This window comes from Macaca fascicularis, chromosome 12 (assembly GCF_037993035.2).
Source record: "Macaca fascicularis isolate 582-1 chromosome 12, T2T-MFA8v1.1".
NCBI classification, from domain to species: domain Eukaryota; kingdom Metazoa; phylum Chordata; class Mammalia; order Primates; family Cercopithecidae; genus Macaca; species Macaca fascicularis.
Window position 1 is genome coordinate 3,715,393 of NC_088386.1, and position 127,035 is coordinate 3,842,427.

The window sequence follows — 127,035 nt, forward strand, 5'->3', positions numbered from 1 at the left end:
TTGATTTACATAGGGTATGAAAGATTGGTTGGACCAGGTGTACCATTTGCATAGTGTGCAGAGTCTGGCCGCCCCACGCTAATCTTTTATTACGCAGATGCGTTCTCTATCTGACTGGCACCATGTTGCCTGGTTCTTTACCGTACACATGGTGACAAAGAAAAGGGAGGATGGAAAAAAAAAAAAAAAGAAAAGGGAGGACGGAGCTTCCATGTTGAACATACTGGCTTCCAGGTAGCTGTTTTCTATTGGCACCGTTGCCGGCATTCACCTGTGCAAGCTTCTAGCTTGCTTATCAATGTCTGCAACTCGATTTTTCAGGCTGCTCTTTGTTAGAAATGATTTTGGGGCTGCTTTTTGTTAAGAAAAGCCTTGCCAAAGACCCCTCTACCCTCACTATCTGCCTAAATAAATTCTTTCTAGCTCCTGTATCACAAGGATCCAGTTATGAGAAAAGCTACTAGGGGGTAGAGTCAAGGAGGGGGTAGAAGTAGGAGTGCAGAAGAAACAAGCTGGAGTGGGTGGAGCTTCTTGAGTCAGGGAAAAATGAAAACACCTGTTTCAGGTGTGAGCTGACCTGGATTATGTCTCATGAGGTTTGGGTTTCATACCTAGCACATTGGTACATTGTTTGGAGGTTCTAAGCAAGGAGGAGAATGAGATCTGATTTTTCTTTTTTTGAGACTGAATCTTGCTCTGTCACCCAGGCTGGAGTGCAATGACACAATCTCGGCTCACTGCATCTTCCACCTCCCAGGTTCAAGCGATTCTCCTGCCTCAGCCTCCTGAGTAGCTGGGATTACAGGCATGTGCCATGATGCCCGGCTAATTTTTGCATTTTTAGTAGAGATGGTTTTTGCCATGTTGGCCAGCTGGTCTCAAACTACTGACCTCAAGTGATCTACCTGCCTTGGACTCCCAAAGTGTTAGGATTACAGGCATGAGCCACCACAGCTGACCTGATTTTGTTTTAAACAGGTCATTCTGGCCGCAGTATAGAAAGTGCATTGCAGGAGGGGAAACAGATGAAAAGGGAATCAGGGAGGATAAGTGACCATTATAGCAGGAGGCAAGAACGGATTGGATTAGAGTAGGGCTCAACATCCCTTTCTTTTGTACAGGGTCAGAGAACATTTCAGGCTTTGTGGGCTACTTATGGTTTCTGTCATAAGCTCTTCGTCTTTTTTTTTTTTTTTTCTTTTTATTTACTTATTTTTAGGGATGGAGGTCTTGCTATGTCACTCAGGCTGGCGTCAAACTCTTGGACTGAAGGGATCCCTGTGCCTCAAGTACAGCTGCAGATCACTGTGGCCTTCTTTCTTCTTCCTTCTTCTTCCTTCTTTCTTCCTCCTTCTCCTCCTCCTCCTTCTTTCTTCTTCCTCTTCCTCTTCCTCCTCCTCCTCCTTCTTTTTTTTAAACAATCCTTCAAAAATGTAAAAGCCATTCGTAACTAGACTTCAGGCATAGTCTGTTGATATCCAGACCAGAATGATAGCAGTGTGGGTTAAATGTCGTCAGATTAACAATTTACTTTCCATTTTTTTTCTCTTGAGATGCCCAGGCTGGAGTGCAGTAGCACGATCTCAGCTTACTGCAACCTCTGCCTCCTGGGTGCAAGCAATTCTCCTGCCTCAGTGTCCTGAGTAGCTGGGACTACAGGAGTGCGCCACCACACCTGGCTAATTTTTGTATTTTTGTAGAGATAGGGTTTTGCTATGTTGGCCAGGCTGGTCTTGAACTCCTGACCTCAGGTGATCTGCCCACCTTGGCCTCCCAAAGAGCTGGAATTACAGGTGTGAGTCACTGCGCCCGGCCTTACTTTCAAGACTGAACCATGTTTTTCAATTTTACCAAGAAGAAAAAACTCCAAAAAATCAGTATTACGCAATCAGCAAGTTAGAAGTAAGATGAAAATTTCAGAAAATATTTGAACCTGGGACTATAGGACTAATGGAATTTCTAGAGATAGAAAAGTATTTAGAACACATGGGGATGAGGCTTTAATGGGAGCACTGAAGTATTCCCAAAGCCTAGGGCAAACTGTGGGCTGGATATTGGAATTTGCCAAGTGTTCTAGAATTTCTGTAACAGCATTGTAATGGAGTAAACAGAGGCCAACCTCAGTTTATTGGTGGCAAAACCAGGACTCTGATCTGGGCCTACTGACATGGGTCCAGTGTTCTTTTTTTTTTTCCCCTTCATGCTTTGCAGTCTAGACATGTAGTTGTCTATGCAGTATTCTAATATGCATTTTTTGTTTTCTTGAAGTATCTGAAATGCATTTTTAAAGAAACTCTATGTAATGTCTTCTTTGGTCTTTAATTCAGATTCTTTAGTTGCTTTAGTTTGTTCTTTTTTTTGGGGGGACAAAGTCTTGCTCTGTCGCTCAGGCTGGAGTACAGTGGTACGATCTCGGCTCACTGCAACCTCTGTCTCCTGGGTTCAAGTAATTCTTCTGCCTCAGCTTCCCAAGTAACTGGGACTACAGGCATGCACCACCATGCCCGGCTAATTTTTGTATTTTTTAGTAGAGTTGGGGTTTCACCATATGCTGGCCAGGCTGGTCTCGAACTCCTGACCTTAGTTGATCTGCTCGCCTCGGCCTCCCAAAGTGTTAGGATTACAGGCATAAGCCACTGCACCTGGCATAGTTTGTTTCTGATTTTTTTGTTAGCAGGCTTGCTTTCTCTGCCTCTAAAATGCGGGGAGAAAGCTGTATTATGCACAGATGATGAGAACAGGATACGTAGAAAGAGTCTATGCTAATCCAGTGGGAGATGGCATATTCAGCTGTATTTACATGTAAAGAATGCACAGGGATGGTGATCGCAGCATTATTTGTATTAGCTGGTTTTGATTTCCTGAGCTCAAGTGATCCTCCCACCTAGGCCTCCCAAAGTTCTGGCATTACAGGCATGAGCCCCCGCTTCGGGCCTGAGAAGCTGTTAAAAAGAACAAAGATATGTCTACATGTGAACTGAGAAGGAAGGGTGCCAAGATATATTGCCAAAAGAATACAGTTTGAATAGTATCCTATTTGTGTAGGAAAAATGTACTCGTATATAATATTTTCATGTATGTGTAAAGACAATAGTGGCTTGGTACTTTGGCTAATGCCAGTAATACTAGTGTTTTGAGAGGCCGAGGTGGGAGGATCACTTAAGGGTAGGAGTTCAAGATCAGCACAGGTAACAGAGTGAGACCTCACCTCTACAAAAAAATTGAGAAAATTAACCAGGTATGGGGGTGTACCCTATAGTCCCAGCTATTTGGAAGGCTCAAATGGGAGGATCACTTGAGGCCAGGAGTTCAAGGTCAGCCTGGGCAACATAGGGAGATGCTATGTGCCTAAACAAAGAAGTAAATAAATAAATCAGGATAGTGAAGTGTTATTTACCTATCACTTAGCCAATCTTGTGTCGATGGCCCTCTCTCCTCCCTGGTAACTTAGTGGAGATTTAGCCATTTTTTTTTCTTGAATAAATAATCCTTATCTTGTTGAAAGACCTTGGTTAATTTCCAGCACTCTGAAAACTGAAAAAGTTGATTTTGACAAAATTTTGCCAGTGTTTTGTGGCTTTTAGGGAGAAGACGATTTTCAGATGTTCTTACTCAACCATTTCTGCTGATGTGCTTGGCTGGAATCACTTAAAGCCAATTCCAGACATCATAACATTTAACTCATACATACTTCAGGACATGACAGGTAAAGATTTTATTTATTTACTTATTTATTTATTTATTTTTTGAGATGGAGTCTTGCTTTGTTGCCCAGGCTGGAATGAAGTGACACAATCTTGGCTCACTGCAACTTCCGCTTCTGTGGTTCAAGTGATTCTCCTGCCTCAGCCTCCTGAGTAGCTGGGATTACAGGCGCCCACCACCATGCCCAGCAGTTCTTTTTTTTTTTTTTTTTTTCCCGTATTTTTAGTAGAGATGGGGTTTCACCACGTTGGCCAGGTTGGTCTTGAAATCCTGACCTCAGGTGATCCGACCATCTCAGCCTCCCAAAGTGCTGGGATTACAGGTTGAGCCACCATGCCCGGCCAACAGGTAAAGATTTTAAAAAATTAACAAAAAGGCCGGGCGTGGTGGCTCACGCCTGTAATCCCAGCACTTTGGGAGGCGGAGGCGGGTGGATCACAAGGTGAGGAATTCAAGACCAGCCTGGCCAAGATGGTGAAACCCCATCTCTACTAAAAATACAAACATTAGCCAGGTGTGGTAGTGCAAGCCTGAAATCCCAACTACTCGGGAGGATGAGGCAGAAGATATTGCTTGAACCTGGGAGGCGGGGTTGCAGTGAGCCGAGATCACACCACTGCAAATCCAGATAGCAAAAAAAAGGAAACACAGTAGCAGACAATGATTAAATAATGGCACATCCATACATAGACTATCATGCAGACATTACACAGTATCTAGCCTGGGCAACAGAAGCAAGACTCTGTCTCAAAAAAAAAAAATTAATGAAAATGTAGTTGTTACATATAATAAATTTTAAAATTCTTTAATGTCATCTAATACCCACCCAGTCTATGTTCAAATGTCCATATTTTCTCAAAAATGTCTTTTTCCCCCCAGTTTGTTCAGTTGGGATCCAAACAGGGAGTACACATTGCATTTGGTTGATATGCCTCTTAAGTCTCTAACCTATAACAGAGAATCTCTAACAGTTTCTTTCCTCAGTTTTTAAATATTTTCTGGAAGAAAATGTATCACATGTAAAATTTTATACAATATAGAATATGGCTGATTGCATCCTTGCAGTATACTTAACAGGTCCATCTGTCTCCTGGTCAATTTAAACAACAATTTTCCAGGAAGGGGCCTGTGAGGTTACAGGTGTGAAGGATTTTTGCCCTTGATTAGGCTGCCCCTCCAATTCAGCACATTTTAAAGATTTTCAGGGATCAGGACACCGCCTGAATGCTTCCTCTACCACTCCCAGTATAATTTCTAGGAACTGACCACTTGCTTGTCTTTTCTCTCTAACCTTCAAAACCCAACTGATGAGGGGACTTCTTAGGGTTACCTTCCTGACCCCACTCCCTACCTTCAGCCCATGAGAATCCTGCCTTCTATCCTGGCTTTCCTGCCTTGTACTCAGGGTGTCTATGGGTTCCTTCCATCCTATCCTAAACTTATCACACAGAACTGGAATTGTCCAGCCTCCTTACATATTTCTAGATATATATCAAAATAAGATTATAGGGGCTGGGCGTGGTGGTGCATGGCCTGTAATCGCAGCACTTTGGGAGGCTGAGGCAGGAGGACTGCTTGAACCCAGGAGTTTGAGACCAGCTTGGGCAACATAATGAGATCTTGTCTCTACTAAAATTAGCTGGGTATGGGTGTCCTGGCCCAGGCCATTAGTCCGAGCTACTAGGGAGGCTGAGGTGAGAGAATCACTTGAACCTGGGAGGTTGAGGCTGCAGTGAGTTATGATCACCCTGGGGGACAGAGACACCTTGTCTTTAAAAAAAGAAAAAATATAGAAGATTATAAACATTTCTGATGTCATCATAAAAACTTTAGATACTGTGTAATGTCTGCATGATAGTCTATGTATGGATGTGCCATTATTTAATCATTGTCTGCTACTGTGTTTCCTTATTTTTGGCTATCATTAATACCTCAAAGATTAGTACACTAATCTGATTCAGATTTCTGAGGCTATCCTTAGAACAGATTTTTGGAAGGGGATTATGGAGTCAAAAGTAAGACTTCTTTGAGACAGGTCTTACTCTGTTGCCCAGACTGAAGTGCACTGGTGCGATCTTGGCTCACTGCACCTGCCAACTCCTGGGCTCAAGTGATCCTCCCACCTCAGCCTCCCAAGCACCCATCACAGGAACGGTCACAGGAACGCGGTCACAGGAACGCATCACGACGCGTAAAGATGGGGTCGCGCCACGTTCCCTAGGCTGGTACGATTCTTGATCCACATTGGAGAACAACTTGCTGTGCAATTATATTTTGAACCTCATCAAAATGGAATCATACAGCGTCCTCCTCTTTGTGCCTGAGTTAACAATATCTGGGCCGGGCGCGGTGGCTCAAGCCTGTAATCCCAGCACTTTGGGAGGCCGAGACGGGCGGATCACGAGGTCAGGAGATCGAGACCATCCTGGCTAACACCGTGAAACCCCGTCTCTACTAAAAATACAAAAAAAAAAAACTAGCCGGGCGAGGTGGCGGGCGCCTGTAGTTCCAGCTACTCCGGAGGCTGAGGCAGGAGAATGGCGTAAACCCGGGAGGCGGAGCTTGCAGTGAGCTGAGATCCGGCCACTGCAATCCAGCCCGGGCTACAGAGCAAGACTCCGTCTCAAAAAAAAAAACAAAAAAAAAAAAACAAAAAAAACACAATATCTGATATTCGTTCAGGCTGTTGCGTTTATCCATAACTTCCTATTGCTCTGTAGAAATCTACCGCACGACTATACCATAATTTAGGCACTCAACTGCTGATGGGCATTTGGGTTACCAGCTTTTTATTACCACGAATAAACGTTCTATGGACATTCTTTTTTTTTTTTTTTTTTTTTTTGAGACAGAGTTTCGCTCTTTTTGCCCAGGCTGGAGTGCAATGGCGTGATCTCGGCTCACCGAACCTCCGCCTCCGGGGTTCAAGCGATTCTCCCGCCTCAGCCTCCCGAGTAGCTGGGATTACAGGCATGCGCCACCACCCCGGCTAATTTTGTATTTTTAGTAGAGACGGGGTTTCTCCATGTTGGTCAGGCTGGTCTTGAACTCCCGACCTCAGGTGATCCACCTGCCTCGGCCTCCCAAAGTGCTGGGATTACAGGCGTGAGCCACCGCGCCCGGCTCTATGGACATTCTTGCACATGCCTTTGGTGGACGTATGCACTCACTCATTCCTCTTGAAGTGAAATTTCTGGGTCACAAGGTAAGCGTACACTTAGCTTTAGCAGAAACTGCAGCGTTTTTCCAAAGTGGCTGCACCGTGGGGCTGTTTTTCTATCTTGGTTGCTCGACTTTAAGCGAGGCGTAATCTAGAGGCACAACTGGCTCGGGTAAGGCGTGGAGCCTGACCGTGTGCCGGGATCTGCCAGGGCTGCCACCAGCTGTACGAGTGACCAGACTCAGCAAGGTCCCACGGGGGCTTCCCACAGATCCACTCTCAGTGGGCTCGGTCCAACGACCCGCTCTCTCTGCCGCACCGGCCCCGTACAAATATACTCTTTCACATACTGGAAAACGGGGTGTTTTTCAGAGCATCCAGGTTAGGTCACACTGTAAAAAAACGTCAGCCCTGCGAAACGCAATCGCTTCCCCCATCCAGGAGGCAGCGCAGCCCTCCTCGCTCCGGAACAAAGGACGCGCTCAGCAGAGTCTAGCGGCCCGGCCCCTCACCTATGCACATGCGCAGATCGAGCCTTACGGAGGCCCGCGGCCCAGGCGCGCGTGACGTAGCGCCGTCCGCCGGTGCGTGATGACCCCAGAGCGTGCGTTCTGTGGCTCATAGGGGAAGATGGCGGCTGCTCCTTTGGAGGAGCGGGATTGAGAGGATCGGAGTGGGGAGACCAGACAGGAGAGACATTCCCGGCTCTGAAGACGAACGCTTCGCTGGCCGTTAGGAGCTCTGCTCAAAGCCAGACGGTGAGTGCGGCGGCGACACGGGACTGCTCGCCTGCAGCAGGCAGCGGCACTCTCCGCCATTTTCAGGCTCGGCCGTTGCGTGCTTCGGGGGCCTGGACGGGCGCCTGGGCAAAGGTTGGAGGAACTGGGAGGATCGACCTCGGGGCGGCTCGTCGAGGCAGGTTTGAGCCTTATGGGAGGGGGCTGGAGGCCGGAGGCCAACTGGGAAAAGCGGGCATGGTAGAACTAAGGCCCTGACTGGAAGCGGTGGCGACGAGAAGACGTAAGTCAGGCCACGGTTAAGACGTGAAGTTTGGAGGGAAATGCATTTTAACTGAGGTTTGGGGCGGGAGTGGAAGGAGGTGGGCCGAGTTGAAGTGGTTGGTTGAAAGGGTCCTGGGAAGTTAACGTGAAATCTGCGAAACAGCTGAAGGCTTAGCCGTGATGTTATCGTGGCTTGAAATCGGTGTTTATAATAAGGATGAGGCTACAGCTTGACAGGCAAAGCCCTGCTTTTTTGGAGTAGTTGTATTTCTATTTGGTTTGTGCTAGATCCCTGTTTCCAATTTTAAGTTGTCTTCCGGCAACTAAGTAGTGAGGATCTTAGCATGCCTTCTTAAAAGAAATGACAATGAATGTTTGTACTTGGTTGTAACCCTTGGGATTAGTGGCCCCTTCCGGAGTAAGGAGGAGGCGGCAGCGGCGGCAGGTCGGTAGGGAATTCCGTAATTGGATCTATTTAAATCAAATCAGAAAAATACGGGCTACTCGTAGAAAGCCTGTCAAGAATGTTTTAAAGTAGTTTCTACACACATGACCTTAAGTTGACTGTTCGGGAGCTTTGGAAGACATTAGAATATGAACAAAACTCCTGCACTGAAAGGAACAACTCTGGGGAGCGTGGAGTTTACTTTTTAAGTACACTCTGGAGAGCTGATGCACGCTGTATATACATATATATGTGTGTATATGTGTGTGTGTATATATATGTACATATACAGCCTGTGAACGTGGTGCAGTGGTAAACCTACTTAATTCAAACCTTTTAGTGACAGTTATGCTAGTTGTACCTCTTGTGGCATTTTTCTTTTCCTCGCCTTAATTGCATTTGACCCATTTTTTATTACTGTAAGATACTTTTGCGTTTTTTGTCTCCTTGACCAGAAGAAGATAAAATATTGTATAGATTTGAGTTTTTGCTGAGACTTGAAGTTCCATATTTAGACTATCTTCTTGAAACTTGAGGAGAAATTTTAACTTGTCTTTCCTGTACTCCTGGGAAGAATTTTGGTAGAAAGTTGGCTTATGGCCGGGCGCGGTGGCTCACGCCTGTAATCCCAGCACTTTGGGAGGCCAAGGTGGGCGGATCACTTGAGGTCAGGAGTTCGAGACCAGCCTGACCAACATGGCGGAACCCCGTCTCTACTAAAAATACAAAAATTAGCCGGGCGTGGTGGTGGGCGCCTGTAATCCCAGCTACTCGGGAGGCTGAGGCAAGAGAATCGCTGGAACCCAGGAGGCAGAGGTTGCAGTGAGCCAAGATCGCGCCATTGCACTCCAGCCTGGGCGACAGAGGAAGACTCCGTCTCAAAAAAAAAAAAAAAAAAAAGATTTTGGCTTATATATATTACAATGCTTTAGACAAAAATCTTTATCTGTGAAGCTGATGGCTTAACTTGGATAATTTTCTTTGGTTGGGGAAAAATACTAAACAGATTTTGCCATCACGGTTTTATGTTGACATAAGGCTTTAATAATATTTTTACTAAGCACTTAAGGTATTTATTCAGAGCACTCTTTGCTAAGTAATAAGTTCGTATACTTTTGCCATTACTTTGCGGGGGGAATATTATTTGATTATGGCTGAAGGAACTGCTTCATGTTTCAGAATGGGATAGTAAGGTTACAGTAAAGCTTTACGATTACGACGAAGATATTGGTGAAAATTTTTCACTTATAAATGTATTTGTGTAAATTTTTTTTGTTTGTTTGTTTGAGACAAGAGTCTCGCTCTGTCGCCCAGGCTAGAGTGCGGTGGCGCGATCTCAGCTCACGGCAAGCTCCGCCTCCCGGGTTCACGCCATTCTCCTGCCTCAGCCTCCCGAGTAGCTGGGACTACAGGCGCTCGCCACCGCGCCGGGCTAATTGTTTGTATTTTTAGTAGAGACGGGGTTTCACCGTGTTAGCCAGGATGGTCTCGATCTTCTGACCTCGTGATCCGCCAGCCGCGGCCTCCCAAAGTGGTGGGATTACAGGCGTGAGCCACCGCGCCCGGCCATGTTTCTGTAATTCTTTTGAGGTTGTTTAGCAACAAGTTTGGAATTTTACAAGTGTTTTTAGGTAAAGTATTTAGTTGGAGCCTGTAAATTATCAAAGTATGTTTACTTGTCATAAACTGGTAAGTTGTTAAGCATGGATTCCAGATTGTACTAGGTTTCTGTACATTATTCCAAAAATTTTATTTCTGTTGAAACTTGGTAAGAGATGTTAACTGTTTTATTGGGATGATGAAAGTTTCTCTGTTGCTACGATGTGTGACAAGCTACAATGTGTGACAAGCTTGCTGCCTTCCCTAGGTTTTTGTGTGTGTGTGTTTTGCTTTTAAGGAAGGTCTAGCTCCATCACTCTTGCTGGAGAGCTATGATGCGACCTCGGCTCACTGACATCCCGACTTCCCTAGCTCAAGCAATTCTCACACCTCAGCCTCCTAGCGGCTGGGACTACCAGGCACTGCCAACATGCCCCCCTTATCTGTATTTTTTTGTAGGGACTGGTCACGAGCCCGAAGTTTTGGGCTCAAGTGATCTGCCCGCCTCTGCCTACTAGTGTTGGGACTACAGGAGTGAGCTGTCACGCTCGACCAACTGACCATAGTTTTAATACTTAAAAATATTTTGTCTCTAGCAGTGATTTAGGTTCAAAGCTTTTCTGTGTGAAAATGATCTTCCTTCCTTCCTTCCTTCCTTCCTTCCTTCCTTCCTTCCTTCCTTCCTTCCCCCCTTCCTTCCTTCCCCCTCCCCTCCCCTCCCCTGCCCTCCCCTGCCCTCCTCCCCTGCCCTCCCCTCCCCTCCCCTCCTCTCCCCTGTGCTCTCCTCTCCTCTCCTGTGCTCTCCTCTCCTTCGACTGAGTCGCTCCTTCGTCCAGGCTGGGTGCAGTGGTGCGATCTTGGCTCACAGCAGCCTGCTTCAAGGGATTCTCCTGTCTCAGCCTCCCGAGTAACTGGGACTACAGGCATGTGCTACCACGCCCGGCCAATTTTTTTTAATTTTTTTCCCATGACAGAGTCTCACTCCGTCGCCAGGTTGGAGTGCAGTGGTGTGATCTCAGCTCACTGCAACCTCTGTCTCCCGCGTTCAGGCGATTCTCCTGCCTTAGCCTCCCGAATAGCTGGGACTAGAGGCGCGAACCACCATGCCGAGCTAATTTTTTGTATTTTTAGTAGAGACGGGGTTTCACCATGTTGGCCTGGATGGTCTCGATCTCTTGACCTCGTGATCCGCCCTCCTCGGTCTCCCAAAGTGCTGGGATTACAGGCGTGAGCCACTGCACCTGGCCAATTTTTGTATTTTTTGGTGGAGATGGAGTTTCACCATGTTGGCCAGGCTGATCCCAAACTCCTGACCTCAAGTGATCCACCTGCCTGGGCCTCCCAAAGTGCTGGGATTACAGAAGTGAGCCACTGAGCTCTGCTGAAAATGATTTTTCTTTGGTAACATTTATCTCCCCATTTCAAACCATTTACATTAGTCGTAGAGACTGAAGCTCTTCAGCGTATTGGAAAATCTGAGCAGTGCTACTCTCATCCTGCCTGGCCCTTAAACATTTTACGAATTTTCTGGTAATGACTGACTTTCTAAAGTTGTGTTGTACCTTATAGTCATGATTTGCGTGCTTATAAATTCCCACAGCTAGGTAGTATTGGAAAGGGCATGCGTGGGTTTCAGCAGCAAAAGGCCCTAGATTTGAATGCCAGGCTCACCATTAACAACCTTTTTTATATTGTGTCAGTTAATTAAACTCTCTAAGCTTCAGTTTCTTTGTATAAGAATGTTAACTATAAAACCTAAAGGTAAAAAAGTGCCTCATATATAGTAGGCATTCCTTAAATATTAACATTTTTTTTCTTTCTGTGATGAATTTAATTGGCGACATCATTTTCAGTTTTTAACATTAACTCAACTATCTTTGTTGAAATTTACTGACAATCTCTTTCCTCTGGTAAATTAATCACTCCTTTCTCTGTTATTAAAGCATTTTGTGTATATCTTTAATGTATTTTGGCTGTTTCTTCTCCACTACTTTGTGAGCACTTTGGTTTTTAGTTTGTTTTCTGAGACAGGGTCTCACTTTGTCACCCAGGCTGGAATACAGTGGCTTGATCATGGCTCACTGCAGCCTCTTAATTCCTGGACTCAAGCGATCCTCCTGCTTCAGCCTTTCAAAGTCTTGAGATTATAGTCATGAGCCACTGCCACCAGCTCTTTGTGAGCACGTTGAAGACATACTATAGTACCTTGTATTTTTGTATTCCTAAAACCTAGGCATTATGCAAATTGAAGAATGAATTTTCTACAACAATTCCACTCATGACTCTACTGGAATCCATATTTCAACACAGACTTGGTTTATTTCTGATCTTTGGCTGTTGCTTACTAACTCTTCGCCTGGATTGTATTCTTCCTTTCACACTATTCCTATTCTGTTCACTCCTCAAAATCGAGCTAAATCCAATTAATGAGGTATTCAGTGACTCTCATTTATTCATTACTTGTTTAGTTAGTCTAGTGTCTGTGTGACTGCCTTCTGTTACTTCGTGTCCCATTAGTACCTGCCTCTGTGCCTTACCATTTTTAGCAGATCCTTGAGTGGGATGATATGTGCCAAACTGCTTTAGGCAGTTTGTTGTTATAGGCACCTGCTCTCTACTCTGTTTGCTGCTCAACTGAGTAGGTTGAGGAGCAATTTTCCTCTTTTGGTATATGGAATATTCTGGTAACTTTTTTGCAACTTTAAGAAATTTCAAGCTGAGTGCGTTGGCTTACATCTGTAATCCCAGCACTTTGGGAGGCCGAGGCAGGTGGATCACCTGAAGTCAGGAGTTCAAGACCAGTCTGGCCAACATGGTGAAACCCTATCCCTACTAAATACAAAAAAATTTAGCCGGGAGTGGTGGCACATGCCTGTAATCCCAGCTACTTGGGAAGCTGAGGCAAGAGAATTGCTTCAACCCTGGAAGCCGAGGTTGCGGTGAGCTGAGATTGCGCATTGCACTCCAGCCTGGGCAACAAGAGTGAAACGCCGTCTCGAAAAAAAAAAATTTCAAACATGCAGAAAAGGTGAAAGAATAATACAGTGAACACCCATATGCCTTCTGTTTGGATTCGACTGTTAACCAACATTTAGCCATTTTGCTTTAACTCTGTATCCCCCCTTTCTTGAATGATTTGAAATTAAATTGCAGATACACTGCTTCTCCCCTTAATATCTCAGGATGCATCTCTTTGAAATAATGCTTTTTCCTGCACTTTTCTACATTTTTATTTCAAGCCAGTCTCCAGCTAAAAACATGTAAAATCGTTATCATACCTAAGGCAATTAGCATGAAATCTTTAGGATCATCTTTTTTTTTTTCCCCCAAATGAGTTGGTGTAATTATATATATACATATTTTTTGCTCTGTCCCACAGTTGTTGAAGAGTTGATTTAATTCTATGTTATACAGAGTTTATGGTAGAACAAAGACCAAAGGGCAGTCTCTGGCAAGATTCTGGGCTGGTTTTACTTTAAATTCACAGCTAAGGTAGGAATGGCTGAGTGAAAACAACTAGAGACCTGGAGCAGTGGCTCACGCCTGTAATCCCAGCACTTGGGAGGCTGAGGCAGGCAGATCACCTGAGGTCAGGAGTTTGAGAGTAGCCTGGCCAACATTGAAACGTCGTCTCTACTAAAAATGCAAAAATTAGCCGGGTGTGGTTGCGCATGCCTGTAGTCCCAGCTACTCAGGAGACTGAGGCATGAGAATAGTGTGAACCCAGGAGGTGAAGGTTGCAGTGAGCTGAAATTGCGCCACTGCACTGCAGCCTGGGCAACAGAGCGAGACTGTCTTAAAAAAACAAGCAAACAAAACAAAACAAAAAAACAACTAAAGAGATGATGAACCACTGTAAGCATTTTAATTTATTCATATTTTTTATTTAAAATTTTAAAATTTTATTTGCGACAGGGTCTTAACCCTGTCATCCAGGTTGGAGTGCAGTGGCATAATCACGGCTCACAGCAGCCTCAACCTCCCAGCTCAAGCAATCTACCCGCCTTGACCTCCCAAAGTGCTAGGATTACAGGTGTGAGTCAACACACTTGCCTTTTTTTTTTAAACAAGTTTATTCTTAAATGTGCAATAGCTTCAAGACGACACTTCATTCCAGCTATAGGTGGCAAAAGATGATATGGCAGGGAATACAGATGTTTAAATACGAATGAAATCAAGGGTCACCATCGCTTCAGGCACAAGGCACAGCTTACTTTCTGCCAGATTTTTAAATTCCACCTGTGACTGGAGCCCCTCCCCAGAGGCTTTCGCTTTTAGCTCCTTGTGTTTCTTCTGTTCCTTGTCTTGTTTCTGCTTGAAAGCCTTATTCATCTCCTTGGCCTGCTTTTTGGGCAGTTTCAAGGGGTTCTTCTTGCCACCTTTGAGGCCGGACCTGGCACCTGCTGCCCCTTCCCAACTCTGTCACCACAAACGGCTAGCCTCATCTTTTTAAAGAATGTTCCATATTTTGGAATTTCTTATTGTATGCTTAAAATGTCATGTATTTTGTTTCTCAATTCTTATTGTTTCTCTTATTCCTTTTATTTCCTGTAAACTGGAAGTTAGATTTAGAGAGGTTTGACTAAATTTGGGTCAAATATTTTTGGCAAAAATACTTCATAGAGGCCAGGTGCGGTGGCTCACGCCTGTAATCCCAGCACTTTGAGAGGCTGAGGCATATAGATTGCTAGAGCCTGGGAGTTCAAGACCAGCCTGGACAATTTGGCAAAACCCTGTCTGTACTTTAATTTTATTTATTTATTTATTTATTTATTTATTTATTTATTTATTTATTTATTTCTGAGACGGAGTCTCACTCTGTTGCCCAGGCTGGAGTGCAGTGGCCCAATCTTAGCTTACTGCAAGCCCCGCCTCCCAGGTTCACACCATTCTCCTGCCTCAGCCTCCTGAGTAGCTGGGACTACAGGCGCCTGTCACCATGCCTGGCTAATTTTTTGTACTTTGTAGAGATGGGGTTTCACCATGTTAGCCAGGATGGTCTCGATCTCCTGACCTCATGATCTGCCCTCCTCGGCCTCCCAAAGTGCTGGGATTACAGGTGTGAGCCACCGCACCCAGCGTCTGTACTTTAAAAAAAAGAAAAAAGAAAAATATGCTGGGTTTGGTGGCCTTCGCCTGTAGTCCCAGCTACTTGGGAGGCTGAGACAGGAGGATTGCTTGAGCCAGAGAGGTGGAGGTTGCAGTGAGCTGACATCCTGCTGCTGTACTCCAGCCTAGGTGACAAGAGAACCCTGTCTCGGAAAAAAAAAAAAAAAAAAAAAAAGAAAAAAACTTCACAGGTGATGATATGTGATTTATATTGTGAGGATATACTTCTAGCTATGATACCTCAGTAAGGTGGTAGGGACTGCCAGATGTTAGCTTGCCTCATTTACAATGCCAGATTTACTTGGTTAATGTGTCCATTGGATTTCTTCATCAGAGGTATATTTTTCCCTTTGCAGTTATACTTGATCTGTGGGGTGATAACTTCAGCATCATGGGAGTACCTCACTTCTCAAAATATTTTTCACCTAATGATTGGTGATTATTAACTGAGTCATTTATTGGGAGTTTTCCAATTTTGTTATTTGTTTACATTCATTAACTATTTTCTGTAATAAAGAGCTTCTGCTTTCCCCCTTCCGTGTTTAAACGTTTAAATTTTGAAATAAATATGAACAAAAGAGTTGGAAGAATAGTTCAAAGAACTCCTATGTACTTTTAATTCTGATTCACCCATTTTTAATATTTTGTCACCTTTGCTTTATTCCTCCCTCCCTCCCTGCCTCCCAGCCCCTCATGTATTATTTTCTGAGCCATTTAGTGTTATTCACAGATATGCACTTCCCCCCCAAGAACAAATTTATTAAATGCCCACAATATTAACTAATTCTGGACATTGAACATTTATATAGTATCAAAAATTCATACTCAGATTTCTCTAGTTGTCTCAGTAACATCTCACAGAATATTTCTTTCTCTAATCCAGTATCCAATCTAGATATTTCTTATCTCTTTAGTCTTTAAGCGGGACCAGGTTTTTGGCCCTTGTTGCCTTTGGTCTTTTGTTTTGTTTTGTTTTGTTTTGTTTTTTGAGACAGGGTCTCACTTGCTTGCCTGAGCTGGAGTGCAGTGGCAAGATCATAGCTGCCTGCAGCCTGGAACTCTGGGCTTAAGTGATTCTCCCAGTTCAGTCTCCCAAGCACCTGGGACTAACCCCAGTTAATTTGAGGGCTCCTTTGCTTTTTTGGCAAAACAATAACCCAAATTCTTTTTGTCTTTTCCTTTCCTTTTGTATCTTCCCATTTCTCCAAGGAACCCCACTTCTTTTGGTAGAAAATATTATTTATAAACAGGGATTTGGATACTTGGTGGTGTATGCATTTGATTATAGGTCCTTTTCAGTGGACAGAGCTAGAAAACATGAATTTAAAAATCATCAGCTTACATTGGTATTTTATTTTATTTATTTTTTGAGACGGTCTCCTTCTGTCAACCAGGCCGGAGTGCAGTTGTGCCATCTCGGCTCATTGCAACCTCTGCCTCCTGGGTTTAAGCAATTCTTGTGCCTCAGCCTTCCGAGCAGCTAGGATTACAGGCGTCTGGCTAATTTTTATATTTTTAGTAGAGATGGGGTTTTACCATGTTGGCAAGGCTGGTCTCGAACTCCTGGCCTTAAGTGATCCACTCACTTTGGCCTCCCAAAGTGTTGGAATTACAGATGTGAGCCACTGTGCCTGACCTACACTGGTATTTTAAATTCCTAATCCAAATTAACATTATTGGCATTTCCTACGCAGAAAACAGATTCAGATTTATGATGCCAGTATTTTGCTAGCAATAACCCTACCAAGTGCAGTTTTTTTCAGTCCTTTTTTTTCCTTAGAGTACACTGCATTAAAGATGAACTGTGTTCAAAAGTTACTTGAAATAACATTTTTCTGCTTGTTTGTTGAATTTGTTTATTTTGATTATCAAATTTAACAGTTTTTGTTTGTATTCATTATTAGAGTTTGCTTTTTCTTCCTCTTTAGTTTTTTTGTTTGTTTGTTTTTGAGACAAGATCTCAATCTCTTACCCAGGCTGGAGTGTAGTGCTTGCAGTTTTGGCTCCCTGTAGCCTCAACCTCCCAGGTTTAGGTGATCCTAACTCAGCCTCCCAAGTAGCTGGAACTACAAGTGCGCACCACCATGCCTGGCTAATTTTTTGTATTTTTTGGTGTAGTCTGGGTTTTGCCATGTTGCCCAGTCTGGGCTCAAACTCCTGGGGTCATCGGATCCTCCCTCCTCAGCCTCCCAAAATACTAGGATTACAAGGCATGGGCCACTGTACCCAGCCATAATTTAGTCTTTTTAATATGTTATTTACGTGGTTTAAAATTTACTGAAAAAATTTTTTTAGGCACCTGTAACCCAGAAGGAATAAAATTAAATACTATATTGAAAAAGTACTAGCTGGGCATGGTGGCTCACATCTGTAATCCCAGCACTTTGGGAAGCCGAGGGCGGCAGATCACCTGGGGTCAGGAGTTCGAGACCAGCCTGGCCAACATGGTGAAACCCCATCTCTACTAAAAATACAAAAATTAGCCAGGCGTGGTGGCACATGCCTGTAATCCCAGCTACTCTGAAGGATGAGGCAGGAGAATTGCTTGCACCCGGGAGACAGAGGCTGAACAAAAAGTAGTTAAGTATTGCTTCTGTCTCTGAGCTGTGGAGTTCACTCCTGTTTTTACTGTGTGTATTCTTATTTTCACATTCTTAGAAGAAAGTTGGCATGCTGTATATGCTTGTGACACTTGATTTTTTTTTATATATATATGAATTGTGATAAATACAAGCAAAATGTTACTGTCTTTTTTTTTTTTTTGAGTTGGAGTCTTGCTCTCTCCTCCAGGCTGGAGTGCAGTGGCGTGATCTCAGCTCGCTCCTGGTTCAAGCCATTCTCCTGCCTCAGCCTCTTGAGTAGCTGGGACTACAGGTGCTTGCCACCACACCTGGCTAATTTTTGTATTTTTAGTAGAGATGGGGTTTCACCCTGTTGGCCAGGGTGGTCTTGAATTCCTGACCTCAAGTGATCTGCCTGCCTGTGCCTCCCAAAGTGCAGGAATTACAGGCAGGAGCCACCGTGCTTGGCCTTAACCTTTTTTTTTTTTTTTTTTGAGACACAGAGTCTTGCTCTCGCTCAGGCTGGCATGCAGTGGTGGGATCTTGGTGCACTGCAGCCTCCACCTCCCAAGTTCAAACAATTCTCCTGTCTCAGCTTCCCAAGTAGCTGGGACTACAGGCGTGCGCCACCACGCTCAGATAATTTTTGTAATTTTTTATTAAGAGACAGGGTTTCACAATATGTTGGCCAGGCTGGTCTTGAACTCCTGACCTTAGGTGATCCACCCGGCTCAGCCTCCCAAAGTGCTGGGTTTACAGGTGTGAGCCACCGTGCCTGGCCAGCCTTAACCCTTTTTTTTTTGAGATTGAGTCTCACTTTGTCGCCCAGGCAGGAGTGCAGTGGCACGATCTCAGCTCACTGCAGCCTCTGCCTTCTGGGTTCAAGCAATTATCCTGCCTCAGCCTCCCGAGTAGGTGGCACTACAGGCCATTTTACAGTCAGTACACAATGGTTCCAGTTTCTTCGTATTCTCACCAATATTATATTCTGTGTGTGTGTGGTTTTTTTTCCCTCTGAGACAAGGTTTCCCTCTGTCTCCCCTGCTGGAGTACAGTGGTATAATCATAACTCACTGTGCCTTAACCTCCCGGGCTCAAGCAATCCTCCCACCTTAGCCTCCCGAGCAGCTGGGACAACAGGTGTGTGTTACCATGCCTGGCTAATTTTGTTTTTCTTTTCTTTTTTATTTTATTTTTTTCCTAGAGACAGGGTCTCACTATGTTGTCTGTCCTGACTGGTCTCAAACTCCTGGGCTAAATCTTCCCACCTCGGCCTCCCGAAGTGCTGAGATTACAATGAGCCACCATGCCCATCCTAAAGTTTTACAACCCAATAATAGTAATATTCCATCACTATAGCTATCATTGAGTTTCAGAAGTTAGACTATTAAAAGTTTTAGTAAAGAGCTTTAACCAGTTGATTGTGGAAATACTGTGTACGCAATTATTTTTCGTAAGAGGAAGGAGATTTCTGTCTTAAATAGCTTTAACAAAGTTTCAGTTTCATGTACAGGAATAGATTTAAACAAAACTCAGGGCCAAGTACAGTTTACAGAAATAGACTTTGTAAGGTCTATGGTTTTATATGGTTTTATTATTTTTTTTTGTTTTTTTCCCTCTACAATTCCTTCATAACATTGGAATTTTTTTGCTGCTTGGTTTTTTTTTTTTTTTTTTTTTTTGAGATGGGAGTCTCACTCTGTTGCCCAGGCTAGAGTGCAGTGTCGCGATCTCGGCTCACTTGCAAGCTCCTCTTCCCGGGTTCATGCCATTCTCCTCCCGAGTAGCTGGGACTACAGGCGCCCTCCACCATGCCTGGCTAATGTTTTTGAAATTTTTTAGTAAAGACGAGGTTTCACCATGTTAGCCAGGATGATCTCCATCTCCTGACCTCATGATCCGCCTGTCTCGGCCTCCCAAAGTGCTGGGATTGCAGGCGTGAGCCACCGCGCCCAGCCTTGCTTCTTGTTTTCAAGGAAAAAGATTATTTTTGTCAAGTGTTGACAGTGATTTGGGATCAGAAGCTGTAATTTTTATGATTCCCATCTCAGTTGATGGACATTAGGATTGTTTTTACTTTTTGATTATTATGAATAACACTGCTGTAAACATTCGTGTACAAATATTTGTGTGGACATAATGCTTTCAGTTCCCTTGGGGATTTACCTAGGAGTAGAATTGCTGGGTCACGTGGTATTTCGACATTTAACATTTGAGGAAATTCTTGACTATTTTCCCACCTAACTTTCAGTTTATTTTATGCCTAACAACCACTATTCTTTTGTAATCCAGACGGACTTGTTATGAGGGTTACTGTTTCTCCACATTCTCACTAACACTTCTTATTTTCCCTCTTTTGGACCATAGCCATCCCAGTGGATGTGAAGTGTTCTCTCATTGTGGTATTCATTTCTTTATATATTTTAGAGATGGGGTCTCACTCTGTTGTCCAGGCAGGAGTTCAGGTGCGATCGCAGAGCACTGCAGTCTCGAACTCTTGGGCTCAAGCAATCCTCCTGCCTGAACTCCAGCAGGAGGTGATTCAAGTAGCTGGAACCACTGTTCCTGGTGCTCATTGTGGTTTTGTTTTGCATTTTTCTATCGAGGCTGAACATCTTTTCCTGTGCTTATTGTCATTTGTATGTCTTCCTTTTTTTTTTTTTTTTGAAACAGAGTCTGACTCTGTTGCACAGGCTGGAGTGCAGTAGTGCAATCTCACTGCAACCTCTGGCTCCCGGGTTCAAGCAGTTGTCCTGCCTCAGCTTCCTGAGTAGCTGGGATTACAGATGCCCGCCACCACGCCCGGCTAATTTTTGTGTTTTTAGTAGAGATGGGGTTTCGCCATGTTGGCCAGGCTGGTCTTAAACTCCTGACCCCAAGTGATCCACCTGCCTTGGCCTCCCAAAGTGCTGGGATTACAGGCATGAGCCACTGTGCCCAGCCTGTGTATCTTCTTTGGAGAAATAACTATTCACATTCTTTGCTCGTTTAAGAAATTGGGTTATTTCTTGTTGTTATTGAGTTTTAAGAGTTCTTTGTATATTCTGGATGCAAGTCTCATCAGATACATGATTTGCAGAAATTTCCCGTCTTTTTGTGGGTTTGTTTTCCTTTTTTTAACTTTTTTCCCCAAGTCATGTGTAGGAAGACAATGTTTTGATTTTTTTATGGTGTTATTGAAGCAAAGAAGTTTCTAATTTTGATTACGTCCAATATACCTACTTTTTCTTTTATTGTGCATTGGTATCATATCTAAGGCAATTTCACCTAACCCAGGGTCATGAATGTATTCTCTGTATTTAATGCAGTTGGCAGTTGGTTAAGAAATTGATTTTTCTTGTTAGAGAATGTAGATTCTCGTCCATTGGTATAATTATGAATATGAGTTTGACTTTTTTATTAGGAAGCAGCTATAGTGAGTTTGACCTTGTGGTTAGAAAGATACAAGCTTTTGGCTGGTCTGATGGTAGTGTATTATCAGAACTTATTAACATTGGTGTCACTGAGGTTAATATACAACCCCCAACTGCTAAATTTGACTGGCTTAAAAAAAAAAAAAAGAAAGCTATAAGCTTTAGTTTTGGCTCTATTAAAAGCAGTTTTCAATAACTATTAAATTTTACTTAGTAAAGGGAGAGTCAAGTAAAAATTAATGAAGGACAGGTTTCATTGGTGAATTTTTTTTCGCAACTTTTTAAGATATTTGTTTAACTTTCAGTTCATCATATCCCTAATAACCACTAGTTTTTCTGAAATCCATACTGACTTGTTTGGAGGGAAATATCAAACTGTTAAGATGGTATGTGTCATAAGGTAATTGAAAGGCATCATAAATTCCAAATATACTGAGGAACTAGTTAACTGATTAGGCTCTTAGGTCAGTGTAGATAGTAGAACTAGAACCTGAGAACCACAGTTCTGAAATCAAGAGGCTCATAAAAGCTTGAGCTTATCAGTTTATCTTGCTGTTGACAGATTTGAAATATTCAGGGCCAACCAGCTCTTTAGGATTGTCCCTTTGGGAATGATTGTCTTTTCCTATTTTGTTAAATGCTTTTAAATTCATTTGTTAAGCCAGGTTTAAGAAAGGAATTTTGGAAATTTCTTGCCTGCTTTCTATGTAATCTTTTGAGATGGGTTCTCACTCTGTCACCCAGGTTGAAGTGCAGTGGTGTGATCTCGGCTTACTGGAACCTCGACTTCCTGGGCTCAAACAATCCTCCTGCTTCAGCCACCTGAGTAGCTGGGACCCACAGCTGTGTACCACCATGCCTGGCTAAGTTTTTGTGTTTTTGGTAGAGACAGGGTTTTGTCATATTGCCCAGACTGGTCTCGAACTCCTGAGCTCAGGTGACCCACCTGCCTCAGCCTCCCAAAGTGTTGGGATTACAGGCTTGAGTCACCATGCCTGGCTTGTAATCTTGAAAGTATGAAATTATTTTGCCTCTAGAGATCATCAAATCTAGACCCTTTAATTTGAAGATAAGCAAACAACACTAGAGAGATTAAATTTCATAGTTACATTGTTAGTGGCAGAATTCAGGTCACCTGAATAGCAGTTTAGTGTTCCCATTTTTACAAAAAAAGCCACTAAAACATTTCATAATATAGCTTGGAAGGGTTTTTTGGTTTAATGTCTTTTTTTTTGGTGACGTAGTCTCGCTCTGTCGCCCAGGGTGGAGTGCAGTGATGTAATCTTGACTGACTGCAACCTCCGCCTCCCGGGTTCAAGTGATTCTCCTACCTCAGCCTGCTGAGTAGCTGGGATTACAGGCGCATGCCACCACACCCAGCTCATTTTTTTATTTTTAGTAGAGATGAGGTTTCACCATGTTGGTCAGGCTGGTATCGAACTTCTGACTTCATGATCTGCCTGCCTCAGTCTTCCAAAGTGCTGGGATTTACAGACATGAGCCACTGCGCCTGGCCTGGTTTAATGTCTTTGAGAGAGACCTAACATTATCAGTTATATTGTGTAGCTAAAAGGTCTAAAATAGGAAAATCATCAGGAATCAACTGGTTACATTAATTATTTTGTGATTTGCAAGAGTTGTCATATCTTTGTTCAAAACTGATTTACCAACTAGGGCCTTTTTCTGCTTTAATTCTAGTAACAATTTTTAGCCTTTAAATCTGCCAGATAATCATGGGAATTGACAGAACTTTTCTTGGCAGATTTTAAATGTGTGTTCATATACATACACGTGTATATAAACATATTTGTATATACCAAGTAGGTAGCTCAGTGCCTCCCTCATATATATCAGTCACTCAAATTGTGATTAATATTAATAGGGCTGGACTAGAGTGTCGTGATCGGGGCTTACTGCACATCAGCCTTCTTGCACTTGGGAATACTAGACAGCACTTTAGCACTACCTGGGGGACCAGTTGAAATAGTGAAATTGCCAACAAAAAGTACAAACACGTGAAAAATGCAACACTGGATAGAATGGGAAAAAGACACTTGTTTGGAGTGTGAGAGCTGATGTAAGAAGATAGAGTGTTGCCTTGTTTGACCTGGGGTGGTAACTTGCGCTCTGAGCAGATGGGAATTTTTCCTGCCATGGTGATCATTCGTGGACATTCATGTGCTTTGTGTGGTGGAATGACTAGCGGTGCACTGTGAGTATTGGTTTTGGGGCTACAGGTCAGTTTTAGCAAGTAGGTAAATTCACAAATACAGAATCTGGGACTAATGAGGATTGATGATAGTTTGATCTTGGGGAAACAGACAGTTTTTCTGGTTAAATTATTTTTTGTTGTTAACTCCAAGGATATAAGAAGTATGCTTTTTAATTCAAAATTCAAACAACCAAAATGTGTACTGAAATTTTTTCCCGGAACCTAGTCATTTAGGAGACAAAAATACAAAGACATTAATGTAGATTGTTTTCCCTGAAGGTGGTATACAAAGAGCATGAAGATAGTGTACATAAAAGGTGGGAATAAAACTGGTGAATAAAATGGAATAAAAAAGCATGTAATGAAGAAAACTAAAATTGAAACAGGAAAGAGGAAATGAGAGAGAGAGTGTGTGTACGTATGCTGGGAAAGAGCCCAAGAAATGATTTTTTTTTTTTTTTTTTTTTTGTAGAGACAGGGTCTCATTTTGTTGCTCAGCCTGGGCTTGAACTTGAACTCCTGAGCTCAAGTGATGGGACCTACCTTGGTCTCCCAAAGTGCTGGGATTATAGGCGTGAGCCACTGTGCTCGGCTGCAATAGAGATTTTCCTTAACCACAATAGTGCTGTCTCTCCATACATGAGAAAATTAACAGCCAGGTGTGGTGGTTTATGCCTGTAATCCCAGCATTTTGGGAGACTGAGTCGGGCAGATCCCTTGAGGCCAGGAGCTTGAGACTAGCCTGGGCAACATGTTGAAACCCTGTCTCTAAAAAAAATGTACAAAAATTAGCCAGATGTGGTGACACATGCTGTATAGTCCCAGCTACTCAGGAGGCTGAGGTGGGAGGATCGCTTGAGCCCAGGAGGTCGAGGTTACAGTGAGCTATGATGGTGCCACTGCACTCCGGTCTAGGTGACAGAGCAAGACCGTCTCAAAAAAAAAAAAAAAAAAACAAACAAAAAACAATAATCACCTAATATTGATGCCTGTTCTATTTACCTGATTTACCTAGGTAAATCTATTCTGTATACCAAGTTTACCTAATTGCCCCAAAATATCTTAGGCTACTTTTTTTTTAAAAAAAAAAAGAACCAAGGTTCCATCAAGATTGCTTTTATCTTTTAGTCTTACCTAGAATAGCTCTCCCCTCCCTGTTTTCTCCTTCTTGCATTAACTTCTGGAGGTTTCAAGACAGTTATCTTTTTTTTTTTTGGAGACAAATGCTTGCTGTGTTGCCCAGGCTAGAGTGCAGTGGCTCCATCTCAGCTCGCTGCAACCTGGACCTCCTGTGCACATCTCAGCCTCCCGAGTAGCTGTGGCCACAGGCACATGCCACCATGCCTGGCTAATATTTTGGTATTTTTTTAATATAGAGAGGAGGTTTTGCTATGTTGCTTAGGCTGTTAGCTTTTAGAATTTCTTGTATGTTTGTGTATCCTATGGTTTGGTAACTTTTTTTCTCTGTGTTTTCTTTAAACTGGAGTATGTAAGTCTACAAATTTAACTAATTGGTCCATTGTTATGGACTAAAAAAATGTAATTCTGCCTGCCTGACAGGTGTAGCTGTGTTCTAGAGATTGGGACCCATCAGGGTATTAGGACCTTCGTCATTAAAAGTCATTGTTTCAGGTAGGGCATGATGCTCACACCTCTAATCCCAGCACTTTGGGAGGCTGAGGTGGGCGGATCATGAGGGCAGGAGTTTGAGACCATCCTGGCCAACATAGTAAAACCCTGTCTTTACTAAAAATACAAAAATTAGATAGGCGTGGTGGCACACGCCTGTAGTCCCAGCTACTCGGGAGGCTGAGGCAGGAGAATTGCTTGAACCCGAGAGGCGGAGGTTGCAGTGAGCCGAGATCGCACCATTGCACTGTAGCCTGGGCATCAGAGTGAGACTCCCTCTCAAAAAAAAAAAAGTATTGCTTCATAACTTACTTCCCTTGTACTGATTCCATGTTCACCATCAACCTACAGATATTAGTAGCATGCAGTTTAGGAATAGAGAAAGTATTTTATTTTTATGTTTTGACACCAGGGTCTTATCATGTTGCTTAGGACTTGAACCACTGGGCTCAAGTGATCCTCCTGCCTCAGCCTCCCAGTAGCTAGGATTACGGGTGCATACCACCACACCCAGCTTGAAAGTATTTCTTTTTTTTGAGACGGAGTCTCACTCTATCACCGAGGCTGGAGTGATCTTGGCGACTCAACAACCTCCGCTTCCTGGGTTCAAGCGATTCTTCTGCCTCAGCCTCCTGAGTAGCTGGGATTACAGGCGCCTGCCACCACACCCAGCTAATTTTTTTTATTTTTAGTAGAGACAGGGTTTCGCCATGTTGGTCAGGCTGGTCTTGAACTCCTGACTTCAGGTGATTCACCTGCCTCAGCTTCCCAAAGTGCTAGGATTACAGGCGTGAGCCAGCCACCACGCGTGGCCATGAAAGTATTTCTTAAGCACTTATGAAAGGACTTATGAAAGGTCCTCTTAGCAGTTGTACTTCTCATTTAAAATTGATTTTGAGTCAGATATACTCAAGATTAATACTAGATGGGCTTTATTTACTTATTTTTTAAAAATGGTCTACAAATATTATACTGGGCTGAATTCTCCATTTGGATGGACCTATAACATATGGCATAAATGCTGTATTTTGCTTTTACAGAGCTTTCAACTAAAACTATCCTAGATTTTTGGGTGAAAACTTAATCTAACATAGAACTAGCAACTGTATTTATATTTTTATCTTTTTTTTTTTTTTTTTTTTTTTTTTGAGACGGAGTCTCGCTGTGTCTCCCAGGCTGGAGTGCAGTGGCGTGATCTCGGCTCACTGCAAGCTCCGCCTCCCGGGTTCACGCCATTCTCCCGCCTCAGCCTCCCAAGTAGCTGAGACTACAGGCGCCCGCCACCACGCCCGGCTAGTTTTTTGTATTTTTAGTAGAGACGGGGTTTCACCATGTTAGCCAGGATAGTCTCGATCTCCTGACCTCGTGATCCACCCGCCTCGGCCTCCCAAAGTGCTGGGATTACAGGCTTGAGCCACCGCGCCCGGCCTATATTTTTATCTTTTGTAAGTTAATACTGTTTAGTCATGAAAGGAGATCCATTGTGATCTTTATTGTTTTGGAAAGATTTTACCTATACTGTATACTAGAGTGGAAAATATAGTTTCTTTCTTTCTTCTTCTTCTTTTTTTTTTTTTGAGATGGAGCCTTGCTCTGTTGCTCAGGCTGAAGTGCAGTGGTGTGATCTTGGCTCACTGCAACCTCTGCCTCCTGGGTTCAAGCGACTCTCCTGCCTCAGCCTCCTGAGTATCTGGAACTACAGGTGCCCGCCAGTACGCCTGGCTGATTTTTGTATTTTTAATAGAGATGGGGTTTCACCATATTGGCCAGGTTGGTCTCGAACTCCTGATCTCAAGTGATCTGCCCTCCTTGTTCTCCCAAAGTGCTGGGATTACAGGCATGAGCTACTGTGCCCGGCCTCTTTCATCTTGTCTTTGTCTTTATCTTTGTCTTTATCTCTTTTCCTTTCCTTTTTCTTTTTCTTTCGTTTGACGAAGTCTCACTCTTGTCCCCCAGGCTGGAGTGCGATGATACAATCTCGGCTCACTGCAATCTCTGCCCCACGGGTTCAAGCGATTCTCCTGCCTCAGCCCCCCGAGTAGCTGGGATTACAGGTGCCTGCCACCACGCCCAGCTAATTTTTGTATTTTAATAGAGACGGGGTTTTACCATGTTGGCCAAGCTGGTCTAGAACTCCTGACTTCTGGTGATCCACCCGCCTCAGCCTCCCAAAGTGCTGGGATTACAGGCGTGAGCCACTGCGCCTGGCCGGCTTTCTTGCTTGCTTGTTTGCTTGCTTTTTTGTCTCTGTCTGTCTGTCTGTCTGTCTTGACAAGATCTTGCTCTGTCACCCAGGCTGGAGTGCAGTGGCACGATCTTGGCTCACTGCAGCCTCTACCATTGCAGCCTCAACCTCCTGGGCTCAAATGATTCTCCCGCCTCAACCACTCAAGTAGCTGGGGCCATAGGGGTGCGCCACCACTCCTGGCTAATTTTTTGTATTTTGGTAGAGACGGGGTTTCACCATGTTGCCCAGGCTGGTCTCGAACTTCTGAGATCAGTCTGTTCTCCTGCCTTGGCCTCCCAAAGTTCTGGGATTACAGGCGTGAGCCACTGTGCCTGCCCGAAAAATAGAGTTTCTTAAAACTGAATTCTCGCCTCTATTTCTCAAGTTGAGTAAGATGGTGAAATTTCACAGTTTTAAATTGAGTCTTTTGTTTTCGTTTTTTGTTGAGACAGGGTCTTGCTGTGTCACCCAGGCTGGAGTACAGTGGCATGATCATAACTCACTGCAGCCTCTAACACCTGGATTCAGGTGATTCTACTTCCTCAGCCTTCCAAGTAGCTAGGACCACAAGTGTCTGCCACCACGTCCGGCAAATTTGTTTTATTTTTGTAGAGATGAGGTCTCAGTATGTTGCTCAGGGTGGTCTTGATCTCTTGGCCTCAAGTGATCCTCCTGCCTTGGCCTCCCAAAGTGCTGGGATTACAGGCTTGACCCACCTTGCCTGGACTAAATTGAGTTTTTTTTTTTTTCCTTGAGACAGAGTCTTGCTCTGTCGCCCAGGCTGGAGTGCAGTGGTATGATCTCAGCTCACTGCAACCTCTACCTCCCGGGTTCAAGCAATTCTCCTGCCTCAGCCTCCCGAGTAGGTGGGATTGCAGGCACCCGCCATCATGCCTGGCTAATTTTTATATTTTTAGTAGAGACAGGGTTTCACCATGCTGGCCAGGCTGGGTTTAACCTCAGATGATCCACCTGCTTCGGCCTCCCACAGTGCTGGGATTACAGGCGTGAGCCACTGTGCCAGGCCCTAAATTGAGTTTTTGATGTACCAAATACTTAGATATTACCTGTGAAATAAATTTTAATTTATCTTGGGGGATAGTGGATACACATACATGTATGAGATTCAAAAGGTACACCTGAAATTTCTCCTCACTTTTATGCTGACTCATCTAATTTGTTTTCCCCAGAGGCAATGAGTGGTAATGTTTCTGATTTATCTCTGAGTATGCTTATAGTATACCACTGGCCTGTTTTGTTTGTTTCATCACAACCCAGGTACTCTAATCAAGGTAGTTTTCAGTTTTTCCTTTTTAGACCCCATGGAACTTTACATTTTCTCTTGAGATACGGAGTCATCAAGTGAAATGTATAGCTTGATCATTTGCCTAATTTGCTAATTTACCTAATAATCACATTTGGAAAGGTTATGAGTGGATCAAGTTTTACTATCTCTTGTGATTTATTTGTAATAATACCTTTTTTTTTTTTCTTTTTGAGACGGGGTCTCACTCTTTTTTGCCCAGTCTGGAGTGCAGTTGCACAGTCTTGGCTCATTGCAGCCTCTGACTCTGCCTCCCAGGTTCAAGCGATTCTCCTGCCTTGGCCTCCCGAGTAGCTGGGATTACAGGTACACACTGCACACTACCATGCCCATCTAATTTTTGTATTTTTAGTACAGACAGGGTTTCACCATGTTGGCCAAGCTGGTTTCGAACTTCTGACCTCAAGTGATCTGCCTGCCTCAGCCTCTCAAAGTGCTGGGATTATAGGCGTGAGCCACCTGTCCTGCCAAGAATAGCTTAAATTGCTAGTTGAACTTAATTCTGTAAGGCAATGTTGAGTTCTCAAAGTGAGGTCAGAACTTTTCATACCACTACTAAGATACTAAGACATTATCAGGTCTTTTTACTGTTGATGCTTGTAGTTATGTTATAAAGCAGTAATGGATAAAACTACTAGCTCCTTAGCATCATTCAAGGCAGTGCTACCAAACTGTAGCAGGTGCGTTACTTTTACCTCATGCTGGTAGTTGAAAAGAAAAAAGACAGTTTCACTTAAGAATGTCATTGATGAAGTGGTAAATATAATTTCATTAATGTCACCTCTTGAGCATATGATTTCTAATACAGGATGTTTTGGATTGAGTTGTGTTCCCTTATATTTATATGCTGAGGTAGTAACCCCCACTGTGATGACATTTGGAGATGAGGCCTCTGGGACATCACTAGGTTTAGCTGAGGTCGTGAGGTTGGGGCCCTCATGATGGGAATAGTACCTTTAATAGCAGTAACACCAGAGAGTTTGCTGTTTCTCTTTCCATCAAGCCAGAAAGAGAGCCCTCACTTGGACCTGGCTATGCTAGCACCTTGATCTTGGACTTCCAGCTTCCAGAACTGTGAAAAACTAAGTTTCTGTGGTTTTTAAGCCACCCAGTCTATGGTATTTTTATGGCAGCCAAGCACACGAATACATATAACATGATGAAATGGGAAGCGTGGGCTGGCTGTGGTGGCTCATGTCTATAATCACAGTACTTTGGGAGGCCAAGGGGGGAGGATTGCTTGAGCCCAGGAGTTTGAGGTTGCAGTGAGGTATGATTGTGCCACTGCCTTACAGCTTGGGTGACAGAGTGAGACCCTGTTGCTTGGGGGGGAAAAAAAGAGAGTATGGATAAAGCACTTTTGCTATTTATAGAAGTAGGGCAATTTTCTTGAGAGAAAGCACTTACATAATTGTACTATTTACTTTTTCCAAGGAGCCCAGTTTTGACTTGAAAGAATGACAGACTGTTCAGAGAGAGAGAGATGGGGAGAGGTTAAGGAGGGGGCCTAAGTAAACAATATCAGGAGTGAAAGGGGGGGAATATTACTACAGATCTTACAGATATTAAAATGATAATAAGGGAATATCATGAACAATTCTATGCCCCCAAATTTGATGACTTAGGAGAAATTGATAAACTCCTTCAAAGACACAAACTACAAAAACTCACTCAAGAAGAAATATGTAACTTGAATAGTCCCATATCTATTAAAGAAATCGAATTCAAGCTGGGTGTGGGTCATGTGTTTATTGTCCCGGCTACTTGGGAGGCTGAGACAGGAGGATCACTTGAGCTCAGGAGTTTGAGGCTGCAGTGAACTGTGGTCCTCTGGCCGTGCCCTGTAGCCTGGGCAATGGAGTGAGACCTGGTTTCAAAAATAAAATAAAATTGAATTTATAGCTTAATGAATTGAATTTATAGTTAAAAATCTTCCAAAGGAAAGTTGAGTTTGAGATGGTTTCACCGGCCACTTCTACCAAATATTTAAGAATAATATCAATTCTGCATACTCTCATCCAGGAAATATTAGAAGACATACCTCTCAAATCACTTTATGAGGCTTGATATAAAACCAGATACAGATATTACAAGAAAAGAAAGCCACACCAGTATCCCTCATGAACATAGATTCAGAAGTCACAACAAAATATTAGTAAATCAAATCCAGCAACATATAGTATAAAAAGGATAATACATTGTGATCAATGAGGTTTATTCTGGGAATACAAGGCTGGTTCAAAATTTGAAAATCAGTCAGGATAATTTAGTCTATTAATAGACTAAGGAAAGCCATATGATCATCTCTTTAGATGGAGAGTAAGTGTTTGACAAATTCTGGTAAACTTTCATGATCATTTTTACAGGCCAAGTGTGGTGGCTCATGCCTGTAATCCCATCACTTTGGGAGGCTGAGGCAGGAGTATCTCTTGAGCCTAGGAGATGGAGACCAGCCAGGGCAACCTGTCGAAACCCTGTCTCTACTAAAAATACAAAAAATTAGCCAGGCATGGTGGCATGTGCCTGTAGTCCTAGCTGTTCTGGAGGCTGAGGTGAAAAGATTGCTTGAGCCTGGGAGACAGAGGCTGCAGTGAGCCGAGGTCACACCACTGCACTCCAGCCTGGGCGACAGAGTGAGACCCTGTCTCAAACAAAAAAAAATTTTTTTTTTTTTTTTTTGAGATGGAGTCTCGCTCTGTCGCCCAGGCTGGAGTGCAGTGGCGGGATCTCAGATGACTACAAGCGCCGCCTCCCGGGTTCACGCCATTTTCCTGCCTCAGCTTCCCGAATAGCTGGGACTACAGGCACCTGCCACCTCGCCTGGCTAGGTTTTTTTTTGTATTTTTTAGTAGAGACGGAGTTTCACCGTGTTATCCAGGATGATCTCGATCTCCTGACCTTGTGATCTGCCCGTCTCAGCCTCCCAAAGTGCTGGGATTACAGGCCTGAGCCACCGCACCCGGCCCAAAAATTTTTTTTAACAAAGGCTTGAGCCACCGCGCCTGGCCCCCAAATTTTTTTTTAACAAACCAGTAATAGAAAAGATTTACTTCAGGCCGGGCGCGGTGGCTCACGCCTGTAATCCCAGCACTTTGGGAGGCCGAGACGGGCGGATCACAAGGTCAGGAGATCGAGACCATCCTGGCTAACACGGTGAAACCCCATCTCTACTAAAAATACAAAAAATTAGCCGGGCGTGGTGGCGGACGCCTGTAGTCCCAGCTACTCGGGAGGCTGAGGCAGGAGAATGGCGTGAACCTGGGAGGCAGAGCTTGCAGTGAGCCGAGATCGCGCCACTGCACTCCAGCCTGGGCGACTGAGCGAGACTCCGTCTCAAAAAAAAAAAAAAAAGATTTACTTCAGTCTGATAAAGGGCATCTACAAAAAATCTGTAGTTATGTGTCCTACGTAATAGTAAAGGAGAAATGCCTCCTCCCTAAAGTTTGGAACAGTACGATAAGGCAAGAAAAAGAAATGAAAAGGCTTTTCGAACAAAAAGGAAGAAATAAAATTATACCTCTTTGCAGATGATATATTGTCTATGTAGAAAATCCCAAGGAATCTACAAGAAAGCTTCTAGAATAAGTTGTGTTTATCAAGGTTATAGGATATATGGACAACATATTTAAATATATATATACACATATATATATTTTGAGACAGAGTCTTGCTCTCTTGCCCAGGCTGGAGTGCAGTGGCGCAATCTTGGCTCACTGTAATCTCCAACCTCCCAGGTTCAAGCAATTCTCATGCTTTAGCCTCCTGTGTAGCTGGGATCACAGGCGTGCATCATGCCCAGCTAATATGTTCGTAGTTTTAGTAGAGACAAGGTTTTGCCGTGTTGACTGAGCTGGTCTTGAACTCCTGGCCTCAAGTGATCCTTCTGCCTCAGCCTCCCAAAGTGTTGAGAATACAGGTGTGAGCCACTGCATCCTACCAAAATATTGTATTTCTGTATAGTAATAGTGAACATCTGGATATGGAAATAAGAGAAAAACAGTATCGGCTGGGCACTGTGGCTCATGCCTGTCATCACAGCACTTTGGAAAGCCAAAGCAGGAGGATCACTTGAACCTAGGAGTTCAAGACTAGCCTGGACAACACAGTGAGACCCTGTCTCTACAAAAAAAAGAACAGTTTACCCACTCATGGTGGCACATGCCTGTGGTCTTAGCAACTCAGGAGGCTGAGGTGAGAGGATTGTTTGAGCCTAGGAGGTTGAAGCTGCAGTGAGCTGTGATTGTGCTACTGCACTTCAGGCTAGGTGACAGAGGGAGACTCTCTCAAAAAACAGAATAAAATAAATGAGATAATACTACTGACCTATTAGAATGGCAAAAATTCAAAGCAGCTGCTAGACCAAATGCTGACAGTGACATGGAGCAGCAAGAACTCTCACTTTGCCAGTCAGAATGCAGAATGGTACACCTACTTCAGAATATAGTTAGGCAGTTTCTTACAAAACCAAGCATACCCTTACCATGTGATCTAGCCACCTTGCTCCTTGGTATTTACCTACATGAGTTGAAAATAACATCTACCTAAAAACTTGCACATGAATGTTTATAGTAGTTTTGTTCATAATTGCCAAAACTTGGAGGCAACCCAGATGTCTTTCAGTAGGGGAGTGGATAAACAAAGTTTGGTACATCCATAGAGGAATGAAAAGTAATAGTAGTAAAAACAAAAAAAAGCTGTCAAGACCTGAAAAGACATGCAGGAACCTTAAATGCGTATTGCTAAGTAAAAGAAGCCAGTCTCAAAATGCTCCACACTGTGTGGTTCCAACTGTATGACATTCTGGAAAGGGCAAAACTGTGGAGACAGCAAAAAGATTATTAGTAAATAGCCAGGGGTTTGGGGGAGGGAAGGATGAATAGGTAGAGCAGAGGATTTTTAGGGCGGCAGAAACTATTCTATGTGGATACATGTCATTATACATTTGTCACAACTGAAGAGAATGCACATCGAGAGTGAACCTATGTAAACTAACACATACGTATGTATACCATGAACTTTGGGTGATAATGATGCATCGGTGTTGATTCATTGATTCTAACACATGTTCCCTACTGGTGTGGGATGTTAGGGGTGGGTAGGGCTGTGTGTGTTGAGAGACGGGAGAGAGAATGTATGGGAACTTTGTACTTTCTGTTCAATTTTGCTGTGAACCTAAAACTACTCTAAATAACAAAGACCATAGAAAAAAAATTAAAAGAGTGACAAACTATGGCATTCATTCAAAACAGCTGCTACACCAAATGCTGACAATGACATGGAGCAGCCAGAAAACGACAAATATTTTTCTTGAAAATGAATGGAGGCAACCTGTTGATTCAGGGAAAACATTTATTTGTTGTCAGTGATAAAAATCTGAGCTTTCAAGATAGGAAGTTTGGAAAGCTTGTGTCTGCCGTTGTGAAGTTGAGGTTCCCAATAATTATACATTTTAAGATGAGAACAGTGATGATTTTAAGGAAAGTTGTATTTTATAAGGAATGTGATAAAAATTGGATGATGAATGTAATTCTCTGGAACCAGTATTTTCCAGATGGTCAGTGCATGATGTTATAAAATCATGCAGGGGTAAAAGTTCCATTCAAATTGCAAGACAAATCAATGGATTTTAAGGTAACAGTATAAAAAGCTCGTTGATACAATTTTAAGGCTAGGCGGAGTGGCTCACATCTGTAGTCTTTGTACTTTGTGAGGGGGAGGTGAGTGGGTAGATTGAGCCCAGGAGTGAGACCAGCTGGGGCAACATGTCTACAAAATACAAAAATTGGCCAGGCGAGGTGTCAACGTACCTGTAGTCCCAGCTACTCTGGAGACTGAGGTGGAAGATGACCTGAACTTGCGAGGTCAACCTGCAGGGTGCTGTGATTGCACTCCAGCCTGGGTGACAGAGTGAGACCCTGTCTCAAAAAACAAGAAAAAAAAATATGATTTCAGATGACACATTGCAGTTAGTATTTCATAAACTAGTGCTTGTTTTTGGAAAGGAGTATCATAGAATATCTACAATTGTCTGAGAAGGCTATGAAAATACTTTCTAGATGTATAAATGTGTGAATCCAGATTTTTTTTGTAATAGTTTTCATATATGCCCGGCCGTTTTTCATATACTTTTAATTCAAATAACGTATTGCAGCAGACTGAATGCAGAAGCAAACCTGAGAAAGCAGCTGTTTTCCATTAAGCTAGATACTAAAAAGATAAGCAGAAATGTGGAAAACAATGCTACTCTTCTCACTAATTGCTTTTGGGAAGGGAAAGATAATGAGTTTATCATTACTTAAAAATGAATTAATATTTTAAGAACATTTTGTTTTCATTTCTAATGTGGCCAGTATCCAATACCACAGTAAACGGAAATTTTGGAGAATCTTCAGTGTTTAAAAGAACAAGGAAGTGCTGGCCGGGTGCGGTGGCTCACACCTGTCATACCAGCACTTTGGGAGACTGAGGCGGGAGGGTCATTTGAGGTCAGGAGTTCAAGACCAGCCTGACCAACATGGTGAAACCTTGTCTCTACTAAAAATACAAAAAATTAGCTGGGGGTGGTGGTGCACGCCTGTGATCTCATCTACTCAGGAGACTGAGGCAGAGGTTGCAGTGAGCCGAGGTCACGCCACTGTACTCCAGTCTGGGCACCAGAGCGAGACTTGGTCTCAAAAAAACCCCAAAAAAGTAAAGGAGTCCTGAAATAAAATAGCTGAAGAACTTGCTTTTGTAAGGAAGCTGTTTCAGAAGTAGGCTGTCCAAATTACTTAATCCAATTGTTCCCAAATTTTGTTGCACTTTAAAATCACCTGGGTAGGAAAACCCTTTTGCTTTGTGTGCAGATGAAAGGCAGAAAACCACATCCAGGAACCCCTGACATTAGTCTTCACTGAAAACTTGACAAAAAAGTGCTGGTTTCTCTATCCTAGTGTCACGCTTTTGAAATATTGAGTTATTACTTCTAATGAGGAAGACAGCCATGTTTGTGGTCATGTGCTTTATATATAAAGGTAGCTTTTGAAATGGCACAGAAAACTGAATATAAATGCCCAGTATAGTATCAGGTAACTTGCATTAAACATATCTAAAGCAGTATTCACTAAAATACTTCAGTAATTTTATGGCTAAGTATAGTAGTCCCTTAGTATCCATGGGGGAGTAGTACTAGGAATCCCCAAGGATACCAAAATCCACGGATGCTCAAGTCCTTTAAATAAAATGGTGTAGCATTTGCATGTAACATACACACATCCTGCTGTATACTTTATTGTATTTTATTTTGAGACGGAGTCTCGCTCTGTTGCCCAGGCTGGAGTGCAGTGGCGCAATCTTAGCTCACTGCAAGCTCCGCCTCTTGGGTTCCCACCATTCTCCTGCCTCAGCCTCTCAAGTAGCTGGGACTACAGGTGCCCGCCACCACGCCCGGCTAATTTTTTGTATTTTTAGTAGAGACGGGGCTTCACCGTGTTAGCCAGGATGGTCTTGATCTCCTGACCTTGTGATCCGCCCGCCTTAGCCTCCCAAAGTGCTGGGATTACAGGTGTGAGCCACCATGCCCAGCTCCAGCTGTATACTTTAAATTTTCTTTAGATTGATACCTAATACTGTGTGAATGCTGTAATACCTAATACTATGTGAATGCTGTGTAAATAGTTGTTATACTATATTGTTTACTACAGATACAACCATCCGTTTATTCCCCTCTAATATTTTTCTTCCTCAGATGGTTGAATGCATGGATGCAGAACTGATAGATACAGAGAGCCTACTGTACACAGTGGAAGCTGCTTCCCCCAAGTTATAAAAAATTATGCAACTAAGGCCGTACCTGAAAACTAGAAAACTGCCGCATTTGGTTAATGAAAATTGATCGTTTTTTTGAGACAGAGTCTCGCTGTGGTGCCAGGCTGGAGTGCAGTGGTGCAGCCTCAGCTCACTGCAATCCCTGCCTCCCAGGTTCAAGCAATTCTCCTGCCTCAGCCTGTCAAGCAGCTGAGATTACAGACGTACACCGCTATCCCTGGCTAATTTTTTGTATTTTTAGTAGAGACAGGGTTTCACTGTGTTCGTCAGGCTGGTCTTGAATTGCTGACCTCAAATGACCATCCCACCTTGGTCTCCCAAAGTGAGCCACTGCGCCCGGCTGAAAATTGATCTTTAATGTCAAGTTTAGTGATCAACAAATTTATAACAGCAGTTGTAAAACACTTGACTTTGAATATTCCGTATGTGCGTTCTCAGCTTGGATTTTTTTTTTTTTTTTTTTGAGATGGAGTTTCGCTCTTGTTGCCCAGGCTTGTGCAAGATTGTGCAATGGCACAATCTTGGCTCACCGCAACCTCCGCCTCCCGAGTTCAGGCGATTCTCCTGCCTCAGCCTCCCGAGTAGCTGAGATTACAGGCATGTGCCACCATGTCCGGCTAATTTTGTATTTTCAGTACAGATGGGGTTTCTGCATGTTGGCCAAGCTGGTCTTGAACTCCTGACCTCAGGTGATCCGCCCACCTTGGCCTCCCAAAGTGCTGGGATTATAGGTTTGAGCCACTGCACCCGGCCTCAACATGGAATTTTTTTTTTTTTTAAACCAGCTAGTGAATTGCTCATGTTAACTTTTAAGGTAGAAATTTTTATTGAGATAATTGTAGATTCACATGCATTTTTGAGAAATAATACAGAGAGATCCTTAATACAGAGATTCTGTGTATGTCCAGTTTCTCCCAGTGATAACAAATTGTAAAACTGTAGTACATTGTCACAAGCGGAGCGTTGATAATGATATGATCTGCAGATCTTGTTTAGATTTCCTCCAGTTTTACTGTACTTACTGTGTGTATCTGTAGTTTTCTGCAATCTTATTATATGTTTATGTTCCTGTATTCACCACCATAATCAAGATATTAACAGTTTATCACTACAAGGGTTACCTTTTGTATAACCACACCCATGCACCCTCTCCCACCCCCCTAACTCTTGGCAGTCATTTCTATTGTTTTGGCATTTTAAGAATGCCACATAAATGAGGCATACAATATGTATTGGATACGTTCATGTATCTATTACCACAGTCAAGATATAGAATCTCGAACTTTAAAAAGCTATTAATTGGGCCGGGCATGGTGGCTCACACCTATAATCCCAGCACTTTGGAGGCTGAGGCAGATGGATCACTTGAGGTCAGGAGTTCGAGACCAGCCTGGCCAACATGGTGAAACCCCATCTCTATTAGAGATAGGAAAAAAATTAGCTGGGTGTGGTGGTGCACACTCTTAGTCCCAGCTACTTGGGAGGCTGAGGTGGGAGAATTGCTTGAACCTGTGAGATGGAGGTTGTAGTGAGCTGAGATGGTGCCACTGCACTCCAGCCTGGGTAACAGAGTGAGACTGTCTCTCAAAAAGTAAAGAATAAAAAACTATTAATAAATTATTTTGAGGTGGGGGTCTCATTCTGCTGCCCAGACTGGAGTGCAGTGGTGTGATCATGGTTCACTGCAGCCTCAAACTCCTGGGCTCAGGGGATCCTCCTGCCTCAGCCTTTTGAGTAGATGGGACTGCAGGTGAAAGTTTACTTTTGAAGGAGGAGGGTCTCACTATGTTGGCTGGTCTCCAACTCCTGGCCTCAAGTGATCCTCCCACCTTGGTCACCCAAAGTGCTGGGGTTACACGCATGAGCCACTGTGCCTGGCCAAAACCTGCTTATTTAAACAGCTTCATTGATTATTCCTTAACAGATTGAATGGTCTCCATGTAATTTCTCCTGACTTTTCAGGATTCATATTAATTAAAGTTGGACAATGAAGAGAAAGGACATGTTGATCATTTTGTTACTGGTCTGGCCTACCACTCATGAAGAGCCCCTGAAAGTTCAGTGACAGATTGGGTATCAAATTTCTTTCAGAGTAGATTGATTATCTTAGAACCTAGTGGACTATAGATAAATAATCTAAAACAGGGGTTTCCAGGCTGAGGTTTTGACCCTGGAGTCCAGGAGTGTTAATGGAGGTGTGAATCTTAAAACTTTATTATTTTTAAAAGTCCTATATTAATTGCTAGCTAGTTAATGCATCAATAATTTGCTTTTGGTTAGAATTCGGTTATCTCAGTTTGGGAAAACAAGCTTTCTTGTTCTGATCAGAAGCTCTGATTAGTGGCTGACATTGTAGGAATTGTTGGATTTGATAATTGGATCAAATTCTGGTACCATAGCTACTGTGATCAGCCACAATAGTCTTTTTTTTTTTTTTTTTTTTTTTTTTTAAGATGGAGTATTGCTCTGTTGCCCAGGCTGGAGTTCAGTGGCACGATCTTGGCTCACTGCAACCTCCGCCTCCCAGGTTCACGCCATTCTCCTGCCTCAGCCTCCCGAGTTGCTGGGACTACAGGTGCCAGCCACCACACCTGGCTAATTTTTTGTATTTTTAGTAGACACTGGGTTTCACCATGTTAGTCAGGATGGTCTCGATCTCCGGACCTCATGATCCACCTGCCTCGGCCTCCCAAAGTGCTGGGATTACAGACGTGAGCCACCGCACCTGGCCTAGCCACAATATTCATACTGGACAGATGCTATATGTGATCTTCTTTGGCTATGGATATGCAGTGGCAGCAGACATTAGCAGAAATACACAGGAAGGGAACACCTCATGGTGGTGTTAACAGCAAGCCCTTGGCTTTTAGTGGACAGATTCGTAGGAAGAAAATACTTTGTAAATATTGTGACCCTGTATGCATACACACGAATCCAGTGGAAACAGAAGTTGCATAAAAACAGTTCTTTCAAATGTGCAATTCTATCATATGTTCTATTTTTTTTTTTTTTTACTTTTTTTTGAGACGGAGTCTTGCTCTGTTGCCCAGGCTAGAATGCAGTGTCGTGATCTGGGCTCACTGCAACCTCCGCCTCTGAGTTTCAAGCGATTCTCCTGCCTCAGCCTCCCAAGTAGCAGGGACTACGGTTGTGCGCCACCATACCTGGCTAATTTTTGTGTTTTTAGTAGAGACGGGGTTTCACGATATTAGCCAGGCTCGTCTTGAACTCCTGACCTCAAGTGATCCACCTGCCTTGGCCTCCCAGAGTGCTGGGATTACAGGCATGAGCCACCACCCTGGCCCTTTTTTGTTTTTTTAAATAAAAATAATGCTGCTTGTCAGCCACATTGATTTCAGGAACCATCAATAGGATGTGATTCTGGTTTAAAGAAAAAGCACTGCTTTAGACTCATTCATGATATTTCATGTCAGCATTTTTTTTATGCCAGAGCCTCACTCTGCCCCTCTGAATCTTAGTTTAAAACTCTTTTTACTAATTTATATGAAGCATTCAGTAAATTCATTTTGTATTGAAGCTGAGGAATTAGTTGAGTGCTAACTAGGTCATTTTCCTATGTGTTTTAGTTGGAGATCTATTATAGTAAAATAATTTGAATGGTAGTCAGAAATATTTGGTTGGTGAAAAGATTATTTTGGATTATGTTTGTTTGGGGAAAAAATATGCTGGCCTTGGTATGCTGAGTGAATTAGAGAGCTTTATTTACTTTATTTTCTCAAGGGTCTCTCCCCTGACACTCCCTGCCCCTGCCTCCCTCACTTCACCCAGAATTTAAGCTTCTTAAGGCTGATTGGTGCTATAAGCTTCCTGTGCTATATCCCTTGTAATAGTGCCTGGCACACAGCATAGTAGTGTCTTAACGTAGTAGTAGCTTCTCACGTTGTTCTTTTTGAGCTCTTCTGTACTGATAAACCATCAGACTCTTGAGAACAGAATGTGTGTGTGTGTGTGTGTGTGTTGTGTGTGTGTGTGTGGGGTGTCTGTGTGTTCATTGTCTGGCAGGTGGTCAGGGCACATCAGTTTTTTGTTTTTGTTTCTTTTTTTTTTTTTTTTTGAGATGGAGTCTTGTTCTGTTGTCCAGGCTGGAGCAACAGATCTTGGCTCACTGCAGCCTCTGCCTCTTGGGGTCAAGCGATTCTCCTGCCTCAGCCTCCTGAGTAGCTGGGATTACAGGCGCCAGCCATCGTGCCCAGCTAATTTTTGTATTTTTAGTGGAGATGGGGTTTTGCCATGTTGGCCAGGCCAGTCTTGAACTTCTGACCTCAGGTAATCCCACCCTCCTCGGACTCCCAGAGTGCTGGGATTACAGTCGTGAGCCACCGCACCCAGCCAATAATTTTTTAAATTTTTTTTTGCGGAGATGGGGGTCTTCCTATTCTGCCTCAGCTTGTCTTGAACTCCTGGCCTCAAGAGATCCTCCTCCCTTGGCCTCTCAAAGTTTTGGGATTACAAGCATGAGCCACCACACCTGGCTCATTTTTAACTTTTATCTTCAACTGTAATTTCAGTGTCATCACATGACTAAGATTATACAAGAAGTTATCTTGTGAGCATTTGGGACAAGAAACAGAATTGGCCAGGCACAGTGGCTTATGCCTATAATCCCACCACTTTGAGAGGCTGAGGTGGGAGGATAGTTTGAGCTCAGGAGTTCTGGACCAGCCTGGGCAACAAAGCGAGATCTGTCTCTACAGAAAATGAAAAAAATTAGCTGAGTCCAGGTGGCACACGTCTGTAGTTTCACCCTCTTGGGAGGCTGAGACAGGAGGATCACTTGAGCTGCAGTGAGCTGTGGTAGTGCCACTGTATTCCATCCTGGGCAAGAGAGCAAGACCCTGTCTCAAAAAAAGCAGAATTATAAAGTTGGTATGGACTTGTGCATACAAACATTGGCACACTGTCTGAGTGTTCCATTCTGTTTAAAATATAGTCACCACATTGTTGAAAGATACAAATTTAATGCAAAATAATATTTTTGAGGCATGCAACTCATTTTACAGGTTGAGAAAATATGGCGAAATTGACTGGCTTTCCCGGTTTTTTTGAGCAGTTGAAAGCTTAAGGCAAAGGATGCGATGCAAACTTTTGTGTACTCAGAATCTTTATATTTGCTAAAATTAGAGAAGGGGACCAGGCACTGCAAAGTCTGAAAACTACTGTTCTGTGAAATTAGGAGTGAAATTTAGTGAATCAGACTTGTGTGCTGTACCTGAGGCAGTGTATATATGTAAAGTAGGCTCTTGATAAAACTGTGGTGATTGCTTGAAACATTGAAGGTTTGTGTATAGGAGAAAGGCATGATGAATTCAGTGTTTCAGATGGATTTTTGTCCTTAGCAATTTGGTTGTATTGTTAGTATATATTGAATAACAATAGGCAAATTATTTGTCTTCTCTACCTCAGTTCCTCTCTCTTGCACCCTCCTTTCCCAAACTCTTTGTCTGTCCTCCCTCTCCACCCTGGATGTGAGATGAGTGTGTTTTGGGGACTAAGTACTTTAAGTTGTGTTGTTCTGTTAGCATACCTCAAGTCAGTACTGCAGTGAGTACCAATCTCATTCATTACTTTTATAAAGGACAAGGCTCTTCTTTCTCTGCATTTGGTCATAAATCTAGATCTTTACTCATCCCAAGTAAAGCGTAGAGGATAGTTGTAATGACTTCTTTGAGGATTGGTTCTTTCTGTCATGGTCAATAACTTTTCAGTCTCACATGTCAAGTTTTCTGCTATCAGAGAAAGCTGTTGTATCATTTTTGCTTAAATATTTTTTTCTTTTTTTGAGACGGGGTCTCACTGTGACACCCAGGCTGGAGTGCAGTGGTGCAACATTGGTTCACTGCAGCCTTGACCTCCCAGGCTGCCATCTCAGTCTCCTGAGTAGCTGGGACTACAGGTGTGCACCACCAGGCCTGGCTAATTTTTGTATTTTTTGTAGAGACAGGGTCTTACTGGGTGGTCTTGAACTCCTGGGCTCAAACAATCCACCTGTATCGGCCTCCCAAAATGCTAGGATTACAGGTGTGATTGCTGAGTGTTTTTGGCAACCTATGTTGAAGGAGAGTCAGGAGGTATTTTGCCTTGACTGCCCCTCTCTTAGCTTGGGCTGCTATAACAATAGACTGGGGGATTAAACAGTAGAAATGTATCTTCTCAAAGTTCTGGAGGCTGAAAGTCTGAGATCAGGATGTGAGCAGGGCTGGTTCCTGGAGAGCCTCTCCTCTCGGCTTGTAGATGGCTGTCTTTTCTCTCTGTCCTTACAGTCATTCTTCTGTCTGTGTTGTCTGTGTCCTAATCTTCGTTTAAAAGAATACCAGTTAGATTGGATTAGGACCCTAAATCTAAATAGACTCACATTGTGAGGTACTGGAGGTTAGGACTTAAACTTATGAATTTTTGAGGGGACACATTTCAGCCCATGACAGCCGCCAAGAGACTGTTGTGATTTTGGCCAAGTAACTTTATAGTTTGCAGGATGTGAAGCTGAAGTGTATAAGGTATAGATGCAGCCTGGTCACTGTATTGTGAAGAGATTTTTTGTTTTAGTTTTATTTTAGGCTGGATGTTTGTTTCAAATATAATTGTTCTTTTTTTTTTTCCTCATTTTCTTCTTGCTTGACCTTTATTTCTGAAACACCATCAGTACTTGACCATTCAAAGAAAAGTTAAAAACGCCTTTTCAGAACCAGTTTTACTCAACAGATTTGTAAATGGAAAGATTATTTTCGCATCCTCTACGAGGTCATAAATGAAGGATTGATATTTTTCTGTAGCTTTAACATATGAGTTATTTCAAAGAGTGTAAGTAACAGTACTTTTTTTTGCATTTGACTTCAGTCATTTTCCTCATATTTGTAGGATAAATATCCTTGATGTGACTCTTGATTAGTGCTTTGTATCCATATACGCTCCACCCAGCTTCAACAGTCATCAACTTTCTGTTGTTTCATCTTTTGTCCCTTAAAATTTTTTTTGCAGTGGGCCAGGCACGATGGCTCATGCCTGTAATCCCAGCACCTTGGGAGGCCGAGGCGGGTGGATCACCTGAGGTCAGGAGTTTGAGTCTAGCCTGATCAACATGGCAAAACCCCGGCTCTACTAAAATGACAAAAATTAGCTGGACGTGGTGGAGTGCGCTTATAGTCCCAGCTACTTGGGAGGTGGAGGCAGGAGAATTGCTTGAACCCCGGGAGGCGGAGGTTACAGTGCCTGCCTGGGCAATAGAGTGAGACTCTGTCTCAAAAAAAAAAAAAAAAAAAAAAAAAAATTTTTTCCAGTTGGTAAGCCCGTTATTCCTTAATTGAGGTAAAAGTCACATAACAGAGAATTCACTGTTGTAACCATTTTAAAGTGTATAATTCAGTGGGATTTGGTAAATTCACAGTTTTTTTGCAGCAACTACCTCTGTCAGGTTGCAAGACATTTTCATCATCCCAAAAGGAAATTCTATTTTTGTTAAGCAGTCGTTCTCCATTCCTCTCATTCCCTGGCCCTTGGCAAACACTAATCTTTTAGCTTTTTGTCTCTGTATATTAGCATGTTCTGGATTTTTCATATAAATGTAATCACACAATATGTGACTTTTTGTGGCTGACTTCTTTCACTTAGCATTTTTTTTTTTGAGACGGAGTCTCACTCTTGCCCAGGCTGGAGTGCAGTGGCTCAATCTTGGCTCACTGCAAGCTCCGCCTCCCAGGTTCACGCCATTCTCCTGCCTCAGCCTCCTGAGTAGCTGGGACTACAGGTGCCCGCCACCATGCCTGGCTAGTTTTTTTGTATTTTTAGTAGAGACGGGGTTTCACTGTGTTAGCCAGGATGGTCTCGATCTCCTGACCTTGTGATCCACCCGCCTCGGCCTCCCAAAGTGCTGGGATTATAGGTGTGAGTCACCACGCCCGGCAGCATAATGTTTTTGATATTCATGTTGTATTTATATGAACTTAATTTCTTTTTTGCAGCTGAATAATATTTAAATCCCTTTTGACTTGTGAAAAAAAATCTATTCTCATTTTATAGTAATAGAAACTATACTGTTAGAATAATTTTATTCTAATGTAATTAGGTATTTGATTTGGAAGTCATAATTTTAAAATATGCTTTTGGGCCGGGATCTGTGACTCATGCCTGTAATCCCAGCACTTTGGGAAACTGAGGTGGGTGGATCACCTGAGGCTAGAAGTTTGAGACCATCCTGGCCAACATGGTGAAACCATGTCTCTAATGAAAATACAAAAATTAGCCAGGCATGGTGGCAGATGCCTGTAATCCCACGTACTCGGGAGGCTGAGGCAGCAGAATTGCTTGAACCCAGGAGGCAGAGGTTGTGGTGAGCTGAGATCACGCCACTGCACTCTAGCCAGGGCAACAGAGTGAGACTGTGTCTCAAAAAAAAAAAAAAAAAAAAAAAAAAAAAAGCTTTTGGGCTGGAGGTGGTGGCTCATGCCCGTAATCCCAGCACTTTCGGAGACCCAAGCAGGTGGATTGCTTGGGCTCAGGAGTTCAAGACCAGCCTACTAAAATACAAGAAAATTACCTGGGCATGGTGGCATGCGCCTGATGGTCCCAGCTACTCAGGAGGCTGAGGTGGGAGGGCTGCTTAAGCCCGGGAGGCGGAGCTTGCAGTGAGCTGAGATCACACCACTGCACTCCAGCCTGGGCAACAAGGCAAGACTCCATCTCAAAAAAAAAAAAAAAGCTTTCCAAAACAGCTTTATTTTAGAATTACTGGCCCAGACATCTGAATTGAAGCTGGTAATTGAAATTGGGATGCTGAAACTTAATTGGATTCATGGAATAACTGAGTAAACAGAGTCTTCCACCAGCCTTATTGAATCAACTGCTTAGTGCTTTTCTGCCGTTTAATTCACGCACAGCTCTAAGACATAGAATATTTTTCATCTTCTTTCTTTCTTTTTTTTTTTTCTTGAGACGGAGTCTTGCTCTGTCGCCCAGGCTGGAGTGCAGTGGCCGGATCTCAGCTCGCTGCAAGCTCCGCCTCCCGGATTTGCGCCATTCTCCTGCCTCAGCCTCCCGAGTAGCTGGGACTACAGGCGCCCGCTACCTCGCCCGGCTAGTTTTTTGTATTTTTTTTTTTTAGTAGAGACGGGGTTTCACCGCGTTAGCCAGGATTGTCTCGATCTCCTGACCTCGTGATCCGCCCGTCTCGGCCTCCCAAAGTGCTGGGATTACAGGCTTGAGCCACTGCGCCCGGCCTTTTCATCTTATTTCAAGCTAATGTTTGCCAAGGACCTTCTGGGATTGCTTCAGAGTGGTGGAAGTAACACAGGTTAAATGCATATTTTATTGCACTATTTATTTTTGGTGTGCAAAAGTCAGGATTTCTTTTCCCTTCACCCCTCCTCCTCGTTGTTATTATTATTATTCAAATTTAATGGTCTTAGGAGGGACCAATGTGACAAGGCTGAATGAAGTAGTGCCAAGAATATTTCATCAAAAGGAAATCAAAAATTTTTTCAGCCTCATTGTTTAGTGTCTAGAGAGTGAGATAAGGCAGTTTTAAGAGTACAGACAAATGGCTGGGCGCCGTGGCTCACACCTGTAATCACAGCACTTTGGGAGGCCGAGGCGGGCAGATCAGGAGGTCAGGAGATCGAGACTATCCTGGCTAACACGGTGAAGCCCCGTCTCTACTAAAAATACTAAAAAATTAGCTGGGTGTGGTGGCGGGCGCCTGTACTCCCAGCTACTCGGGAGGCTGAGATAGGAAAATGGCGTGAACCCGGGAGGCAGAGCTTGCAGTGAGCCAAGATCGAGCCACTGCACTCCAGCCTGGGCGACAGAGTGAGACTCCATCTCAAAAACAAAAACAAAACAAAAAAAAGAATACAGGCAAATAATGGTGACCACAGTCTTTTCTGCTTTTGAAATCAAAAGCTATTGTGGAAATGTTTCTAACTTCTCTCCTTTATTGTATTTGTAATAGTTTTTAATTTTATTATTTTATTTTATTTTTGGAGACAGGGTCTTGTTCTGTCACCTAGGTTGGAGTGCAGTGGCGCTATCATGGTTCACTGCAGATTTGACTTCCCAGTCTCAAGTGATCCTCCCACCTCAGCCCCCTGAGTAGCTGGGGCAACAGTTGCGCACCAGCACACTGGGCTAATTAAAACAATTTTTTAAAAAAATCATGCATATTTGTATTATTGGCATGTAAGTTTAAATGTAGAACGTTGAAGTTGAAAAACTATAAGGTCTTAACATTTTTCTCTTCAGATATAAACTTAAGGTTACCTTTGTAAATATGTAAATAACACATACTGAGAAATACGTTTCTGTGGTATTTTGCTCCTGAAATTTGGGCATACGTACTTTCTTTGTTCATTATAGATATGAAATAAGGTAGTTTATTCCTCTTTCTACACTATTCCTAGGAAATTTAAAAGAACAAAAGTCAAATTTTAAAGACCTTTAATGACTTGTATAAAATGGAGTCTTAACAATAAACATAAAAGTAATTAGTTTTATCATCAAACTTCTAAGTGAATTTTTTTTTTTTTTTTTTTTTTTTTTAAAGACAGAGTCTTGCCCTGTCGCCCAGGCTGGAATGCAGTGATGTGATTTCGGCTCACTGCAACCTCTCCCTCCTGGGTTCATATGATTCTCCTGCTTCAGCCTCCCAAGTAGCTGGGATTACAGGAGCCCGCCACCACGCCCAGCTAATTTTTTTTTTTTTTTTTTTGAGACGGAGTCTCGCTCTGTCACCCAGGCTGGAGTGCAGTGGCTGGATCTCAGCTCACTGCAAGCTCCGCCTCCGGGGTTTACGCCATTCTCCTGCCTCAGCCTCCCGAGTAGCTGGGACTACAGGCGCCCGCCACCACACCTGGCTAGTTTTTTGTATTTTTTAGTAGAGATGGGGTTTCACCGTGTTAGCCAGGATGGTCTCGATCTCCTGACCTCGTGATCCGCCCGTCTCGGCCTCCCAAAGTGCTGGGATTACAGGCTTGAGCCACCACGCCCGGCCAATTTTTTGTATTTTTAGTAGAGACGGGGTTTCACCATGTTGGCCAGGTTGGTCTCGAACTCCTGACCTTGTGATCTGCCCGCCTTGGCCTCCCAAAGTGCTGGGATTATAGGCATGAGCCACTGTGCCTGGCCTAAGTGAAATATTAATTAATTAGTTATTTTTTGAGACAGTTTCGCTCTGTCGCCCAGGCTGGAGTGCAGTGGTGTGATCTCAGCTCACTGCAAGCTCCGCCTCCCAGGTTCACACCATTCTCCTGCCTCAGTCTCCCAAGTAACTGGGACTACAGGCACTTGCCACCACGCCCGGCTAATTTTTTTTTTTTGTATTTTTAGTAGAGACGGATTTCACCGTGTTAGCCAGGATGGTCTCGATCTCCTGACCTCGTGATCCACCTGCCTCGGCCTCCCAAAGTGGTGGGATTACAGGTGTGAGCCACCACGCCCAGCTGTGAAATTTTAATTTTAAAAATGTAAGGCCAGGCTTGGTGGCTCATGCCTGTAATCCCAGCACTTTAGGAGGCCAAAGTATGAGGATCTCGAGCCCCGGAGTCTGAGACCAGCCTGGGCAACACAGTGAGAGATCTTATCTCTAGGGGAAAAAAAGAGAAAAAGTGAACAATTCCCAGTGATTCTACCTTCTTTTATTCCCTAAACATAAACACATACCCATCCACTGACTCACACATATACGCCCTGCCTCAAGCTGTTACCAATCCTGCTTTTTTTCTTCAGGAGGCTGAATTTTATAACAAATGCCTATTAGCACTTATTCTGTGAATTAGTCTTTCTCTGCACCCCCCCCCTTCCTTCTTTCCAACAGGGTCTCTCCCTGTCACTCAGGCTGGAGTGCGGTGGCACGATCATTGCTCACTGCAACCTCAAAATTCTGGACTCAAGTGATTCTCCTGTCTCAGCCTCCAGAATAGTTAGGACTACAGGTGCATGCCATCATGCCCAGCTAATGTTTTTATTTTTTATAGAGATGGGAATCTCACTGTGTTCCCCAGCCCGATCTTACTCCTGGCCTCAAGCGATCCTTCCACCTTGACTGTCGTCTTTTTCAAATGTGTGGCTGGTCTCTGTTATTGATCTAATATAGTCATGCACCACAAAATGACATTGTGGTCAATGTTGGACCACATATATGATAGTGGTCTCATAAGATTTTAATATAGTATTTTTATCATACTTTTCTGTGGTTTCTTTTCTATGTTTAGATACATGAATACTTACTGTGTTACGGTTGCCACCAGCATTCAGTATAGTAACATGCTGTGCAGGTTTGTAACCTAGGAGCATGAGGCTGCACCATGTAGCCTCGGTATGTAGTAGGCTATGTATACCATCTAGGTTTGTGTAAGTACAACTCTGTGAAGTTTGTACAATGATGAAATTGCCTAAGGATGCATCTCTGAGAACATATGCCCGTTAAGTGACTCATGACTGTAGTTCATTGTGTAACTGGAAATGATGCATGTTAGATAAGGGAAAAGAAGTGTAAAAAGTGTTAATTTAAAAATGTTTTCAGGCATTGTTGGAGTGCTGATATTTGAAGTGAAAGTACTTTTTCCTTATCCTAGTATCCTGGAAGGAAAACATCACCATGGCTACAGAAATTGGTTCTCCTCCTCGTTTTTTCCATATGCCAAGGTTCCAGCACCAGGCACCTCGACAGTTGTTTTATAAGCGACCTGATTTTGCACAACAGCAAGCAATGCAACAGCTTACTTTTGATGGAAAACGAATGAGAAAAGCTGTAAACCGAAAAACCATAGACTACAATCCATCTGTAATTAAGTATTTGGAGGTAAGCCTAATTAATTTGCTTCAGATGACCAAACTTTGGTTATTTATTTGTTTTATTTTATTTTTTTGAGATGGAGTTTCTTTCTTGTTGTTCAGGCCAGAGTGCAATGGTGCGGTTTTGTCTCACTGCAACCTCTGCCTCCCAGGTTCAAGTGATTCTTCTGCCTCAGCTTCCCAAGTAGCTGGGATTCTAGGCTCCTGCCACCATGCCTGGCTAATTTTTGTAGTTTTAGTAGAAACAGAATTTCGGCCGGGCGCGGTGGCTCAAGCCTGTAATCCCAGCACTTTGGGAGGCCGAGGCGGGTGGATCACGAGGTCAGGAGATCTAGACTATCCTGGCTAACATGGTGAAACCCTGTCTCTACTAAAAATACAAAAAACTAGCCGGGCGTGGTGGCGGGCGCCTGTAGTCTCAGCTACTTGGGAGGCTGAGGCGGGAGAATGGCGTGAACCCGGGAGGCGGAGCTTGCAGTGAGCCGAGATCACGCCACTGCACTCCAGCCTGGGAGACACAGCGAGACTCCGTCTCAAAAAAAAAAAAAAAAAAAAAAAAGAAACAGAATTTCAACTATGTTGGCTGGGCTGGTCTTGAACTCCTAACCTCAGGTGATCCACCCACCTTAGCCTCCCAAAGTGCTGGGATTACAGGTGTGAGCCACTGCACCTGGCCTGGTTATTTAAAAGAAGATGATTTTCTAGATGTAGTGTAGTAAGTTATGTATACCTGTGTTAGTTGAATTAGTGGGACAAGGTGGAATTTCAAATTGGCTCATTTAGGAAGAACCTCAAACCACCAGCACTTTCTAAAATTCTGTGCCTGTATCATCTTGTAAAAAATTATTAAAGTTAGACCCCATTTTAGAAACAGGATTTGCTCTAAAAGTTCACAGATTAGAAGGGAGTACTTTAATCGCTAGGCCAATCTTAAAACACTTGTTAAATCTGCAGTGTATATGAAATAATAAAAGACCACCAGCATAGGAATATTTTTGTTAGACAATGGCTTGGAGAACATGGATTCTCCCACTTCCAAGCCCTGGTGGTAGGTGGTACTTAGAGTCAGGGAAAGGGCTTTACGTTCTTGAGGACTGAATGCCTACTGCAGTCCTACAAGGTGAAAGCAACTCAGATAGTAAAGTCAAGGCAGGGTCTACCTACAGTTTCCCGTTAGAGTTATTTATTTACTTGGGTTAAGGTAGGAATTAGCCTTATTACTAATATTACCCTATTAGGTTCATTGGGCTTAGGTCTGGCTTCCTATGAAAATTTGTCTGTTTTTCATTACTTTAGACCTGTGGTTAAAGACCTATTTGCATATTGGGCCTAATTAGTATGTTGCAGGCATACTGGAGAAAGAGATTCAGAGATAAAGACAGATTTTGATTTTTCTGGGAATTTCAATTGGGAAAGTAGGCTAGGAGAGAATTTGAGAGGAATTAAGAAGACCAAGGGCAAGATATGAGGAATTGTTTTGTGCTTAGGGCTTTGAAGGAATTGGGGATGTCTGTTTACCCTCTCTGCTGTTTCCTTTTCTTAAGGTAGCATCAGGGAGACTGTGTTGGAGCTGACAGTGTCTTGGATGAGTGGGTAGGGGCTAATATGATAAAGTGAGGAGGGAAGTTCTTTTTGAACAAGTAATTTCTGGCTTGTATTTTTAGTAGAGACAGGATTTCACCATGTTGGCCAGGCTGGTCTTGAACTCCTGACCTCAAGTGATCTGCCTGCCTCGGCCTCCCAAAGTGCTAGGAGTTACAGGTGTGAGGCACCGTGAGGAGGGAAGTTCTAAGCAGTGTTAGTAGCATCAGAAGGGAAAGCTCTCTAAGGCACCCACTATTTTAGAAAATAGTATTTTTTAATTCTGTTTATCCATTTTTAATATAGCTTATGTTTTGTTAATTTCACATTGAGTATAATTAGACTATATACTCATTAATTGATCTATTTGTTTATTTAACAGAACAGAATATGGCAAAGAGACCAGAGAGATATGCGGGCAATTCAGCCTGATGCAGGTTATTACAATGACGTAAGTATATGATGTGTCATACTAGCTTAATAGACACTTCCTTGCTTGAATATTTTAGCTTTAACTACGTGACTTCAAGTCCAAAATGGTCTTTTCTTTTTACACTTTTATAATTAAAATATTCCCAAAGGGATAATATAACACATCTGTGTAAACTGTGCATTATGTTTTTGTCTCAATTTAGATTTTCCTTTTAATCTAATGATGGGTGAATTTTTGATTTGGGGCTTAAAGCAATGTCCAAAAAGAAGCTTTGTAATCTAAAGTCTTGTAATTGGAAAATTAATTTAAATTTCTTAAAACTTAAATTTGAACTTAATAAGCTTTCTGTGAACATGTTTAATTGTGTTGACTTTAAGTACTAACTGGGTTAGTACTTGTACCAACTTGTACTGGGTTAGTACTGGTACTTGATTTTCTTGTTTGTTTAGTAATAATGGGTATTTAACTTTCCTGTATCTCACTTTTCTTCACTTAATTAGTAAGCTAATTGTAATAATTCTTTATTATAGTTTTTGTGGGAAAGTTGTATATGGTCCCAAATTTGTCTTTAAATGTTGAAATAATTACCTTGCCGTGTTTCTGGTTTCTGCCTTGTATGTAATCAGGAGCTCTAAAAACCCAATTTTCTTTTTTTTTAGCTGGTCCCACCTATAGGAATGTTGAATAATCCTATGAATGCAGTAACAACAAAATTTGTTCGGACATCAACAAATAAAGTAAAGTGTCCGGTATTTGTTGTTAGGGTAAGTAATCTGTTGGATATTTTGGGGGAAAATAAATCCAGAGTTATATAGCAAATGTATTTGACAGGGCAAAGAAAATTAAACATTATTTTAAAAGTATATCTGGGCTTATAATTGGTTTATTGCTAGTAATTTTATTTTGGAATATCCAGTTGTTTATCTACTTTATCACCATTGAGTGAGATATCACTTTTGGATTGTTTTTCTTCATGTGGCAATTTCTGTAGAATTCTCTCAATAGATGGATACATGTTGTAGCAGGTCTCAGAGTTGCCTTTGAATAGGGATGCTTTTGTTATTATTTAGAACAGCAGCATCCCAAGGTAAATGAAGAATACTTAGGAGTTACTAGGCAGGAAAACATCTGAGAGCCGAAGAACTATGGCGTACCGTAATTTTTAGCTCTATGAAGGTACCTACTAGGCACTTAATACATTTAAATTTTAAATGTATTTTTAAAATTTTAAAAATACAATTTTTATTTGTAACCCTGATTTTCATAGATGATAATGTAATCATTTTCTTCTTTGTGTTTCGATTATTCCATTTCCTAGCTAATGCACTTGTTGGTTAACAGTATCCAGAGGTGTAGAATGGTTAACAATCTTAAGTTGAGCAAATAACAGTTGAAAAAGAGTGAGACCAAGAAAAGATGATTGTGGCAGATGAGGAAAATAAGCAGATCTTCTGATATCAGAGGAGTATGATAGACAACAGGGAGAACCAAAAGGTCCTGGGGGAGAGATGTCAGTCTGAACTCCATAGAAACAGCTGCATTTAGTCTTATGCCTAGTATTTGCCTAAGAGGCCTTAGGCAGTAGACACATCCCTCACGCCTGTAATCCCAGCACTTTGAGAGGCTGAGGTGGGTGAATCACCTGAGGTCGGGAGTTTGAGACCAGCCTGACCAATATGATGAAACCCTGTCTTTACTAAAAATACAAAAATTAGCCAGGCGTGGTGGCACGCGCCTGTATTCCCAGCTGAGAGACGAGGCTGAGACAGGGGAATCACCTGAACCCGGGAGGTGGAGGTTGCAGTGAGCCTAAATTGCGCCTCCACTGCACTCCAGCCTGGGGGACAAGAGTGAAACTCCATTTCAAAAAAAAAGAAAAAGAAAAAAAGAAACATTGTTATGTGAGTAGAAGCAACCAGTGTATAGTATAATTTTTTTTTTAATCAGGGAATTTGGTCAAAGGGATATGATGTGCAGCTAATTTTAATATCCTCTTAGCATAACATGGAAAACCTTTTTGAAAAGAATAAAATCCGAGCACGCCATATTTTGTAAGGTGGGTAAATGTTCTCATTTGGGGATTACGCTATAAGGTTTTAGGAAGAATTTGCACATGCAGAGGCACAGTCAAAATCAAAAGATGTTAAGGTATAAAGACTGTGGGCTGTGTGTCTACAGTTTGGTTGTCTGTAGTATTGACTGGGTTAGGATCCATACCAGATAACGGAAACTAGAAAGGGACGAGGCTTTTAATCTGATAATCAAAACTGTGACTTACAGGTAAGCAGTAAAAAGCCAAATTGTAACATATATTTGTGTAATTTAAGAAATAACCTTCATTTTATATATCCTATCTTACTGTTTCTATAAGCACATATGTATTTGTATTTTTCAACTTTGTCAGAGTTTTTGGAAAATAGGATTGTTATATTGACATTTTGTATATTTACATCATTGAAGGAAAATGAGTGTGTGATCCATCATAGAAACTTGAAAATAAAAAGTAAAAACAAAAAATTTGAAATGTTTCAAATTAGCCATCACGTATGCTACAGATTTCCTTTAGTGTGCAAATTGTGACATTAAAATACTGATGTAAAAATGTTTAAAGGGCTTTAAGTGCAAAAAGTAATAAAGGGCTTTAAGTTTAATTTAAAAGGAGAAAAGGTGCACTTAAAAGTACAAAAAAAATTATTGGCATTGTCATTCCCTGCAAATATGTACATCTATTGTGTATCAATAAAAAATTAAAAATGTTGGTGTAGTGTTAATTAGTCATGGCACTGTTATGGTTTTTTTTGAGAGTAGATCAGCCTAAGAGTTATCACTGCTTGGTACTTTGAATGGAGGAGAGCTTACAATTTTTTTTTTTTTTAAATATGTTTAGGTGCAGGAAGAGTTTGATAGCCTCAGTGTCCTTAAATTGGTACTTCTTATTATCTTGTTATTTTAATTAAACACTGGTAACTTTTCTTTCTGAATTTGTCCTCTCCTACTTGTAAGCGCCAAATCCTTTATCCAGTCTTTGAGTTGTTCTGGTGACCTTATTTTTCTTAGTCTATCATACAGCCTAGGGAAATGAGGTCTTCGCATATTCTGTATTGAAATGGTCTTTAGCATGCATAGGTGCATGTAATTTAGTGAGTAGGTGCGTATACTCGTAATATACTTAGTATCTTTAATTCAGCTACTAAGCCAAGGGACTAGAGCCTTCCTTGCACTGTGTTAAGTTGTTTTCTGACGAAGTACTTCTGATAAAGCTGAGCTACGTTTAAGCAAAAGTCCGTTTCATTTATTTATGTCAGTTATTGCATGTTTTATAAATACCTTTAAAATGTTTTTCAAAATTAGTGAAGTTGGAGGATGTGTGCCCTTGTATAACCTGTCTTTTTTTCTCCCTTAGTGGACTCCAGAAGGAAGACGCTTGGTCACTGGAGCTTCTAGTGGGGAGTTTACCTTGTGGAATGGACTCACTTTCAATTTTGAAACAATATTACAGGTAATAGTAATCACCAGATGGTGGTATCATCGTATGGTACTGAAAAGAACTTGAGATATAGTCACTTCATTGGCATTGTTAAACTTAGAATTGGACGAATTGTTGCCTCGAGTCAGTATATGCTCTTGTAAGCCTTTAGTCATATATTCTTTGAAGCAACACCTTACTAATTAATGTTTTCTGTTTTCACAGGCTCACGACAGCCCAGTGAGGGCCATGACATGGTCACATAATGACATGTGGATGTTGACAGCAGACCACGGAGGATATGTGAAATATTGGCAGTCGAACATGAACAACGTCAAGATGTTCCAGGCACATAAGGAGGCGATTAGAGAGGCCAGGTTTATACACAATATACCATTTTCTGTAGTCCCTATTGTCATGGTTAAATTATTCTCTAAGTGTATTCTGGGTGCAGAGATGCATGGGCTCTGTCAGATTCTGGGAAACTTTCTGCACCCTATAAACACAATATTTTTCTTTGTTTTCACACATTCACCATTTTGCTGGCACCTTTCTGAAGTAGTGTTGTCCCGGTATCAGCCTTTGCAATATGTTAGAGATGTACTGTCTGCCGCATTTTGCACTGGTTTTCTCTTTTCATTTATGATTAATAATGTGTATACGTTATTCCTTTTTATTATCTACTGTGTAAGACAAGAATATTTCATTCCAAATAAAGAATTCAGTCTTTAATTATGCAACTGAATAAAATCTAAAGCCTGCAGAAAACAACTTCAGAATTCACACAAAGTGGAAAAAGGCTTAAGTGAAGACCTGGTTGGCTTGGTTATGCCACGACTTCCAAAGGAAAGTATAGGACTAAAACCCTCACAGATAACTGGATGTGGCAAACATTAATGGAGTAATGAATGGGTTCTTCAAGCTTTGCAGCTGTAAGCAGATCATTGTCAAGAAGACTCTAGGACTTTTCTTCTGATTCACTGTTGATAACATCACTTATGCAAATGTATACAATAAGTGGAGTTTAAAATATTTTCAGTGAGTTGTATATTTTTACACATCAGTGAGGTATGTATAGTAAAACTGGGGGAAAAAGTTCCAAATACAAGCCTGAAGAATTGCTGCAGCCTCAGAATAAAGCTAAGCAGCATTCTTTAAGGTTGTGCCACCCATGTGTGGGGGAGGTTGACATCTTTATAGAAACATCATCCACTGTAGTCATTTGCTTATCCTTTCAGAATCTTAACAAATTGTTGGATGAACATGCTTCTGCTTTGTAGACTTTGCCTTAGTGTCTTGCCCATACATTGAGTTTACACAGCTAGTCCTTTCTTAGTTATAGGATTCCAAAGTTCAAGGGAGTTTTTAGAGTTATTTGAGAAACTTGAATGATCTTTCGCTACTGGGAAAAACTTGAATCCTTCTTGCAGCAGATTCTTTGGCTTGAAACACAAGTCTGAATGTCCTTATTTTAAAGTTTTACTCAAAAGGTGCAACATTCATGGAATAGCTTGCCAGGAAGATGTGAAAATTTTCTACAGACCTTTGGAATGGATGAGAAACATCGTATGTAGGGAGGTTTAGCAATCATTCTTTTAATAGACAGCCCACATTGTTTCAGCTTATCATTTCATGAAGTGTCTGAGGCAGAAGCTGATGATAATTTTGGGAGCAGTATTCGTGTGCAATTTAAAAGACTATGGGAATACTGCAAAAATAGAATGCATTTAGTTTCATCACTTAAGGCAGCTTCATGTGATTTCCTGGTATGATAGAAAATAGAGAAGGAACATGGATAGCATTAGCACTAATAATACACACTTGAAGTTCTCAGAATACTGATGATTGAAAACTCAAACAACTGCTCTGTTGAAGACTTCTTTTGATGAGATGCCTATGTTAGCTGACGACATTCACTTTAAGGGCTTCTTCACTGGATTCTTCCCTCTCCTGTTTATAATGCAGCACAGTGTTTTTATTTTTCCCTGTCTGAGAAACACAGATTATCTGTTAAATGCTGACTTCTTTCCCCTGCTGTGTGTCTTCATGTAACAGTTTCTCACCCACGGATAATAAATTTGCTACATGCTCTGATGACGGCACTGTTAGAATCTGGGACTTTCTTCGTTGCCATGAGGAAAGAATTCTCCGAGGTACGTGTACTAACAGTACTGATTGGAATATTTAAATAGGGAAGACATTTGTGGCTAAATCGTCACAACACCACAATACTGGCTTACATCTCCATTCAATTTTCTTACATATACACACCGTCTCAGGCTCTTCAAAAAAACCAGCACTTTTCTCTGATTCACAGTCATTTTGTAGGTTTTTACTACCAGTGTTACCTTTGAATTTTTTAGCTATAAATTAAATACAAGAATGCTCCCCCCTTACTTGCTTATCTGTATGCATCTTTTAGGGCTGTATTCCTTTTCCTTTTCCTTTCTTGTAGCCAGGGTACTTGTTCCCAACATATTGACACTGTGGTTTGATTTAGATAGCTGTCATTCCCCTGGCAGTCCTTCTACAACATGAATTAACCGACAAGATAGAGGTATCAAAGCTACACTTCTTAGTGTTACGATTTCTGAAAGCAGTTGGTTTTTCAGTACACCACATTTGTACTACATGGCCCGCGTGTTACTAAGTTCGGGTGGCATTGCTTGTTTACTTTTGTTGATTTTATAATTAATAAACCTCTATGAATTACTTCATTCTTTAACCAAAGTCCATATTCTCACTTCGATTATTTTAGATTATGCATTAGAATATTGGACTCTATAAAGTGGGACTGTTGAAATATTAACAGTACATCTGTGTGAGTTACGTGAATTCAGTGGTGGTAGAGCTAAGGAATTCGTTGGATATATGCAATACAAACATCACAACAAAGACACTTCTGACTGGATCCTGTTAGTTTATTAAGTAGGAAGGTAGTTTTCTCAAGTGCTTAATATGAACCTGTTGAATGTACTGTTTAACAAACAGTACCTTCTACTCCATACCCTTGGTTCCAGGATGCCACAAAAATACTGTCTTTCTCTGACACATAAATACAGGGTGGGAGGATGGGTGCTACAGGTGTTGGGTGTCAAATTATTATTCAGAGCTTTTCCCTTATGTTCAAGAGTCAGCAGAGATAGTTGCCTCGGTTGAATCGTTAAGTTTCTCACAGTTTTTCAGAGCTTTAGCTGTAGCATATAATATTGATGCTTTGTTGACAGGAAAGACTCTTGAGATACTTTAATCTGTATTTCAGCCCATATTTCGAGTCAGTGTCTTCCATCACATTTGCTTAAACACTCTTGACTTTGCACATTTTGTTAGGGTTTATCCACAGTACTGTATGACGTAGCCTTTTTTATACACAGTACTGTATGACGTAGAGAACCTGTCACATTGAGGGAGTTTACTCACTATAAAGGTCATAATATTGTATAACTTCAGAATGAGACAGAGACTTCGAGATGATCATGTCTGAGTTATTTTATGGATGAACTCCATGATCCCAAGGGTGTCAGTGACATGTTCAAAGCAAAATAGGTTCAGAGCCAGGACTAGAATCTTATCATTTGACTCCCAGCCTAATGCCACACTCATGTTGAATCTTTCCTCTCTATTAGTCTTAGCTGTTAAGCAGAAACAATTTAAACATTTTCTAAGTTTTTAAAATCCTGGAAACTTAGAGAAAATGAAATGATTTTATTTATTAAAAGTAACTCTAGGGTAGCCGGGCACGGTGGCTCATGCCTGTAATCCCAGCACTTTGGGAGACCGAGGCGGGCGGATCACGAGGTCAGGAGATTGAGACCATCCTGGCTAACACTGTGAAACCCCATCTCTACTAAAAATACAAAAAAATTCGCTGGGTGTCGTAAGGGGTGCCTCTAGTCCCAGCTACTCGGGAGGCTGAGGCAGGAGAATGGCATGAACCCAGGAGGCGGAGCTTGCAGTGAGCGGAGCTTGTGCCACTGCACTCTAGCCTGGGCAACCGAGCGAGACTCCATCTCAAAAAAAAAAAAGGTAATTCTACAGTATTAAAACAACTAATTTTACAGTGGACTATACTAACTGAAGTCTGATCTAAAACCACTTTGCAGCTTGGATTTTAAAAAAGAAGGAAATCTATGTGATAACGTTTTTCAGTCCCATGATCCAGTGAAGCATTATTCAATTTTGGTGTTGAAAGTGTTTCATTAAGAACTTTCCTCTGAAATTTAGAGTGTGCAAGGGATATTAACTAGGAGTTAAATATTTTCAGATAAGTCCAGGTAAATTTAGATGAAGTTAAGTAGATGCTGAATCATAAATGAGGGTTGAGATTTTTGTTTGAGGGCTCTTTATTTTAGGTTTTTACTATGGAAATTTCAAACATGCACAAAGGTATAATGAGCCTTCATGTACTTTTACATTTACATTCTAGCTTTTTAATACCTTTTGATTCTTTTTAAAAAATATTCTACTTGCTTTACAGTAACAATATTTTTAGTACCCCAAGACACTTCAGTATATGAGGCAGATATGAATATATTGAATTGATTATACCACCCAACCAGTAATTCTGATAGCAAGTCTGGTGTAGGAGAAGAGTTATTAGATTCCAGTTGTCCGTTTTCTGTCATTTCTTACTTTTCCAAATTTTATGCATCTGAGAGCTTCCCATTCTCCCGCTCGTGAGTTGTGGGGTCAAAGCGATGGTGGATTGGCAGTTGTTTCAAGGGATGATGAGAAGCTCTTTAAATAAAATGTGAAGTGAACTTACGTAGCTCTACTCAGAGAAAGTTGGATCACAAAGTCAAACAAATAGGGACAGGATATCCTAACCTCTGAAATATAGTTGCCCCTTATTAAGGATGATGTTCATGTAATGCACGTAGACTCTATGGCATCAGGTAGATAAGCATACTCCTTTGCATTGTTAGTGTTGTGTATCAAGCCATTACTTTTGGACTTAAGTATTCAGAAAATCCAAGAATAATTCTATTTAAGGGGAGTTTGTGATCATATAGTCAAACTCCATCAAATACTTTTCTACAGCATTCCTAAAAACTAGTCTACTGGCAAACATTCTCAGTGATGTAGTGTTCCCTACTTCACATGAATTCCTTTTTTAATTTTAGACGGCTCTAATTTTCAGGGAGTTCTTTCTTTATATCAGAAATCTGCTTCCTTACAATTTGTCTTGCCTACGGGAATACCAAAAATTAATTCTGCGCTTAATTCACGTGGCAAGCCATGAAGTATTGAAAGACAGCTGTAGGGTCTTCTTGACTGAGTTTTTCAGCTTTAAGCATACAGTGTGTCTGTGCATAACAGAAGTCATGATACTATACTTTTTAATTTTTAATTTTTTTAAAAAATAGAGACAGGCTCTCCCTGTGTTGCCCAAGCTGGTCTCAAACTCCTGAGCTCAAGGGATCCTCCTGCCTCGGCCTCCCAAAGTACTAGGATTATAGTGTGAGCCACCACACTGGACTTGTACTTTTGAATGCAGAATTTATAGTTGCTTTTTATTTTTATTTTCTTACTATTTTAAAAATATGTTTGAGACCAAGTCTTGCTCTTTTGTCCAGGCTGGAGTGCAGTGGTGTGATCTTGGTTCACTGCTACCTCTGCCTCTTGGGTTCAAGTGATTCTCCTGCCTCAGCCTCCTGAGTAGCTGGGATTATAGGCACGTGTCACCATGCCCGGCTAAGTTTTGTATTTTTAGTAGAGACAGGGTTTCACCATGTTGGCCAGGCTGGTCTTGAGCTCCTGACCTCACATGTTTCGTGCACACAGCCTCCCGAAGTGCTGGTATTACAGGCGTGAGCCACCGTACCTGGCCTGTAGTTGCTTTTTATAATAGTATTTCTGAAATTGTTCTTATGCTTAGAAAAGGACGAAGTTACAGAAGAGAAAAGTAATCAGGATTTTCTAAGGTGTAAAATAAGCATAAATCTGTTGACGGCAGATTTGTTATACAAAAGTCCTTGTTGGTTGGTACGTAAGTTGAAAAAAACAGACATTGATGAAATAGAATATACTGCAGCATTGAGAAGCACAATGTATATGTCCACCATTACAAAGGATGTCTAAGTCACCATAGTTCCATTTCTCCTTTTTTTAGTATTATGGCAATTTATAGACTGGGATTAAAATAACATTTTAAAGTTGTTATTAAAATCTAAAAAAAAAAAATTTCCTCCAGCTTCCCAAGCTTATGGTAAAGTAACGTTGTACACACCAGAAATATGTGAGACTAAATGAGCCTATAGGTTATGTTTACACATTTGACTCTGACTGAAATAGTACCATTAAAATCTATTTAATAAACAATGAGTATCTTATATGCAAGTTACCTAGGAGACTGGTTTATAAGGTATAACCCCTATCCTTGTGTTTAATAGGGAGGGTGAGATATTTTCACAATTGTTAAAGACATTTGATAATATGGGAGGAGAGCCGTGTGAGTGCTAGAAGTGTAGTTTTATGGACGTATGAAAGCAGATCACTTAACCACTGGCAGGTTGAAAATATGAAATCGGTAAGAGTATGGAAATACATTTTACTGAGAGGCATTATATTCTTTTATTTTTAATTTTCTCCCACAGCCTCACTTCTCCCCACTATACTCGTAAAGAGAATCGGTTAACAAGTTTCAGCGTGCTTTAATTTTGTTTTACCCTCTGGGTTTTAACAATAACAGCTGACACATTATACTTACTGTGTACCAGGCATATTGTAAGTACTTTATTTGATCTTCCCAGTAGCCCTATGAGAGCAGTACTGATTGTTTCCCATTTTACACATGAGTAAACCAAGGCACCAAAAAGTTAAATAAACCTGTCAAAGGTCATATAGTTTATAAGAGTTGAAGCTAGGATTTGAAGCCTGTTTGGCTCCAGTATTCATGCTCTTAACTACTATGTTAAACTGCCTCTTTTATGTTTTAAAAGTAATGTCAGCAACAGTACCTTTCTAAGCTGTAATTGACAGAATTGTGAAGTAAAGATTTGTACAGGGGAGAAGGGTGTGGGTAGAGGAAACTAGGTACTCAAGTTCATTTTAACATTCTTTAAAACTGTAGAGGTTATAGTGAATGTATGATATATTTAACAAAAATATTAAACCACAGCTATTGATTCACACTACACATGGGTTATAAGGTGTAAAATAGAACATGGACATAAGCAGTTATATTGAGACTTAATGCAGGAGTTTTTAGTTTTCAAATATAATACTAATGGAATGGAAATTAACACGTACTCACCACACAGATTAAGAAAAATAATATTTTTACTAATACTTTTGATAAGTCTCTGTGTGCCCCTTCATGATTGCATTTGTGGTTTATACTAAATGAGATGACCCCTGTCTACACAAAGATCTTTTTGTTTGGCAGTGTGTTTTTGAACTGTGTGAAGACACATTTACAAAGTTGGAGTGTTCCAAAAAATGGGTGCTTTTTATTGGAAATAACTTTATTACTAAAGTAAAATTGGTAAACCATGTAGTTTATGATAATGAACCTAATTTATTTCTACAAGGTTTTACAGAACACTCCCCAGAATTCTGTTTTCTCCCAAGACAAAAAACCCTTTAAAGTAGCCCATAGCAGAATAATTCCTTACGTTGACTTAGCATGCTTTTAGTGTTAAAAGCACTTCAGGCATATCTCATTTAACCATCCAACCAACCACCTGGACCCATTTTACATACAGCTGCCTGTATTCTGTATCCAGTTTCTTACTTTGAGGAATGGTTTCTTTAAGGCTCTTTGCTATCCTGAAAAGACTAGACCATGGTAGGTTGTCTTACTATGTAAATAATTGAGAGATAAAGACTTCATATTTAACATCTAAAGCACATTATTTAAAAAAGTTTGTGTAGTAGGGTCCTGAAATACTCATTTTACATGATGCATTCATATTTTTACAGGAACGGTTTAAAATTTTTATGATAGGCTTTGTTCTTTTAATCGCTATGCTTATTTAAAATATTGTACATAATATGACCAAAACTTATTGAATATAGATTTGTACCTTGCTTGGGGTGCAGAGTTGCATCCTGCTGCTATCATATTTAGTGTCTTAGTTAAGAGTCAAGAGCCACTCCCAGGCACTCATTTGTATATGAAGATTCGATTTTTTTTTTGGAGACAAGGTCTTGGTCTTTCACCCAGGCTGGAGTGCAGTGGCGCAATACTGGCTCACTGCAACCTCCGCCTTCCAGGTTCAAGTAATTCTCCCACCTCAGCTTCCCCGGTAGCTGGGACTACAGGCGTGCACCACTACACCTGGCTAATTTTTTCATTTTTTGGTAGAGATGGGCTTTCACCATGTTGGACAGGCTGGTCTCTTGATCTCAGGTGATCTGCCGGCCTCAGCCTCCCAAAGTGCTGGGATTACAGGCATAAGCCACCATGTCTGGCAAGAGATTCAGGTTTTTTAACAGTGACAAATCCCTATGATTAATAATTTAGGCAGTCAGTTTTCAGAGAGAGCCTTTATGTCTTTACATTTATTAAAGATATAAATTTTATTCTGTAGTTGTCTATTCTATAGTGGTATGCTTCAGTTCGTTTTGAGTGAGGTTTAAATTTTTGTTCTGATTAATTAGTTACCCTGTTCTTTTTATAAATCTCAGCTTATCAGGTCTTTGATAGTTTTGAAAGTTAAAATTCTGAGCTTTGGGAAGGCTGATACAATTAGATAAATGTGTAATATGTCTTGGCTTTTTCATTTTTGGTGAGTAGATTCTTTAACAAAGTATATGATTAAAATATGGTATAACAAAGTAAGTTTTGTCAATGAGGGAAGTATCAGAACAAATACTGGGTTTTTTTTTTTTTTTCCCCCATAGTAATTTTTTTCCCCTTTAATTACTTTTTTTTTTTTTTTTGAGTTGGAGTCTTGCTCTGTCGCCCAGGCTGGAGTGCAGTGGTGTGATCTCAGCTCATTGCAACCTCTGCCTCCCGGGTTCAAGCAATTCTAGTGTCTCAGCCTCCTGAGTAGCTGGGACTACAGGCATGCACCACCACACCCAGCTAATTTTTGTGTTTTTAGTGGAGATAGGGTTTCACCATGTCGGCCAGGCTGGTCTCGAACTCCTGACCTCCAGTGATCCGCTCGTCTCGGCCTCCCCAAGTATTGGGATTACAGGTGTAAGCCGCTGTGCCCGGCCACTTTTTATGATGTACCAGAAAACTGTATCTCAGCAATTTCTGAGAAGCACCTATAGTGCTATGATCTCTTAAGTTGTAAAGAGACCACAGTGAGGATTTCTGTTTAAAGGAAGAAATGGTAGTTTCTGGGTCAGTTAATTCTTTTTTTACAGGTTGTTTCATAAAATAACCCTAATTTCTCCAAATGCACATTAAAAGCCTCACAGCCAATCTGCCAAGGCCTCTGTTTTTTGCCTTTGAATGTATTTTGATGTTTAGTAGAGCTCTCTTTGAGAGAACAGAGTTAATATTGAGGATAGCCTCCTTAGTCTGGCCATCTCCCTATGCCTGTTGAAGACTGTGACAGTCTTCTCAGTGTCCATGTTTGTTTTGTTACAAATGGAAATTATAAGTATTTTACCATATTGAAACGTTAGAAAATATTGAAGGAAGTCAGCATGAATACAGAAACAAGGAGTAAAAGGGTGGTTCTAGGAACTCCTTGTCAGGGAGCTCAATGTTTTATCTCCAGCAGACATTTTTAATGTTATTAAACAAGAGTAGTTTGTGATGCCATGAGTCATCACGTGTTAGATTAGTAGTTCTTAATCCCATCAGGCCCGATGACTGCTTTTTTGAATAAATAATTTGTACACTTCTAAAGTGAACTTCATCGATGACTGCCACGCGTAACTTTCTAAAAAAGGCACCACCACAGGTATGCACACATGCATGCATGCGCAGACTTGGAGAAAGAAAGCCTTACTGCTTCCATTGAGAAATAGTGGTCTGGAATAAATCATGCTAACATAATCCTATTTTTTAATAGGATTGCTGGAGGGGTCAAGGACATTGTAGCCAGACCAATATAGGGAATCTTTGAGCTAATTTGTGGATCATGGTAGAGGAATGTGGCTTTTTAGCTGCATGAGTGAAAGATCATTGCCAAAGTAAGTTTTCCCTGGATGTTTGTTACCTGTGAGACAGGTATGCAGAGAGTGCTGCAAGACTCTTTACTTGGCCCCTGTCCTATTTAACATTTTATATTAATGTAGATGCAAGTATGCAGAGAGTGCTGTAAGATTTTTTTTTTTTTTTTTTTTTTTTTGAGACGGAGTCTTGCTCTGTTGCCCAGGCTGGAGTGCAGTGGCCGGATCTCAGCTCACTGCAAGCTCCGCCTCCCGGGTTTACGCCATTCTCCTGCCTCAGCCTCCCGAGTAGCTGGGACTACAGGCGCCTGCCACCTCGCCTGGCTAGTTTTTTGTATTTTTTAGTAGAGACGGGGTTTCACCGTGTTAGCCAGGATGGTCTCGATCTCCTGACCTCATGATCCACCCGTCTCGGCCTCCCAAAGTGCTGGGATTACAGGCTTGAGCCACCGTGCCCGGCCTGTAAAATTCTTTACTTGGCCCCTGTCCTATTTAACATTCTATGTTAATGTAGATGGTCTTGCTTTGTAATTTACAGCGGATTCAAAACTACAAGTAGAAGTTCACTAGATTTCAGGATTTGAGAAGATATTGTGATGTTAAACTTAATAGAAACTTAAACTGTAAAATTTAAATAAAGATAAATAGGAAGTTCTGTACTTTGCTTACCGACCTCAATTCCAGGGTTGGTTAGATTGGTTAATTAGAATTCATAAAAACAATCCTGTGTTCTAGATGATTGGTGTGAACTCTTGAGGCGTCATGTTTTCCCCACTTAGTAGAATACTTAATAGATGTTCAGAGTGGTGGAGCTTCATTTCTGAGGGGAGTTTACTAGAAGGGAGAGCGGTCTGGAAATCATGAAGAAAGAGTAAAGGGAAGATTAGTATTTTGCTTGGTTAAAAGAGACTTGTGATTATAGTTACTTTCAGATACTTAATGTATTTTGGAAGTAGGATTTGATTTATTTTATATAGGCCTAAAATATAGGGGATGAGGAGGATATAGGACATCATATTTGGATTTCATTATGGAAATTATTTTCCTGTGGAAAGGTAAGAGAATGTGACCAGGCACAATAGCTCTAATCCCAGCTCTTTGGGAGGCTGAGGTGGGAAGGTTGCTTGAAGCCAGGAGTTTGAGACCAGCTTGGGCAACAAAGTGAGACCCGCCTGGGCAACAAAGTGAGACCCTGTTTCTACAAAAAAATGAAAAACATGGTGGCATGCACGTGTAGTCCCAGCTACTCAGAAGGTAGAGGCAGGAGGATTGCTCGAGTCTGGGAGTTCGAGGCTGCAGTGAGCCGAGATTGTGCCACTGCACTCCATCCTGGACGACAGAGGGAGACCCTGTGTTTTTCCCCCATGAAAGAAAAGAGAACAACGGACTGTTGTGTGAGCTATTGGGCTTCCCTTTCATGAAATTTTGCCACATTTAGCTTGCCACCTACCTATCAGGGAAGTTACAGAAAGCATTTCCTTTTCAGATGGATGGTCAGATTTGATAATATTAACGTTAGTTTTATGTTTCAGGGCAGACCTAAAGTGTGAAAGTCAAGCGTTGCAAAGAGTTAAGTGACTAGGTTGTATCACAAAGGGAAATGTTGCCAACCTCTGTTGAGACATTGGATAATGTTATTAACACTGTTGTTTGAAGTAATGAATGGAGTCTCAAAATTCACCTAATCTTTGAAAAAGTTTTTGAAATATTTATACTTCTTAGTTGTATATATACAGTAAATGCACAAATCTTAAATGTACAGTATAATGGGTTTTTCATATTTATATACTTGCCTAACTACCTCTAGATAAGATACAGAGTAATTTTAGGAGTCAAAGATTTCTTCATGCCCCTTTCCCACCTTAGCTTTTTACTAGGTAGGTTAGGCTTTCAAAGATATTTTCATTAAGTTATTTTTCTTTGTCTTTTCTTTATGTTTTGTGATTTTTGTGGTTTTTATCTCACCTTCCACTGTGTAGAGTTGTCTTAATTACCTTTCATTGATTTGCATCTATATTCTTTTTTAAAAAATATATGCAGTCCTGAATCTAGATGCCTCCATATTCTTTTAAAAATACTGTTTTACTACTTTTTCTGATCAGCTTCATCTGCTAGTCTCCTGCTACTGCAACCAACTCATTGGAAGTATATAAAGAGACACTATTGCACATAATTGCATATGAAATCACAAGCTCTAGAAGCTGAATGTTAGTCACAGTTTCAGCTCTTAGCAGCCATGTGACACTGGGGCAAGTTATAATACTTTGTGTCCTCATCTATAAAGTGAGGTATTGACCTTGTTGATATGTCATTTCCAAAGTGAATTTCAGAGCCTGCTTCCAAATCTCTGGACTATTTTAGGATAAAAGTGGTTATTTCAGAACTTATTTGAATATTTTTCAACCATTGTTATGACAGTAGTATAGGCTTTTATATTTATAAGCAGTCTGTAAATACGACTATTTGTTTAAACAAGCTGTCATGATTTTTTAGTGTTTTTAGATGTAAAAAATTCAACAGATACGAACTTAGAATTGGCCTTTTTGAAGTCCTGTAAAAGGGCTGTGCGTGGTGGCTCATGCCTGTAATCCCAGCACTTTGGGAGGCCAAGACAGGTGGATCACTTGAGATCAGGCGTTTGAGACCAGCCTGGCCAACATGGTGAAACCCTGTCTCTACTCAGAATACAAAAATCAGCTGGGCATGGTGGCATGTGCCTGTAATCCCAGCTTCTCGGGAGGCTGAGGCAAGAGAATTGCTTGAACCCAGGAGGCAGAGGAGGTTGCAATGAACCGACAGTGTGCCATTGCACTCCAGCCTGGGCAACAAGAGCAAAACTCCATCTCAAAAATAAGTGAATAAATAAATAGTCTTATAAAAGGATTTAAAGATTTTATCTTAGTTGTTAGATGCATCAGATAATTAATGATGACATGCTGTGGCCAGTGTGCTGTCATTGGTTCTTTTGCTGATAAAAATTTAGTAGCATGGCCTCTTCCCTTTAGCACCATGTCCAACATTTTCCTAGTTATCTTATTTCTTCAGAAATGTTTTGTGGATTGATGAGGTACCACATCAAGCAGGAATACTGTTTTACATCGACAGTGAGTAGTCTCCACAGCTCATCAGCAGCAGGCTGTGGTCATTGGTGCCCAGACTGTTTCATCAGGACAGCATTTAGTTTTTTTGGGGGTAAGAACAGTTTTCCTGCTGACCAACCTGAAGCATAAGAATTAATCCCTAACTCCATTTAGTGATAAGGAAGTTGGATGAACAAGTGATAGCTCTGGTAAAATGTTACTTCATTTTGTTGTCTTGGATGAGTAATGTGTCAGCAGTAAGGTGGGAGTCTTGGGGAAAATGTACTATACATATATTTTTGTTGCAGTAGACAAGGTTCAAATATAGAAATTTAATGTCTTGTTTGGACTCTCCTTGTTACCCTCTGCATCCACCCCATCAAACTTGTCAGTTTGACCAAACAGACTCGCTGACTTTGGGGACTTACTCTGCCCTCAGAGTCTTCAGTGTAGTTTGTTGCGGGGTAGGAGCCGAATCCTTACCTGTGACATAGCAGATATGGGCCTGATTTAGTGACTCTTAAGATCAGAGAGGTGACATCTGTAGTAAAAAGCATTTTAAGTGTAGTGATTTCTGAACTAAGATGCTGCTCCTTTCTTGAGGTCCTATAGTATAGCACTCAGTTTTAATGTTCTTTCTGTGGAACCTGGGTATTAAATACCTCAACAATTTGGTGGTGGTAATATTAAAAAAATTTTTTTGCAATGGTTAAATCAGATCATTTCGTTTCCTGAAATCTATGCAAATTGTTCCATTTATATCTTTTTTAAGTGTATTAATCTGATTTTAAAATTCATTATTATTTTTCAGAGACAGGGTTTTGCTCTGTTGCCCAGGTTGGAGTACATTGGCATGATCATAGCTCACTATAACCTCAAACTCCTGGCCTTAAGCCATCCTCCTGCCCAACCTATTTTTTTTCTTTTTTTTTTTTAGAGTGTCTTCACTCTAAATATCATTATCATTATTATTATTATTATTATTATTTTTATTTATTTTTTTTTTTTGAGACAAGGTCTTGCTCTGTCAACTCAGGCTGGAGTGCAGTGGCATGATCTTGGCTTTCTGCAGCCTCCACCTGCCAGACTCAAGTGATCCTCCCACCTCAGCCTCCCGAGAAGCTGGGGCTACAGGTGCGTGCCACCATGTGTGGCTAACTTTTGTATTTTCAGTAGAGACAGGGTTTCACCATGTTGCCTAGGCTGGGCTTGAACTCCTGGGCTCAAGTGATCCGCCTGCCTCTGCCTCCCAAAGTACTGAGATTGTAGGCATGAGCCACCGTGCCTTGCCATCAGTCTGATTTTTTAGAACATTGTTAGTTTTACAGTTTTTATGTTTTAGTGTGCCATGCAAATGTAAGTTCCCAAGGGTCTTCTGAGTGGAAATAAAATGTTTTAAAACAAAAATTTGTAAGAGTATTCACTAGACATTTTGTTTAATTTTTAAAATTCTAGCAGGTAAATCATTAAATCAATTACTGTAAATTACCTTCAGTTTTTGAATTAGCTGTTTTACTTATTTTTACATTTTAACCTCTGAAAGAAATAAAATTCGCTGTTTTAAAATAGTTTTTCCCATATTTTTTATATATTTATATATATATAAATTTTTTTTTTTTTTTTTGAGACGGAGTCTCGCTCTGTTGCCCAGGCTGGAGTGCAGTGGCGCGATCTCGGCTCACTGCAAGCTCCGCCTCCTGGGTTCACGCCATTCTCCTGCCTCAGCCTCCCGAGTAGCTGGGACTACAGGCGCCCGCCACCGCGCCCGGCTAATTTTTTTGTATTTTTTTTTAGTAGAGACGAGGTTTCACCGTGTTAGCCAGGATGGTCTCGATCTCCTGACCTCGTGATCCACCCGTCTCGGCCTCCCAAAGTGCTGGGATTACAGGCTTGAGCCACCGTGCCCGGCCTTTTTTTTTTTTTTTTTTTAAGACGGAGTTTCACTCTTGTTGCCCAAGCTGGAGTGCAGTGACACAATCTCGGCTCACTGCAACTTCCGCCTCTCGGGTTCAAACAATTCTCGTGCGTCAGCCTCTCAGATAGCTGGGGTTACAGGCACATGCTACTATGCCTGGCTAATTTTTGTGTTTTTAGTAGAGATGGGGTTTCACCATGTTGCCCAGGCTGGTCTTGAACTCCTGGCCTCAAGTCATTCATCTGCCTCGTTCTCCCAAAGTGCTGGGATTGCAGGCGTGAGCTACTGTGCCCGGCCTTCCCTTATATTTTTGACTTAAAACAAGTTTATTCTCGGCTGGGTGCGGTGACTCATGCCAGTAATCCCAGCACTTCGGGAGGCCCAAGGCAGGCAGATCACTTGAGCCCAGGAGTTTGAGACCAGCCTTGGCAACATGGTGAAACCTCATTTGTACAAAACAAATACAAAAAGTTAACCGGGTGTGGTGGTGTGTGCCTGTGGTCCCTGCTACCAGGGAGGCTGAGGTAGGAGGATCTCTTGAACCTGGGAAATCCGAGGCTGCAGTGAGCCAAGATTTCACCACCGCACTCAAGCCTGGGTGACAGAATGAGACCCTGTCCCTCTCTCCCCTGAAACACCAGTTCTACAATGAGAAATAGGCTGATACATTTTTGACTTAAGAAGAAGCAGATATAAGCAGATATTAGGAATTACAGCCTGTGAGAGAATGGCGTGAACCTGGGAGGTGGAGCTTGCAGTGAGCTGAGATTGGGCCACTGCACTCCAGCCTGGGCTGCAGAGCGAGACTCCGTCTCAAAAAAAAAAAAAAAAAAAAAAAAAGCCTGTGAAATGAAAGGTATTTGAAAGACTCAGTATGATGGAGAGTTTCAGTTCTTGCTGAGGAGAAACACTGAGGACTGTGATAATTGTAAAGGTTAAAGTTTGACAGAGTTACTGAGGGCTTGTCTTGAAAGAGAAAGTAGTCAACACCATGGTGTTTTGTTTTTTTATTTTATTTTAGAGGTGGTGTCCTGCTCTGTTGGCCAGGCTGGAGGGCAGAGGCACGATCTCAGCTCACTGCATTCTCTGCCTCCCTGGCTCAAGCGATTCTCCTGCCTCAGCCTCCCAAATAGCTGGGATTACAGGTGTGTGCTACCATGCCTGGCTAATTTTTTGTATTTTTAGTAGAGATGGGGTTTCATCATGTTGGCCACACTGGTCTCAAACCCCTGACCTCGGGTGATCCACCTGCTTCGGCCTCCCAAAGTGCTGGGATTACAGGCATGAGCCACCATGATGGCCTTATGGTGTTTCTTCATCATCATTTTATTTTGTTTTTATTGAGACCGTTTTACTCGGTCACCCAGGTTGGAGTGCAGTGGCACGATCACAACTCACTGGAGCCTCAGCTGCCTGGGCTTATGCAGTCCACCTGAGCTTTCTGAGTAGCTGGGACTGCAGGTCCATGCCACTATGCCTGTCTAACTTTATTTTAGTTTTAATAGAGACAAGATGTCACTATGTTGCCTAAGCTGGTCTCAAACTCCTGGGCTCAAGAGATTTTCCCATCTTGGCCTCCCAAAGTTCTGGGATTACAGGCGTGAGCCACCAACCCCGGCCACATTTTTGGTTTTGTACCTGTAGATACGATTAATACTTAGAGAAATTATATGAAAATATTGCTTTATTTTCTTCTCACGGCTAACATACTATCCAGATAATTCCAGTAGTCAAGGTGAGCACTTTTCTTTTTTTTAAGTTTCAGCTACCTAGGAGCCCCTGTTAGGGGGTTCACTTGAGCCCAGGAGATCGAGACAGCAATGAGCCATGCACCACTGCACCCAGGCCTGGGTGACACAGTGAGACCCTGTCTCAGGAAAAAAGATATTACTCACTTTCATGTTTTCCTTATAGCTTCAGCTTTGTTGTTGATGAGCATTTCACTGCATCCTTTGTTTTAAAGTACCTCTAAACCTTGACATATCCCAGATACTTGGACGTGCTGCTGCCAGTTGAAATGACCCTTGATTAACTCCTGCTTATTCTCCTGATCAACTTGGCTATAAAAGCTTCTCCTCTGCTTTATCAGTTTTTAATGCTTTTTACTTTACCTGAGCCATTTAAAACAGTTTACCATGGTCTTGACATTAAAAGCAAAACTGAAGAAATCTTATACCAGCATCATCCAAAGCTCCCTCCTTGTGAATTGCAGTTTTAGAGTCATTTTCTAAGCCTAGAACATCTATTTTCATTTCACTGTTAGTGTTCACAAGTGTGAATACCCTTCAGCTAAAGACCACTAGGAATACACCTGTAACAGAGCAAGTTGGATTTATTACTTATTGCAGCAAAAAACACAGACCACAGGGAACCATGGGGTGTCCTAGTAACAGGGTGTTATAATGCATTATAGGATTTGGGCTTTGGATAATTTTGGGGGAAGGTCTAAGGACGTGAGGGCTTGCTCTAGATAGGGTGCTGTCGGAAAACAGGCAATTCTATGATTGGGTATCAACAGATCTTATAGAGGGGGTCAACCAGATTGAGGATAAAGCCATAATTGATGAAGAAATAGCTGTCACTCATTTGGCAAGAAAGATAATTTTGTTCTTGTGGGTTGTACAGTGACCTCGTTTTTTCTCACTTTGCCATGGTCTTGGAGTGACTACTTTTGATACTGATGTTCAGTGAGATTGTCCAACAGGAGAATGGAATGTTTAAGCTATAAATGTCATAACGGTTTGTAGTAACACCAAGGCTTAGCTTGAACGTTAGATTAGTTCTGAGAGGTCAGAGGCTGCTGCTTTTTACTTTCTCAGAAATACTCAAATCCAGACAGAGTGGAGGTCAGGATTTAGTAGCAGTGACATGCTCGGCAGGCACAGGTTGGAACAAGCTGAAATGATACCAGCCGTACATTCTTATGAAATGGAGCAACTGGGGAGAATTTGGTGGCATGTTAACCAGCATTAGACAAGCAGGATACATTATAGGCAAAAGCAGCCTCTTTGGATAGTACCACTGGTTTTGCCACTGGTGTATAGAATTTTCCCATAGAAATAAAGAACGTTATCATGTATCATCATTGAAATCTTCATAGCTGCTTTTATGCTAACATCGAGTGCTCATGAGAACCTCAAAATCTTTAAATAAAGGTTTTAGATTGTAAAAGCTTTTACTTGTTTTTTTCAGTAGAGCAGCGGTAGCCTTAAAATATTGTTGATTTGGACCTAACTGAGGATAAAATGTTTTCAGAATAAGATTTTTTCTCCTAAAGACCATTTCACACGTAAATATCTGTTCATTTTAGATTTTAAACACTTTGTGTTAAAACTATTGTTTATATTTTATTAAGTACAGTACATAATTTCATATGGAAAAAACATTAGCATATTCCAGAGTTAGCACAGATTTCAGGATTGGTAGATAAATACCATTTGCGCCTGTGTCTAAATTGTGTAGATGTCAGAATTAATTTTCATATAATTTAGACACATAGATTTGTGGTGTATTCTCTTGGTTAAAGTGCCTTGATAATAAGGCTTTGTATTTTGAAACTAAATCTGTTTGGGCAGAAACCCACTTTGGTGATCTCCACAAAATTCACTGGTTTTAGTCATCTTCTATAATTGTATATTTACATTTATTTTTTTTATAACATCCGTTTACCAGGATTGATGCTGAATAGTACCAGTTTACTGTGTCTTTTCATAGTCAATGATGAGTGCAAGTCTATTTGTAATAAGTATTTTTTCTATAAAAAGAGAAGGGTAACTTTTGTGTATTGTTAACTTTAAAATGTAATGATAGGAGAATATAGTGTAATTACTGTTTACAATGATTAAGTGACAAAGAAATTATTAATGTTGTTAAACCTCCTCTTTAGCTGCTCCAAAATTCTAGGTACAATCGTAGTTTCTACTTGGCACAATCTCTGTTTTTCCTCTAGGGAACTTAACATCACTCAGCTGAGCGTCAGCAGGTTCTGGCTTTGAATCCCTGCTTTGCCACTGGGCAAGTCAAGCCTTTCTCGGGTTGCCTCTCCTCGTCTGTAAAGGAGAGTTAATGATACCTACCTCACAGGGCTGTTGTGAGGACCACAGACATACTCTCCACAGTGCAGGATGAAGCAAATGTTTGTTGCTAAAGTCATACATGTCAAGGAAAGATACTAAAAGACAAGATAGGAGTAAAGAAAATAACATATTTTACTTAATTTAAGAGGAGATTGGAATTGATTAGGAAAGATATTAAAGAAGAGGTATTAAAGGTATTGAGGAAAGGTATTTATGGGAGGAGATGATTGGATTAAGAATTAGGATTGGAATATGATTATCTTATTTTCAGTAGTGATTTTTAGATTTAGAAGTGTCATTGATGAAATTATAAGCCACATTTAAATAGATAACATTATATTTAAATAGAATATGACTTCTTTTTAAAGCTTTATTTATGTAAGTCCTCATATTTTGTTTCCGCTCTCATCTCAGAACCACAGGAGTGCCAGAAGGCAGTCAGGCCTTCACCCCCTGCATTCCCCGTGCACTGGCCCCAGAGTTCTCTTCATTGCCTTTGCTTGCTCACTTTTTTTTTTTTTTTTTTTTTTTTAAATGTTTTAGAGACAGGGTCTCGCTCTGTCTCCCAGGCTGGTGTGCAATGGTATGGTCATGGTTCACTGCAACCTTGAACTCCAGGGCTCAAGTGATTCTCCTGCCTCAGTCTCCTGAGTAGCTGGGACTGCAGGAGCTTGCCACCATGCCCAGCTGCAGATTGTTTTTTGAATAGGTAATATATTTGAATCTTTCTGGAGAAACACGTGCTATTTTTTGAGTTCTAGTTAGGTAAATTCATGTTGGATGAGTGTAAGACATACTGAGTTACTCTGTAGATTTGGAGCATTCTTTCCAGTGGTACTTTTTGCTAGGTTTACAATATCTTGAAAAAATATGAAGACCATAAAACGATATGTCTGTAGTATGAGCTGTTTATTTGGACATTTTTAATAGTCATTTTAAGTTAGATCAAAATCAAATACTTCATTGTTAGAAATATTTATATAACCAGCACTTTGGTTGCTTCGCAAGTCCTCAATCTGTTTTTCTTCAGTCTTTGATTTTCTTTGTTGTTGTTTCTATAAAAGAATTATGAAAGAAACCATTATTTAAGTACAGTTAAGGGTGAGAAACCTTCATTCCGCCATATTTCTTTGATTTTGTGTTCAGTATGTTGGTTGAAGATGAGAAGTACGGACCAAACACTGGGAACTTAGTGGTCCCACATATTCCAACATCACACTGGTCCCAAAGAGCACAGAGGCAATGCTGCTGCATATATCTGGTTAACCAGAATTCTCTCTGGGAAGGATCGATAGCACAGTTATGTGATTTTTGTGTGTGCTTGACTGGGTTGTACAAATAAACTCTGGGTTGTACATATACACAAATGTGTTCTTCAGAAAACCACCACCGTGCCACTGAAGCCCGCTCTCAGTATGCATTTTAAAGAAGTGTCTCCACTAGTTACAATGGATTTACTTTGATCCTTCTACATCTGGTCCTGTGATCAGGAAGATAAGTACAAAGGCAAACTGACTGCATAACAATAACTGACGTATATGGGGATCTCACTTGCAACCTGGCTTCGTTAGCAGTGCCATTCTCTAACCACCAAGCTGAAGACCACACGCAACACTGAGATGCAGTTTCTCATCAGTCATGCATGGTGAAAGGTATATTCTATGAATTGCATGGAAGTAAGAATTGGAGACCGTTTTAAGGTGAATTCACACCTACACAATATGCCATGTGAAGGCCGAGATCTTTGGTGCAAGGCTGAGATCTGTGGTGGAAGAGTACTGGGGGAATGGAAGGGTGGAAAGGTAAGGAAAGAATTGGGTGGGATTAAGAGTTGTTTTTCTTGAGAATTTTTGCCTTTTACAAAGGTAATAAACATTCATAAAAGGTTCAATTAGATGTAAAAAGCCAACATCTTTCCCCTCTTATTTCCCAGTTTCACATCCAGAGGTAAGCACTGTTCTCTTAAAGCTTGGTGTATATCTTTTTAGAACTATACATACACAAAAAGATACTTTTAAAGACCACTACATGAAAGGAGATTATACTGCATATATTCTTTTGTTATTTGCTTTTCTCACTACACTGTATATTAAGGTCATTTTTCTGTATCATTACTACCCCAGTCTTTTTGACTGCATGTATCTACTGTAATTTATTTAACCATTCCTCACTGATAGGCCTTTGGGATTTGCAAGACGTTTTTGCCAAGACGCAGTTGTGCACTAAGCTTCCTCCTACCTTTATATTTGTGTCACTTATGTAAATTTTCCATTAGGGTAGATGCCTAAGAATAAAATCAGTGGAGCAAAGGGTATGAGCGTTTAAATGTTTGCTTCCAAGATGAGTTGTCTTCACTGTCCAGGAAATCATTAACGATGAAGTTTAAGAAAGTCGTTGTCATCTAGCCAAGCTGAAAATAACACAGGACTAACATTTTAGGAAATTATCACCACCTAAATATTTAACCTTATTTTAAAAAATTAATAATAAGCACACATGGTAAAAAGTCTTTCCTCCGGCACCATAGAGGGATGGAATATGAAATTTAAAAATCTGCCAATCCTTTACCTCTCCCCAGAGGTAGTTTCTGAAAACTAATTGTTTCTATTCTTGTGGTTATCAGAACTTCACATAATATGTATTTTGGTATATCTGTCTGACGCAGTGTCTCTTTCTGTCATGAAAGGTGAGGAATTGAGTGTTATTCACACCACCAACCATGCCTCCTACCTCCTCGTTTTTGTCATAATGAACTGTAGTTTCAGTGGTTTTCTTTATCGCTTTAAATGTTCTTAAACCTTTATTTTTAAGGGGACTACCAACTTTAGCCAATATTCCTTGGCCCACCATTAGGTTACAGAAGGAAATCTGTGCCTCTAATTTGTTTCCACTTCTGCTGTTTGTCTTCCTTTACTTCTGAATTGTCAAGGATTTTAAGCCAATTTTGTTCTGTTCTTGAATTATGGCTACTCTCTGTTTTCTTCATATTTTAAAATTCTAAACCATGAGAACAAAAAAGATAGCATTTCTGCTGTGAATGATACTACTGATAACAGAACCAAGCAGTATGATGGGGCCTTACAGAAAGAGTGACAATCTTGTGGGAGTCACAGAAAAGTTCTGCTTGGACAGTGTCAAGATGAAGTAAGCTCCTTTGTATTAAGTCTGTCATGCTGTCAACTGTTGAAAATAATGCCATAGTTTAATTCACTTTTGTCTTGCAATTTCTTATTACCTTCCCTGGTTTTAAAAATTAGTGTCACTGAAACTTTTATCATAGCAAATTTTTAGGTTTTTAATTTTTCAATTTGAGTAAATGGTTTTTGTTTTTGAAGGCATTCTTTTAAGTCCACTCTTTTTTTTAATTTTCCCAGTTCAGTTGAAAATCTTCAAACATTCACTTAGGAGGTAAATCAAAATTATTGAGTCCGGAAAGGTATTTAATTACCATCATACTTGACTCATAGTTTGGGTTTGAAATCCTTTGCCCTCTGAATTTTTACGTCCTTAATTATCTTCCATCAGTTTTGCTGATAAGTCAAATATAATCCTGAGTCTCATTATTTTGTATATATCTTGATTTTCCTCTCTGAATGTTTTCTGAATGATCTCCTTTCTCTGAGGGTTTTTTGTTTTGTTTTTTTTTTTGTTTTTTTTTAACTGTGAGTATAGGTATAAATATTTTAAACTTCATCTTTCTTGGCATGCTGTCATCTGCAGTCTTATTTTTTTTTCCATTTAAAGGCTTTTTCTTTCTTTGATGATTGTTTCCATTGACTTTGCTTGTCTTACGGAATTCTTAGGAGATAACTGTTGGACTGTTTGGAGCTGTCTATCTAGTAGTATTTTTTCTTACTTGTTTTGTCTTCCTGCCCTTTCTCTAAGTATTGGGAGATTTCTGTTTGTCTCGCAGAATGCTAATTTAGTTTTCAGTCATGCCCAGTCTGGTTTTCAGCCCTTCTGGTGATTTTCTTTCTTTTCTTTCTTTTCTTTTTTTTTTGGGACAGGGTCTCCCTGTGTCTCCTAGGCTGGAGTGCAGTGATGCAATCATGGCTCACTGTAGCCATGACCTCCTGGACTGAAGCGATCCTCCCACCTCAGTTTCCTTAGTAGCTGGAACTACAGGCATGAGCCACCATGCATAGCTAATTTTATTTTTATTTAGTTTTAATTTTTTGTTGCCTAGGCTGTTCTCAAACTCCTGAGCTCAAGCAGTCCATCCACCTCGGCCTCCCAAAGTCCTGGGATTACAGGCTTGAGCCACTGTGCCCAGCCGAAATTTTTATTTTTATTTATTTACTTTTTGAGATGGAGTCTAGCTTTGTCGCCCAGGCTGGGGTGCAGTGGCGCGATCTCGGCTCACTGCAAGCTCCGCCTCCCGGGTTCACGCCATTCTCCTGCCTCAGCCTCCGGAGTAGCTGGGACTACAGGCGCCCGCCACCGCGCCTGGGGAATTTTTTGTATTTTCAGTCGAGACGGGGTTTCACCGTGTTAGCCAGATGGTCTCAATCTCCTGACCTTGTGATCCGCCCACCTCAGCCTCCCAAAGTGCTGGAATTACAGGCGTGAGTCACTGCGCCCGGCCTTATTTTTATTTTTTGAGACGGAGTTTTGCTCTTTTTGCCCAGGCTGGAGTGTGATGGCACGATATAGGCTCACTGCAACCTCTGCCTCCCGAGTTCATCCGGGGTTCAAGTGTTTCTCGTGCCTCAGCCTCTGGAGTAGCTGGGATTACAGACACTAACCACCACACCTGGCTAATTTTTTGTATTTTTAGTAGAGACAGTTTCATTATGTTGACCAGGCCGATCTCAAACTCCTGACTTCAGGTGATCCACCTGCCTCGGCCTCCCAAAGTGCTGGGATTACAGGTGTGAGCCACTGCGCCCAGCCCGAAAATTTTATTTTTATCAACTGCGTGTTTACTTTTCAAGAATTTCTAGTGGTTCTCTGATCTTTTCATTTTTCGAAGAGGCCTATTCTGTAATTGGTTTGTTTTTAAGGAATATACCCCTTAAAACCTTTAACATGATAATTGGGGTGTTTGTGTGGATGTCTGGTTTGATCTGTTGTTCCTGTTTATTTTCCCTAAAGTCGTGTAATCTGTATTTTTCCTCTTTCCTGGTACTTGCTTTTTCTCAAATGCCCAGTGACCCTTGGTTGTCCAGAGATTTGAATGGTGGTTTGTATTGGTTAGTATAAGTAGTTATCTTGCATTTTTTGCAGTTGGGTTCGCTTACCTACAGAGGTCCTCCTGGATGGAAGATCTCACTGTGGATTCGTGTTTCTGTGTGTGTGCTTGTACATGTGTACACACATGCATGTTTGTGTGTGTTTAATGAAGTGAGTGGAGAAGCACAGGCCACTGCCACGTGTTATCAAGTAAGTAGGTTGTGGGTTGTACTCTGAAGTGGAGTACAACCACTTGTGGAACTCCTAAGTGGAACTGCCGTCTTTCTCTCCTCCCTCCCTTCTCTTTTCTCTTTTTCTCCTCTCCCGTTGTCTCTTTGCCCTCCACTTCTTTCCATTTTCAGGGTCGTCTATGGCATTTCCACAAACTTTGTGCCGCTTTACTTTTCAGCCTCAAATCCTGCTCTAGGGTTTCTTCCCAGAGTGAAATGTGCTTTGTGTAACAGATGTGCTTTGTGTAATTTGCTTTGTCTGTTCTACAGAAACAGGAAGTCAGGAGGTAAAACCTGGACAAGTCTCCCTATAATTGCCCTCATTACTTCATCACAGCCTTTGTCACTGAGCCTTTGCCACAACCTTTGTCACTGACAGCTACAGTCAAAATACTGTGTATTTTGGGCTTCATTTTTCTCTACTCTGGTTTATTCATAGATAGGGCCCATCTGTTTTTAGAGAATGGCCACGTTTTGGTTGAAGTTTTTTCAAAATTTCCTAAAATTTGTGGCCAACGTATGTCAGTCTTGGGAAGTAAGTTCATCCTCTGCAAACCTTTGAAAGTAATTTAGGAAGAGGCTTGCATATTTCATTTTACTTAGTATTAAATCAAGATTTTATTCCAAAGCATGATTCGCTTTTCACATTAGTGACCTTGAAATAATCTTCCTTCCCTCTCTCCTGATATTCTCCCAACTTCGATGATTTTTCCCTTTCTTAAGAAGTCTTTCATAGTTAAATTTTAATTGTATGCTTGAAGCTTAAGGTAATCCATGGCATTGGGGGATTTAGAGATGAGTAATCAATTAAAATAATTGAAAGATTGTGTTGAACCAGTTCTTTTCTTTTTTAGAGACAGGGTCTCTCTCACCCAGGCTGGAAGTGCGCTGGTTTGATCTCAGCTCACTGCAGCCTTGACCTCCCGGGCTCAAGCCCACCTAAGCCCTTGCCCATGTCCCCCTGGGCACCATGACACCCAGCTAATTTGCGTGTGTGTGTGTGTGTGTGTGTGTGTGCGCGCAGAGAAATACAAATCCCTCCCAAAGTGCTGGGATTATAGGTGTGTGCCAACGCTGCCGGCCCGACATTTTTCCTGTAGATTTTTTTCTCCTCCTAGAAATGAGTTAATGTTCTTTAACAGCAGAGAAAATGTAGAGGGAACCATCAGACAGTCACACCACAAGTAAAAAGGAGAAGTGATTGGTATCATCTTCTCAGTGTTGGAGGTGGCATTGTAGTCTAGTGGAATCAATAGTTACATTAAAAGTATTACCTTTCTTAAGTACTCAGGACTTAAATGCTAAGTTTTTCTTAGTATCTGTCTTTCTTAAAAAAAACATAATCAACATAGTGAATGTAATGGTGGTCTCTCATTTTAGATTTTCTAGTTCTGAGAGGTAAATGGCATTACATCAAGTGTATTACTTGGGGTGAATGTTCATAATCAGAATTCAGTGTTATATTTTCTGGAGTCATTTGAAAACTGAAATTTAGCAGTCTTACAAAAGTTGCACTTTGGGGGCACGCTCTCACATCGAGCCATTTTCTGCTTTCCCATACTCTATTCATAGTAGTAACAGCTCTTGCTGGATAACTAAGTCTATATGGAAATAGCTGTCCCCATGGTGAACTTTTTCAGGGCAGAGATTGGATCACAATGAAAGTTTTTATTCATTGAGTGTTCAGAATATATGCTAGGCATGATGCTAAGTGCTTCATGTATTTAATTCCTGAAACAACCCAATAATTGGGTAATAATCTGCATTTTGTACATGTAAATATTAAGGCTTAGCAAGGGTTAAGTAGATTACATAAGGACATAACTAATAAGTGACATCTGAGGTTTAAACACATCCAGTTTATTGGAAATTCTTACTGTTAGTCATTATGTAGCATATGAGCACTGAACCTATTTTTCTTGATTCCAAATGTAACTGATTTGACACTGTACTTCTGCTTTTATTGGACAAAGCTACTTTCATCTCTTGGTTATTCTCTTCTTACGGGGTGCGGAGGGAAATTATAGTAGACTGTAAGTGGAAATGAAAATTTTCGTGATTTACTCTTGGTCCTGGCTCAGAGATGAAGGTGGAATAAACCATTAATCTATTTTCCTGAAGAGCTTATTTTTGGATTTTAAACAATGCGTGTATAGGTCTATTTTTTGATCTCTCATTTCCTCGTTCATTCAATAAAGAGCAAGAACATGGCAGATTTTAAACACCTTCACAAGGAGATACTTGTTTATAATATGTTAAGTTTAATTTGAACTGGTTTGGATTTTCCTAATAAGCATTCCTTGGTTTTCACATCTCTGGAATGGTAAGATAGTTTTTCTGAGGTCTGTGGGCAAAAATTTTTAAGGTTCTTGTGTGTCTTTTATTTCATGTTTACATTTATAACGGGACTGGTTGAATATTGAATGCTAGATTCAAAACTTTTCCCTCTATTTCAGCACTTTCAAGATTTTGTTCTATTCTCCTCCTCCTCTTCATTTTAATCAGGAAAATTATTTACAGAGTGACTGCTTGTGAGCAGGACTAACCCATAGGCAGTGTGCCCTGAGTAGCGCCACTGTCTTCTTGCAGCTAGTGTGTTGATGGGAAGTTGTATGGTATATTGGAGAATGTCCCTCAGTTGGCATTTATCTATTATTTTTCTCATAATTAGACCGGGAATTGTCGGTGTTTGAGAGGAAGATCACACAGGTAAAGTGCCAGTTTCATCATACCATCTCGTGGGTGTATACTATCAATATGACTTGATGTTGACCTTGATCATCTGCTTGAGGTAGAGTTTGTCAAGTTTCTTCAACAACAGCTACTCTTCTTTCCTACTTTTCATACTGTACTCTTTGGAATGAAGTCATGAGATTACTATATAGCCCACACTTAAGGAGTGGAGTGTTACACCTCACCTCTCTTCAGGTGGACTAACTGTAGGTTATATGGATTTCCTACACAGGCATGGGAGACTTGACTCTTCTCTACTTATTTATTTATTCAGTTATTTGCTTATATCAGTATGGACTAAATGGATAGTTTATGGGAATATGTTTTTAATATGGTGGAAATTAATAATCAGCTCCCAGTTGAAGTTTTCTCAGGCTACATTTTTCTTTGAAACAGAAATGGAGATGTTTGTTAAGATCCAGTTGGAGCATGTGTTATCTCAAATTACTCATTAATAGAAAAAAATCTTAGTCATAGCTGGAAATTATGCAATCTGCCAGGGCTCATGTGATAGATACCTGCCTCCACAGTGTTTAAGAGTTCATGTACTCTTCTTGTTTTGATAGACAGATGTTTTCATCACTGCCACTTTCTCCCAAGAGGTGAACAGCAGTCGGTGGACAAAGTTTAGGGAGCCACATTTAGCAACTTCTGTGAATATGCCCAAGAAGATTCTGGCAAAACACAGATTAAAAGTACAGTTGATGTTGTGGATGGCTATAGGTTAACTATTTTTCTACTTTGACATGGATTATTTGTTGCTTTTATGTTTCTAAACTCTCAATTAAAAAGAAGTGTATCCTTAATCTGGCCAACTGAAAATGAACTTGTTCACCTCTTTACCTTGCTTTCAAAAGGACTGCTTACCATGGAAGGGCTCCAGAAGAATCATTTAAAACATCTTTTGTTTTCCTTCTTGGTTCTGCATTTTCTTCCTTAGTAGGGACTTCAGTCATGGCTTCTCTTTATTCTTGACCTGGGTTGTCTGCTGGCACTAATACCTCTATTATTAATGTAGTGTAGTTACTGGCCTTTCTGGTAGTCTTGGTATTGCCAGACTCTCATCAATCTTTTGAATATCTTTTCTTTTTCTTTTTGCACTTCTCTGGTTTTTCAAGTGATGAGTATATGCTCCTTTTCTTGACTGTATATATTGTTACTGAGTTATGAATGTCTGCAGAAATGTTTACTAGAGACCCTGTGACTGTTGAATTACATGTGCCCGAACACACACACACACACATATGTACACACACACACCCCAGAGTACACTTTCTTACAGTGGACTTTGCTGCTGCTTTCTGCATGTGTGGGACACTGGTATCTCCCGTCTCAGACAAATGACTGATGTTCTCTATGATATTGGTGTTAACATCAAAGAATTGAACAAATACAACAGAAATGAGGTTGAAAAATATTCGGTTACTACATTCCTTTAAACATCTTTGATGAATACTCTGCAAAGTAGCCTTTAAAAAATGTAAATTTAAAAAAATGTCCACAAAGGAGAATTTGCTGGTTAGCACAAAACACACTGCAAAATTGCTGCTTTATGGTTATTATAACTGAAGAATATAGAAGATTGACACACATTTTATACACCCTCAGGCAGTGTTTTGGAAAAATATTGTACCTTTTCAAATTGTTATCAATTACCTGTTTTTCTCTATTTCATAATTCTCAGGATTTTTCTAAATACAGCCTTTAAACTTGACTCAAATGGAAATTGTGCGCTTTCCTGTTTATACCCTTCCCCACGTTATTGTAAAAGAGTTTAACAGCAGCCTGATATGTAAGTTTCAGCAAAACTTATACCTGTATAGGTTTTTATTTGACTCAAAAATTAGCTATTTTACCATATAGTCATAAGAATTTGTTCACTTTGATGCCAGAAGTACTGAAGAATTTAGTTACATGGCACTAATCTTGTGAGTTGTATGCCTAATTTCAATTTCTAACCTACTTGAGAGTTTCTTTTAGGTCAGCCTTTGTTGGTCTTCCGTGTAAATACAAGTTGGTACAAATCAATAGAAAGATTTTACCTGCATATGCAAAGTAAATGTGTGACTTTATATAGAGACTGCCAGATTGATGGTGCATCTATCTTTTTATCCATTTGAGCTTGCTGTTTTTTATGTTTGTGTATTGATTGCTCTTGACACTATACATTTCAAAACTTCTTATAACTTGAAAAACACTTCTGTGCTACCACTCAGTTCTGATCAAATCCTTACATTTTGCCACACTCGTTTCTGAATTTTCAATAAAGAAATACGCATTACAGATTAAAGGTTAAAGGCCCCTTTACATGCCCTTCCCCAGTCTCCTCTTCCTCCCACAGAGGTGTCCACTCTGCTGAATTTAGGTTCATCATTGCCAGACAAATGTAGTAGGCTAGTGTTTCACATTTCCAAAATCAGCCTTCTGGCGGACTTGGAAGTACTCTGAGAAAAGAAGACTCGTGACCAAATTCTCCCACAGATTTGTAATAATGTACATATTGAAAGGACTGAAGGCTCTCAGACTGGGAAAGGAACTTACCCATTTTAAAACTCAGCCCTGCTCAACTTCCTTGACTGCCGAACCCCTTCAGCCATGATTCTCTGCACTGTTGTTTCTTGGAACATACATTGTGAAAACACTGCCCTGCCTAGGCAGACCCCCCTTTGCAGAATTAACTTTCCATTTAATCCTGTAGTTTTTCACTGATGTAACTTTCTAGATTGGACAACAAAGATGGCTAATAGTAATCACTCCAAGTTGATGTTGACTGTTGGGTTGTGGTGAAATCATTTTGCATTAAAGGAAGGTAAAATGCTAATAAATTGCATATTCCTTGACCAGAGCACAGATTACTTATGCTTCCTAATTTTTTAAGAAATCCTCTGTCCAACTGGAGTGTCTGGCTGTGGACCATGGGTACTCATATACCCTTTTGTCTTAAACTGATGTTACATTTTATGTTCTTGTGGCTAGAAGTAGCCTGAGTTTGCTGTTAATGTTTAACACATTTTCTTGAGTAACAGTTCTGTTAATATTGTACAAGATGGTACTTGAATTCTTTGTTTGCCTTTTTTCTTCCTGTATTAGAAAACCTTGGTGCTTTGTAAGTTTTGTGTAAAAGAAATTTTCTTAAGATTTGTTCATAAAATGGCCTGATCCAGGAAAAATAAAATGGGAACATGGACACCATTTCTGACCTTCAAATAAAACTTATTATGTATTGATTTTCAGACTGTTCACCGAGCTTTGGGATCCTATGGACTGTCTCAAGACAGGGTTATTTAGCTGTTTGGGGTAACAGGTTCCTTAGGATCTGATGAGGTGGAGGAGGGGTGATCAGGTGGAGGAGGGGTGAGGGCCTGAGAAAAATGCACAGGGCACAAAGTTTACATCCAGTTTCACAGAAGCCAGGGAACCTCCTCCTTTAGGGGAATCGTCAAAAAGCAGACCTTCTGCCCTTACTGGTTCTAGCCTTCACTGCACTACACTTTACGGTTCTGGGATAGGGAATAATGAACAAGAAGGCTTCACCATCTACAAAGCAAGTCTAAATGTCTGTGCACCAAATATCTGATGTTCACCAGATAGCTAATGCCGAATCCATTTATCATGTTATTCTTAGAAGGGTTATTAAAAGGAGTCTCTGCATTTTATTTCTGGAATCTCCTTTTTAACACATTAAGCATTTTTTCATTAGGAAAATTATCTTGTTTGCATTCTGCACCTTGCCATTTTGAACATGGTTACATAGCATATTTTAAACAGAGTTTTCTGTTTTTGTTTTGTGGAGAAAGGTCTTTAAAAGTGCACTCGTGTTTTTTAAGGTTCATTTCTATCTTGACCCAGAAGACTTTTATTCTAAGTATTAACTGTCTTAAAAAATTTTGTTCTAGCACTATGTAACCCTACAAATACTCCCCAATGTTCAGGCCTCATTTTGTTTGGTGACCACATATTTGAGAGGTTGAGCACCAATAGTAGGAACCCAATAAATGTTGGCATCATGCACATTTATTTTGAATTAATGAATGAGTGGAAGTGGAAGAGTACATAAATGATTATGTGAAAGAACGAGTAGAATAAGTGAAATCGTTTACTTCCTGTTTGCTGTACATTTTAATGCTATTGGTCGCTTTCTGCAAATAATTATTACAAAGTAGTAAGTCGAACATTTCTGGCATATTAGACACAGGTTAATCTACAAAGCAGCGTCACCTGTCTCCGGGAGATGCTAATTCTGTCCCTGGTCATTGAGCTGGGACCCTGAGGGAATGTTTAGCTGGATAGCTAACTAAGAAATGATGCAAACTCACTGTTCTCAATGCTTAATATCTAAAAATAACTCAGTATGATTAATTTGGAATAGCTTTTGGTGGAGTTAGGTTATGGTTGTCACCTTCATTCTGAACAAGACTCTGGTCTTCAGAATCAATGTGTTTACTTATTAGTCAAAAGAATTATGTATTTATCCCTAAATTGTTTTATTGTATAGTTCTGAGAGGTGGAAAGGAGTGCAGAAGTTGTCATATAAAAGCTCTTCAGTTACAGTTGAGAAAGTGAAAGTTGATTTGTAATTGGAACAAAAGGGACTATCCACTTCATCTGGATGTTATATTTAGTGAGGTGAAGACAGGATTGGATGAGGAGGAAGAAAGTCCGGGCCCCTCCCCACTGCCTTAACCCTTTCAGGCTTCCGAGTTCTCATCTGCGGAGTTAGAGGGCTGGATGGTTTTGCAGGTCTTCTCAAGCTCTGGTATCATTGAAAGATCATTTTTTGTTGTTGCTGTTCATTGTACAACTGAGATAAATAAAAATAAGATTGTGGAAATTTAAAGGGATACTTTCTGTAAGGCCAGTTATTGTCCAGTAGGTTTTTGTGTGTGTGTGTGTGTGCGATGATGGAAATATTCTATGTCTCTCCTTTCTAATATTCTAGCCACCAGTCACACGTGACTATTGGGCACTTGAAATGTCACTAGTATGACTGAGAAACTAAAATTGTAACTCAAACAAATTTAAACAGCCACATGTGGCTAATAGGTGCCATATGGGACAGTGCAGTTTAAATTCTTCAGTATTTGTGTTCAGAGGGAATTCCACACAGATTTATAACAGTCTTTTTCTTCACATAGCGCTCTACAACTGGAATGTCTTAATTTTAGAATGTTGCAATTGTACCTCCAAGTCTTACTGCTGAATCTTTCATGTACCCTTTATCACTGGCTTCTTTAAGCTCTGCCATCCTACTGAGGATTCGGCATGTCCACCACAGTCTACCTATAGACTCCTGTCAGTCCCCTGCAGGGCCACACTTTGTGTCTGTAGTGGACTTTGTAGTGTCTGGAGCAGATTTGGTGCTGTTCAGAATTTTGTCTTCCTTTTTTTGTTGTTGTTAGGGACTTGATTCTGAGAAGTTTAATTACTTGAAAAAATGCTTGGTCTTTCATCAGCAAGAAATTTTCAGTACTAAAATCTTTAGCTTTTAGGGAGATGTTTTTAGTACTATAACGTCTAGTCACTAGGCTACAAAAACTCTTGTTACCTGGGTGAATTTTCCATTAAGTCTGTATTAATTCTTTCAGTATTACAAACACTACATTCTTGGAATTTTCACATTTGGGGAATCACAAAGAGCCTAGAATAATGGTATCCTGAAATTCTGTACCTCAGAAATGAAATGATCCAATTTAGTGTAGAGGCATTCTTTAGGCTTAATGTTTGAAATGAATAAACCATGTGTTTGGTATTTAATCATTTTTCTATGAAATAATGATTTAGATAAGATTAAGTTTTTATGTGCGCTTTGCCTCTTCACAAAACCCACAATATCCTGAAACTTAATGCATGCATACCATGTCTGAGAGCTATCAGTGAAAAGCTGCATCCCTTCTGAGTGTCTGAGCCTCATCTTCCTGGGACCACAGGCACTGGTTTGTTCTATTGGCAAATGAAAACACTAATTGGTATCAGTCATTCACTTGAGTTTTGAATAGAGGGACACCAAAAGTAGTTGCCATTAAATAAAGTAATAAAAGCACATGTTAAGAAGTGTTTGACCAGCCTGTGCAACACAGGGAGACTCCATCTCTACAAAAAATAAAAAAATTAACTGGACGTGATAGTGCATGCCTGTAGTCCCAACTACTGGGGAGGCTGAGGTAAGAGGATCGTTTGAGCCCAGGAGATGAAGGCTGCAATCAGCTCACTGCAGCCTCCGCCTCCTGTGCTCAACTTCCCATTCCACTCTAGCCCCAGCCATAGAGTGTGACCCTGTCTCAAAAAAAAAAAGTTAAAGAGTATAGAAGAGTAAATGCCACTCTTGTTCCCATACCATTTCTTCTCCCTAAAAAACTGTTACTAGCTTAAGTATTATTTTATACAAATAGAACCATATTAAACCTTGCTTTTCCACTTACATTTTTTAAAAGGCTTATTGGGGGTGTGTGTGTGTGTGTGTGTGTGCGTGTCTGTGTGTGTGGTATCTTGTTTATATGTATTTTGTTTTATTTTTGAGACAAGATCTCCATCACCCAGGCTGGAATGTGATGGCAAAATCACAACTCACTGCAGCCTTGACCTCCCAGGCTCAAGCAGTCCTCCCACATCAGCCTCCTGAGAAGCTGGGAGCATGGGTATGCACCACCATATTTGGCTAATTTTTAAGTTTTTCTTGTAGAGACAGGGTCTCACTATGTTGCCCAGGCTGGTCTCTACCTCCTGGGCTCAAAGAATTCTCCAGCCTCAGCCTCCCAAAGTACTGGGATTGTAGGTGTGAGCCACCATGCCTGGCCCTGAGGTATAATATAAATAAGGTAACATTTACCCTTTCTGGGTCTACAATCCTATAAAATTTGACAAATAAATACATTATAATGTACATATAGAACATTTCCAAAACCCCCAAAAAGGTCCTTATTTCTGCCTCAGTTTTATGAGCTGGATTGTATTCAATTATATATCTTTACCTTAATTTTCTTAAATAACTTCTCATTGATTCATGTTTAGGTTATTTCCAGTTTTGTCAATTCAAACAAGGTGCAGTAAATATCTTTGTACATAAATCTTGATGTGCTTTTGCAGTGACAGGGTAAATTCCTAGTAGTGGATTGATAGAATCAATGGTTATATGCCTTTAAGATTGTGATAGATATGGCCATATGGCCTCACCCAAAAGTTGTCCTAATTTACTTCCCAACCAATTACAGATGAGAGTGCCTATTCCTGTCTCTCTTGTTAACATTGAGTGCCACCAACTTTAATTTTTGCTTTTCATTATTTTTTTGTTTTTGAGGCAGGGTCTTGCTCTGTTGCCCAGGCTGGAGTGCAGTGGCGTGATCTTGGCTCACTGCAACCTCTGCCTCCCTGGGCTCAGGTGACCCTCCACCTTTGCCTTCTGAGCAACTGGGACTACAGGCATGCACCACCATGCTCAGCTAATTTTTGTATTTTTTGTAAAAATGGGGTTTCACTATGTTTCCCAGGCTGGTCTCAAACTCCTGGACTCAAGCAATCCACCCGCCTCGGCCTCCCAAAGTGCTGGGATTACAGGCATGCGCCACTGTGCCTGATCAATTTTTGTTAATTTGATGGGAAAATATTACCTAGCAAAGTAACTTGCATTCAGTGGTGGTTTTTTTTTCTTCATATTAAAAACATATCTAAACAAACAACAAAAAATCAGAGTTCACACATGAAATATAATCCATGTTGTTTATTCTTAAAACTACAATATTATACTAGAGGAAATGTGGATAGAAGTTCATCTTTGTTTCCATTATTCTCAATGTGATTTTCATATTCTACCTATCCGTATCTGCATTTTGGTAACCATACCAAAATGTACAAGTATACATATGTTAGGATGATTATAAAAATGTGTATTTATATGTATAGTTTGTATGTGTGTTGTTTTGCTTGCTTTTTAGTTCACATTATTTCATGAACTTTTTTGTTTCAAAAATCCTCATTTTAATAGTTTTTGGCTGTGGCAAAGTTTGTTTAATAATTCCACTTCTAAACTTTGTTTCCATTTTTTTGCTATTATTAATAAGACTTCAAGTGCCACCTTTTACATATCAAAGGTTTTTTAAAATCCAGTTAAATTATTAGGATGAATTTCTACTGGTCTTATTCCTCTGGATCTAAATATATCAACATTGACGTGAGGGTAAAATTTTTTTTTTTTTTTGAGACGGAGTCTCGCTCTGTCACCCAGGCTGGAGTGCAGTGGCCGGATCTCAGCTCACTGCAAGCTCTGCCTCCCGGGTTCACGCCATTCTCCTGCCTCAGCCTCCCGAGTAGCTGGGACTACAGGCGCCTGCCACCTCGCCCGGCTAAGTTTTTGTATTTTTAGTAGAGACGGGGTTTCACTGTGTTACCCAGGATGGTCTCGATCTCCTGACCTCGTGATCCGCCCGTCTCGGCCTCCCAAAGTGCTGGGATTACAGGCTTGAGCCACCGCGCCCGGCCAAGGGTAAAATTTTATCATTTGAAATTTTTTTTTCATTTCACTAAAAATTCAGTCACTTCTTCCTGAAGAATGTTTTAATGTAAAAGAGAAAAATAAATAGATTAAGCTGGAATAGAAGAAAATTGATACTCAATCTATTTATTTTTCTCTTTTACATTAAAACATTCTTTTAATGATATATGCTGCTTATAAAGATTTCCCACCCACTTTCCAGAGGTAATCCACTGTTATGTAGTTCAGTAAATTTTTTTCAGTTGAATTTTCTCAATAGGTCATTAATGTGTTTCAGAGTTGAAAAATTACAAAACAGTGTGTAGTGAAAAATCTCCTTTCCCTTGTGTCCCAGTCTACCTAGTTCTTGGAGCCAGTTGATGTTATCAGATTCTTTTGTATTTTCAGACACACATGGTATGCATTTTTGAGCAAAGGGGTGTGGGTGTGTATCCCTCTGTTTTTAAGTTATAAATGTTAGCATGCTACACATACTTTTTTCATATATTTTCTTAAGTAACTTTATTTCATTTATTTGTATTTAATTTTGAAAAATTAGATACTACATGAACGTGGTTCAAAAGTAAAATGATTTAAAGGCTGAAAAATGAATAGTCGACTGGGCGCGGTGGCTCACGTCTGTAATCCCAACACTTTGGGAGGCCTAGGTGGGCCGATCACGAAGCCAGGAGATGGAGACCGTCTGGCTAACACGGTGAAGCCCCGTCTCTACTAAAAATACAAAAAATTAGCCGAGTGAGGTGGCGGGCGCCTGTAGTCCCAGCTACTCGGGAGGCTGAGGCAGGAGAATGGCGTGAACCCGGGAGGCGGAGCTTGCAGTGAGCCGAGATCAGGCCACTGCACTCCAGCCTGGGCAACAGAGCGAGACTCCGTCTCAAAAAAAGAGAATAGTCTCTCCCTGTTCCAATTCACTGTCTGCTAGGTACCATTCTGCACTGAGTATGTATAGAGAAGCAAATAGGAAGTGACACAGTTTTGTTTTTTCTGCTCTTGTAATTCTTACATTAACCTTTTCGTATCTAAGAAAGCAGTATCACATAGTCCTTAAGAGCAGAGGCTCTGGGGCCTCCCTGCATCCAGATCTCTGCACTGCCCCATATCATCAGTGTGGTCCCAAGCAAGTTCTTTAATCTGTCTGCGCTTTACAGTCTTCAGATGTAAAATGAGTCACTACACAGACTTCGCTTAGAATAACACTACACTTAAGTATATGGGCTTGCTAGTATTGTTTGTTTTATTAAGAAGAGCGATGAATAAAATTATATCCAAGAATCAGGACCAGTTTGATTTATATTTGTGATGTGTATGAACATGGGTAAATTCATGAGATTCCTCACTTGCTTAAATTTTAATAAATTTTAGAGAACATTAGAAAACAAAATTAAAGCAGCTGAAATTTATTTTGTGGTTCCTTTTTGGGTTCATAGTTTTTTGTTTTTACGTATGCTTCTTTAAACATATCTTAAAACTAAACAGACATACGTTCTTTATGTAATAAACGTGTCCCAGAGAAGATGAGGGTAGAGATGGCTCTTAAGAATATGAACTTTTCGTATAGTGCGTTGTAATTTGAAACTGCTTTCCCAGGCATTTCCTATAATCCCAAATTTGATTGATTAATGCGTACATAGCTATACATAATACTTATTTTTGAGTGACAATAGCCCATAGAGTTTTAAAATTCCCTGGCCATACCTTTTCAGGGGCAAATCATTAATTAACATTTCTTAAGGCAAACAAGGGACAAGGGAGACTGAAGTGTATTTATATTTCAATTATTCCATCTTCAGTTATTTTTCTTTTTAAAAGACAAAGCAACAGCAAAACCCCTCTTCCCCTTTCCCATCCTCAGATCCCAGTTACAAAATATGTTCATTGTAGAAAATATAAAAATATAGAATAAACATGGGGAGAGAGAGTCAATACCACCTTCCAGCTTAATATTATTTCTGTTAACAATTTGGTGTCTAGACTCCTGGCTTTTTTCTTTTATTTAGATAAGCTCACACAGTCACTCATGTTATTGACTGTTGGCCTTTTACAGTGATGGTATACACTGGTGTATTTTTTTTATTAATAAATTTCAAACATTTTAATCATGCCATTAAATCATCTATAGGGTTGTTTATAATAGGTGCATCACATTCCTTTAAGTACATATGCCACACTGCAATTTATTTTGTAATATATTTGTGTTCTATTAAAAATAAATTGAATCAGTAAATGTCCTTGCAGACAAATCCTTTTGCACATCCATTATTTCCTCATGATAAAAATCTAAGACATGAGATTATTGGGTTGTAGGAGATGCACTTTCTCATACTTTTGATACACACGGCCAAACTCTTCTCCAGATTGTTTGTTACCTCCCCACATGCTTGCCAGTATGGGGTATTGTGTTGGGAGAAACCTATGTCCATTTGAGACCCAAATGTCTCCCCTTATGAATGGGTACCAATCACTTTCGGTGCCTCTAACCCATTTCTTCTTTCCCACTTCACTTCCCTTTGTCTCTATTCTTCCGTATCCTTCCTTGTTTCCACCTCAGAACTTCACAGAAGCTGGATTTGATCCAGGGCAGAGAAGGAAGCTCTGAATGTTCTTCCTCACTCCTCACCTGCTTGTTAGTTCATTCGTTATGTAAAATATTCTTGGGGCTTTGTACAGCATCCAGTTCGTCAAAAATCATACCCATCTTTTTCAAATTTGCAAACTGACTTTCACGTTTGTGACTTTTAGTAAGTTAATCTATTACACTTGTGAAGTGACCTTATGCTCTAGCACGGTGGTTACTGAAGTAACCATCCCTGGAATCCCACGGACCAGGCTCAGAGACTCGCTCCTGTTCTTGCTGACTGACTTTGGGATCTAGGATGTGTTATTTAACCCCTCCAGCCCTTCTATTTCTTCACTTGTAAAATGGAGATAATGCTAATACTTTCCTCAGGATTTTGTGAAGATTTAAAAAGGTGATGCTTACATGTGCTCATTATACTGCCTAAAATATAGCAAGCCTGCAGTAGGATAGCTGTTATTATTACCTCGTCTAACTGTCACAACATGTGTGAATCAAGCAAAGAGTGTATTTCTCCTGCATTTCAGTAAACAGGAGCTGAAAGCTGGCTTTTCCTGTCATTCCATCTAGAAAGTGGTGTCCTAAATTACTAAATGGTGGTCCCAAAGTCCTAAATTCAGGTTGAATCAAGTTCGTCTGTAAGAACTATCACCAAGTGGGACAACTGAAGTGAGTGACAGAGATTGTGCCCTGGAATCAGGGTAATCGGGAACAACATGAGATGCTTCAAAAGCTTTACATAATGGGGTCTTGAGAGGTCAGCCTCCAAAAGCCTCGACTGACCTCCCGGCAAGTAGGTGGGAAGATGCACTTGGCTCCAGGAGAAGAGGACTGGCTCCTGCGTGTCTTGACATAGGAGGAGAGGATACTGTATCTGAAAAATTTCCAGACACAGGCCAAAGAGTCTTCACAAAAAAAGTTTTCAGTTGACTGAGCACCGAGAGCAAAACATTTACTAGGTTTCTCTACTTTGGTTTAAATTGCTTTACATGCATATAACTAATTAGGTTTTAATCCTAACTTGTTTCCGACAGGGCATGGTGCTGATGTGAAATGTGTAGACTGGCATCCAACCAAAGGGTTAGTTGTTTCAGGAAGTAAAGATAGTCAACAGCCAATCAAGTTCTGGGATCCCAAGACTGGGCAGAGTCTTGCAACACTGTAAGTGATAGGAGCCCCACTTTGGCCTCTGAACAAAGGGGAGCAAAGCAGTGTATCCTTTAACTTTTAGCTTTGTTTTCTCTTCTGTATTTCTGGAAAAGTCATTTAGGCAACAGATGGACTTGGATCTATAGACTTCTTATTAAGTATGATTCATCTCTGAACTCTTAATGAAGTAAGGCTTGTTTCTGTCCTGCCATGTAGACCTAAGTTTAATTTGGTTGTTACATGGGGGTGGGGAGGAGGATGAGGAGGGAGGTGGTTACTATTCTAGCCTATTGTCTGTCATCAGAATACCTTGTGGCACTGTGAGGAGTTGATGCGTGTGCCCCTTACTAGACACGGCCCAGCCTTCTCCATCTCACATCATCTATTTCGAGAGGGTTTTCCTCTGGTTTTGAACCAGTTCTCATTTTTTGTCTGATGTGCTTACTTATGTAAGCTATGTAATCTAGCTTTCTCTTTCAGTTATTTGTGAACATTCACAACTACATGCATATGTTAACGTTTTTTTGACGAAGCATCCATTTCCTGGTCTTTCCCACTGGGAAGAGGACCATATTCAAAGTGAATTGGTTGGAGCAAGGCTGCTTTGTTGTACAACCCCAATGGCCATGCCAACCTGGAATGCCTTGTGAATTTTCCCTTGGATATGTCCATTGTGCAGGCCAAGGGTTGTTGCATTGTCTTTAGTTCAAATTAAGTTTCAAACTTTCCAGTCCATTTTTATGCTTTGTCTTAATTAGAGAAACTTTATGGAATTTTTGAAATGTAATGAGCTTTATTGAATATTAATTTCTGTGTTCATGTGCTTCCCCTTCATGGATAAATTTTACTGTTCAGTGGAAGCTCTGCTGCTATATTATTATTATTATTATTATTATTATTATTATTATTTTGAGACAGAGTCTCACTCTGTCACCCAGACTAGAGTGCATCGGTGCAGTCTTGGCTCACTGCAACCTCTACCTCCTGGGTTCAAGCGATTCTCCTGCCTCAGCCTCCTGAGTAGCTAGGATTACAGGCATGCGCCATCACGCCTGGCAAATTTTTGTATTTTTAGTAGAGTCTGGGTTTCACCATGTTGGCCAGGGTGGTCTCAAACTCCTGACCTCAGGTGATCCACCTGCCTCGGCCTCCCAAAGTGTTGGGATTACAGGCGTGAGCCACCACACCCAGCCTCTGCTGCTGTTTTAACTGGTTGATGAGAGCTGTCTATGTCTGGGCAGTGCATATTATTTCTGTCCTTGACCTGTTTCTTTTCAGTGTGTTTAAAACTGTGATCCTTTAATGTTACAGGCTTTATTGCTTCTAGGCCGAACCTCTTTGCCATCTTGATCCATTCGCTTTTCATCAAAAATGGTCATTATATTTATACTTGTTTTGAATTCTGACTTTTTTTTTTTTCTTTGTTTCTAGTCATGCCCATAAAAACACAGTAATGGAAGTGAAATTAAACCTTAATGGCAATTGGCTACTCACAGCATCACGTGATCATCTCTGTAAACTTTTTGATATCAGAAACCTAAAAGAAGAGCTTCAAGTCTTCCGAGGTCATAAGAAAGAAGCCACAGGTCAGTGGCTGTGAGACGCTTCTCTTTGACAAGGGCACCTGTGGCATTCTCCAATCCTGACCGCTGTGTCTTTTCCCCTGTGTGTGTTCTGCAGCTGTGGCCTGGCATCCTGTTCATGAAGGGCTGTTTGCCAGTGGAGGCTCTGACGGCTCTTTGTTATTCTGGCATGTTGGGTATGTAAGATTTAGTATGTGAAAAAGTCGTGTATTTTGTGAAGAGAGCACCTGAATGTGTGCAGACATGATAGTTTTGTAACTTTTTTGAGTGTTCATATATCCTATATCAGAGACTGCTTGCAGTTTTCGATTCTAAATCCAGCCTGGAATAGAAAATGTACCTCTGTTTGTGGATATGGAAGTCATTAAGGAGGAATAAAATAGATTTCCTAGTTTCTAAATGCTTGCAGCCTTTTCCCCTATGAAGTGCTCTTTGGATGAAAGGGTAAATGTCCTTTGGCAATGACAAGCCAGTACCCCTGAGACATGTGGAATTCACCAGAGTCCAAGTCCAGGCTTTGGTAGCTTCGTTTTAAGGGTAACAGAAAATGTCTTTTTCGAGGGGGAGGGAGGAGCTGGGTAACTTTTGTGAAAAAGTCTTCTCTCTTTGGTGCTGTTGCAGGGTAGAGAAGGAAGTGGGTGGGATGGAGATGGCCCACGAAGGGATGATCTGGAGTCTGGCCTGGCATCCTCTTGGGCATATTCTCTGCTCAGGCTCAAATGACCATACTAGGTAAGCTTTATATTGAAATAGCAAAGCTTTATATGGAGCAACAGGAAATAAATATTGTATGGGTTTATTTTTATTGGTTGATTGATATATTAATTTATATTCCAACTTATTCTTGGGAACATTTTTGTAGTGGTTTACCAACACTTATATTGCAATAAAGAGATTGGGTATTGAATATGGTTTTGGCTATTCAAATTTTGTTTTGCCTTCTGACTTAAAACAAAAGTTTTCCTTTTTTTTTTTTTTTTTCTTTGAGACAGGGTCTCTGCCCAGGCTGGCATGCAATGGTGCGGTCTCAGCTCACTGTAGCCTCAACCTCCCTGGGCTCAGGTGATCCTCCTACCTCAGCCTCCTGAGTAGCTGGGACTATAGGCGCACACCACCACACCTGGCTAATTTTTGCATTTTTTGTAGAGATGGGGTTTCACCGTGTTGCCCAGGCTGATGTCGAACTCCTGGGCTTAAGCAATCCTCCTGCCTCAGCCTCCCAAGGTGCTGGGATTACAGGCGTGAGCCACCTTGCCCGGCCCCACATTTTACTCTTATTTTTATTATTATTTTAAGAGACAAAGTCTTATTCTGTCACCCAGACTGGAGTGCTGTGGTGAGATCACACAGCTCATTGCAGCCTCAAACTCCTGGGCTCAAGCCATCTTCCCGCCTTAGCCTCCTGAGGAGCTGAGACTACAGGTGTGTGCCACCACACCCAGCTAACTTTTTGATTTTTATTTTGTAGAGACAGGGTTTTGCTATATTGCCCAGGCTAGTCTTGGACTCCTGGACTTAATCCTCCTGCCACAACCTCCCAAAGTGCTGGGATTACAGATGTGAGCCAAAGTGTATGACCTCACATTTTAAATTTGTAGAAGAAACAAATTGTAAAAACTTGTTGTGTTTACCAAGGGTCTGCCTAGTACTGTTAAGTGCCAGAAAAATACTGAAACCATGCTTCTCTTCTCCTTTAATTATTTTTACAGCAAATTCTGGACTCGAAACCGACCAGGTGATAAAATGCGAGATCGATATAATCTAAACCTTTTACCTGGAATGTCTGAAGATGGAGTAGAATATGGTGAGACTCTTGCACATCTGTCCTTCTTTGAAATCTGGTATTCTGTTATAGAAGTGTTAGATGTTGGGAAGATTATACAAAATGAATTTTAATTTTATAGTAGATTTATTTATAAATCATCAGTGACATTCATTTTTATAAAGCATTAATTTTATCAGTCACTACTTTTACAAATTCTCTATTGACAATGGTGTATTACTATTTATAGATGACCTTGAACCTAATAGCCTGGCAGTAATTCCAGGAATGGGAATACCAGAACAACTAAAATTAGCTATGGAACAAGAACAGATGGGTAAGAGAAGTTACACAGATACATTTTATTTTTATAAATTTTTTTCTTGACCTGTTTATCTTCCTGATAAATATATTGAAATACCAAAATGATTTATGTTGAGAAATGTTGATAAAAATTATACAAACGGCATACTACTTAAAATCTGTTCTTCCAATAATGTGTTCATTGATCAAGTGGCCAATTTCTTTTATTTAAGAGGCAAGGGTGGGGGGAGGGATTGCATTGGGAGTTATACCTGATGTAAATGACGAGTTGATGGGTGCAGCACGCCAACATGGCACAAGTATACATATGTAACAAACCTGCACGTTACGCACATGTACCCTAGAACTTAAAGTATAATAATAATTAAACAAACAACAAAAAAAAAGAGGCAAACCACTTTTCTTTATGGTTACAGGGAAAGATGAATCAAATGAAATTGAAATGACAATTCCAGGTTTAGACTGGGGGATGGAGGAAGTGATGCAAAAGGATCAGAAAAAAGTACCTCAGAAGAAAGTTCCTTATGCCAAACCCATTCCTGCTCAGTTCCAGCAGGTAAGTAAAAGTGATTCCACCTCATCCACGCAGAGAGGTTTTGGTTGGTTAGTTTGACATTTCTCTTGGATTATCTCACCGTTGAAGGTGTTTCTATACTGGAGCATTTTTCCCATATTCATGCACTGTTAGACATGGTTCTCATCTACTGCTTTGCAGTTGTATTGAGTTTGTTATCAGTCTTCTCTGTTCTGTCCTCACCTGCTTATTATCATCCATGCTATGAGAGGAAATAGAAGAAAGGCACGGAGCAGAGGGAGTATGGGAGCATGCTGATTCTCTTCTCCATTGTTTATCTATCTTCTGCTTTAATTGTCCCCTCAACACAAAGGGCATGTACCCTGTGAAAAGGCTGGCAAGCTTTGCATTCTTAATAACATGCAGTATCTTGCAGCTTTTATCACCATAGTAATTTCTACCTAGTAATATGTCAGTAAGAATTAGCATGAGCCATGTACTTGAGTCATGGAGAAAAGGTATAAAGAAAGACGGTTCGGAGGTTAGATTGAGCAAATGACATTGTAGAGTGGTTTTCTCATTTTATCATTGTAATTTTCATACTTAGGGTGTATTTTAGTATTCTCTTCTTTCCCAAGGCTTGGATGCAAAATAAAGTTCCAATTCCTGCTCCAAATGAGGTGCTGAATGACAGAAAAGAAGACATTAAATTGGAAGAGAAGAAGAAAACACAAGCAGAAATTGAGCAAGAGATGGCTACATTACAGTATACTAACCCACAGCTTCTGGAGGTGTGTGGAGCTCTTTAGGGGGAAATCGAGGATGAGCTAAGAGGGTTACAGTATACTAACCCACAGCTTCTGGAGGTGTGTGGAGCTCTTTAGGGGGAAATCGAGGATGAGCTAAGAGGGTTACAGTATACTAACCCACAGCTTCTGGAGGTGTGTGGAGCTCTTTAGGGGGAATCGAGGATGAGCTAAGAGGGTTACAGTATACTAACCCACAGCTTCTGGAGGTGTGTGGAGCTCTTTAGGGGGGAATCGAGGATGAGCTAAGACGGTAGTGGTGCCATTTTTATTGATATGCTCTTAAGGAAAAGGGAGGGGACTCTCCGATGGTCTGACAAGCACCGCCATTTCCTCTTGCTATGCTAGAAGACTAGTTTCCAAGAGAATCCTGTTTCATAAAATTTTAAAAAATGTGTTATTTATGTATTTTGTTTTATTTATTTTATTTTATTTTAGAGACAGAGTCATGCCCTGTCACCCAGGCTGGAATGCAGTGGTGCGATCATGGCTCGCTACAACCTTTGCCTCTCAGGCTCAAGTGCTCCTCCCACATTAAGCCTCTTGAGTGGCAGAGACTACATACACGCACCATCACGTCCGAGTAACTTTTTTTTTTAAAGTGACTCCTTGAGTCATATCTTGGACTTTTAAAACCCAGTTAGGGTCAGGCGTGGTGGCTCACACCTGTAATCCCAGCACTTTAGGAGGTCGAGGCAGGCAGATCACCTGAGATCAGGAGTTCGAGACCAGCCTGGTCAACCTGGTGAAACCCCACCTCTACTGAAAATAAAAAAATTATCCGGGCATGGTGGTTGCATGCCTGTAGTCCCAGTGACCATGGGAGGCTGAGGCAGGAGAATCACTTGAACTCCAGAGGCAAAGGTTGCAGTGAGCTGAGATCTCACCACTGCACTCCAGCCTGCACCACAAAGTGAGACTCTGCCTCAAAAACAACAATAACAACAACAAAAACGGAATTAGTGGGGCAGTGAGTAGATCTAAGTTAAATATACATTTTAAATTGAAAAGATAAAGCCAACATAGTTTTAATTTGAATTCACCTATTTATGAAAGACTTTTTCTTTTTTGTCAGCTCATATAGCAGGTAGCTTGTTCTTATTTTTCCTACCTGTGTTAGCTACCAAGAATGATGAAAGTGGTGAATTATTGGGCTTTCCCTGATCAAGATGGACATAAATAATCCTGACTAGGCCAGGCACAGTGGCTCATGCCTGTAATCCCAGAACTTTGGGAGGTGAGGCAGGAGGATCAGTTGAACCCAGGAGTTTGAGATCAGCCTGGGCAATACAGCAAGACCCTATCTCTACTACTACTACTACTACTACTACTACTACTACTACTACTACTAATAATAATAATAATAATTAGCTGGGTGCGGTGGCACGTGCCTGTAGTCCCAGCTACTCCGGAGGCTGAGGTGGGAGGATCGCTTGAGTCCAGGAGGGTGAGGCTGTAGTGAACCATGATTGCACCACTACACTCCAGCTTGGGGGACAGAAAAAAAAAATAAGGAAAAAAAAATCCTTACTGCTGTGTCCCAGGACTTAAAAAGAATGAGAAAGAACCTAAAACTCCTTACAGTGCTTGAGTGTTGCATGGACCCTAATTACCACTGGAGAATGAAGAGTTTGAGCAGTTTTTATGTTTATTTTAAGAGTCCCCTAATGGAATACATGACAGCAATATTGTCATTTTCAAGGGTTATGGCCTATTTATTCAACATGCTTTTTTCTTTCTTTCTTTCCAGCAACTTAAAATTGAAAGACTTGCACAGAAACAAGTTGAGCAAATTCAGCCTCCTCCCTCATCTGGCACCCCTCTCCTTGGACCCCAGCCTTTTCCAGGACAAGGTCCAATGTCTCAGATTCCTCAAGGTTTTCAACAGCCCCATCCATCTCAGCAGATGCCAATGAACATGGCTCAAATGGGGCCTCCAGGTCCACAGGGACAGTTTAGGCCTCCTGGACCCCAGGGACAAATGGGACCACAAGGTCCTCCACTGCATCAGGGAGGTGGGGGGCCACAAGGATTCATGGGACCACAGGGACCCCAGGGCCCGCCCCAGGGGTTGCCACGGCCTCAGGACATGCATGGGCCCCAAGGAATGCAGAGGCATCCTGGACCTCATGGCCCTTTGGGACCTCAAGGGCCACCTGGACCACAAGGTAGTTCTGGTCCTCAAGGTCATATGGGTCCTCAGGGTCCACCTGGCCCACAGGGTCACATAGGCCCCCAAGGTCCGCCTGGCCCTCAGGGTCACTTGGGCCCACAGGGGCCTCCGGGTACTCAAGGTATGCAGGGACCACCTGGTCCCAGAGGAATGCAAGGACCTCCTCATCCTCATGGGATCCAAGGCGGGCCAGGGTCTCAAGGGATCCAAGGTCCTGTGTCTCAGGGACCTCTGATGGGATTGAATCCAAGAGGAATGCAGGGGCCTCCAGGCCCCCGGGAGAACCAGGGTCCTGCTCCCCAAGGGATGATGATGGGCCACCCGCCTCAAGAGATGAGAGGACCTCACCCTCCGAGTGGACTGCTGGGACACGGCCCTCAGGAAATGAGAGGTCCTCAGGAGATCCGAGGCATGCAGGGGCCTCCGCCCCAAGGATCAATGCTGGGACCTCCCCAGGAACTGCGAGGGCCTCCAGGCTCACAAAGTCAGCAGGGGCCACCCCAGGGCTCTTTAGGACCTCCACCCCAGGGTGGCATGCAAGGACCCCCCGGACCTCAGGGACAGCAGAACCCAGCAAGAGGGCCACATCCATCTCAAGGGCCTATACCATTCCAGCAACAGAAAACGCCTCTGCTAGGTGATGGGCCCCGGGCCCCCTTCAACCAGGTATTACTCATTTCCAACTTACAGGCACTACCGCACTGGGAAAATACGCTCCGCACAGAAGCCATACTGCTGAGTAGAGTGGAAAAGGGTCACAGCTGGATATAAATACTTACCAAGTAGTGGCAGTAGCGTAAGATACTAGCATCCTGGCTGAAGAAGGAAATCATAAGAATGATGAGTTAGGTTATACTCCCATTAAGTCCATCTCAGTATTCATTTTTACTTCTCACCTTTTTTCTTTTTTTTAGTAATAGGGTTTCTTCCAGAAAAGGTCAACTCTCATTTGAGTACAGTTGATAATTGTCCCAGGGCTCCAGGAGAGCTGTGACCCTGAGGAGGAAGCATGTTTTACATGGTGGTCGGCTCTGAGGCTGTCATGCCTCCTTTTCCGGGCCCTTTACATTGCAGCCTGGTGTTCCATGGGCCTGCCAGCCACTCAGTCACCAACTCTGCTTTGAAGAGATAGGATGGAACATTTAACCATGAGTATACTATAGACTGTATACCTCACTCTGTTTATTACAGTGAATAGAAATAAACGAGACCTGTGATTCCAGAATTGAGCTGAGCATTCTGGAAATGGTGACCCTTTGGATGAAACTCTGCTCAAGTTGTTTTCAGCTCACATATAACAGTATTTGCAGGAAGGAGCATTTCTGTAGAAATTCTCCTTTTTTGAGGACTCTGTTTTTGTTAGCCAATTTTTATTGCTCATTTGCTGAGCTTGTGCTTGAGAGATACTGTGAAGTTCAGGTTGCTTGGGGGAGTGAATTACAAAAAGAATTGCGTAAGCATAAATAGATGTAATACTGCTCAGCTATGTGCATTTTATGCTTTTCTCAAGTTCTTAGTCTGGAGGCATTATTTGGGTATGAATAACTGAGTTGTGTCCCTGAAAACTCACTTTTGGTCCATTGTGGACCAGAAGTGAGTGAGTAAGCGAATGTTGACTCCCTGAGCCACTTGGAGAAAGGGGATGCTACGGATGTAGAAAGCACAATCTGTTTTGGTTTTTCAAATACCACCAGGAATCCCTAATGTAAAGATGACCATTGGGTTCCTTGAACTCAACTAACTAGCTAAAACAAATTATCTACTATTCTAAAGTAGATCTTCCAGAACCTAAAAGTGTCATAGCAATGGGGAATCTGATGGCATCTGAGTTATTTCCAGATTTTTATTCAGCACTTCTCAGAAGTTAGGATGAATTAAATAGAGGATTGCCATTCTAAATTGCCCTAAATCTTGAAGTATTATATATTTTATTAATTTACTGCTCAGTTGTATGTGTGTGTAATATTTATTATCAGCTGTTTTCCTAACTTTCTGGTAGTAAATTAACAGTTTTCATTTTGGAGGATTAAAAAAATGTGAAGTTTAGCTACTGTGTTATAACTGAAACATGTCAGAGTCACAAGGACAGGCCTGAGTTTCTGGGACAATTCAATGAGATTTTTTATTGTACCGTGTAGTAAAAGATTTTATACATGGAAAGCATGATTCTGAAATTTTAATTGACCTATAGAAATACTGGTAGAATGAGTCTGAAGATCTGATACTTTGTAGTGCATTTCAGATCTCAGAAGTTGCCTGATGAACATTTGTGCTCTTTTTCCTTATATGCTGAAATATAACTTGCTTCACATTAACCAGACCAGTTACTTAAACCAGTTGTTTTAATTGGTTTAATTTAGTGTTACTGTGTTAGGATTTCTGACATTCCATTAATGCTCTTTTTTGGCATTACAAGTAAAGATCTAATTTTAAATAAAAGTTGTCAACAGGTTTAAAATACAGGTGTTTTAAAAAAATTATTATAGTACGAGAGGTATCTCCTTTCTCCTGATTTAAGGACAATGTTGCTGTCATCTCACTAGCTAAATATTTACTGGGTGTTTTTATGTTGTCATGTTATGATACAATCGCTATTTATGTAGCACAAGCCTGTGATTTCATACCCTCACTTTAAAAACATATTTTCAGGAAGGACAGAGCACAGGCCCCCCACCCCTGATACCAGGCCTAGGGCAGCAGGGAGCACAAGGTCGCATTCCTCCTCTGAACCCTGGACAAGGACCTGGCCCCAACAAAGGTAAGTATCTGCTCAGCTGAATAAAATATTATATTCTACCACCTTTGTGCACAGTTTACGGTAAATAGTTTTGTTGGTCAGTCATTGATAGACTGGTCATTTGAACCTCTCGGCAAAATAAGGGCATGGTCATTCAGGTAGGAACTTTGTCTTTGGTTGTTTTCTTAGATCTGTTTAGTAGGCAGCAGCGCTGGCCAGAGGAAGTAGGCCCCTCACCCCAGAAGCTGACAGTGAAGGCACCCGAGCAGGCTCCAGCAGTCGTGCCTGTGTGGCAGGGCTGGCCTTGCCCATCTGTTGCCAATGCAGGTGGTTCCTGTGCTCACTGAGTGCATATGTATGTTTCTACCATCCTGAAGAGATGAATTGTTTCTGCTTAAATTTTTTGACAGTGCTTTTATTATCACACCGTGTCCTCCCAAATCCTGTCATATATTGAATTCTTTAGCTGGTTATGTAGTTGTGCACCATTTGAAAAGAAGAAAGCACTCTACCCATATGTGGTTCCTCAGGTTGTTGATATGAAAAGGAAAGAGATGAGAATGATTAGTATTGAGATGTGGGGCTGTTTGGAAGTTTAGAGTTAATCCTTCCGGAGCTGGAGCAGGAGCGTGGTAGGCAGCACGCTGTTGGGGAGAGTTGGAGGGGGCGACTCGGAGTGTGGATGGAGGGGAGTGAGGAAACACTGTGTTATGTTCGACACACACTTCATAGCAGGGAGAAACCGCAACTCGGAGAATCAGGAGGACCGCAGAGGTTGCCCTTCACAGAACTTTACCCTCTCAGTTTTAATTGGCTAAGCCCACAGCACTGTGTAGTACATGTTAAGATTCTTGCCCCCATTTTATCCAATTAAGAAAAGTTCTTGTCAGCGTTACAGCCCTGGGACTTTGTGAATTTATGCTAATGTTGAATTGATGTGTGATATTAGAGGTAAGAAAGGGATAAGGGAACTAGAGTGTTTACTGCTTTCCCATTGTGTGGAAGCGGCAGCAGAGGCTCTACGGAAGGCAGGTGGCCCACAGGGAACTAGAGAAACAAAAGGAGAGTCTTTTACCCCCCAAGCCATCGCCATCAGCAAACTGAGAGCTGCCTCTCTTCCTCTCCCTGCCCTGTGTCTGTCTCCACTTCCTTCCCTCTCATCCTTGCTCTTTCCCTGTTCTCTTTATCCCCCGCCCCCTTTCTTTCTCTTCCTCCTTTCTCCTCCCAGGGACCAAAGGGAGAAGGGAGAGCCGAGAAAGTGGCCCTGCCATCCCCTACTGGAATAACCGCCGCCGCTGCCCCATCACTGGTGGCCACATCCCTTCTAATTTGTAGTGGTGGGTTTCTTTCCTTGAAGAGCAGGGTACTTTTAAACAGATAGAGGTAATGGGAGGATTAATATTCATAGGTAAGTCCAAACGGAATATGTTTAGCTTCCTTACTCCAAAGGTCTGCTGCTTCTGAGATTACACTAAGTTCAAACAACATCATGTCAGTGAAGAAGCCATTAGCTGCAGGAACACACTGAGAAGTGAAGGAGCCTGTCTACCAGAAGGAAATGGAGCTAGGATCTTTGCAAACTGCTGAGTAGAAGGGAGAGGACGGGTAAATGAGACAGACGGAAAAGAGCTGGAAAAGAGAGCCTCCTTTAATGGCACATTTTTATCCTGAGATTTCCAAGCATTTTATATATGTTGCATGGTAAGGAAGAATTGAAATAGGCAATAGAAATGAACGAAAATGAAAAGGGAGGGGCCGGGTACAGTGACACATGCCTGTAATCCCAGCACTTTGGGAGGCTGACTGGATGTATCCACTTGAGGTCAGGAGTTCAAGACTAGCCTGGCCAACATGGTGAAACCCTGTCTCTACTAAAAATACAAAAATTAGCCAGGCGTAGTACCTGTAATCCCAGCTACTCGGGAGGCTGAAGCAGGAGAATCACTTGAATCCGTAAGGTGGAGGTTGCAGTGAACTGAGATCATGCCACTGTACTCCAGCCTGGGTGACAGAGTAAGCCTCTGTCTCAAAAAAAAAAAAAAAAAAGAAGAAGAAGAAGAAGAAAGAAAAGAAAGAGGAGGGATGCTGTTGGCGGGGAGGTGAGAATTATGGCTGGCTGGGGTACAGGAGGGGTTTGTCTTTATTGCCAGGGAAAAGCAGTAAAAGGCATAAACTGGGCTATTGGAGGAATTTCACTTTAAAAACACAGTTTTTGTTTTTAGAATCAAGAGTATCCTTTTACTACCTACTTTTTAAAAGTGCTTGATTTAAACTGTATGTTGACCAAAAATAGGTAAACATTTACAAAAGCTGCAGTAGTTCAGCAGCTGGGAAAACAGTCCCTTCCAAGTTCGGAGGTGAACTAAGTTAACCATCACACATTTAACTGGCATCTTTCCATCTTTATTCAGTACTTTCACTGTGGTACGTATTTTCAAATATTTTAGAAAACTTCAGTGGGATTCCAAACACTGTCTTCAAAGAATGGTGAGAATATTGTAGATGAGGAACAACATTCATAGAGAGGTGCAGAAAACCCCGACACTGAGCCCAGCAGGGTGGTCATCAGGCAGGTGTTTGAGAGGCCGGGATTGCACGCACCTTACAGAGGAATCAAGTGCAACAAGCTGGGGTTAGAGGAGGGATGGCATGGGTGGCAGTGGCGCCCTGTTGATGGGTGCAGAGGTGAATTTTTGGGGTCAGAGGAGGGATGGCATGGGTGGCAGTGGCGCCCTGTTGATGGGTGCAGAGGTGAATTTTTGGGGTCAGAGGAGGGATCGCATGGGTGGCAGTGGCGCCCTGTTGATGGGTGCAGAGGTGAATTTTTGGGGTCAGAGGAGGGATGGCATGGGTGGCAGTGGCGCCCTGTTGATGGGTGCAGAGGTGAATTTTTGGGGTTAGAGGAGGGATGGCATGGGTGGCAGTGGCGCCCTGTTGATGGGTGCAGAGGTGAATTTTTGGGGTTAGAGGAGGGATGGCATGGGTGGCAGTGGCGCCCTGTTGATGGGTGCAGAGGTGAATTTTTGGGGTTAGAGGAGGGATGGCATGGGTGGCAGTGGCGCCCTGTTGATGGGTGCAGAGGTGAATTTTTGGGGTTAGAGGAGGGATGGCATGGGTGGCAGTGGCGCCCTGTTGACGGGTGCAGAGGTGAATTTTTGGGGTTAGAGGAGGGATGGCATGGGTGGCAGTGGCGCCCTGTTGATGGGTGCAGAGGTGAATTTTTGGGGTTAGAGGAGGGATGGCATGGGTGGCAGTGGCGCCCTGTTGATGGGTGCAGAGGTGAATTTTTGGGGTTAGAGGAGGGATGGCATGGGTGGCAGTGGCGCCCTGTTGATGGGTGCAGAGGTGAATTCTTGGTGCGCTTCCTGGCCTGCAGCATTAATTTCCTCTGTTGTGTCCGCCTTGGATGTGGAGCAGGTGGCCCTAATGAAATGCCTGAAAGAATAGGGGCAGATAAAGGAGGCTCCTTCTGAAGCCCAGGAGGCTCTCTCATTTTTCCAGTGTAAACTAGGAGATGGAGAGGCACTGCTGATCTCATTTGAGATGAGTAATTTGCCCTAGCTAGTGGGTGATGAAGTTGAAATCTGCACCCCAAAGCTCCTGTTCTATTATACAATGCCTCAGGGACATTTGTCTCCTAACTAAGCTGAGAGCCAAGGAGGGAAACCATTCTCAATAAAGAATGTATTCTGAAATGTGGAGATGCTACAGATCAGACCTATGTTGGCAGGTTTCCTGGAAGACATGGTAAAAGTCAGCTTTGTTTCCTTTAGGTGAATCCCGCGGCCCTCCAAATCATCACATGGGCCCGATGTCAGAGAGGCGGCATGAGCAGAGCGGCGGGCCTGAGCATGGGCCCGAGAGGGGGCCTTTCCGGGGTGGCCAGGACTGCAGGGGTCCCCCTGATAGGCGTGGCCCTCACCCAGACTTCCCCGATGACTTCAGCAGACCAGATGACTTCCACCCTGACAAGCGCTTTGGCCACCGGTTACGTGAATTTGAGGGGCGAGGAGGACCTTTACCGCAAGAAGAGAAGTGGAGGCGAGGGGGCCCTGGGCCTCCGTTTCCCCCTGATCACAGGGAATTCAGCGAGGGGGATGGCCGGGGTGCAGCCCGAGGCCCTCCGGGGGCGTGGGAAGGCCGCAGACCCGGAGACGACCGTTTCCCCCGGGATCCCGAGGACCCACGTTTTCGAGGGCGCAGAGAAGAAAGGTGGGACAGATACTTTGTGGGCCCATTCCATCTTCAGTGGAGCTTTTTACCTGCTCTCTCCACAAAGGTCTCTTTCTTCTTTTTCTTGAGGAAAGAGAATTACATCAATTACTAGCCCTACACTCTCTAGAGTTTGCATTTGGACTTTTTAAAAGTGTGCTTTTTTAACCTTAGTCTTGTTTTAATCTTTGCTGTCTAGAAGTCTTTTTTGTTTTGCTTATTTATTTATTTTTTGGTCCTTTTAAAGAGATAGGAGGATCAGTATACTACAAGACTTGCTGGGATCTGACTTAAAATTTCCAGGTTCTTCTTGATTAGAATGATGAAATATGAGGCAGCTACCTAGATTGGAAATAAAGGGGTTGTGAAATAGATGCAAGTTTTGTGTAATTGCCCAATAATCTTAACAAACTTAAACTGAAAAACAATCTTCCTGTTAAACTTAGATCAGGCTTGAACACTCATCTCAGCCTGCTTGGGGAGTTTAAGGGAACAGAAGAAATGTGGAGAAAGAAACAGGAATTAGCCCAGGACCAGTGTGGCTTATGCCTGTAATCCCAGCACTTTGGGTGGCTGAGGCAGGAAGATCACTTGAGGCCAGGAATTCAAGAACAGCCTGAACAACATAGTGTAACTCCATCTCTACAAAAAAGAATTAAACATTAGCTGGGTGTGGTGGTGCACGCCTGTAGTCCTAGCTACTCAGGAAGCTGAGGTGGGAGGATCAGCTGAGGCCAGGAGGTTACAGTGAGTTACGATTATGCCATTGCACTTCAGCCTGGGCTATAGAGCAAGACCCTGTCTCTTAACAGAAAAACAAAACAAAACAAACACCCAGGAAATAGTAAAATCTCAAGTGAGACTCAGAATATTAAAGATGATGATAATTGTTTATTTTGTGTCAGATGATGTTACCTCATTTAATTCAAGGAATTTAATTTAGGAAATTAATGACCTCATTTTATTTAAAGAATTTGTGAGATAGGTGCGACTGTCAGCATCTTATGCTGATTCAGACAGAGTAAGAGCAGTGTCTTGACTTTCCGAGGTCTGGCAGGTGGTAGATGTCGGAGATGGGCTTCAGGCCCATGCTGTTCAGCACTTCCGCTTTTACTGTAGTCTCTGACTGCTCCTTAGCTATCCATGTCCTTTCATCTCATTTTTTTTTTTTTTTTCTTGAGACGGAGTCTTGTTCTGTCACCAGGCTGGAGTACAGTGGCACGATCTCAGCTCACTGCAGCCTCCACCTTTCGGGTTCAAGTGATTCTCCTGCCTCAGCCTCCTGAGGAGCTGGGATACAGGCGCACGCCACCTCGCCTGGCTAATTTTTGTATTTTTAGTAGGATGGGGTTTCACCATGTTGGCCAGGCTGGTCTTGAACTCCTGACCTCAAGTGATCCACGTTCTTCAGCCCCCAGAGTGCTGGGATTACAGGCGTGAGCCACCGTGCCTGGCCCTTTCATTCCATTTCTTACTCTTCTTGTGAATAGGTAGTTAATGCTGGGCACAGTGGCTCACTGTGGAGGCCGGCCGAGGTGGGCGTCGTGAGGTCAGGAGTTTGAGACCAGCTTGGCCAACATGGTGAAACCCTGTCTCTACTAAAGATACAAAAAATTAGCCAGGCATGGTGGTGTGTGCCTGTAAATCCCAGCTACTTGGGAGGCTGAGGCAGGAGAATCACCTGAACCCAAGAGGCAGAGGTAGCAGTGAGCTGAGATTGCACCACTGCACTCTAGCCTGGGTGACAGGGCGAGACATATATATATATAGTGGTTGGTGGTTGAGTTACGGTTGGCCAGCCCACCCTCAGGGGTGGTGAGAAAAGCATGGCTGATGACAGGCCCGGAAGCATGACATAGTGAGGGCTAAGGAAGCAATTGTTTTGGGAAGGGGAGATAGGGAGGTTAAAAATAAAGATGTAAGGGCTCCCAGTGTTTTTAAGACCCTCTCTTAATGATATGCAAGCATTACCTTTGACATGGCTTTTTATGACTAGAACAGCTTTACATCTACATAATGTTCACTGGCTTATTGAATCTCTGCATCTTGTGCAAAATGTTACATTTTACCTTGTCTTTTTTTCTTTTTTCTTTTTTTGAGAGGGAGTCTTGCTTTGTCGCTCAGGCTGGAGTGCAGTGGTGTAATCTCTGCTTACTGCAGCCTTCGCCTCCTGGGTTCAAGCGATTCTTGTGCTTCAGTCTCCCGAATAGCTGGGATTACAGGCACACGCTACCATGCCCAGCTGTTTTGTATTTTTAGTAAAGATGGTGTTTAGCCATGTTGGCTAGGCTGGTCTCGAACTCCTGGCCTCAAGTGATCTGCCTGCCTCGGCCTCCCCAAGTGCTGGGATTACAGGCGTGAGCCACCATGCCTGGACACCCTGTCTTGATTTGTATTGTCTTTCATCTGTCCGTGCAGACCCACAGCCTAGGCTGGTGTATAAGAGTGTAAAGGTATTGTGGTTATATAGGAGAAAGTCCTTGTTCTTAGAAGAAACGTACTGAAGCATTTAGGGGTGAAGCTCCTGTTGGCAACTGATTTTCAAATGGTTTAGAAAACATGTTCATGAGTAGCTAGACGGAGAAGATAAAGCACGTGTGGCAAAATATTAAGAAGGGATTGATCTGGGTGGAGGATCTGGGATGTTCATTGTACTGTTCTTTCAGCTTTACTGCAAGTTTGAAAATCTTCCAAGTAGAAGATTAGGGTAAAAGGCAATGGAATGGAAACTAGAGGAAGAGCAGAGGCTCGGCCTGGGAGGAGGCCACGCAGCTCATGCAGAGGGGCCCTGGAGGGCAGTGCCGCTGCCTCTAGTATGCGCTGCCAGAAGGTCACTTTCTCTTCTTTCGCACAGGCCTCCTGGTACCCTGCGTGCCTCAGCCATGCTCCCAGTCAGTGTAGTCTCCTGGCTCCAGAATTCCTGAGAGAAGGGGAAGCTGCTCACTGAGCAGGGTTCCAGGCTGCCAGCTGGCCAGTGGATGGCTGCCTCTAAGCCAGATGCTGGCCTGTATGCCTGCCAGCTGTGGGCCAGGGCCATGAGTGCAGCTCGTGGCCACGGAGGCCTGCCCCTGGGTGGAGGCTGTGGGCTGGGGCAGATGGCAGAGCCCCTACCCACAAACAGGTCCAGTATGGTTGGCAGACACGATCTGTGCCCCCATTTTTCTGATTATATAAGTCATAAATGTTCATCATACAAATGTAGATGATAATGACAAGTATTTGTGAGGCAGTGATACAGAACCTGGGCCAAGGGTCAAGACTGGCTGAGGTCAGATCACCAGCACTTACTCTATGTCCTTGAATAAATGACATCAGTAATCTGGGCCTCAGTGTTCTCATCAATGGAGCTGCTGCTAATACCAGCTTCATACGGTGGCTGTGAGAATGAAATGAATGAAACAAAGTATACTTGTAAAGGACTTGGCATGGTATAGGCACTTTAAAAATGTTGATGTTGTTATTATTCCTAAAAGCCTAAAAGAAGCTTACAGTAACCCCACCCTCTGGTATGCTTCCTTCTGGTCTGTTTTTGCCTCTGGTAGTATTAATAGGATTATACAATGTGTCCTTTCAAAATACAGTTTTATTTTGTTTTCCTCCCAATCAGCATTATATCATGCTTTCTCATATCACATGCTTTTTTGAAACGTGAACTTAGTGGCAAGGTGTTCCCTGAGATGGACATTCTGCTGTTTTCGCTTTACAGTTTCAGAAGAGGAGCCCCGCCGAGGCATGAGGGCCGTGCTCCCCCGAGAGGAAGGGATGGTTTTCCTGGTCCTGAAGACTTTGGTCCAGAGGAGAATTTTGATGCTTCTGAGGAAGCGGCCCGAGGACGAGATCTCAGAGGTCGAGGTCGGGGTACCCCACGAGGTGAGCGAGTTACTAAGGACACCTGGTCTGGAAGGATAGGGTGCAGAATACAGTGGTTGTGAATATACCGGGAATAGTCTTGAGTGCAGCACTCTTTGCTCTGTTGTGTAGGAGGAAGGAAGGGTTTACTTCCCACTCCTGACGAGTTCCCTCGCTTTGAAGGAGGGCGGAAGCCAGATTCCTGGGATGGAAACAGAGAGCCTGGTAAGGAAAAGAACGCTTGTTGGGTAACTCTAGATAGCAGTTCACAAAGTGAGTTCTGAGGGCCCTCTCTTGGGTGCACCGGGTCCCCTCTTCCAGCTCATGTCTCCCGGGGGCCTGGGCTGTCTCCTGTCCAGCAGCCACAGATCTTGATCTCAGCAGGTGGAATGAGAGCAGAGGAATCTGCCAGACATTACAGGGATCTATCTGAGTATAAAACAGGACTGCTCTTTCCACTCAATTGTTTTTGGAGAATAAAGTTAAGTAAAATTTTCTCAGTCTCAATTGCTAGTATGTTAAACATTCGTAGTTATAACTCTCATTAACAAATCTCTTAGGAGTCCTCAGTCATCTGAGACTGTAAAGATGTCTTGATACTACACCACGTGAGAACCGGTTCTCTGGATCTTAGTCTAGGTGGCTTACCCCGGGCCTGTGGTGGGCATTCAGCATGAGTGAACGGTGGCTTCTGAGTTGCTCCCTCCTCTCAACAGTGTCATTCCCATCTGCTTTTGGTCGCACTGTGCTTCCCTGTAAGGAGATTTGTTTCTTGTTTCAGGGCCGGGTCATGAACATTTTCGTGATGCTCCCCGACCCGATCATCCCCCTCACGACGGTCATTCCCCAGCCAGCAGAGAACGCTCCTCTTCTCTCCAAGGCATGGACATGGCATCCCTACCTCCCCGAAAGCGCCCCTGGCATGATGGCCCAGGCACTTCTGAGCACAGAGAGATGGAGGCCTCAGGAGGCCCTTCTGAAGACCGAGGAGGCAAAGGTAAGAGCAGGCCAGTGGTTATGGTTCCAGGAGCTGCAGGGGCTGGTGGAGGCCTTGCCTGCATCTGCTGCACATGCCCTTGCAGCCTGGGCTGTGCAGAGGCACATGCTCCTAAACGTGGTGCCAGTGCCACACAAGCTGTCATCTGGTGGACTGCAACTTGGCCCCACACAGGACTCCACTCGCCTCCAGGAATCCCCGTTCGCTTGAGGTTTTCACTTCAGCCCTCTGCCAGGATGCCCCAGTCGTCTCTGCTGGGCTTGCTGTCTGGGAGCCCTGCTCTCACTGGCAGTCTGCCCGCCACGACGGCTGCTCGGAACCCGCAGGGGCTCTCAGTGGGAGGGGAACAGTTGTCCTCTCCTGGGTGCTCTGTTGGTTTTTTAGCCTGGATCTACAGGAACACTGCTTGTGCTCAAAGTCACAAAGACTTTGGAAAACATGGTCTATGGGCAGTGTTTCCGGGGGCACAGGAGATTCTCTCCTCAACTGGAAACTCTGGAGCTTTATTTTATAGGCACCACTAACTTGAGCCAGGAGTATTCGCCTCCGAAGGCTGACTACAACTCTGGTTGCAAGGCAGCGGGGGAGGTGCACAGGTGCTGTGGCTCGGAGGCTCCCGGGAAGGCTGCTCCCCACGTGCCCCAGCTTGTGCTCTGCTCCCGAAGTTGGCCTGTCTGTGTGGACAGTCCTTCCAGTACAGAGTTCTGCCATTTGGTCTTTTTGGGTTTTTTTCTGTCGCCCAGGCTGGAGTGCAGTGGTGTGATCTTGGCTCACTACAAGCAACCCCTGCCTTCTGGGTTCAAGCGATTTTTGTGCCTCAATCTCCCCAGTAGCTAGGACCACAGGTGTGCACCACCACGCCCAGCTAATTTTCGTGTTTTTAGAGAGATGGGCTTTTGCCACGTTGGCTAGGCTGGTCTCGAACCCCTGGCCTCAAGTGATCCACCTGCCTTGGCCTCTCAAAGTGCTGGCATTGCAGGCGTGAACCACCATGCCCGGCCTGCCATTTGGTCTTGATAGTTGTTTGTCTCAACAAAACCCTCAGAAATTACCTTATGTATCATCAATAGATCTCCCTGCATAAACACACTGTACTACTAGCCAGCGTGCTGTGACCTCGGCTGACTGTCTTGGGTCCTTGGCGCGCCATTATTAGGTCCCTCTGGTCAAGGACGTGCAATTAGCATGGGAATGACGTAGGAGCTGACACGCTGCCCAGGTGCCCTCAGGTGGGTTGAAGCTGCTCTTTGTAAGAAAAGAAGGCAAGATTGTTCCTTTGGCTGGTTCTCCTAACCTCATCTCAGCTAGATTCATATTCTATTACAAAATATAAGACCGTGGACAGTTTGCAGTAGTCTTCTGAAAGGGCATTATGGGAGATGTGACCAAATCCTAAGGAAAAAATTCTTACAAGGTAGATTTTTTTTCCCTTTTTCTTTTTTTTTTTTTTAAATATATTCTCAAGCTCCAGCAGAATGAAAGAATTTTAATAGTACGTAAACATTTATGTGTTCAAGTCTGAAGCAAGTTAAGCTGTGCCTAGGTGATATAACCTGAAAGCCAGTGTTTTGTGGGGTTTTTGTGCTTTTCTTTTGTTTTTTCAAGAAATATTTTACTAATTATGAAAAGGAAGCCAAAAGTGCCACATGTCACAGGACAGTTCCAGTGAACACTCATCCTAGTTGGAGCACTTTTTATTAACATTAGCAGCGTGTACTTCCAAAGTCAAGTCAGTGTATTCAAACCTTCCCTCAACATACCCTGGTGGCTGGGAGCAGGTAGGTACACTTCCCATGGCCTGGGACGTGGCCCAGTGTGGCCGGATCTCCCTGAAGGTGCTCTGTGCTCATCTCTTGGCTTCCCATCGTCTGTCACAGCCCTGGGGACACGGATCTGGCTGATGCTGAGGCCCATGGCAATAAGCCAGGAAGGGGGAGGCAGGGTCAGGAAAGGGTAGAGGCACACCTCTCAGTACTCTGAATACCACTGCCAGTCTCCCTGGCACCCACCAGAACTGGTCCACTGTCATCAGAGAGTAAAGTTTGTACTGGGAGTTACTGACAAAGAGTTGTTAATACAGAAAGTCCCATGTGAAATTTTCTTTGTTTCAGGCCGCGGGGGCCCAGGACCTGCCCAGAGAGTGCCCAAATCTGGGCGTTCCAGCTCTTTAGACGGAGAACACCACGATGGATACCACAGAGATGAACCTTTTGGGGGCCCTCCAGGCAGTGGCACCCCTTCTCGAGGGGGCCGGAGTGGCAGTAACTGGGGTAGAGGGAGTAACATGAACTCTGGCCCGCCGAGGCGAGGAGCTTCACGGGGTGGTGGAAGGGGTCGGTAGAAGTTGGAACCGAGTACCCTGAGGCCTCTCTGGACAGTATTTAAGAACTTCTTGTGGACTTACCAAGAGAAACAAAAGGAAGCCTGCACCATTGTAGCCCTGAACTCTTCTGGGCACCTGAATCCCAGGAACCCTCAATGAGGTCTTCAAGATGAAGAGACTGCTGCCAGCTCCCAGCCCAGCTGGCCCTTTCCTGTCCTGTCCACCCTCATTGCCCCAACTCCCATGTTGTTTTGTGAAGATAAAAGCTGGGATCTTTTTTTTTTTTTTTAAGTCTCACAAGACATGGGGCATCTCCACACATTTAAGTTCCTGTCCATTTGGAAATTTGTTTCTATGTGTACAGTTTGTCAGAGAAAAACATAAAAGTTTTTGTATGAATACAGAATGTGATTTACGCAAGAATTAACAGAAAACTAGTTGTGGAGTGCTTGCCTTAAGGAAACCTTTGGTTTCCATCGCATCCCATCTGCCGAGGAGTGCACGGTTATCGCTGATGTTCATGAGCATAGTAACCACTAAGTCATCTAAATTAATCTCAGCTGTGAACTTTGTGTTTCTCAACAAATTCTGTCACACCATTTTTGTGATAGAGAAATACTTGAAGATTAATGTAGTTTGTAGTAGGTTCAAAGTTATACTCAGACATGCTCTGACAGATGGAAAACTGAACTCTGAAGAGAAAATGCAGTCTTCTGGCTGTCCAGCGAGGGAGCTCCCCCTTGGAAGCATCTCCTAGGAATCACAGTTTAGATTTGAATCGCCTTGTCAGGATGAGGAGAGCAACTTGATGTTAGTCAGAAATAACGTCACATGCCCTTTAGATAACTTGAAATCACACATGGAGTTGATAAGGAATGGACCAAAATAGCTCCTAAAACCATTTTGGAACACTTAATTAATTAATCTCTTTCTCTTCCATACTAGCTATGTGGAAATACCAGTGTTATGGCAGGGTGTACTTCTAATTCATAAGCCAGACAGATCTTGTCCATGGCAAATTCCTTGTTTGAAATAAACATACCATTTAGCCCAGTTTGGATTGGAAGCCAAAAATTCAGTTTGTTATACCCCATGATACTTTCTATACTGACCTTTATTTTGGTTTTACATGGAAGCTTTTATTAAAAGGACTGTCCTATGGCCACCTTAACATTTCATTACATTGGCAGCTTCAGTTTGGCGTCAAGTCAAATTTATTTGGCACATTTAGTGGTGCTGGAAGTTTCATTTTTTCTTCTTTTTTTTGAGACAGAGTCTCGCTGTCACCCAGCCGGGAGTGCAGTGGAGCAATCACGGCTCACTTCAGCTTCGACTCTGCCTCAGCCTCCCTAGTAGCCGGGACTACAGGCACACGCCACCATGCCCAGCTCATTTTTTTTTTGTATTTTTTGTAGAGATGGAGTTTCACCACGTCGCCTATGCTGCTCTCAAACTCCCGGGCTCAAGCGGTCCACCTCCTGTGGCCTCCCAAAGTGCTGGGATTGCAGATGTGAGCCACAGGACCTGGCTGCTGCTGCTGGAAGTTTCAGTGGTTGCTTAGAAAAGGCATACTGACATAGTTTAACAGTATATGAAACTCTAGCTGGTTCTCCATGAATGTAAAAACTAGCAAAAGCTAACTGATTTATGTGGAGAAAATGTCAGCCATATACACTGCTTTTCAGTGTTAGAATCCAGAGACTATTTTTTTTAACTTTGAAATTACAGCTTAATCAGCACCCCACCATAAACATGCTATTATAAGGCTCAAGATTGCTTTAGGTTATGGATATTTCTTCACTCTCCCCCAACTGGTATAGCTTAAAGACAGAGAAACTGTAATCAAATTTCATGAAGCTAAAACCGGATCCAGAGACCAAACCCATATCAAGATTAGCCTTTTTTCCCCTGAGATTCCAGTGGAAAAAATTTCATTATTTTGGGCTGTAACTTTAAAAACATAGTATCTCAAGCAGATAACCAGATCACATTTTAAACATTTTCATTTTACCTTTAAGCTCTACTGGACTTGACAGATCACATTTTGAGAGTGATTTCATTTAGAGAAAACAAGAAGCCTACATTATATCTATTAAATACATAATGGCATTTAAAAACATCACTGTCAGAATACATACTAGATGTTGTGATTTGAAGCTTATAAAAACTAGATTTTCAATGTTTGAACTGAGAGAAAATGTTTGAGACAGGGTCTCGCTGTGGCCCAGGCTTGGGTGCAGTGGTGCGATCACAGCTCACTGCAGCCTCGACCTCCTGGGCTCAAGTGATCTTCCCACTTCAGCCCCACCCCGAGTAGCTGGGATCACAGTTTTGTGCCACCACATCTGGCGAATTTTTAAAAGATTTTTTGTGGAGATGGGGTTTAACTATGTTGCCCAGGCTGGTCTTGAACTCCTGGCCTCAAGCGATCCTCCCGCCATGGCCTCCCAAAATGCTGAGATTACAGGTGTGAGCCACCAGCTGAGAAATGTTGAATTTTAAAGTTTTTATTTAAGAAATAAACATTGTAAAACATTATAAAACCCCCAACTATTGCAAGTTCTAGAGAAATTGAGAACAGAAATTTAGGTGACTAGAAAGAACAGCCAATGGCACAAGTCTTTACAATTAAAAAAATAAATCATTCTGAAAATACTGCATTTGCTCCCTCACTAGCAGCCGCCTGAGGTAGGTAACCTTGTTTACTGACGGGGAACAAGGCAGTATTCTTCACCAAATCTCAGGGCGGGTAGCCTGCAAGCCTACAGCGTGGGTGTTGGCCACTTGCGTCACTTGCTGGGACAGTGCTTAGGGACCTAACTTAGGAACATACATTTTGGGGCTGGAGGAAGCAGCAGTGCTCTACCGCGGCCCGGCAGACACCCTGTTAGGCAACACTGGGATCCAGCTCAGGAAAAGCATTATTTTCAAATTGTGCAAGCCAAGGCACAGAAGTGGTCTTCAACCTTGGGGAACGTAGAATCACCTGGGGAGCTTTAAAAAGGTCCTGATGTCTAGGACCTACTTCCCTGGTTCAGACTGCGTTGATCAGAGGTGTGGCTCTTCAAGTAACTGACATGCAGTCAAGCGCGAGAACCACTGGCACACAATGTTTAAATTCTAAATATATTTTACTTCCTAGTGTGTTGCTACTGACAAAACGTAGTCTTCTGGACTCATCAGAATGTTAGGCTCATACTTTTCTGGCAATAAATTACGGTAGGTAAAAGTAACCGCTGAACCTAAAATGAAGGAAGCAGCAATTAGATATAAAAAGCATCTTAAGATCAGCCTGCAAATTGTAAACTAGTTTACAAAGCAGACCATACAATGAGGAATAATTCGAGCTTGTAGAAATCCATGGTCTCCATCAGATACAGGTGTTCCGGATCTAGAATTATCTTCCTATTTGCAGGATTTCCGCAGAGCCCGCTAAGCTTGTACGCGCCCCTTCCTGGATCCCATGCTGCTTGGGGCAGGAAATTTCTTTTGGTCCATCGCTTTCGTCGTGAAATACAGAACTAATTTTCCTTTCATGTTATAAGGCACCATATGTATGATTTTGTTAACTGAAGAAAAAACCCGAGATTAACTCTTAAATAAGTACTTTTAAAAGTACTTAGTGGCTGAATTCGGTGTTTAATAATCTGATACCCTTCTGGATTCGCCGGCACCGAAGAGAATAATTTCCAAGTTTTAGCACAGCCAAAACAAAAAATTACCGTCGCTAAGCTACATCTAGCGCTGGATTTTAAAATGACAAAACAGCCTGAGAAAAATCACGAGAGCAGCTAATTCGAAGAAAAGTCCTTTTTCTTTACTCAGCGGAACCTAAGATCACAGTTACTTCGACAGCAACTTATAACCGTCTCACATCCTGTCACCAGTTCAATGACAAAATCTGTTTTCAGAGCATGTGCCAAGTCCAGCACAAAACGCTGACATCGACGACCTCCCAACGCTGCGGTCGCCTCCCCTGGCAGCAGCCGCTCCCGGCTTAGACTCACAGGCGGTCACGGCAGGGTCTTCGCCGCGGGCGTCCCGGCACCGGCGTGCAGTCAGTCCTCGGCTCGGCAGGGGCAGTCTCCGACGGCGCTGGCTACGCGTCCTTCCCCAGTGGCGCGGGGTCGAGGTCCTCACACGGGCAGCACCTTGGTGAGGCCGGCGCCGCGGCCCAGGCGACCCAGCGCGAGGCGCAGCGCGGTGCCGCCGCCCCAGGGCAGCAGCCCGACCAGCGCGGCCAGCAGCGCGGCTACCTGCGCGCCCGCGCCCAGCACCGTGAGCAGCGTGCTGCGCAGGCCCAGCGCGGCGAACAGCGTGGCGCCCAGCGCTGCCGTGTAGAGCAGCGCGGGCCGGGACGGCGCTTCTTCGCAGCGCAGCAGCCGCCCGCACGCCGCGCCGCCCCGCAGCAGCGCGCCTCCCGCCAGCGCCAGCGCGGAGCCCAGCGACCAGAGCAGCGCGAACTTGCGCGCGCGCAGCAGCAGCACCGGCGCGTAGAGCGCGGCCAGGCCGAAACAGAGTGCCGCCAGCAGCAGGCACCCGCCGCCCGCCGCCAGCCGCTGCCCGCGCGTCACGCTGGGCAGGCACGCCGGGCCCGCAGCCGCCGACTCCCCAGGGCTCCGCGCCCAGGTCCAGGGTAGGCCCGCGCGGCCCAGCCACGCCCCCGCCGGCCCGTCCCCGGGCTCCTCCGCCTTCCCCGCGGCGAGCAGCGGCTCCGCGGCCGCCGGGCCGCCCCCTTTCCCCTGCGCCAGGTACTCCTGCAACTGGCGGTGGAGGTCCGCCATCTTGGACAAGGTGGCGGCAGGAAGGAAAAACACCGTTCACATCCGGCCCTCCCCGGCCGCGGGCGGAAGCGGCTCGGCCTTCGGGCCGCAATTGGTCGGCCGCGGCGAAAGGGGCAGGGCCTGCGGCGCTCGCGGAAGTGCCGAGGTGCCTCTTCCGCGGACTTTTGTGGTGTCCTCAAGTACCGCAGGCGTAGGTGCAGTTTGTCCGCCTGCAGTCGCCCTCCCAGCGCCTGACCCTCTTCCTTGTTCTGAGTACGCGCCCTTACGGCCTGGCTAAGTCCTGCCAGCATTAATAGTTGGAAGGCAAGGGTGGGCGTGGTTCTAAAGGGGCACAAGAGGGACCCTTTTGCTGATAGAAATGTCCTGTGGCCTCCCTGTCTGCATCTACCGTGGCGGTGATATTGTGCTAATTTTGCAACATGGAGGAATGGGTAAAAGGTACACGGGATCTGTTTCTTACAACTGAACACAAACTTAACAGTGATCTCAACATAAAAATTTGATTTTTTAAAAAAGTTGAGATCTGTGTGACTCAGGTGGTTTTTTTGGGGGGGAAAGTTGCGTCCTGATTGGTTACGTCACTTGTAGTAATAGTGACCATCCTAATCACTTACCATGGGGTTGATAAAGGAAGGGTTGACACCCAGTAAGCTCCACCTGCTTCTCTATTCTGTTCTCAGTTTCAGCCACAGGCCTGGCAACATGCTTGAGTCCTTCGCGCCCCTTGTCCAAGACTCGGTGCTGCTGTCCTGTGTGTTTGGTGTCACTCTCGTGCTCGGGACACCGCCACGCCCAGGTGTCCTGACTCATCGTCAGATCACTCTGACAAGCTAACCATCCTGATTTATTCCGAGGCCGCACCCACGTGCCCTGCTCTTTCTCAGAGCCTCCTAGAGGATGTCTGCCTGTGGTTCTTCTCACAGGTCAGATTCCTCCAGATTCTTCCAGCTGCCTCCACAGCTCCCCTCACCACCTTGGCTTCCCCTGGGTGGCCCTGCGTCCTTTGTCCTCTGCCCTAGGTGGATGTAAAGTTAATGGCTTCCTGCTGTTTGACTTCTCAGCCTTTCCATCCCCTGTGTGACTAATCTCCCCCACTAAGTTCCTTTTAATGCTTTCTGTTTTCTTGGTTGGATCCTGACAGATGTAATTCTTTTTCAAAATACATTCTGATTTGTTATCTCACTTGATAATAATAGTGACCATCCTGATCACTTAGCATGGCTAAACCATTAGGATGGCTAGGATCGAAACAAAAAACAAAAACAAAAACAACACACCAGAAAGTTACAAGTCTGTCAAGGATGTGGAGAAACTACAAGCCTTGTGCACTGTTGGTGGGAATGTAAGATGCTCAGCTGCTGTGGAAAACAGTATGGAAGTTCCTAGAAAAATATATATATAAATAAATAAGTATATATATATGTATATATGTACACACACACAGAGATACATAGACACATAAACATATACACATATTTGAATACATATATGTGTGTGTGTGTACGTAATTACAGTCTGATCCAGCAATTCCACTCTGGATATATACCCCAAAGAATTGAAAGCAAGGTCTCAGAGATTTGTATAACTCTTCATAGCAGAACTATTCATGTTAGTCAAGAGATGGAAGCAACCGAAGTGTCCACCAGCAGATAAATAAATAAAATGTGAGATATGCATACAGTGGACTGTTACGCAGCCTTGAAAAGGAAGGAGATTCTGACGCATGCTACCACATGGATGAACCTTGAGGACATTATGCTGAGTGAAATAAGCCAGTCACAAAAAGGACCAATACTGCATGGTTCCACTTCTGTGAGGTACTTAGAGTATTCAAATACGCAGAGCTAGAAAGTGGACTGGGGACGTAAATGCCCATCAGTGATGTTACCTAATCATTTATGCAGCTACCATATAGAAAAGGCAGGACTGTGCTGCCCATTTTATAGGTGAGGGAAGCTGAGAAATACCAAGAAGTTAAGTAACCTACCCAAGGTCACCTACAAAAGTGACAGTAGGGTAGTGTTAGGTTGTGATTTCTGGTTTCTAACCTTGTGGGCTTCCTGTTGCAGGAAGAGGCTTTTGCTGGGGGTCCTTCTGTGTGAGCCCTGGATGGGTTTTCTGCTGTGGTTTGGCTGCAGGGAGGGAAGGTCATTAACAAAACCCACCTTCCTCCAGCACTGCAGCAAAACTCATCCTAACAACCATCTCTTGCTTCCCCGTCTCCCTTGAAGCCCTTCTACCAGGCCTTCAGTCCACCGCGCCAGCAAAATCATTCATCACAAAATCGCCAGACGCTGTTGGCTAGTGCAGTGAATTTCAGCCTTCAGCCCCAGGATGACACTGTGGGCTCCTCTCTTGGCTGTTCCTCCTCCTGAGCCCTCAGCGTTGCTGCTCCTGGGGGATCTCCTCTTTTCTCTCTCGGCACCCTCTGGCCCAGCCCGTGTTGTTAAAACCCTCTGGGTACAGATCCTCCCCCACTTCTCCACCAGGCATCTGATAGACACCCTGGAGGTCGTGTGCAGAACCAGACACTTCACTCCTGACTTCCCCTCCTCATCCCCCAAAACCTGTAGCTACCCCCTCCTCCGCACCTCAATAATCGCACCCCATCAGCAAGTCCCGCCACTCTACCTTGGAAACAGATCCAGTACCAGCCCATTCTCCCCTCCACCACTAACCCCACATCTGGGCGCCTGCCTGCACCCCATCACAGTGTCCCTGTTTTGGTCCATGCTTTCTTCACGGTTCACACATCGGCCTGAGGGACCTTTGTCCATTGAGTCAGATGATGTCACTCCCCCATTGCTCACCTCACACTCACAGAAGCGACTTCCTCACCTCGCCCACGCTGCCCTGTGGGATGGCCCGGGACCTGTCTGCCTCCACTCCCCTGCTTTCTCCCGCCTCCATCCTGTTCTACATCGGGTGGCCTTTGGGTTGTTTCTGGATCTGTCAAACATGTTCCCCTAAAGCATTCCTCCCACCCCAAATATCTTCACAGCGCCCTCCCTCATTTCTTCAGGTCTCTACTTCAATGTCACTTTCAGAATGTCCTTCCCTGACCTCCCGGAAGCAGCGGCTCCCGTCACCCTCCACCCTTTTCACTCACAAGCATAACGGACGGTGGCACACTCATTTCCTGGGTGGTTTAAGAACAGGCAAATGCCTTTCCAAGTCTCCCTCCCTCCCCATCCTTCATTTTGAGCCTGTCCTTCCTTCTGGGCTCCATTCACAGTGAACGTTGATGTGGATGGAGATGCAAAGGAGCCAGACTCACACAAATGCAGCAGGGCCCCGAAAGAGTTTTTTTTTTTCTTCTTCTGAAACCCCATTCTGTGTTCCTCTTTGTGGTGCTGGATGGCCTTGTCCCCGCGGGGGGAAGCCTGGCTTTTCAGGAGCTTTAGATTTCACCGCGTCAGCACCAGGCAGGGCCTGGCCTCAGCTCTTGCAGCCACCGCATCTGCAAATCCTGGGCAGGGGCTCCTCGGATGCCCGCGTCCTCCCTCCCACTATTGTCGGACTTTTGCATAAGGTCAGGCAGGTCCCAGCTCCCACCTTCCCCAGGGGAAGGGGCCAGAACCAGCCTTTTCTGCTGCCAAGGTCTTTCACCTCGACCTAAGGAAGCAGTACCCTTCGCACCAAATCTTCTCCCGCCTGCAGCAAACTGTTATTTTCTCCCAGAGCCCAGCAAGTGTTATCCATGCTTCTTTTAAGGGCTTTCCAGAGTGGCGTCTCCCTCCCTTCCCTGTCTGCCATGGCCCTCTCTGTTCAGCTGGGTTTACTTGTACCCTGCCGGGCCTCAACCTGAACTACGTTCTCCTTTCTTCAGTGTGCTGGGTCAGCCAGCGCCAACCACCCACTTGTTTTTGAGACAGGATCTTGCTCTGTCGCCCAGGCTGGAATGCAATGGTGTGATCTTGGCTCAGTGCAACCTCTGCCTCCCAGGTTCAAGCGATTCTCCCACCTCAGCCTCCAGAGTAGCTGGCACTACAGGCGCATGCCACCATTATTTCTGAAGACGGGGTTTCCACAGGTGGCCCAGGTGGTCTCGAACTTCAGAGCTCAAGTGATCCGCCCACCTCAGCCTCCCAAAGTGCTAGGATATTACAGGCATGAGCCACGGCACCAGGTCTACCAGTGCCCCTTTTCAAAACTGCTATCTAGTCCTGTCCTCTTTACGTAATATTCTTCAGTGGCTCCTTATCTCCTACAGATTAAATTCTAATTCCCCGCCTGCCACCCAGCCTTCTAGGCCCTGCCTTAGGCCCCTATGGCTCTCCCCGATGCTCTGTGGGGTCCCTCTGGACCTAGCAGTTTGGAGACTCCCTTCTTCTGTGGCTTTGCTGAGCCTGGGCTCTCTGCTGGGTGGACCCCTGTCTACTGCTCCTTCCTCTCCCTCTCCCAAGCATCCCCTTCCTCCGGGTCACTCCTCAGGGCCCACACAGCCCTGTCACTGACTGGTGACATTGCCAATGCCTTGAGGAGTTTTGTTATCAAGCAAATGGGCTCACCGCTTAATGCACAGTGAAGCCAGTAATACTGGCAGCAGCTTTTGAGAAAAGAAAGGCTTTATTGCAAAACTGACCAGCAAGAAGGCAGGAGTGGGGCTCAAATCTGTCTCCCCAGTTTGAGGTCTGGGGCAAGCTTTAAGGGACCAGAGGGCAAGGGAAATGATTTAGCAGTGTTGGCTTGGCAGGGTCTGATTGTGGGGCTTCAAATTTAACCATTATGGAAAGGATTGTCAAGGCAGATTTGAGCCCCAGTCTCCCAGGCCAACGGATCCCTGCTTCTGAAAGATTTCCATGTTCAGGTTCCAGTCCTGTCCTGGTCGTCTTGGTTCTGAGGGGAGGAGTCATTGGTTCTGGGTATTGTTAGAGGTCAAAGCTTGTTCCATTGTGCATGCCTGGGCTCCATGCCTTGCAGTTTTGGCTCTGTTGTACCTACAAAGCAAGGTGACATTCTGTCATCAACAAGGTAGGCCCAGTATGGGCGGGTCTCACAGTTATAGTTTCTTCTTTCATTTACTAATTTTTAAAAGAATACCTAACTCTTGCGTGGTGATGGTCTTCTCAAGTCTCACTTCTTTGTGTCCTGCTTCCCAGCCCCTGTCACTGTCTTCATTGCCTTGGCTTTTCTGGGTGACCTCGAGTTGGGTGGCTCAGGCTTTGTGACAAGTATTGGCTCACCAGGCTGATTCATCTTGGCTCAGTCCCTGTCTGGGTTGGTCGCCTGGCCATGGTGATCTTCCTCAGGCACAGTGCCAAAGCACTTGCCATAAAATGATGCCTCCCGCCCCACCCCACTGGGGCAGCAGAGCCTCTCCGTGACCACTGGCGCCTAGAGCTTCTGCACCGAGGGAGGTGCTCCTGCCAAGGCAGTGGTGACCAGCAGCCACATGTAGCGTCTGCACCTGCGGGGCAGCTGAGGAACTGAATTTTAAATTTGAATTAACCGTAGCTGGGCGTGGTGGCTCACGCCTGTAATCCCAGCACTTTAGGAGGCTGAGGCGGGCGGATCACGAGGTCAGGAGATGGAGACTATCCTGGCTAACACGGTGAAACCCCGTCTCTACTGAAAATACAAAAAAAATTAGCCGGGCGCGGTGGCGGGCGCCTGTAGTCCCAGCTACTCGGGAGGCTGAGGCAGGAGAATCGCTTGAACCCTGGAGGCGGAGCTTGCAGTGAGCCGAGATCGCGCCACCACACTCCAGCTTGGGCGACAAAGCGAGACTGTCTCAAAAAAAAAAAAAAAAAAAAAAAAAAATTGAATTAACTTTAGTTAATTCATTATTTATATTGAATTATATTGAAAACATCATAATATAGCCACATTATTATACATAACATACATCATATAGTATTTGTATATATTTATCATAGCCACATGTGGCTGCTGTGTTCCCTCTGCCCCTCGGGAGCGCGTTGGAGACAGGGGGCGCAGTTGGCCTTGTCACCACGCTGGCGGCCCTGAGTGCTGGAGTGCGCGTCGGTGCCGCGGGAGTGCTGGCGGCGCGCGCGTGCGGCTGGGGATGGGCAGCGAGGGGTGCGGGCGAACGGTGGGGCTCCCGGACACGGTGGGCAGCGGCGTGCCGGCCCTCCCCCGGTTGTCTCCTTACGCGTCCTGGGGAAACTGAGGACTCAGACGCCCTCCCACAGAAGCGTCTGAGCCAGGGCGCCTCCCAGGATGCCTCGCTGTCCCTCCAGCCTTCGTAGCGTCGGCACCGCCCGTCCTGCCTCCGGGGGCCCTGGCATCTCGGCCCCGCGCGGGCCTGTCCCCGGACCCCACGGCCGCGGGCCGCTCGCAGGCGCTTTTGGCTACAGCCCTCCCCGGCCATATTAGATTTAAAATCGCCAAAGGGGCCCCGTTCTGATAGCTTTAGAGATAAGTAATCACCTTATATAAATGGAATAGTCCCGAATTTTTCAGAAGTTGGGGAAATGTAACTTCTAATACTGTTAATGGTCAAAAAGGAAAAGAAAATTATTTTCATAAAAGCTAACTCAGAAATGTTTTCAGAATTCAAAATCTTTTTATTTAGACAAATGTGACTGGGTTAATATTTGTGGTTTAATGAAAACAGCTATGGGCCGGGCGCAGTGACTCACGCCTGTCATCCCAGCACTTTGGGAGGCTGAAGCCAGCGGATCATGAGCCCAAGAGTTCGAGACCATCCTGGCCAACATGATGAAACCTGTCTCTACAAAAATACAAGAAATTAGGTGGGCACGGTGGCGCCAGCCTGTGGTCCCACCTTCCGCAGAGGCTGAGGCGGGAAGGTTTCTGGAGCTGGGGAGGTCAAGCCTGCAGTGAGCCTAGATCTTACCACTGCACTCCAGCCTGCGTGACAGTGAGACCCTAACTAAAAAAAAAAAAAAGGAAAGAAAAGAAAACTCTTTTAGGAAGAAAACTCTTTTAGGAAGAAAAAAGAAAACTCTTTTAGAAATTAGGAAGGGCTAATTTCTTTACAATTATTTTCCTTCTCTGTTGAGTTTAAACAAATATTTAAA

General features: G+C 42.7%; 2 protein-coding genes and 1 long non-coding RNA gene across 7 annotated transcripts; 1 reads left to right on the plus strand and 2 right to left on the minus strand.

Annotated features, from left to right (window-relative positions):
• The first annotated feature begins 7,473 nt into the window (after nt 1-7,473).
• Nucleotides 7,474-115,678, plus strand: WDR33 (WD repeat domain 33). 5 transcript variants are annotated; one of them, XM_045366870.2, is made up of 22 exons: nt 7,474-7,623; nt 48,773-48,999; nt 50,956-51,024; nt 51,666-51,770; nt 54,410-54,505; nt 54,698-54,849; nt 56,528-56,625; nt 93,850-93,976; nt 95,396-95,550; nt 95,645-95,723; nt 96,169-96,279; nt 97,257-97,351; nt 97,560-97,646; nt 98,050-98,189; nt 98,786-98,938; nt 100,704-101,792; nt 103,776-103,884; nt 107,637-108,075; nt 111,782-111,945; nt 112,057-112,149; nt 112,706-112,921; nt 115,033-115,678. In XM_045366870.2, the coding sequence occupies exons 2-22, from the start codon at nt 48,796-48,798 to the stop codon at nt 115,260-115,262; spliced, it is 4,011 nt and encodes a 1,336-aa protein (XP_045222805.1). In that variant the 5' UTR covers nt 7,474-7,623; nt 48,773-48,795; the 3' UTR covers nt 115,263-115,678. The 5 variants fall into 5 exon arrangements, with proteins under 5 accessions (XP_045222805.1, XP_045222807.1, XP_045222809.1 ...); XM_045366872.2 differs by lacking the exon at nt 112,057-112,149; XM_045366874.3 differs by lacking the exon at nt 107,637-108,075.
• On the minus strand, nt 111,641-112,683 carry LOC141408162 (uncharacterized). The gene is made up of 2 exons (XR_012421046.1): nt 112,573-112,683; nt 111,641-111,972 (listed from the first exon to the last, which is right to left on the minus strand). It is a non-coding gene; the product is annotated as an uncharacterized lncRNA (long non-coding RNA).
• A 2,057-nt stretch (nt 115,679-117,735) lies between the features above and the next one.
• SFT2D3 (SFT2 domain containing 3) lies at nt 117,736-120,059 on the minus strand. Its single transcript, XM_045366877.2, has one exon. The coding sequence runs from the start codon at nt 120,026-120,028 to the stop codon at nt 119,381-119,383; it is 648 nt and encodes a 215-aa protein (XP_045222812.1). The 5' UTR covers nt 120,029-120,059; the 3' UTR covers nt 117,736-119,380.
• Between the last annotated feature and the right edge of the window lie 6,976 nt (nt 120,060-127,035).

What these genes read in the sequence shown, in the direction of transcription:
- WDR33 (XM_045366870.2), top strand. Translation starts at nt 48,796, where the DNA reads ATGGCTACAGAAATTGGTTCTCCTCCTCGTTTTTTCCATATGCCAAGG. An exon ending in GGCTCAAATGACCATACTAG is followed by an intron (nt 96,280 to 97,256) that starts GTAAGCTTTATA and finishes TTATTTTTACAG; the next exon opens with CAAATTCTGGACTCGAAACC. An exon ending in AGGACCTGGCCCCAACAAAG is followed by an intron (nt 103,885 to 107,636) that starts GTAAGTATCTGC and finishes TGTTTCCTTTAG; the next exon opens with GTGAATCCCGCGGCCCTCCA.
- SFT2D3 (XM_045366877.2), bottom strand. Translation starts at nt 120,028, where the DNA reads ATGGCGGACCTCCACCGCCAGTTGCAGGAGTACCTGGCGCAGGGGAAA.